This window comes from Vespa mandarinia, chromosome 4 (genome assembly GCF_050613455.1).
Source record: "Vespa mandarinia isolate Hongniang chromosome 4, ASM5061345v1, whole genome shotgun sequence".
In the NCBI taxonomy this organism is placed as follows: domain Eukaryota; kingdom Metazoa; phylum Arthropoda; class Insecta; order Hymenoptera; family Vespidae; genus Vespa; species Vespa mandarinia.
The window spans coordinates 9170558-9314736 of NC_140813.1; the positions used below are offsets into that span (position 1 = coordinate 9170558).

Here is a 144179-nt window from a genome sequence, read left to right on the forward strand (position 1 = left end):
AAAGTAACCCGTTATCGTTCTCCTACAAGTTTCTATCACAAAAATCAATGTATCTTTGAATCGTTGTTCGTAAACGATCATGTTTAGATCTCATCGAATTTGTTAAATTACGCGTTCCGGCGTAATTATACGTATCTGTGTGTATGTGTGTATGTGTGTGTGCGTATGTGTGTGTGTATTTGTATGTGCATTTTAATCGAATAGACAAAGCTCGAACGATAAGTCAACCTGACTTATGGGCTATCGACATTGCGGATCGGCTTTATAGAAAGGAAAGAGTCTTTTGATCGATGACCTTGTTTGTATTATCGCAATGAGTAGGATGCATAATGTAAATGTCGGCGATACCACTTTTCCAAACATATGTTTTTATTATTATAGCACACTAATTGTAAGACATTGCTTTTCGATCGTGTCTGTATTTTTCATTATTTCTTTTTCCCGAGTTTTTCGTTCTTTTCCAAAATATCTCGACTGATCTTATGTATATAATATGATTGTCTTTTATGCGAACTAAGGCCTATCTTGAGCGGTGATGTATTATCCTCATTGTTAAGAGAGAAGCGAACATGGTTTTTGCGTGGGCACATTATAAACGTGGAAACGAGAGGTGAATAGGAAAAAGGAAGGACTCTTTGGAAGTAATTGAATGGTAGACAGAAGACACGAGCCGATATGTATGTTTTATATCAAAATATATTTGTGCATAGTCAAGAAGACAACCGTGACAGGTAATCTCGTAACTAACATATATCAGTCATACGCCAAGTCACGCGTGCACATATGACATTCACACTCGTGCGCGCTCGTGTGCGTTAAAAAATTTTTTTTTCTCGATGCGTGTGTAATACGTGTGTATGTGTGTATGTAACATTTATGCGTCGTGTTGTTTCTCACACATTCTGGGTTTCTTTTGTTCTTTGTAGCATACATATATATGTATGTATATATATATATATATATATATATATATATATATATGTTAAGATACATATATATTAATACATATATATATACATATATATGTTTGTGTGTATTAACATATATTATTATAACATCTTCGCAAAATATTACATGTTTCTCAGTGTTGCATGTGTGTATATTTGTCTGTGTGTATATCTCATTGAGGAACGGAGAGACGCATCTCTTTATCCTGAATCTCTCACGACGTAGTAGAGATGTACAGAACGTGATTCAGACGTCTTCTCGTATACGCGATAGAACGCGATGATTTAAGAGAAGAAGAAAAAAATAACATAAAATGAAGCCCGCTTCACGCGTTTTTGCTTTTTTTTTTTTTTAACATTATACATGGTAACTGAAAATATAAGGAATCGGCTAGGCCGAAGCCAGGTAACGTCTGCGCGATTTTTCTCCACATAATTCTCTCTCTTTCTCTTTCTCTCTTTCTTTCTTTCTTTTTTTGCATACACATACACACACAATAATTCATGCATACTCTTAATCTGCCATATTAAAGTTCGATTTACTTTACATCAATTAGACAATTGTTTTTTGACGCATATGCTTGCGCGTTTTTCGTCCTTGTACATTCCACGAACACACAAAACACAGATACACACAGACATATACACAGACACACACACACACACACACACACACACAAGAATCATAGATTTATTCTTTCGCTCTCATTCTAACAAAATATATTAGCTTTCATGTGTGTGTATATACATCTTCGAATAATAATAAAATTAATAAGAGCTATATAATACAAGGGACGTGTAGAAGAGTGGTCGGGCCCGCGCGGTAAACGCGCCGCGAGAGTAACATTTCTGTCTCTCTCTCTCTCTCTCTCTCTCTCTCCCTCTCTCTCTCTCTCTCTCTCTCTCTCTCTCTCTCTCTCTCTCTTTCGTTCTTTCTCTCTATCAGCTAATCTCGCGAGAACGGCCGTGGCACTTTTCAATCCAGTCGAGAAGAAAAGTACGATTCGATTCACCCGTTCGATGAGAGCATGAACAAAAAAGAAACAATCAAAATAGAGAATGCGAATCGTAATTGATGGTATCTCGGCATGCCGTTTTGTTTTGTTTTTTTTTTCTTTTTTTTTATATATTTTTTTTCTTCATTTCATACGTGTTGTATTTATTTTCTTTCTTTCTTTCTTTCTTTCTTTAGGTACTTGGTAACGAGAGCAATAAAATATAATAATAAATTCTAAGTTCGTTTAATTCAACGGTATCTAATAAAAAGAGAATAACGACCGAAAATATCCGATGTATGGTCGATAAGCGCGAAATCGCGTTCGGATATATTGTCTAAACTCGTATTATTATTATTATTATTATTATTATTATTATTATATTATTATTATTATTATTATTATTATTATTATTAATATTATTATTATTATTATTTCATTATTATTATTATTTTATTATTATTTTATTATTTTATTATTATTATTATTATTATATAATTATTATTTTAATTATTATTACTTTATTAGCCTCCCCTCCACCCAATTCTCCATCCGGTGGACGGCGTTCGTCGTACCAATCGCGCGGTTCGAGTCACCCAGTCTTACGCAGAGTTCGTAGAAAAAAGAAGGAAAAACAAATAATAATAAAATGAGAATGAAGTAGACGCGAAAGAGCGTAAAATAAGAAGAGAAGTGCAAGAAATTAGAAAATGGGAGAAAAAGAAGGAGAAAGAAAGAGAAAGAATGAGACAAAAAGAGAGAGAGAGAGAGAGAGAGAAATAGAGAGAGAGAGAGAGGGAAAAAGAGAGAAAGAGAGAGAGAGAGAGAGAGAGAGAGGAGACGTCTTTTTAAAGATGGCGGCTTTAGAAAGATCCTAAAGATTTTAAACGACATGTCATGTGGTAGAACGTGTGTTTTCCTCGTGGCTGGTCGCACTTGCGTTCATCGTCAACGATAAAATATTCTATTTATCTTTCTTTCTCCTTCCCTTCCCTCTCTCTCTCTCTCTCTCTCTCACTCTCGCTCTCGCTCTCTCTCTCTCACACTCTCTCTTTCTCTCTGTCTCTCCCTGTCTCTCTCGTTCTTTCCCCTTCTCTCTTTTTTCTATTTTCTTAGGCTCGGCTAGTAGACTCTCATCGATGCAAGCGGCGAGGGCTACATGGGTCCGACGGCGTGCTGTTGGAATTGATCGAGATGCCTGGAGATTTCACGGTGAAGTTGCTCGGGTACGACTCCGACGCTGCTGAAGAGCGAACGTAAGACGTTGAGTTCCTCGGTCAGAAGTTCGATCCTTTTCTTGAGAAGATCGTTGTCCTTGACGAGGAGTTTCACCTTCTCCTCGGTTTCACGCGAGCGTACCTTCGCTTTTTCGCGACTTTTTCTCACGGCAATGTTGTTTCTCTCCCGTCGTCTCCTATACTCGTCGCTGGCCTTGTCGATGGCCTTGGTCTGTTTCCTGGCAACGGCGGCTGCTGCTGCGGCTGCTGCAGCAGCCGCATGATGCTGATGGGCCATTACCGGTTTGATAGGTCCACCGGCAGTTTGGCCGGCGGTTTGTCCAGCTCTAGGTGGTGGTTGGTGAACCGGTGCACCAGGATGTCCTCCGGGCACGGTGCTCGGTGTTAACGTTGTGAAGGTAGGACCGCCATTAGCGAAGGGACCGTTTGTGACAGGACTGTAACCGGCTGGTGGATATTGAGGGCAGTGACGCCGGTAGTCCGCTGGATCCAGTGGTTCCTCTTTAATGCTAGGTGATTCCGAGCTCGAACTGTTGCTATCGCTACAGCTGTTACTTCCCTGATGATAACTCGCCCCACTGTGAACTGGTTGGGGCATATATGCTAGGGTAGTACGTGGGTAGCCGGTCGTCCTAACGTGCTTTACGGCACCATTGCTCGCACCTAACATGTCCAAGAGACCGTCGTTGAAATGACTGTCGTCGATTAGATGCTGAAGATCGAGCGATATCTCGGGAGTATTCAGATCCGTAAGTTCGCCCGCCGCAGCACAGTGTTCCGCGTATTGTTGATGCAAACTCGCTTTGCTTCCCGACACCTTGCTCACGACCGAGCTAGTCTGCTGCTGCTGCTGTTGATTGTGATTGTGATTGTGATTAACTTGTAAGGCAGAATTGTTGTTGTTTTGATGATTGTTATTGTTGTTGTTATTATTATTCGCAGTGTTGTTATTATTGTTGTTGTTCAGCACCTGAGACTTCTTCGGATCGGCCGCCCCTTGCACCTGGGCCTGATGGGCCCCCGAATCGTACATGACCGGTGATTCCATCGTTCACTTGCACATCACAGATATTATAGAACGGTATGAGAGATAAACTCGGCGCTCTTGAGAAGCGCGCTTATTATAGTATAGCACGTTATCACCGATGAAAAATACTTGGAGTAATAGAGAGTGAAAGAGTGATAGAGCGAGAGAGAGAGAAAGAGAGAGAAAGAGAGAGAGAGAGAGCGATAAGCAGAGAGAAGTACGCCAATGTCGCCGCGTTGGCGCGCGGCTACTCTCTCAACGCGATTCTTAATCTTCTTCCTCTTCTTCCTTCTCTTCTACCTACTCTTCCTTCTCTTAACTCTACTCCTTTCAATTTGAAATGGCGGGCTTTTCGCTCGCGCCAACGTGTTAATAGAATATTTTCTCTATCGAACGTTCCGTTTTGATATTTTGATTCTTCTTTTTTTTCTTCTTCTAATATTATTACTACTGATTACCAATACTACCACTCGAGTAACTATTACTATTACTATTACTGATTATATTACTATCGTTTTATATATATATATATATACATATACATATATATATATATATGTGTGTGTGTGTATGTGTGTGTGTACGTATATATAGAACTCGCGATAAAATAGAAATACGTGTATAGAACAAAAGCTTGGGAAGACAAAAAAACAATCCCACCCGCACGATAGTTGGCGCGCGACTGAACGGTTTGGCGGCATGTCGCAAGCTTTCAATGTGGCGCGCGGCGTGGTCCCGCGCATGCGTAATACGCATCTACTTCTCTCCCACTTCTTAACGAGAGCCGAAAGTGCGCCGCTGTCGGACGCCTCTCCCTCCCCTCCCTTTCTCGCTCTCTCTCTCTTTATTCTACTACATTTCTCCTCTCACCCGCCAAAGAACTTCTTTCCTCTCCTGACTACTACTACTACTATTATGACTACTATTACTACTACCACTACTACTACTACTACATCATTACTACTACTGCTATTACTAGTACATTTCTGTTAACTTTACCAGGACACTACTACAAACACTTAGTTCATCCATCCATCCGTCCATCCGTTCTTCTATTCGTTCGTTCTTTTTATATTTTGTCTTTTTCGTACGTGAGATGAGTCTCGCTCTATCTATTTATCCGTCTATGTATCTATCTTCTTCTCTCTTTCTCTTTCGTTACCTATGAAACGCGGGCCGAGACATGCGGAAAAGTTTTCCGACAACTCAGCTTTTCTCGATTGTCTATTTATAAAATAAAATAATCGAATTTTGATCAGATTGTATTAGATTGTATCGTCCCGTGTCGTACGATCTCATTCGATTTTACTCTATCGTCAAATCGATTGTTAGATCGATATATCAAAAATTTTCTTTTTGTGACTCTATTTATATAAAGGCGTACATACGACTATTACTTAGGTGCTGGCCTTCGGGTGGGTAAATTTTCATTCCCCGGCCAAGAATTTCCTTTTTCCTCGACGTTCCGCGTATAGTGAACGACGTTTAATTGTAAGCGTTCTCGTTAGATATCTCGTTTATTTTATTTTTTCCTCGCTTTCTTCTTAAGTATCTATTGGTTTTCTCGCCATTTCGATTCAATAGGAATGTTTGTTTCATATTATTATTTATTATTGTTTTATTCTATATTATTTATTATTCTTTTAAAATTCCGTTCTTATTATTTTATCGACTTGTGCAAAAAATGTGTTTGTTCGTTTCAACTATTTTTGTGTTTGTTTATTGAAATATATATATATATCGCAGGGTGACGACATAAAATTATCATCGTTGAACGTCAGAGAACATCAGGCCGGAACCGATTTCCAACGAGTTATAGCTATAAAATCTCCTTCTCGATACGTCGGATAGCGCCTCGAGAAATGTGCCGATCGATTACTTACGCGAGATCGTGCAATCGATCAACAACTTTTCTTGAGGGAGCATCTAATTCACGAACTTCTCAAAATTTTGCATCATTTAGTCAGGATTAATAAGGAAAGGAATTATTCATTTCGATTATATATCTCCTTTCCTTTTTTTATTCTCTTAGACATTTTCAAATTTCGAGCGAGATTCTATCATATAGGAATACTTTAAATTTGATATTTCTACTTTATCTAAATTGAATAATAATCAGTATCAGTAGCCTCGTGGAACAGAATTTATATTTACGATCGAATTTATCTATAATCGTTAAAATATTATTACAAATGATTTTTCCGCCTTTAAGAAATATTGTATTAATTCGATTTAATTTCAAGTGTGAACTTAAATTTTTCGCATAGATGTAATATAATAAATGTCAATTGTGTCTGTGACAATTAATGTTTTCCACTGAAAATATTATTAACGTTAAATACAGAGAATATATTTTTATTTATATATTATAATATTATTTAAAAGAAATTTTTAAAGTCAGAAATTTTATCAAATAGGAATATATTAAGCGAAAAGTACTTATACATATTCAAATAGATACTTTTAAATCACTTGTAATATATATATATTACAGTGAGGATTCGTTTTTCTTTCATTATTATCAATTTATTTCCTCAGTTTCTATATATATGCTATTAGAAACCTTACCGGAAAATTTCCTATTCAAATTTCGATAATAATCGAAAAGTGAGAAATGAAATGGCGCGCATAGCACCATCTCACGGTTGTTAAAGAGTTAACTTCTATCGGAACGGAACTTTCAGCCGAATTAATACGAAGAGTACCGAGTTTAACCGAGTATTCTCGCCGTGATATTAGCCACAACAAAAATTTGGTAGCGTTCGCATAAAAACTTTTCGGCAATATACGTGTATATTTTTCTCATCCTTTGTACGGTTTTGTCACCGTCATCGAGGTCTCCAGTGGCCAGTACAATCGAGGCGAGTATAAAATTTTTGTAAGGTTATTTTTCTCGCGCGTTTAATTCCGATGGGCCGTTTTTTGGGGCCAGAGCGCATTTGACGGAACGGACCGACGGACGCACGCGTATTGTTGTGATGAAAGGGAATATCATGATCCATCGTCATCCGTTCAATTCTTCGATACGATAGCCCTCGAAGACTAGAGGAACGAATACTCGATGTCGTCGATCTCCATAGTTTCGCGTCTTTGCTTAAGAATTACGCATTTTCGCGGGACTTTCTGAGACTAACCTAAAAATGTTGCTACGTGTAAATCCAAGCGAATAGTTTTCCAATTACGTACGTGTCAATGTATCCTACTAATGACCTTATTTTACGCGATATATTTGAGACAACCTTCAGTTTTGCTGTAAGATTTTGAACTTCTGTTGTTCTCTTAATATTTCCATTTTTGATGTTTAGAATTTTTTAGGATAATTTGAAAAGTGAGTGAGGCATATTGTGTTCTTCGATATGAAAATTTTAATCTTTTACAGGTTTAAGTGCTTATAGTAAATTTCGGACATCGACAATGGCAGGAGAACAACAACAATTTTTTCTTAAATGGAATGATTTCCAATCCAATATGGTGTCATCATTTAAACATTTGAGAGACGAAAAAAGCTTTACAGATGTAACGTTAGCTTGCGATGGGCAAACTTGTAAAGCTCATAAAATGGTGTTATCGGCTTGTAGTCCCTATTTTAAATCCCTATTAGAGGTATGGTTTCATGAGTGAAGATTGAGTTATTTTATATACATTATGGGTTTAAACATTTTCATTATGTTATAGGAAAATCCGTCCAAACATCCCATTATAATTTTAAAGGATGTCGCTTATAGTCATCTTCAAGCTATTCTGGAATTCATGTATGCAGGTGAAGTAAATGTTTCACAGGATCAACTACCAGCCTTTCTTAAGACCGCAGATCGACTCAAAGTTAAAGGATTAGCTGAAGCGCCAGGTGCCATTAAAAGGGAAGGTTAAAAAAAAAAGTTGTGGTAAGGATTTGTTGGTTTTAAATGAAATTTTTTAGTTTTGTTTTTTATCCATTGGGGATGGAATTGGTTTTTTATACTTTGAAGTTGACTTAACAGTAATCTAGATATATTCTATCTTATTTTAATATAGAGATGATAAATGCAATGTTTAAATATATTATGTGTAGATTGGAACAAATGGGATTCTTATTTTCAGGTCTTTGGAAAGCGTGCAGACTGAAAAAAAAACTGTAATAATGTAAAGTGATTGCGCAAACACATACCGTACACATATACAGACACAATACAGTGCACAACTCAGTGTCCTCTGGTTCACGACTAGGATCAATGCATTGCAACAATGTAAATTATAAATTTTCTTATCTTCGGTTAATGTTATCGTTGTATCGGACTTAGATGTATTAGTATATGCAAAATGTTGATGCTCGTCTTGAACCCAATGTGCCACAGTGTTGCGACAACATTGATTATTTTTTTAAAATAGAGTGCTGCAAAAAGCGGATAAATATGGGTCGCGATAATCTATGATGCATGCTGACCGGGGCAGTTTTGTAGATCATATGGAAATGTTAAAGGAATCTTTTATGACTGGTTGTTTTTTTAAATTTGATTTATCGACAAAATATTATTTCTTATTGGTTTACAGATCTATTCACGAGGTACAGAAATCTTGTTTGATGTACAGTTTGTTGTTTAAGATTTATTAACACTTAGCATTGTATAATAGCATAGAAGGATCTATGGTTGTAAGGATAAAAGACAAACTCGAATGGTAAATGATATTGTCTTCTATCGTGGATAGATTTGCAAAAATCCCCGGCCATCCATTTAAAGAATGTTAGATCAAGTTTACTGGAAGTTGTAACGTGCGTGTCGCACATTCCTTTTTTATTATTTGTGTGAATTGATAGATCGCGTTGTTCCTTTACACTTGACAGACGGTAATAACAAAGATTATTCGTAATACTTTCAAACTACCCGGTACCAGTTACCTCTTCTAGTGATCATGATTTTTACTTAACCAAATACTGCCAGTATTTGTACCGGCGTATTCACAATATTACCGATAGACCAAATTTATTTATGATAATATATTAAGGGTTGATTCTCTCAAAACAAGAGAAGGTTATTGTAATATAAGTGAAAACAAATTTTTGTAAAGTCGGAGCGCACAGTTCCTTTCTCCTCCAGAAATTCAGGATAATTAGTGAATATAAGAAGGAAGTCAGGAAACATTATCGAGTCAAGGACATGAATATTGATACAATACATCAATAATCTTGACTTTATCTTTTTTTTTTTCTTTTTTTATCAATATGCTGTTGTTAAATGTTTTTAAAAAGACTTAATGATCTCGACAGTTTGATCCGTTTATCTGAAATGGATCTTGCTCTTCGTGGTATTCCAATAAGACTTTTGTAAAAGAAAGATGAATTATAGACTACTATGATGAGTGATTGGGTTTTGTTAGAAACAAAAGTACACTTTTTATACTTTGCACGTGTTCTTAAAAAAATGTTTTTATTTTTTTGGATATATCAAGCATGTATAACGAAATTACATATTATCTCGCGCATTTTATTATTTTCTTTCGGTTTTAAAGGAAACAAGTCCAAAGCTCATAATTCCTGACTTTACTTTTATCATTTCTTATGTATTATTAAACTGGCTAATTGCAAACATAACACACGCGATTCTCGTGCAAGCGCGCTAATATAGTGCCTGATACGGTTCATACATTCGACACATTTGCAATTTGGTTTCGAACCATAATGCATAAGTATAAGTATTTTTACAACGCCGATTACTAATTAGAATTAAAAATACGTTCGTACCGTGAAAAGTTGTATGTACTACTTCCTGACACACAACGTAATGAGATTGCAGTGCTTTTTTCTTGTACGTATATGCCGTTTCGGACGATTTTGCGAAAATATCAGATTAATGTAGTCCATTTGCAAAACAATTTTCTTTCGTATTTATTTTTATTCCTTTTTTCTTTTTCATTTTTCTTTTTTCTTTACTCTTTCTTCTTTTTTCTTTTTTCTTTTATTACGTATACGGTCTTACTGAGAACTTTCTAAGGATTCCAAAAAGAAATAGATTGCAACAATGAATTGTAAGTGCAATTTTTTAATTCTTATATTTTGCTTTCTTGTTTTTTTTTTTTTTTTTTTTTTTTTTTTTTTTTTTTTTCTTATACCAGTTTTTTCATAAATCGCATTGTCGTTCGACAGCGAGATACTTGTCGAAAAAACACTTGTATTGTAGAAAATAACGTACGTTATACTAAGATGGTTGGATTTAGTTCCTACAAAGACACATTCATCAGGCATCTCTGGTGGTCTTCAAATTCAACGATCGTTGTACCGTACAGATTCGCTATCCTCTATGTGTAACAAATGTAAAGCAAAAAATGAAAAAAGAAAGGAAAAAACGCAAAAAAAGAAAAAGAGGGAAAAAAACAAAAATGAGAAAGAAGGAAAAGCAAAGTTTTAGTGCGTGTTTCGCATGGAGAAGAGAAAAAAGCGAAGACGAGCGATCCGACGATTAACTTCATAGCTCGTTGTAAATTCTTCTTGATCGTTCTCGTTTAGCAGATTTTCAATATGTGTATGTCGCAAAAGTTATTTTCCATTCAATGTATTTTCTCTTTTAAAAGAAAAAGAAAGGAAAGATTCCTTTTAAAATATGATCGTAGACAAACGAAAATGCGAACGATCGATCAACGCCAATTTCCGACGAATCTCCCGTTATTTCCTTTTTATATATTGATCTTCTGACGAAACTCTAATCCTCCCTTTTACATGATTCTAATTAATGTTACTAGTTTTTTTTTTGCTATTCATATGGCTCGATGATGAATTATGATTATGATACGATAATGTTGAGATATAAAAATAAATTGTGTAAATATACTACATTTTTTTTCGAAAGAGCGATTAATTCCACCCTTAGTCAGAGACGAGAACGTAAAACATATTTGCGCTCCGTGAGAATTATTTCAAACCAGTCACTTCAGTTAATTTTTTTTTTTGTACATTGTGGTACGTATAAAACAAAAAAAAAAAACAAAAAAAGAAAGAAGGAAAGAAAACAACAATATCCGTTTGTACGCATGTAAGTTATTATTGTGAGGACACGTATGTGTATATACATATACATAATTAGTCATTATAAGCAATTATAAATGTAGAAACATTAATGTGTAACTTAACAATAATTGTACAGACAATAATCATGATCCAAGTGCTGAGAATAGATTATACAAGATAGATTCTGTACTTTCGCACACGCGTCGTTGCTTTGTCGTTTTTACTTTTATCATAATTTTATTTACGATATTTTATATATGTTTGGTGTGTATGGCAAATAATTTAAAGATTTAGTATATCCAATACAAATTAAAGAATTTAATCTAAAATTGTTTACTTAGGTGGATCTGAAAAGATAACGATAATATGAATTAATCGGACTTTAAAAAACGAGAAAATAATAAAAAATAGAAACGTACTTGAAATGTGTGTGTGTGTATAGACTTACGAGAATTTATCAAATGAAAAAACTGGATATCTTGGAGAATAAGGCTGATCTGCACCATAAACGGAATTCAAATCATCATCGTACTCGATATTATCAACCTTATGCATACATTCTTCATAAAAAGAAGATTCTACGGAAAAAAAATAGGATGAATTGTTTAATTTTAAAAGCCATAAAGAAAATTTACTTCGTGAACTTCAAATTCTTTCGAATTACGCATATTCCATCCTATTGATCGATTTTTTATTAATTGGGATTCGTTGAAATTAGGTGTAGATATTTTTGATAAATCAGTTACTTTCCTTGGTGGTTCAGCAAATATAGGTATTGTTATAGGCATAAGTTCTATGACAATGGACACCAAATGGTTCTTAATAAATTATTAATGCTATTGGTTGAATTTTATCTGCTTGAGGCCATTGTGTTCATGGTGTAGGAAAAAGAAGTGGTATTGTTCTAATTAATATTGAATATTTTCTATTAATCTTATAGTTATTAAGTATAATACAAAGATAATCAGTCATTGTAAGAACATGTATAGGATTTTAATTGTAGTAAGGTGGTGGTGATGGACGTGTAAATTAATTAAACGTTAGATTTTAGTTATAGATGTATGCGTATATATATATATATATATATATATATATATATATATATATATATAAGATAATTTTTATTGATATTAGTGGAGCAATAATATAATTCTTGATACTATTAGTGACTATATAATAATATTAGTTACATATTCAAGAGCTTTGATATTACTTAAGGGTTACTCGGATCGTTTTATTTTTAAGAAACAATCCTAACACATGTTCATCTTACTTTGAATATTTTTTTTTTAAACCATCCACGTCCATTTTCACCAAAACCATCCATATCCACCATTTTCATGTCTTGTTTGCAACTATATACTTTATTACATATTTATTATATACTTTTTTTCTTCCAGCTTTTCTATCGGTTCCAATCATTTTAATTTTTTTTTTTTTTTTTTTTTTTTTTTTTATATCGAATTCGTTCCATACACTCATCTCAAATACGCTCGCAACTTTGTATTTACTCTAGTGTCCATTATCTCGCACGGACATATTTATGCATACACGTAACTTTCCTATACATCTATATACTTTATCATTTTCTCTCTCTCTCTCTCTCTCTCTTTCTTTCTCTTTCCCCCTCTCTCTTTCTCTCTTTCTCCCTATCACTCTCTCTCCCTTCCTCCTTCTCTTTCTCTCTCTCTCTCTCTCTCTCTCTCTCTCTCTCTCTCTCGTTTTTTCATGTTCATGTATATCAGTAAAAACAAGCACACAAGAAAAAAGATATAATTTAAGATTCTAAGGCTTGATATAACGCGTTTCATAAAAGATCACGTATCAACTGCGCCTTCGTCGATGCTTACGTATTCCTTATGATTTGTTTGATTTTTATTTAAATGAGGATCCAATATCACTATAAAATCGTTTATATCTAAACAATGTAATTTTATCGGTATAGTTTCAATAGTATTATTGGATATTATGATCAAGTTTTGTTCTAATCGATCAGTTAAAGTTATTTCACGCCGATATCGAATCTTCTCCGAGACGAGAACAATTCTATTTCTAGTGATCTGTCGTTTCGCACATCTACCAGGAATCTCTTTTATTAATTGGTTTTAGAGCAAGCAGTAACAACTGTGTGATTCTTATCGTTACAATTAAAACATCGCAAAACAGTTATATCTGACTTACCTATCGGTAGATGATCGATCATAAAATCTGTCTTTTTTTTCTTCACCAAATTGTAAATTTCGAGTTTTACTTTAAGCTAATTAAGATCGCCACTTTTATATAATTACAATTTTCAACTTGAATCATCCTTGATGCCATTAATCATGGATTCGATCAAGTCCTTATCTTCGATCTCCTCTTCCTTTATAAACCAATTTCCTTCATAATCAAATAATAGTCCTTCACCGTTTCACCTTTCTTAATTTTACGGAATTTTAGGAATTACTTCCGTTGTTGTAATTCGTCTTGCAGATTTACATTGTCAGGTTTAGCCAAGAACTTTTTCAATAATAACGATTTCCATTTTTCCCAGGTAAATATTTCTTGTCTTTTTTTTTTTTTTTAAACGAACTAAGTGGCAGCCAATCCTGTCAATGATTCCTTCGCGAGTATAAACTTATCCACGTCCGATAAATTAAATAATCTTGGGTTACATTCGAACGGTTCCAGTCACGTTTCAACAGGACAATTGCCACAGCCATTGAAAGGTAGAATTATGTCTTTTAATAAGAGAATTTTTCCTGAAGATTCTAACTCGTCGTTGTTTATGTTGTATAGCGTATGGTTTCGTAAATCGGTTGTCTGTACTTTTAATATTTCCTCTTGCATCGTGCCTTTGTTCTTAATTTTATTCTAATTTATTAATTTCTGACTAATTTGCCGTGCTACATACTCTCGAATTTCTGTGCAATTTGTACGTATTAGGTTGTATATTCCTAACAAATCGATTAATATTAAATTTTCGATCGCTTATTTAACTTTTTCATTAAAATCAACATCTTCATTATTTATACAACGAACTAAACGAATTATGCTTATATACAGTTTCTCAATACCGTTGTTTGATTCGGGTACTTGAAGTAAATTTTCCATTTTGCTTAATTAATTCAAAACAAATGTATATCATTAAATATTTCAGAGATCACGCACATGTAACGATTGTTTGAATATTCAGTGAACACGATGTCCTATCCTTGATGCACGTTCGATAAATCAATATTCAAATATATCCTTTAAAGCTTATTCTTCTGTTAATATCCTTTAATGAATCCTTTGCTGACTTTTAAAACTATGGTAAGTTGATAGGCGTATGAATTAATTAAATCACAGTTATAGATGTGTATATATATATATATAAGTTTAGTAAAAAGAACACGTTAGAAACAAAATTTTAGTTTCAGAATCTAATATGCTTAATATAAGCTCTTCGCAAAAGGTCACTGATTGAATGCGCATATCTAAAAACTTTTAATTTTTGTAACTGTTCATAAATGTTACCATTCATCAAACAAACATTTTTACCATACACATGTAATTATCTGTATTTAACATATTGCGTGTTTATATGATTAGTGGTGCTCATTTAGTCTATTATTTTTGTATTGTTAATTTGTTTCTATTTTAATGTATCTTGTGAAACGTGTTAAAAAATGAAAAAAGAAACGAAAACTATTTTAAACTCATATGCCACTGACATGAATGTTTACAAATAAACTGTATTCAAATTCAATAATATCATAATGTTAGAAATTAGATTGATGGAACATGAAGAAATGTAACATGAAGTTTCAGTTTTTTTCGATTGACGTTCTAATTGGTAATTCGACTTGGTTTTTTTCTATCATGATTTTTTGTTTTACTGTGAGACCTTCCACCTGAAAAATTTAGTTGTTGATTATGTCGTTAGGATTTTAAACTTATATACATATACATACACACACATATATATATATATATATCGAAAATGATTAGAAAATAATTACTTCTTCTAGTTTCGTATAAATTTTCATTACATTAATGTTCGATGATTTTACAGCTATGAATACTTTGGTCTTTATATAATAGTTTGCCTTAGAACGTATCTTGAATTTGGTATTTTTATTCGGACATTTATCGTCGAAGTAATGAAACGAAAAATTTTTTGATGTCTCTTCGTCTGTTCCAACCTGAAACGAAAATTTTATATTCCATTTTTATATTTTTTTTTCTTAATTAGAAAAAAGAAAAAAATAGTTAACACATTATATGCGAAAACGTATCCAAATCGAACGGTGTGACAACAATAAATGTAGATCTTGTGTTTCAATTCAATTTCCATGATACATCGATTATTGCTTTTGTCAATGACGAATATATCCAATTTTGTATTGAAAACTGTACGATACGTTTTTTGATAATCGAAAAGTATCATCTCGTCGTTCTTTATATTTCAAATGAAAATTTTTAATAAATTTAAATCTTTTTCTTTTTCATTGGAACAATGAACATTTATTAAAATTAACTTATGCTTATTAGCACTTCCGTTTTATATCCTGTTCTGTTTCCATTGTTGCCCAATAAGCATAAGCTTTTCCTTTGAAATGTACTGTTAAATCTGGAATTCGTTTGTTTCATTCAGATATCATTACTCGGATTTTTTTTTTCTTTTTTTTTTTTCTTTTTTTTCTTTTTTTTTTTAATTTAAATAAAATCCTATCGAAAAAGTAAAATTTACAATGTTAATTTTATTGATCGATCATTTATATTATCATTTTTATCGATAAAATAAATTGTAACAATAAATAATTAATGAAGTAAACGGTAATCATACTGTTCAATTTACTTTAAATATTACGTAGATAAAAAAGTAAGATATTACTTAATTAAAAATATATTCATGATATGTATATAATTACTTTTTTTTTTTATTGAAATTAACATAATTAACATTTTGCATATAATTCTTTTGTATGTTTCATACTACTATGCTATCTTCTATCCATGATAAAAGGATTATTTTCACTATCACATTTACACTTTATCTTTGATTGGACTTTATATTAGGTGTCTTATTTTAAAAGGTATAGCAGGAGGAATAATTGTAATATTTATTGCAGTTATTTCATAGACAGCACTAATTTCAATATATGAAAGTCATAAAAATTTTTTAAAATAAAAAAGAAAAATTCTTGAGAATATCAGTGCAAATTCAACGAGTATTTACAGTGTATTATTTATCGAATTAGAGTGCCTTGATGTTTAATGAACTCTGTAATCACAATAATGTTCCTTTTCACTGTTTTTGCATGGAAACAATTTTTTAAATCTATGAAAAAATATAACTAAATAAATAGAAAAACGAAAACAAAATTTGTTTAACAAATTCATCGGTTATCAGACGTTTATAAAGGAAAATTGGTTGTATTATTGCGATTGTACGGTCCATTAAATTTTAATACGCCATCATAATTGGATGAAATATTGATGAAAAGGTTCATTCATATGAAATGCTCTCGTCGGATTCGTATTTTCTACAATTTTTTGTCGAATTAAAATATCGATTTCCATTAAAAAAAAAAAATTATTATGATTTACACATCTTGAAAATAGCATTATCTACGGTGTAAATAACTGCAATAAATATTACATTTTCCTTTGAAAACCTATGAAACTTTATATGAAACATTTTTTTTTTTTAATTTATAAACCTAATCAATAGGTTCATAGATATTTGAATATATCATTTAAACTGAAACACTCGGTATAATATAACGAATCTCATAATTATTCTTTTAAAGTGAGCTTATTTAAAAAAATACAACGAGATGACCAATTGAAGATTAAAAAATTGTTTAGATAGACATTTTGATCTTTTAAGATAATATTTTAGTGATTAATACATATAGAAAATATTGACAATGTATTTATTATTTATTTAATGCAATTATTTTTGTATATTCTATAATAATTTTATATTTAATGTCGTAAAGTAATATTATAAGGTAAATTACATGTTCATGGAAAACAATATCATCTAATAATATCAATTAAAAAATCGATAAATTATACGATCGATGAAAGTCTTTTTTATACGTTATATTTTATAAAAGAAAATTTATTTGGCGACTAAAAATTTTCTTTCTGTCTCTCTCGTTTTATAAACATACACAAACACTCATACATACGCACACATACACATACACACACGCATATACAAATCATGTTCACTTTTTGCTCTTTCAAAGACTTTCAAAATCATAGATTTTTTTTTTTATATAGCTAAATCATCATTTCAAACAAAATAAAACGAAATAATAATTGGAATGATGATTCGATGAAATCGATAGATCCTCGTTTCTTAACCTTATTCGTATAGATTAAAAATAACACGTGCTTCGCCGATAATAAAATGTATTTTTACCTCGAATATGTTTTTTTCCCCCATTCGATTCGATGATCACATAACCGGTTATATATTCTTCTGACAAGTAAGTCACATCAGCTCGATCATATTTGATAACAAACATCCTTGGAGACATCTTCACTGTTCACGATCACGGAACGTTGATCCCGAAGAAAGAAACTTGTGGAAATTCTTTGAATTGATTAAAGTGAACAAAAATAATTCGCGAGGAGTTGCCAGACGATGATCGCTTTGACGACTAATAGATTCTTTTCACGTAACAGGTTCTCGTCACGTTGCTAAGCCTGTTGGCCTTTAATATTTTTCCTCATTCGAAGTGATTTAACATATGTTAATTGAATTGATCGTTTACTCCTTCTACAATTCTCATGTCTTTTGATTAAAAATAAAAATCAATTAAGAATTTTTTCTCTGTTTTTCATTACTTTTTTCTATCTCCTTTTCTTTTTAATAATCAATCTTTCGTAATCCTTTATTCTTAATAATTTAAGCGAGTGAATAGATCGATTTGTTGAACTTTCTCCGATAATGTTTTATAATATGTATTTATCTTGGAATAGACTACTTGATGTCCAAAAAATAATTTTATATATATATATATATATATATATATATATATATATATTTCTAAAGAATAAATTTTCATTGTTAACTCTTGTGACAATATTGAGATTTAAAAATGAATTCTATAAATATACTACAGGTTTTTTTTTTTCAAAGAAGCTATTAATTTTGTAATTAGTAAAAAACGAGAACGTTCATTTGCGATCTCTGAGAAATATTTCAAAACAGGATCTCTCGTTTTTTTTTTTTTTTTTTTTTTTTTTTTTTTTAATATTATGATACATATGAAACAAACAAAAAATGAAGAACAAAAATAACAATATTCGTTGCATGTATGTAAGTTATTATTGAGAGCATACGAAGATTATATAATATATACATATATACATAATTAATGGTTATTATAAGGAATTATAAATATAGAAACGCTGACATATAACTTAAAAAGAATTGTACAGATAGTAATCATGACTCAAGTGCTGAATATAGATTATACGAGACAGACTCTATACTTCCGTTTTGATTTATCGTAATTTTATTTATGATATTTTATATAGTACAGTCATATTTTTTAGAGAAATGAATGAATCTAATCTGAGATTATTTAATTAGATTGATCTGAAAAGAAATAATAATATAAATTAAAAGGATTTTAATAACAACAACAAAATAAAAATAAAAACGTATTGCACATGTATGTGTGTGTATGTGTATGTGTGTGTGTTTGTGTAAATACTTACGAGGATTTCTAAAATCGAAAACTGGATATCTTGGGGCAAATGGTTGATCTGCACCATAAACGGAATTCGTATCATCATTGTCCTTGATATTATCGGCTTTTTGCATACATTTTTCATAAGAAGGAGGTGCTAAGAAAAAAGAAAGCAAAACAAGATAAATTGTTTACTTTCAAAAATTTGGAAAATTTATTTCAAAAACTGTAGATTATTTCGACTCACGAATGTTCGTTCCTATTGATAGATTTGTTAATTGGAATTCGTTCAAATTAGATTGAGTAATTTCTGATAAATCGGTTACACTACTTGGTGGTTCAGTAATTGTTATAGGCATAGGCTTTATGGCAATAGACATCGGTGGTTCATAATCAATTGTTGGTGCTGTTGGCTGTGTATCGTCTACTTGAGTCCATGATGTATATGGTGAAGAAAATAGAGGTATTGTTCCAATTAATATTGGATATTTTTTATCGATCTTTGTATGCCTGTATTAAATAAAATAAGATAATCGATTGTTTAGAAAAACTTGTAAGGTTTTATTTAATACGTAGTGAGTTCATGTGATCCGTAAGTGATCATTCGGTTTATTATTTTTATGTTGTTGATTTGTTTTTCTATTTTATTGTGCGACGGGTAAATTGTTGTTAAACGATGCAAACAGGAAGAGAAAATAAAAAAAGAAATTGTTGTAGACTCACATGCCGTTGACATGAACTTTAACACGTAGACAATATTTCAATTCAATGATACCACAATGTTCTAAATTAGACGGTGGCAAAGGTGGAATATAAAGTTTCAAATTAGTTTGATGATGCTTTCCAATTGGTCCATCTTCGTGATTCTTTTGTACCAAAATTTCGGCTTTTTCTGTGAAGCTTTGTGCGTGAAAGATAATTTCCTGGAAATCTAGTTAATCACTATACGGATGGAAATGTAGACTTATATATAACTATATTAAAAATTATTGAAAAATAATTACTTCTTCGAGTTTCGTAGAAATTTTCGTTACGTTAATGTTCGACGATTTAACATCTGATATAACTTCGGTCATTATAAATTGTCCTGGAACGTATCCTAAACTTGGAATCTTTATCTGAACGTTTATCGAGCCTTTATCGAAGCAACAAAAGGAAAAATCTTTCATTGTCTCTTCATTTATTCCAACCTGAAACAGAAATGAGATTTTATATTCTATTTATTGTATATTTTTCTTTCTTTTTTTTTTCTTTTTTTTCCTTTTTCTTAAAAAAAAAAAAAAAAGATAATTTACACATTGATGCGAAACGGGATTTAAATCAAATGGGGTGACAACGGTGAATGCAGATTTCGTCCACCAATTTAATCTCCATGGTATATCGACGATTGCTTTTGCCGTATAACGAATATATCCAATCTTGTGTTCAAAACTGCACGGTATATTTTGCGGCAATTGAAATGAAAAATAATATTCGCTCTGTCCTTCCGGAAGTTCAGTTCTAACAATCTCTGTATTTCAAGTGAATTCCCAATAAATTTATATTTTATTTGTTTCGTTTGAAAATTTTATATATTTATTAAGATTAACTTATATAATATTTACCGGTCGATCTATTTAGCAGCGATTGTTCTATACTGAAATACTTTTCACTGGCAGTGTGATCACCAGTCAATGTGGAATCATTTTCACTTCCCGTTGACCAATGAACATGAGCTTCTCCTTTGAAATGTACTTTTATATCTGAAATATCGTTTGTTTCATGAACATATTTATTTTGGGTTCTTAACTAAATGAAATTCTATCGAAAAGAGTTAAAATTCATAATGTTAATTTTAATTTATATCATCATTCTTATTGATACAGTAAATTATAACAATAAATGATTAATAATAAATGATGACTATACATTTTCATTTACTTTTAAAATTGTTAGATAGAAAAGTATTATTACTCGTATATTCAAGATATATTTCTGAATCATAAATAATTACTATTTATAATCTTAAATAATTGATCTTTTTCATGTTAATGCTTCTTCTAAATATTTTATCCTAAAACGTTTCGATAAAAATATGAGTCATTTCCTTTATCACACTAATACTTTCCTTTATCTCCTATGATTTTATTTTACACAGATAAAGAAATTTGACATTATTATCTTTCAATGATTTCTTTGAAAAAAATATAACAAAACGATCGATTAAAGTTTAAAAGATTGATCAGGTAACATTTCAATTTCTTTCAGGCAATTTCAACGGAAAATGCAAATTCAATCCAATGATTAAATACATACAGGAAATTCATAATGCATTCGTTATTTGTTTAGCGCAATTATTGTTCTATATTGTATAATAATTTTATACCATTCAATGTCAATAAAATATTTTGAAGTATTCATAGAATACAGAGTATTATTTAATAGTATGAATTTAGAAATTGATAAATAATACGATCGATAAAATTCATTGTTACTTTTCTATAAGTTGTACTTTCTTATAAAGGAAATTAATTAAAAATTGATGATTGTTAAAAAGTTCGATGACTGTTCTCTCTCTCTCTCTCTCTCTCTCTTTCTTGCTGTATAAACGCTCATATACACGTTTACATACATGCACATATTCAGTCACTCTCTCACAGAATTCAAAATAGAATATTTTTCTTTTTTTTTTTTTTTTTTTTTTATAGATATTCTCGTTTCTTCATTTTATTCATATATTTGAAAAATAACACATGCGTTTTATTGATCTTGAAAGGTTTTTTTTACCTTGAACACTTTTTTTCTCGCTCAATATGATGATAACACGACCGGTTATATTTTCACCTGGGAAGTAAGCCGCATTAGATCGATCATATTTGATGACAAACATACTCGGAGACATTCTTATTGTCTGTAGGATTGAAGAACGTTGATAAGAAAAAAAAAAAACAAAAAAGTATAAACTTGCAAGTTTTTCAAAATGATTGTCAAGTAAAGCAGAACAAAAATAGATTACTCGAAGCTACCAGAAGACGATTACTTTGGTGACTAATAAAATGTTCGCACGCAAACTCTTTGCTAGGCTATCAGTATCCCCACTTTTATTACTTAAATCGATTTAACCAAATGTCTGTTAAGTGTTTGAATTTCTCATTTTCTGATAAGTTAACGCACGTTTATCACTCATTGTTTTTATAATGGTTTACGTCAACAACATGTAAAAACGTAATTTTTTATCAATTTTAATTAACAAGGTCTTATTTTAAAGATTGAACCTTCAATCGAGGACATGGCTTTATCGAATTTTTCAATAAGTTTTATTTTTCTTTTGGAAAAAGGAAAAAGAAAAAGTAAAAGAAATCGCGTCAATAAATGACGCGACTCTTTGAGAATAATTTATGCACAAAAATAAAGACCATGTTTAATAAAGTCGATCAAGAATTTCGTTTCCTGCCATAAATGCTGTTTTCGACATCTTTTGTGACGAAGTTTCCTGACAAAAAAAAGGTAAATTAGCGACGTCCTTTGAACTTTGCGATCAAAGAGATTAAGTACCAGCGTTACTGATTTTCTACAAACGCATGAGTGGTATATGTATTTTGTTTCCGTGAATTGTTGTAGAAAATTCACAAAGCATTGTCTGTAGGTTTGTGTGCTTAAACTGATATTCAAATTTTTTAATCCATTCTAAATGCAAGGAAATGCATTTTGTGATGCATCAGACGGAGAAGCTACGATAACTCATTCAAGGTCATTTTAACTATGAACATTCGGATTCTATCGGTAAAAGTAAGGAAATACTTGTTCAATCATTGATATTGTTAGATATAACAAAAATTTTATAATTCCCTATATATTTTATGCTTTAGAAATGTATTAGAATTTTCAAAAGAAAGAGATTTTTTAGCAGAATAACAAACATCCAAGTTTCTAATTCAAGAATCGTAAGTTCGAGGCTGGATGAATTTCTTCACTTTTTTTTTCTTTTTATTTTATTTTATCAACGTAAACGAACATAATTAACTAATTTATTCTTTTTGAATGTATATATTACATATTATTTTGACAAAAATCAAAATATGAGTTCGTTTTTATGTTCTACCTTCTATGAGGTAGAATTGATAAAATTATTTTTTTTTTTGTAATTTTCCTATACTTTTTTTTTATATCTATTTTATATTTATATATTATTATTATTGCTGCTATTACTATTACTACTACTGTAATAATAATAACGACAATTGAATCTTAAATAGTAAACATTGCAGCTCTCTTATTTCGTATTCACAGATTAGAATAAAGAATATCTTTTATTACTCAATATTCATCTAAGATATCGATAACGCTTTAGTGTACTGTACTAATATTGATAATTAAATAATAATTTACTCTATATAATATTATAATTAAGTCTATATAATTGTTTTAAAAAAATGTTTCTTTTTTTTTATTTAAACATCACGTAGACGTCAATACAACATTAAAAATAAAGTAATTTTAATCTTGAATTTAAATTGGTATTTGTATTTTAATATACGTTTTTATTAAATTTACGGATATAACATAACATTATTTACTTAGGTGGATCTGAAAAGATACGATAATGTGATAATCAGAGTACAAATAAAAAATAATAAAAATTGAAATATATTGCATATGTGTGTATAAACTTACAAGGTAACATAAAATTGAAAACTGGATATCTTGGTGCAAATGGCTGATCTGCGCCATAAACAGAATTGGAATCATCATCGTCCTTGATATTATTAGCTCTTCGCATACATTCTTCGTAAGAAGGGGGTGCTACAAAGAAAAGAAAAAATAAAATAAATTATTTATTTAAAAAATTAATTCGAAAATTCAAGAACTTTTTCGACTCACGTATATCCCATCCTATTGGTTGATTTGGTGATTGAGGCTCGTTGAAATTAGGTTGAGGCATTACTGGTAAATTAGTTACTTTTTCTGGTGGTTGAACAAATCCAGGTATTGGTACAGGCATAGGATTGGACACTGATGGTTCTTGATCAATTGTTGGTGCTGTCGGCTGAATATCTTGAGCTGTTTGAGTCCATGGAGTCCATGATGAAGAAAATAAAGGTATTGTTCCAATAAATATTGGATATTTTTTATCGATCTTTTTATGCCTGTTGAGTAAAATAAGATAATCGATTGCTAGAAATAATATTTTAAGATATTATAACACACTTCGCGTTCACGTGACCTTGTTATTTTTGTATTGTTTGTTTTTGTTTTACTGTGCGACGCGCTACGTGTTAAAAAATGAAAACAAAGGAAAAAAGATATTGTTTTAGACTCACATGCCACTAACATGAACGTTTACACGTAGACGATATTCCAATTGAATGATACTGCAATAATTTAAATTAGATGGTGGAATAGGTGGAACATAAAGTTTTAGATTTGTTTGATGATTTGTTCCAATTGGTCCATCGTCTTGACTCTTTTGTATCATGAGTTCTTCTCTCTTTGCTGAGCCGTGCGCAAGAAATGTAATTACCTACAAATCTGATTATATAGCGATAGGATTATGAACATATATATAAATACACACATATATATATTCAAAATGATCAGAGAATAATTACTTCTTCCAATTTTGTAGAAATTCTTGTTATGTTAATGTTCGACGATTTTACATCTGATATCACTTCGGTCATTATAAATTGTCCTGGAACATATCCTAAACTTGGTATTTTTATTCGAACATGTATTGAGCCTGTATTGATGCAACAACAACAGAAATCTTTCGACATCTCATCGTCGACTCCCATCTTAAAAGGAAGAGAAATTTTATATTTCATTTATATTGTTTCTGTTTTCTTTTCTTCTTATTACAAAAAAAAAAAAAGGATAACTTACACATTGGTGCGAAATGGGATTTAAATCAAACGGAGCAACAACGGTGAAAGCAGATTTTGTCCACCAATCAAATCTCCATGGTATATCGACGATTGCTTTTGCCGTATAACGAATATATCCGACTTCGTGTTCAAAACTGCACGGTACATTTCTCGGCAATTGAAATGAAAAATAATATTCGCTCTGTCCTTCCGGAAGTTCTACTCTGTCATTCTCTTTATTTCAAACGAGAATTTTTAATAAATTTAAATCCTTTTTTTTTTTTCATTTGAACAATTTTATATTTATTAGGATTAATTTATGCTTACCGGGTAATCTTCTTAACAAAGATTGTTCTATACTGAAATATTTTTCAGTGGCAGTATGAACATCAGTCACTGTCACGATTTTCCCGTGTATATCTCGTTCTGTTCGCGTTGTCGTCCAATAAACATAAGCTTCTCCTTTGAAATGTACTTTTAGATCTGCAATTCGTACGTTTTTTTTTTTTTCTATATTATTTGTCGATATTTTGATTTAATCTTTTTATTTAAATAAAATTTTTTTCGTATAATGATATTTCGTATAATAATAAATTAACGATGATTATTTTAATTATCAATTATTAATATTATTATTATCTCTATCGATAAAATGAATCATAACAATAAATGGTAAATAAGAAATGATGTATTATATTATTCGATTTATTTTAAAAATTGCATAGATTATAATGTAACTCATTACCTAAATAAAAATATATTTGTAAATCATTCATAATTATTGTTTCTATTTTGACAAAGGTTTTCATTTTACATGGTAAATAATTTATGTGATCGTGATAACATTTTAGTATGTTACGACAAGAAAAGGTAGATCATTTTTTTCTGTCACGCTAACGCTTTTATTTATTTTTTATTTCTCTTTATATGGATAATGAACATCGGAATTATTATTTTATAGGGTATTCTTTTTTTTTTTTTTTTTTTTTTTTTTTTTTTTTTTTTTTTTATAAAAATGCTACGTTATCGATCGAAGTTCAAAGAATTGATTAGATAGCGTTTCAATCATTCAGGGCGATATATCAACGTGATGTATCAACGAGATATATGTTACATATAAGAAATTAATAACATATTTATTATTTATTTAACACAATTCTTGTATATTGTATAATAATTTTTATTATTATCATTCTGCGTCGATAAAATTCTTTCATGCGTTCACAAAATACAATGTCATGTAATAGTATAAATTAAGAAATCGATAAAAGTTGGCATTATATTTAATGATTTTCTTGGAACAGAAAAATTGTTTGATGCCTTTCTTCCTCATTGTTTAAATACATACATACATACATACATACATACATACATACATACATACATGCATACATACATACATACATACATACATACATACATACATACATACATACATACATACATGCATACATACATACATACATACATACATACATACACACACACAAGATTGCGCTCGCACATACATATTCATTAATCTCTTACAGATTTTCCAAATAGCAAATCTCTTTTTTGTTTGATGGACAATCGTTTCCCTTTCTCATTCGTATATATTTAAAATTAGACGCGCTTTTTGTTCATTTTGAAAGATATTTTTACCTCGAACACTTTTTTTCTCGTTCAATATGATGATAATACAGCCGGTTATATTTTCTCCTGGCAAGTAAGTAGCATTAGGCCGATCGAATTTAACAATAAATGTTCTTGGTGACATTGTTACTCTTAATGATTAACAGAAGATTGATCCCGAAAAAAAAAATACTCGTAAAGTTCTTCCAATCGATAAAAGTAATCGGTGCGTAGTTGCCGGACGAAGATCGCGATTGCAACTAACAAAATGTCTGCACTCAACGATATTATAAGCTTGTTTATCTCACCCCACTCTCGTTATTCATTCATATATCTATCAAGTATATCTTTACTTTTTTTATTTTCTCAAAAAAAAAAAAAAAATAAATAAATAAAACAAAAAAATAAAATAAACAGTTAAGAATCTTTTTCATAATAATCAATATTTTATTACATTTTAATGTTAGCTTTCTGTATAACTACGGATCAATATATTAAATTTCTTTCGATAAAATTGTATACTATGAATTTTGACATTTAAATATAATTTCAAATATATCTTCAATAAATAAATTATAAGGAATATTCATATTTTTCGTGACATTCGATGTATTTTTAAAATTCCAATTATATCCTTTTATCGACATTTATAGATGATTAGATATATTTCATATTGATACTGTTAACGTATGATACTGTATTATACTTATCGTATGATACTCTTTTACCAGATGAGAGATAAGTTAGTTACTAGTGAGGTAATACACGCAGGTAATTTAACGGAACGTTTCATACAATGTATATAATAAATTAAAAATGTGAATATAATATATATATATATATATATATATACATATATTTGAATATATGATGTAAAAGTATGCAGAAAGAGATAAAATGTTTAAAAAATATAATCTTACGAAAGGAACAATAATGTGAATGGTAATGTGAATAGTGATAATTTCACATTATCGATAGATAAGAGTTATCCTTTAAGAAATTAATACGTTAAAATAGAATTTGATCGAGTCATTCATTATTTATATTTATGTCTTTGATCATTTCATTATTATTATTATTATTTTTTTTTTTTATTCATTTTTATTTTCACAATATGATTCATTTGAATTGTCAGTAGATAAAAAATATCGTTATCGAATACAATCTATCTTTTACATGTTTGTACTATTTCTTTTTTCTGATATCTCTAGAAATTCATGATAACGGCAGATATATTATACTATTCGATATATTCCTGAGTAATAAATAGCAACGTTTGTTTATCATTTTATACTCTAGCAACGTTTATCTATTTAACGTTTTATCGAATGGGTCGGTAGGACGAGTTAATGTTTCGAAATTTTCCAAGGAGATGGAAGTAGTATCGCGAGGATAAAAAAATATATATATATTTTTTTTTTCTAAATCAAAGAACTGTATTACAGAACTTTGAAAAGTTAAATAGGCTCAAGATTTATTAATAAAAAAAAAAAAAAAAGAAAAAAAGAGAAATTTTTTGACGCTCAGGATAAGTACCTAATTAAATTGTTCATTAATTCCACGATGTTGATTAACTCGTCGAAGATATTTTTGGACGAAGTGCAAAGATAAAAACAGATTAATATGTACTTTCAAAACTTTTTGAAACATTAGACTTTTCGAATATAAAACGTAAACAAAAATAAATAACTCTTTCTTTCTTTTCCTCCTGAGTTTTACCTATTTTACGTAATATTTTTCTTTCACGTCGTTACATTCACGATCGTTTTTGTTTTGTAATTAAATAGTTTTTGCGAAAATTGAACACCAAAAATAGTAGATTCGAATTTGCATTTAGAATTCTATGAAAAGTTTCTACATTTACGTATATAAGTTTATTAAAAATAAGAAAGATGTAATGAAATTATAACAGAAAAATTTTTCTAAAAAAAATCATCTTTTTTACACAACCTTTTTTTCTTTCTCTCTTTCTTTTTCATCCCTTTCATTTTCTCGCAAATTTTTTTCATCCCATCCCTCATATCCTCCTAACTTCTCTCTCTCTCTCTCTCTCTCTCTCTCTCTCTCTCTCTCTCTCTCTCTCTCTCTCTCTCTTATCCTTTCGAATTCTTTTTGCTCATTCACGAATCCTAGTTACCATTTGTCGATTACATTCTTTACATGATCCATTTACTCGATTAAGTATTCTACGTTCTTTTCTCTTTTAAAGGTATTCTTTTTTTACATCCCTGTTCTTCTTTTGATTTCACAGAGGGTTAAGTTACGTATGAGTATTGAGTCCTTCACTCATGCCTCGATGTGATACATATATTATATGCAAACCATAAAGAAATCCATTTTGATCAGAGTCAACTGTATTTCCCTCGAGATTTTTCGACAACGAAACAGCATAAGTTTCAGGGGCGGAAAAATTTCGTAAGAATGAAATTCTTATGGTTTACGTCTTACGTCTTACATCGATGAGCGTCGTAAAAGCTTTTAAAGAACACGTAAGTAAATAGGTAAGTACTTAACTTTGCATTTTCAAAGTTATGATTACTTCGTACAGTTTATCGGCTTATTTTCTTTTGTTATATCTTGATTATGTGGAGCATTGGTTTGAATTATCACAGTACATACATATAATTATAAACTTATTAACATTTTTCTCGTTCAATATTGCAATCAAGAATAACAAAAAATCCAATAGACAATTGTTTCTCTTAATATTAGTAAAATCTTAGTTAGATATTAGATAGATCTTAAATCTTATCTAAATCATAAAGTAACTTTCAATCCTTAATGAACGTTATTCTGTTTGGATGGGTGTATGTTCTTTTTTATGATTTCCTTTCTAATTATTCTTTTAAATTCATTCTAATTAGTATTAAGATTAGTATTTTGAAATAAACCTGTTAGAATTAATCCTGTTTTTTTTTGTTACGCGTAACTTAAGCGTACGATCTTTATAATTTACTTTTTCCTCTTGCACGGTATAAAAATCATAATTTTTGTTCAATATAATCTTAATAAAAATACTTGATCGATAATGATCGAAAAATCGTTTAGAATGATCGACATTTATTTTATTTAATCTACTTACTTATATTCAACAATATATATATATATATATATATATATATATATATATATATATGAATTTCGCGCGAAAAATAAATCTTGTGCGATAAAAGAGATAAAAAACAGTGGTACGTAAATTCAAAGGTCATTCCGTAGGTTCGAATTATTTGATATGAAATAGATTGTAACAAATCGAATGGAAAAAAAAAGGAAAAAACAGAATACAAAAATAAAAAAAGAGTTGGTAATTTGGAACAAATTTGAGAAAGGTATACGAGCAGTGAGAACAAGAGAGAGAGTGAGAGAGAGGGAGAGAGGGGGATGAGGGGGAGGTAGAGAGAAAGAGAGAGATAGACAGATAGATAGATAGAAAGAGAAAGAGAAAGAGGTAGGGATGCGATGAGGAAGAGAGCGAGGGTGACTTATATACGCGTTCTACCCCCTCAGTAGCGTGCGGGCCATCGACGAGGCAGGTACTCACGCTTTCTCTCGTGTTCTATACATCTCGATTCGATATTTGTAAATATCGAAAGTTCACTTCTCGATACGTTATATATATATATATATCTCTCTCTCTCTCTCTCTCTCTCTCATCTCTCTTCCTCCCTCTTCTTCTTTTTTCCTTGAATTTCTTCATTTCCCTTTTTCTTTCCACCTTTCTTTTTTTCTTTCTTTTATTCCTTCTCTATTTTTTAACTTTCTATCATTTTTTATTCGCCTCCTTTTTCATTTGTTTCGTTTTTCTCTTCTTTCGTTTCATTTCGTTTTATTTTTCTTTCTCTTTCTCTTTTTCCAGATACCAACTAGAGAGATCATCCTTCTTCGTTTCCTACGAAGTTATTTCGATTTGACGGGGTTAAACGACGTAGAAATGAATTACCGGTGCGATCTTCTCGACGATCAACAGGTTAACTAGTTGGTTGGTCGTCGTGCAGCGTATTCGGTAAGTCTACGATATATGTAATCGATTTTTTTTTATTTTCTTTCATTTTCTTTTTTCATTGTTCTTGGGAAACTTTTTTGGGAATATTTTATATGGATCGTACATGTACATGTATATGTACGTAGACGTATCTTTTGTTATGTACATGTTAAACTTTATTTGTTAAATAATATCATTGTTTTATATATATATATTATATATATATATATATATATATATATATATTATATATGACCTGTTAGGGAATATTCCATTTAAAATCTAAAATGTTAAAATAGAATGAATAGAGCGAGACGAGTCTGAATAATAATTTATGATATTAATGTTGTCCAAAGATAAATAGAAAATATTTTATAACGTATCTAAACGATATAAGCGTATCTAAACAATAAGAAAAAAACAGTTCGTACAAAAATATATTTTTTGTTATTTTGTTTTCGTATTATATTTCGTATAATTTTTTATAGCGAACAGTTCTTTCATTAGATGGATGAAACTCAATGAAAGAATTAAACGGAATTTCCAACAAATCCGTGCAACATCTGGACATATGAAAAGAGTAAGTCATTTATAAAGATAGTCACTGATAAAACGTTTGTATGACTTGCTTCGATTCAAAATTTGTCTGAATGTATTGATTCAGAATCATTTTAAACATCTTTTATGAAAGTAAACAAACAATATTTGTTGAAAGTCAAATCTGTTATAACACGAAAACAAAGTCAAATAGGACATATATTTATACGAACTTCCTTGTTTTCTTTTTATTGTTTAAACAAATCAAAATCAGACGTTAAAACATTTCCCAATTATTTTGGAATATTCGAATATAATATATAGTAAAATTTAATTGTAATAAGTGTCAAAGAACTCAACCATACTTCGTAGGCGGTAATCTCGTATATGCCTTTCAATGAAAGATTTTTCATTCGTTTGTTTACGCCGATCTTGTTTACCTCGAATTTATATTATTGAAAGCGTGGCATCTAGTTTAGTTTTAGACGAACTATCGTTCAGAGCATATGCTTTGATAATTGACTAAACAACTAGACGATATTTTCTTTTTTTTTTCTTTTCTTTTTTCTTTTTTTTTTTTTTTTTCTTATTGTTTACGTTATTTTTTTATTTCGTCACAAGTATCATGTGTAATCGATAAATAATTGATAAATTATAAAGCACGTTGGAGACCGTTATCGTGTAAATTTCGTTAAACTCGTAAAGTTTCTGATATCATCACTGGGTAAATCAATTTCAAAGCATATTTTCCATTGTCCTTCGTATCGCTGTCCCAAAAGAGCTTTCTCTCGTATATTTCACCTTCCATAAGTCTCGAACATTCATTTCAAAAGATCTCCTTTCTCTCTTTCTCACTTTCTCAACGAAGGGTGGGTTTTCTTTCACTTTATCATGCAAAGTAATAGAAGCTTGCGTAATATATACCTACGCCCTTTTGCATTAGGCTCATCGAAGGAAACAATGATTTGTATTTTCGCATTATCGATGTCCGTTGTGTTTTCTTTGAAATGTCATTTGCTTGTCTAGAGTATTCGACAATTTTTATAATCACTGGATTGCTCTCTTTTGCAATTACTTTATAAGACAAACACGTGGAACTAAGTAAATTGGATCGTGAGTACATATAGAGAATATTTGATATGACAGTTGAGAAAGACAGAGAAAGAGAATTAAAAACATCATAGTAATCGAAATTCGTATTCGTAGAAATCGAGTTTGTTATTATCGACGACGACGACGACGACAACGACAACGAGAACGACGATTATCGGAACAGGGATCATTAAAAGGAAAAAAGAAAAAATACAATAAAAAAAAGTATCCATGTTAAGGATCAAAGAAGGAGCGTAAATCTAAGGAAGAAATTATTTACGAAAGAAGGTAGAGGAAGAAGTAATAAAAAAACAAAGAATATATTTAGACAAATCGTAGAAAAAATGGCAACGAATAGTCCAGAATCATCGATCCATTCTAAATCCCCAAGGAGTCCACGTCAGCTGCCTCAGTTGCCGCGTATCCCGATCTCAGGACAAAGAAGTCCTAGTCAGTTGTCGGTTACAAAGACACCGAGTACCCCTCTAGTTTTTGAATTCCCAGCTGAATATTATCCGGAAACACCTAACACTAATTTCGATTTCGATACGTTTGCTCGTTGCACGGATATCGAACAACGTGGCTCCTCACGAAGTCCATCTTATTATTCAATAAATAAAAATCAGAAAAGTCCTAACAGCAGTGATACTACGCTTCAATCGTCTGGTAGAAAATCACCGATATTTAAATTCTGTGATAAAAATTTGATATCATCTTCGAGTAATAATACGATTATATCTGGCAATAGAACGGTAAGCTCTTCGAATTTTGTACCGAAAAGTCCGAATACGGTCGACCGTCGAAGAAATTCATCTTTTGGTTTGGGCGGACCTAAAAGTCCAATATCACCGACAATAGTGGCTCCTACATCTTCGTCGTCTCATGGCAGTCCCAAACACACGGATTCTGAAGTGAGATCTTGTAAGGATGGAAGCTTTGGTACTCAAGACGAGAACGTTGATCAAAATTGTTCGGTGAATGAGAAAACCCGTGTGAATAAGATGGGTGGCCACTTGAATCGTAGTCAAGGATGCTTGAACGAGGCTACTCGATGTTGCGAAGGAATTTCTGTTGAAACCACCGGAAATGATAGAAAAGAAAAAAACATGGCAAGAAGATCGACTAGTGATCTTACTGAGATCGGTGATGCCGAGACCGAAGTCACTTTATTGTCTAGTCCGAGAAGACGAGGGTCCATGAAGGGTGGACTAGGTAACGTTATTATTATTTTTATATATTTTTTTCTTAATAATATAATATGTATATATTATATTATTTTTTTAACAATTTTCTCATTTATAACTTGATATATATGTGTATCGTGCGTATCATATTCAACAAATCATTAGACGTTAGATTATCAATAACGATTAAAAAGACAATTTTTTTAGCTCGATTATCATTGAACTTGTAATAAAATAATTTATGTCGTATTAAAACTCTAACTCTTGTATGTCGCGTATATACGATTAATAAAGTTACGTAAAGTCAATCGAATTCGTATTCGTAAAACGTCAATAAAAGGACGATCGACGATTGAAAGGTAAACAGTCTCTTTTTTGATTCTTGTTTAGTTAGGCGCGTGCTCGTGTAATGAAGATAAGCAGAACAACCACTCGCTCCTGCGTCGTAGTTAGGTACACATAAAAGCTCGAAAAGCCAAACTGCTGATAATTGCTTTTCACGGTGGTCTTTACAAGCGAGATTGAATACAGGCGAGATTTCAAGACCAACAATAAAAAGATTTCTTGTTGCCAAATATTATATCATACTTTCTTCATCTTTTGTGTATTATTTATTATTTTTTTTTTGCTTTTCTCTTACTTCTTTCTTTTGACTATATTATTTCTTTTTTTAATTTATAATTAAATCATTTGAATTATTATTAAATAAAATAATTTTAATAATTACACAATTAATTAAAACATTTATTTTATTTTATTGTTAATAATTTTTTATTTATTTTTCGATTTTTTTTTCTCTTTTCTTTTTAAAAAGTTCGTTTTGGAATGATTATATCGTTTTTCATTCAAAAGATACATATCTATATGTAATAGTTTTATGAGAGCTAATCTTTTTCATATTTTCAATTTTTCCAATATTAATACATCTTTTCAGGCATGTACTTCAATGCAAGATATAAAAAACACATAGAAGTTAGTTTTTATTCTCAATGACCAGCTTACACATTTAATTCGAAATTCTTCCCATTTTCTGTATCCGAAAAGCCAAGGATTAAGAAAATCCCGTGATTGAAAGCATAAAAGGTTGCCCTCGGGGTTAGAACATGTTCCATCTGTTCCCTAAGCTTTTATTATGAAAATTCATTTTTCTAAAAGATCCTTAACTAAACTCCAAGTTTAAACATTAAATTTCTTATAATATTAATCTTGTATAACTTAATTTCTTTAAAAATTTTGAATTAAAAAAAAAAAAGATTATATAATTTCAAAATGAATGGCATAAAACTACCAGCAGTATAACTATGTCATACTATAGTAATATTAACTTTAAAAACATGAATCATCTAATATGAAATAAAAATTAATATTGTATCGACAAAAATGAAACAAGATTTATATACTAAAGATATATGAATATATAATTTCAATTAAATAGTGTTATAGGATTATTAAGAAATAAGACACATTTAAATGATTATTTTCTTGTGTGTTTTAATTCGAGTAATTGAATAATACGATAATTGAGTTTGGTTAGAGGGTATATATATACACACGCACGCGCACGCGCGCACATACATACATACATACATACATACATACATACATATATACATACATACATACATACATACATACATACATACATACATACATACATACATACATACATATATACATACATACATACATATATATATATATATGTATATATATATACGTGTACATATATAATACATGGTTGATTTAAGCGCAGTGTTACTAATAATGAATATTTGCGGTTATTCTATATATCAACGGATAAGTATTATTTACCTATGCATACGAGAATATAATGTATAGTAGGAAGAGGGAAACACAGAAACGTGGTTACACACCGCGATACTGGTTATCGTTGCTTTGGCAATCCCTTTGATCATTGGCATTTTGATGAAATTCTCCGATGTTGCAGCTTACTTGGCGTCGCGCCGTGGCTCTCGCGATAGTCAATGCTCGAACGTATCGAATATTAGTAACGAGAATGTTGGTCCATTGAATTTCAATGCTCATCCACGTGTCCGACAACGAAGGACTTCTAATTTCCTCGAATTACCAGGTATGTATTATCTAATTTAATCTAATACGTTTTTCTTTATTTCTTCGTTCGAGTTTTCTTTATCAATTTTAATGTTTAACATATTTTAATGTTTAACATATGTTTAATACATAATATTTAACGAAACGTCTTAATCAATTCCATTATTGGAATATAAAATAATATATATATATATATATTTTCTTTTTCTTTCTGAACGTGAAAATGTGTTTTGCTTTCTATAAACAAAATTATAAACGTATTAATGTTAAAATGTCGTGTCTAATGTATTAAAGCGAAACAAGATAAATGAGTGTAATAACATGTGTATATACATTTGTATGTTAAAATGATTGTGGTGATTATTTTATTATTTCTTCGTTAATTTTTCTTTTCTCTTCATTTTTATTCGATCATTATACTGACTCTGTTATACTTTTGAAAACTAAAATTATTCGTAAAGAAAGTTCTTGAAGATTAGAATTTTTTATTTAATATAAATAATTTTTGGATAAATATTTGTATTATTTTTTTCGAGACAACGTCTTCTCCGTTAATTTCAAAAATCTAAATATTCGAGCATGCATTGACAAATAGAATAAAATACCACAATGTCGATAGAGAATAGAGATGATTAATAAAAGTGGTAATTAGTGCGAGATCATCCGAACGTAGATAAAAGTTTATCGATATTTTACATCGGGAAGTACGGATGTACATCGTGAATAAATTACCTTGAATATAATACTATATTATTTATCGAAAATTTTTATTTTGAAATATATCGATCGTCTATTCGTAGAAAATAGAAATTACTGAGGGAAAAAAAAATAAAAAAAAAGACCTTGAAAAAAAAGATAACACGGAACATTAACGGTAATGGAGAGTATAAAGAAAAGATCGAAGCTATATCGTGGATAGAATCGAGAACGATAAAAACTTAAGCGTTATTGCTTCTCCGTAACGCTCGAAACGCTGAACATGTTCAGCAACTAGAATACTGAGTTGTTTGCATAGAACAAGAATGAGATATGAGCTTTCTGAGCTATCAAGGGTATTGTGGGAAAACATACAAGGGTTATCATGGGAAAACGTATAAAGCTCTTTCTTCTTTCTAAATATATCAGTTATATATTTTGTTAAATGTTTTCATTTTTAATTCAAGGTCCACGATAGTACATAATATTCTATATTTAAACGAATAATTAATTAATCATCGAGATATAATTTTTTTTATTTATATCTTCAATTTTGATCTAATCTGTTATATTTTTATTAATATATATATATATATATATATATATATATATATATACATATATATATATTATTTTTAAATTAAATAACGTTAATTTGTTATAAATTATATTTTATTAGTGAGATCACAATTATATTTGCAAATTTTTAATTTGTTTAACTCGAATTGGTCGAGACGTAATTGTATTGTAGACTTATAATGAAAAACAAAATGGACTTAGATCGATGTTTCTTGACGGACAAACGAAAAGCAAATTGTGTAATCCTTCATAGCCACTATTCGTAAAGACGACATGCTTCACATAATATTCTATGTCCTTTGTAAGACGTTGTATTCTCCTTGGAAAAGAAAGAATGAAAGAAGCTCGTAAGACATCTTCTTACTTATTTCTTTAAAACATATAAAGTAAAAGAAAATTTTATAGAATCTTTAATATATCGAATATCTTATGGATTTCTATGTGAATTGAAAGTTGAGTGATTTTCTTATTTATAAGTGTGTAATATAATGAATAACATTTTAATTGTATACATATCTTTGTTATCTAATAATAGTAAAACGTTCGATAATGATTTAGTGCAAGACAACGAAAGGAAATACATATAAGGTGAATCATTTAATGTTTTTTGAATAAATTCAAAATGAAAAATTATTTTTACTTTCTTCCGAAACGTTTAGAAAATTTAAAGATCAAATTTTACTTTCTTATATAGAATATTGTAATTTTACGTCAAAATTTTGCCTCAATTTTGCGATAATATTTAAATTAGAAAGTAAAAATTTGACATATTTTATTTTATTTCTTAAAAATTTACTTTGGTTAATTTTGAAATTCAAAATTGAATGCTATCAAAGATTTCAATAAGACAACGTAGTTTACTTAGCAGTATTTATCAACGCAAGTAATCCTACTTTATTGCAATAGTCTATCCCTTATTTACTACTGCTAAGATAGTAGTAGTATTTCCTTCATTGATAACACCTTTCTCTAATATCTTTAATACCGAATGATAAAAAATCGCAATAAAGTAGGATTACTTGCCAAAATATAATGGCAGTATTATAATGGAAAATTTTCGAAAAAAAAAGACAAAAAATAAGTAAAATATTTCATTAATAATTAATTTTAAAAGCGACAAATAGTCACTTTAGATTTAGTGCTGATTTAATATTTTCTTAATTTATCAGTTATTTACTTATTAGAATAATTACCTATTTATCTATAAAAACAAAAAACAAAAATCGATACGCTGTACAATATCACATTTGAATTTTTATATGCAACAATTTTTTATTAAACGCATAATTTAAAAGTTATTCGAACTATTTACATTATATGACTCATCGTATACATGTATTTTCACTAAACTGAAGCTGGATCGATTTTGGCATTTTATATCTCTCTCTCTTACTCTCTCTTTCTTACTCTCTCTCTCTCTCTCTCTTTCTCTCTCTCTCTCTCTCTCTCCCTTTCTTTCTTTTTTTTCCGTCCAGGAACGTCGAGAATACTAACAAAAGATCTTAAAAAGCTCAAGGTAGATAGTTATCATTTTTAAGGCATTTTACTCTTTTGTTATCTCCTTTTAGAATATTCTTCTTCTTGTCTTCTTTAAAATAAAAAAGCATGCAACAAAGATAGATTATTCTAATTAGGAGGTAGTTTGATGTAAAATGGCAATATTTAATAACGTTATGTGCCAACGACTTTGTTGTTCTCTTCATTCTTTACTAAACTTTATTTTAAATTTATTTTCAAAAAGATAGTGAAATCTAATTCTGAATCCTACATCACTAAATTTATTCATTTATTATGATGTAAAATTTGTCATCAAGATAAAATTTTTCACAAACAAAGAAAAGTGAAGAGAGAAATAGATTGATAGATAGATAGAAAAAAGAGAGAGAGAGAGAGAGAGAGAGAAAAAGAAAGAAAAAGATAGAGAACGTAAGATAATAAAAACTTTGACCTCCATTACGAACAAAAGCAGTAATCATTCAAAATCGTTCATATTACGCTCATTGTTAAGAAAGAAAATAGAAAAGAATATAAAAATGATTACAGTAATTCACGTGTACCTACATATGTATCTACATAAATAGAATTTATTCAAATCATTTTACGATAAGATTTAATAAGCCATTATCAACAAATAATTAATTGTTTCATCTTTTTAAATTAAAATAATTATAAATAAAATTTTAAATTTCAGAGAAACGAAGTTTTTATAACAAAAGAAATCTTTTTTTATATTTGACGTACGAACAAATTAGTAAAAAAAAAAAAAAGAAATAGAAGAAAAATTCAATAAGAACGATCATTTGTATTAATTTTATTTAATCGAAAATGTCGAAAATCATTACGAAAATATTATTTTGAGATTTTTCTGAAAGATTTATTTTGAAAGTGAATTCATTATATTACATATACTTTTGTATTCATATATCATATTTATATATATATAAGATCAAGAGGATCAAAAGTTAACGTACTCATAGGATAAAAATTGACGAGAATATACAATAGAATTTCCTTTGATATTAGGTATATACATGAGAGTTCCACCGCAGTGGTGCACTTGAGATAAGTGCATTCGATCGTGTGATAGTTTTCACACACGGTTACACGACAACCTCGATAGATATGCTTTGAATTTGCAAAGCTGGATTATAAGAAACCGTAGACAAAAAAGTGTCATTGATCTCTAACACATATCAAATAGATAAAATGAATTTTTATTGAATTACGACTTTTTTGCTGAATGAAAATACTATGATCTCGTAAACAATTTTTTAATTGAATTTATCTATAACGAGTGATGGATTTGTTTTTATTGTTCTTTTTTCTTTTTTGCAGTTCGATAAATTTTCTTGATGTTTATCTTTTTTTTTTTTTTTTTTTTTTTTTTGTAGAATTAATCCATGAGAAAGAAAAAACAAAAATAAAAAGATATGTCAGACAGATATACTGATTTTCATTCAAGTTTTACTTCGTTTCTTGTCAAAGGAAAGATAACAGTTGCTGTAGTCAACAAATTGAAAGGGAAGCGCCTCCACTTACAAAAGTTTATCATTGAATTCAAAACGGGTCCGTTCATAGCAAAGAGAAAATAATTTAATTTAAGTTTATGTCTCGAGTTAAGAAATAACCTTCCACGTGGAGTGTTCGGCTTAATATTCGACCTTTGAAAAACTTTTCAAGAATATTGTGCATTTAATGAAGGATTTAAATTTATATAATGATTTATATGTTGTTAATAGATATAACGTATTTTATTTATCTCAAAAGAGTATTTTATTAATAAATCGTTTATACAAATTTGTAAACAAATCAACAAAAATAAATATATATATAAAAATATATAAAAAAAAAAAAATATATATATAACGTTGTAATAATATAACTTACCAGTCAAAGTTAGTATACTTGGATAGGAGCAAAGGGATAATACCTTTTACTTTTATGGCCAAGTTCTTCAATCGAATTTTGAGTGAGAAATTCAGGGCAACCACGTCTTCTCTTTCCAATAAGGCATCGTCGTATCATAAGATGAACTTGTCGAGTGGCCCATGGACTCTAACTACATTAATGTGCTCACATAGTACTACCTTATATGAACAAGCTATTGCATCTTGTACCGTTAGCTCATCGATATGCTTTGCAAGTCGTTCTGGAAAAGCAATTACTAAGAGAAATAGACTCCCTTCACTTCCTTTTACTTTCAATACACTGAACTTACTAATTATCTACAGAGTTGTTCAAATTTCATAATCGTTTATATTATCTTTCTATATTGTTATCTCGCGAAAATACGTAAATTCGATTTACAAAGAATTAATTAAATTTTATATATATATTATATAAAATTTTATATATATATTATATATATATATTATATATATATACATATATATATATATTTTATATATATACATATACATATATATATACATATATATATATCTTATATATATCTTATATATATATATATATATATATATATATATATATATATATATATATATATAAGATATATTTTGAAACTCTACCTGAAAAATACGGATAAGATATATTTTGAAACTCTACCTGAAAAATACGGATTGACAAACTAGAATCACACACTTTTGGTTAGCACGAACTTTATTAACAAGATACTATAGTTAGGATGTATCAACTTGAAGCTATAACTCTTTTCTAGAACTCTGGCCTATTCAAGACATTTCTTGCTACTCTTTTTTCTCTGTAATATTCTTTTCATTATTCTCGTTGGTCCTCTTAGGACAATATTCAATATTCTCTTAAAGCTGTTCACTCGCTTTTTCTCTCTCTCTCTCTCTCTCTTAAAATAACTTTTGCTTTTCTTTCCATAAACAATTGTTACTCCCAAAAGACAAATCACGTTTTCCTTAACTACCGATCAGCTTACCTTAACATACTCTCACACACATACACACACGACTAATTAGCTCTGGAACCTTCCATCGGTATATCTCACACACACACATACACACACGACTAATTAGGTCTGGAATCTTCTATCGGTATATCTCACATACAAAACACATGACTAACTAGTTCTGAAATCTTTCATCTTTTCGTTCAACTGTCAATCGGCATATTTGACATACGCACACACACATACCTAACTAGCTCTGGAACCTCCATCCTACATATATATATGATACAATATAATATAATATAATATAATATAATATAATATAATATAATATAATATAATATAATATAATATAACATAATATAATATAATATAATATAATATAATATAATATAATATAATATAATATAATATAATATAATATAATATAATATAATATAATAATGTTATATACCATATTTTTATTTTAATTTTAATTTTTTTTTAATTAACCATTACGTTAGTTATTATATTGTAATATTATAATATATTTTTATAATATATAATATATTGTAATATAATAATATATTTTAATTATAGTATTATTGTAATACTATAATAATTTATAGATTTATTATATAACATAATATTATTAAAAAAAAAAACTTTTCCCTTATTTATTACGATGTAATAAAAAGAAAAATTTTAATTTCTTCAAATTATCGTTCTAATTATCTGACACGTAAACGTTTTTAAAATAGGTTAATACTGATATTGAAAAGTTCTCTTTTTTTTTATCGTTGGATAATTCGTTTTATATTTAATATTCGTCAAACTTGTTCGATCAATTTCATCTGATAAAAGTTGAAAAGTATGCGCGTTATTAGTAGGAATTTGAGCCTGTTTGTCTCACGTTCCTCAACGTGATTAGAGTTTCGTTTGAACAGATTCGAAAATTCGAATTTCAAATTGGAAAAGCGGAAACGGCTTTTGGAATCCGATTTTTTCTTCTTTTGTGTCAGACAAAAGTTAATTAATTTCGTCTAAAAGCGGATCTCTCGGTATATCGATTTCTTCTTTCGTTTTTAAGGATTAATTCGATAAACGCATCGTTTATATTTTTTTGTTCTTGTTTCTCCTACTTTTCCTTCTTTTACTCTTCTTTTTCTTCCTCTTCTTCTGCAATAACGTTGGTTCATTTAGGATACCAGAGCAAATATCAAGTTTTAGTTAAAGAGTTTCCGTAACACTTGACGGTTTTCACAATTTACTTTTACATTTTCTTTTTTATTTTTCCTTTTTCTTGTTTTTTTTTTCTTTTTTTTTTTTTAATTTCTTATTTTCCTCTTTTCATCCAATCATATTAATCTAATTAAGAATTAACCAACTATAACTAAAGTTTATTTGAACAATGAAACATAAACAGTCATAGAACGTACCATAGTTGCTTGAGACATGATTTTCGGAGCTGTAACCTAGCTTCAGCTTCGTGGGAGTACATGAGTGAAACATGTTATTCATAGACGAAACGTTCGTTGTTTAGAGATTATGTAGGCAGAAACCTCTGCAGATTTCTGTAAGATATACATATCGAAACTAATAGATTTTATACCATGAATAACATCATATTAGCAGTTTGTTAAACTATATTCTGTTTATGTTCTTCGATGATTTATTTGTCTTTCCAACCAGTTAAAACAGACCTGTTATTTACAAATTTACGAAAAAAAATCTCGTTAAATAAGATTGACTAAGGTTTTTGCTTTTATTCACGAAACCATTCTTTTATTTATTCGTACTAATATAAATAAAGGTAGAACAATAGAAATGAATTATTTATTTTCCAAATAGAAACGTATATGCCGAGTTGTTATTTTATTCTATCAGATATGTATAACATATAGGTCCGAGACCTACTATATAAATTTATTATAACTGCGAATTGATTCAATCGAATTCGCCCTTCCATTTTTTTATTTTTTTACTTCTTTCTTTCTTTCTTTCTTTCTTTCTTTCTTTTTTCTTCTTTCTGATATTCTTCGACAGTCCCGCGAGAACATACAATTGAATTTTTTAACGAATTCTATATCTCGATCAACAAAACTTAACAATAATGGTGTTCGAGTGAACTTTTTCTTTTTTCTTCTCTCTCTCTCTCTCTCTCTCTCTTTCTTTCTTTCTTTCTTTCTTTCTTTCTTTCTTTCTTTCTCTTTTTGCTCTGTTTCTTCTGTCTTTGTTCTGGATATTCGTCGAGAGGATTTCATCTCTAATCGTCTTTTCAACGCCATTCCAGTGCCGGATCATATACGACCTCGAGTGCACAGCTTACCCGAAAAAGCGTACAATCCGAGAGCTGGCGACGATCTCTACAGATTGAGGGCATTCAGTATTACTCACAAAGGTGTCGTCAATCGTGGCGATTCTATAATATCTCGACGTAGCAGAAGTAATACCTCAGTAAATAGTAGCAGGTAAGTAATAGCTTTATCTTTTATATATTTTCTTTTTCTTTTTATTTGTTTTTCTTTTATATTTCCATATACTACTTAGAATAATATTTTAATAGATAGTTTTAAAATATAGATTTCTTATATCGTCGTCATGTTTCTTGGACAAGTTATATTCGTATCATAATTAGATAGAATTTTGTGAATTTGATAAATTTAATGAATTCGATTAATTCAATGAATTTGATAAATTCAATGAATTCGATAAATTCTTTTACATAGTTGAGGAATAAATGAACATGTTGATCGATTTTCTATGACCATTCGAAATATTTGATATTTTTAAGAAATTTTTTTGTTTTTTTTTTTGTTTTTCAACTAAATCAGGAAGAAGTATTAAACAATATTTACGAAGCGTGTTCTTTGAAACCCATAAACGCGTCTTCGTTCTCGTATTTGACGTAAATAGGTTAACAAGATGTGTAGAAACGTATATAGGAAAAGGAATGTTAGCCTTTACAGTTCGGAAGAGAGTTCGTTTGCAAAATTTCTAATGCAAAGGAGATCGTTAGATACAGTTAAATATTTATATAAGAAATCGATTGTGGCTTTCTTGAAGGAGTTCGTCAATATCGATTTTGAAAGATATTTGAAACGAAGCATTTTTTTTTCGTAAATCGAAGCTCATGAAATTCTCACTTTAAACACTCTCAACATTGGTTGGTTATATTTGGTTGATAGAAGATTTTTTTACGAAATGATACTCAAAATATTTCTGATTAAATTTTTAAACTTTAGAACTTTAAAACTCTATCACATTTATTATTTATAATATAATAACCGATAAGAGATATTTATCTCGAAATGATTCTCGAAGCATTTCTTTTTCACATGATTAAATTCATAAAACATAATCGAATACTGTACGGTGAAAATAACAAATAAAGAAAAAGAGCTGAGATTATAATCCGCATGGGAGAATTCGTAGAATAATTTTCTTCTCAGAATCTCATCCTGTTTTTCCTTATTTCCGTAGATAAGTAAGTAAGTAAGTAAGTAAGTAAGTAAGTAAGTAAGTAAGTAAGTAAGTAAGTAGTTCCTTTCGAACGTAAAGGGCCAGTAGGTCTAACGAAATACAAGAGTTAGCCTTTAAGATCGATTCCAAGACAAAAGAACATCGTAATACCTGACGAATCGTATTAGGCCAAGTTTCTTTCTGTTTTCTTCTTTTCCTCTTTTTTCTCTATCTTTGTTTTTTCCTTTCCTTTTCTTTTCTTTTCTTTTCTTTTCTTTTCCTTTCTTTTCTTTTTCCCTTGAGCCTATCATTCTTATTTCCTTCGCCCATTATTTTATTCGTTTCGTTGTAATATGTCTTTATATATCGCGTTTACGATTCCTTCTTTGTACGCAGAAAAATTCTCAAGAGTTATCAAAGAAAGTCGAAGCAAATCGATTAGAAAATCATTTTAATCAAAAGGATAATCATTATGCGAGAAGAGGATGAGAGGATCCTTCTTTAATAAATATCATATAAATCACATATCAAATATCAAAGAGGAAACGAGATTCGTAATAAAAGGATAATTCTGATGTTTCTTAATTTAAAAAAAAAAGGAAAAGAAAAGGGGAAAAAATAGTATGAAAAGTTTCAAGGAAATGATAATCATTAAGGATATCGATAACATCGTATTTACGTTCTTGTTAAGTTCGGAAAACGAGTTAATTGTATACAAGGAAAAAATGATAGTGATTGTTTCGTATGTATGTTGTGTATAAATGAAGAACAACGAGTGCGTACACACGCATACATTTTTATTTCTCTCTCTCTCTCTCTCTCTCTCTCTCTCTCTCTCTCTCTCTCTCTCTTTCTCTTTCTCTCTCTCTCTCTCTCTCTCTCTTTCTCTCTCTCTTTCTCTCTCTCTCTTCAAACTCGTAACAATGATGAGTGAAATACATCGATCATATTTTCTGGCTTCCTCGAGTGAACTGCCGTTAAATCGCTTCTTTGTGCCAGCGAATAAATAACTTAAAATATAGCTAGGTAGGGTACGTCACTCAAAACGATAAACCAACGTGAGATTTTAGTATCGACGTTCGCAAAAAGGATCAGACGTTTTTCTAAAGGTTATTATCAAGTTATAGGATAACCATTTAGTTAAATTCGATCGATAATTCAAGGTGACAAGGGACAGCGGTCACGGGTCAGAAGGTAGAACAATTTTTTAGCGTGTTTTTCAATTTTTAATTTCTTTTTCTTCTCATTTTATTTATTTATTTATTTATTTATTTTTTTTTTTCTTTTTTAATCATCATTCCATCGCGCATAAATTAATATCTTTGTCTCTCCTTTGTCGGCGCATATTTTTTTTGTCCTTTCGAAAAAAATAATAATTTCTTCTTTCTTTCCTTCTTGTTTCTTAAAGTCGAAAGAGAGAAAAACATAAAAGGAAAAAAAAAAATATATATATATATATAAAAAAAAAAAAAAAAAAAAAGAAAACAGAAAAAATCCGTGTCCCTTTCATTCAAATTCAAGGTGAATATCCAAAAATTTATTCAACCGAAATAAATGGATACTTTTCGATAATGGAAACAAAAGGTTAGAGGTAAGACAATGATTTTGGCAATGATCGAATTGCGGACCATCTTGTACGATCTTTGTAGCTTTAAAAGCTTACACTTATGTTCGCATATAAGTCTTTTCTTCTTTCTCGTTCTCCTCTGTCTCCTTTTCCTCGTTCTCGTTCTGTTGCGTTGCGTTATGTCATGTCATTTCGTCTGCGTGTTCGAATGCGAATGCGAGAGCTTCGATAAAAACTCGTTTGATAAGTCAAATCTTCGTAAGAAATAAGGGCACTGGGTTACATGCATTTTTCTTTTTATCGTTTCGAAACGACAATTGCCGAGAAACTGTCTATCACCTAACGATTTTCCGGTTCCTTCTTTTCTTCGGCTTTTCTTAAGAACGAGAGAAATTTTCTTTCGTGCACATAAAAAAGCTGACAAGAGAAAGAAAGAGAGAGAGAGAGAGAGGGAGAAAGAGAGAAAGAGAGAAGAAAAAAAGATCTCGAGTATTCTTCTCCCTCTCATTCTGACATTTTTTTCTTTCTTCACACTGGAACATCCTTTCCTCAACAAGAGATCGACTATCGACTATTTCTTTTCTTCTTCTTTACACTTCTTTTTTTCTTTCCTTTCCCTCTCTCTCTTTCTATTTATCTGTTTGTCTGTCTTCTCCCTGTCCATCATTTTTGTTGTTAAGCCAGAGGTTATTTACTCTTGTGAAAGGGCCGGTGTTTTCGGACAAATGACAGATAAATCTTCTTTTTTTTTGTGATACAATCTTCCTTAAAAGATAGAGAAATGGTTTATTCAATTTGCTTTTCGGATTATCTGACATATATATGATGATAAAAAGGACTAGTAAAGTGTAACTTTGCGTTATCTTTGATTCTTTGTTTCTCTCTCTCTCTCTCTCTCTCTCACTTTCTGTTTCTGTCTGCTTCTTTTTTTTGTTTATTTTTAAATTTCTAAGAAAATGGATCAGAAGGAAGGTTTTGATTTTACGAGAGCGCGATAACTATGATAGTCAACAACGTTTTAATGAAATATTCAAAGCACTTTTGACTCACCAAACTTATTTATGATTTTCTATTTCGAGTAATTCCTGTATGAGTTTGTATGCATGGAAATCCTCTCCTCCTCTTCCTCTTTAAAGCTCTAGTCGAATCAAAGTAGAGATCTCTCGTATTCATTTATTTAAAAATTTCTCATTTGATATTCTTCCATTTATGACTCGACAAGGAGAACCGGAAACGACTCGTCGTACGTTTATATTTGGCTACTAAAAAGCCAAAAAAATTTCTAAACTAATTGCATACTAATCGTTCTCCTCCGAGTCAGTAAGAACTTTTAATTCTATAGGCATTTGGAATGTTGTTTGATTGAGATATCAGACTCGAATTAGATACAATAATTTATTCGTATCCATAATCGAATAATTTCAATTCTTTTATTCATTTTTTTGTTCTTTTTTCTCTTTTTAGAAACCTTCCACGAAAATATTCATCTGTTTGATTCCTCGGCATGAGGTCAATTTGAAAATAATTTTTTTTTTCTTTTTCTTTTCAAACAATCGATAAATCAAATTCAACGTCGTGTTCTATTCGATCAAATGAGATTACGTTGTATATATAGCTGATATATTGGATTGATGCAAAAGTTCGTTCCACTTTTTATACAAAAATTATTTATTTAAAACTTTTTTAGTTCTTCAATTTTTTTTTTTTTATAAAAAATGCGATAAAATTTTGCATCGATCCAATAAGTATGTTTATATTTCAATATATAGAGAAAGCAAGAGTACAAATTTGTCGACTTTGGATATAGCTTAAAGAATACGTAAAGTATTATGCGTAATATCCTCTTACTCAAAATTTTGCCATATTATGCTTGTTCTTATGTTTTAAAGTTTAACCTAGCTTCATGCGAAGTGAAAAGGAGATAAATCGAAAGAAACCAAATCCCCCTCTTTGATATCTCTTGGGATACTATTCATTTTTTGCAAATTTTTTTTCCTCCAAGATAAAACCATTTTGCTTTTGTTCTTATTCCTTTTCTTTTTCCTAAGCATAAAGTGAAAAAGAAAATATTTTTTTAAATATCGATCGTAATAGATTAATTTGTAGATAACGTTTCAATTTCGATAATTATTATTCGTTTATTATTTATCAGATAGAAGAAAAATTAACTTATTTTTTTAATTCTATTGTCATATTATTTTCAAAAATTTTGCCAGAACGTCTTTATATTTGTTGTGGAATGGTTAATTTGATATTAATTAAATTACAATATTAATTATCGATTTGACAGATAAAATAGTTGTGACTTATTTGTACGTTCGAACGACAATTTTTTCTCTTTAAACAATATTTTCTAATGATTTATTCTATTTAACGATTATTGTAATACATTCGTTACAAGCCGTTAATAAGGATGTTATTAATCTTTCTGAATCTTATATCTCTTTTAAAAAGAAACGACTCAACTTGAAGGAATAGAGAAAAGAAAAACCCGAAAAAGATAACGTAATAAAAGCATACGTTCTTTGTATGAATTGTTTTGAGCCATATGGATACGATTATCTTGCCAAGTATGAATCACTTTGTGACTGGTTGGCAGCGTTGAATTTAGTCGACGACAAGCAGCTATTCCATGTGGAATTCGTTTAAACGGTGCCGGTGGTACAATTTTAGAGTAATGAAATGTGAAAGCTATGAACCATGGTTCATCATGCTTTTGTCTAAACACACTTCCTTTTATTTTTCTCGTGCTCATAATGAATCACAACTTCGCATACGTTTTCTAGTTCTAGTTAAATTTCCATCGAATTGTTTTAATTAAAGTGAAAAAACAAAAAAAAAAACAAAAAAGAAGTAAATAAAGGAAAAAAAGGTACTTTAAAAAGGTTTTATAAAAACCTATTTATAATTTATAATTACTCATTATTATAATATTTAAATTATTATATTATTATTTAAATTACTTATTATTATTTATTATCAAAATGACGATACAACGGTGTAATACGATGTTGTTGATCTGACGAAAGAATTCCTTTTCTTTTTTTCTTTTTGTTATTGCAATTATTATTATCGTGAAAATATTTTTGATGATAAATTATATTGATGATAAATCGATTTTAGAAGGGAATAACAAAGTGTCGGTCTTAGAAATTTTATTGTACAAAGATTAAACGATTCGTTGAGATGAAAATCGGGTTTTTAAGACGTGACAATGACGGAACATTCGAGCGAAAAGGGTTTGGACTAGAGTATAGGGGGAGGTGAACGTCCAATAGTGGGGAGAAAGACGAACGGGAATTCGTAAAAGAAAAAAGAAGGGGCTCTTTGCTATTTGGCGGCGAACCCGGCGTTTGGAGTGGAGCCAAACTCGTAGCCGAGACTTCCAGACGTTCCTCCGCGTATTTGTTTTTTTCTTATTCTTTTTCTTTTTCTTCTTCTTCCTCTTATTCTTCTTATTCTTCTTGTCTTTTTCTTTAACGTAGACATCTTCGATCGAGACTGGCATTCCTGGCTCTTGCCTTGACCCGTCGTCGTACGATAAAGAGAGTCAATTTTTCTCGAAGTATTCCATGTTGATTCACTTTCATGTTCTTAGACATTTTCTTTTTATGTTTTCTTTTTATAACTTTTCTTCCTTTATGTTCTCTCTCTCTTTCTCTCTCTTCCTCTCTCTCTCTCTCTCTCTCTCTCTCTCTCACTCTCTCTCTTTCACTCTCTCTCTTTCGTCGACTCGTTCGTATCATTTGCGATAAGATTTTTACGATTAAGATATATTCCTTAATTCATGAAATTATTTTATATTATCGAATATTTCGAGAAGAAAAGAAAATATAATTGAAGGAAAACTTTTTTCTTCGTTCGACAAAAAAAAAAAGATAGATCTTTAAAGAACTTAAACATTGTCGTAAGTCGTACCTTTATGACATTAAATGACGGAGGACATTTTTTTCTTCGTTTTCTATACAATAGATCGGACTAAGTTGTAGTCCATCAAATAATTTTGCATGTCGTTAACACCTTAGCCTCGACCACGTTCGGTGTCCACTTGATTTTTTGTGGAACTCTGGGATTTCGCCGCGAGATGAGTTTATTCATCGGTGTATTCAACCGACTCCTCGTACTCCATCGATCGATGCGACCTGCTCGACGATGTGGTCACCGATTTAACGGAAGTCGATGACTCGATCACTGATTTGGTTTGTACGCTTTGCGTACTCTGTAACGTTTTCACCGACTTCAATGCCGATTCAACGTTCGATTGTTCGACTAGGCTACTCGCTGTATCATTTGCTGAAAAATGAATTGTTATATTGTATTGGATTTCTTTTTCTTTCTTTTTCTTCTACTTTTTTTTTCTTTTTTTTTTTTTTTTAAGTACTACAAAGCGGAATTTTGAAGAATGTGATAATTAATTTCATTTGTTTTATGGACGATCAGTGATACTGCAAATTTAAGAGATTTGATTAAACGTATTTAAACATTAGAATACAATTGGAAGCGTCGTAACTAATTATCTCGAACTATTATCTATTAATCGATTATGTGTTAAATAAGGTGCAAGATAATCAGATTTCTATGAATTTCAGAGATTGGTTAATTGTATTTGAAAATTAGAATACGATTAAAGTTTCGTAATTGTTCTAAATTATTATCTGTTAATCGATTATATACCAAACAAGCTGTAAGTTAGTTCTATATATTTTTTTTAATGTCGAACAAATATTATTGATATTCGACATTTGTATTATTTATAGTATATAGTTTGGGACATTATGAAATTAACAATTAACTTGTTTGCTTTTGTATATATCGTACATTCGGTAAGCATAAATTGTACTTTTTTGGAAAATTCATGAGCATATAGAAGGATATTTATATCTCGAACGAGGAAGGAATATTTGAATATTTCTTTTATTACAATCTAAGACGTTGCTCGAAATATATTACAGAGTCTTATAGTCTCATTTGATCAATTACAATTATCAATATTTCTTTCGTGATACATTTTTCTTCAAGAAATGATCGTTGATATTTTACTTTGGAAATTTTATGAAAAAAAAAAAATTTTTTTTTAATTTCGACAACGAAATAATAATTAAAAAAAATTAAAATGTCTGTTAAAAATGTGAAATAATAAAGATAAAGAGAGGAAGAAAGCGAGAGAGAGAAAGAGAGAGAGAATATTTTACGCACTTTTAAAAGAAATAATAAAATGAGCACTCCGGTGAAAAATAATAAAGTGATTGCAAAAAGTGAAAATGATTTCGTTCGTCTTTTTATAATATTAAACGTAATATTTATTTCTTCGTTTTCAAGTCTTACCTTTGGCAACCTCCATGATCGTAGATACGTTTTCGAGAGCTCGAAGAATAGTATGAAAGAAGAGAACGATGACACGAACCGGTCGAAATCGAACATACGAGTGAGTAGAACGACGGAGTTACGGGTTATTCTAAACCCGCTCGCTCAAGGGTGGAGGACGAGGTGGGGTAGAAGGGTAATGATCACGTGGTAGATGACGATTGGCTTGATGTACGCGGGGTGCTTAGGAAAAGTCCTCGACGAAGATGCAACGAAGAATATTCGGGGAATTTCGGATGGCTCACAAATGAGCTCGTATCTCTTTTCGGCTATAATCTCTTCTTTTTTTTTCTCATGCCATAAAAATCTCCATATTTCTTTCTTTTTATTTTTCCGTTTCTTTTCTTTTTTCTTTTTCCTCTTTTTTTTTTTTTCTTTCACGTGAAACTCCTCAAATAATAAAAATTCTTATAATTATTTAAGACGAATTCGAATCAGTATAGAAATGATATTTTAGAATCGGAATGAAATGATTTAATTTAAAATCATTTAGGAACTTGATTTTGTGAAACGATTAGAAAATTATTATCTCAACGAAAAAATTTTCTTATTCTTACTCTTAATTAATCTTTTTAAATTAATTTCAAATTGATGAAACTGAACTAAATGATTCATAGATGACATTAGAAAATTGTTATTTTCTTTATAAAATATTTCAAATCACATCGTTATATTTTAATCTTCCTTCGCGAGGAGACTTTTAAATAGAATTGGATTGTAATTAGCTCATGAGTCGGACTCCTTCGAGTGAACGATTAAAAACGATTAGAAATTTAGTTCTTAAGCTGGAATTAATACAAGCCGTATCTCTTTTATTTCGTTTCCGTTGAGCTCGGTTGTTCATTCATCATAGCCTTTTCTCACTTTGTTGGACCAGTCGCTCGACCAGATTGTAATCAACCCTTAAATTCTCATCGCAACCCGAATTAAGCTTCCTTAATGCGCCGGATGGATTTCCATTCACGTTTCTCTTCTTTACGAAGAGGTTACGGTTTCTGATTTTCTTGTCACTCACGTTTACGAAGTCCTTCCTCATTTTCTCATTTCTCTGGCTTCTCCCTCTTTCTCTCTCTCTCTCTCTCTTTCTCTCTCTCTCTCTCTTTCTCTCTCTTTCCTTCCCTTCCTCTCTCTCTTACTCTCTCTCTCTCTCTTTTTCTGTCTTTCTCTAGCTCCTTTAGCAGTTTCAATCTTTCGCTGGGATGCATCGAATGCACTAATTCAAGCAAGCTCGAAATATGATTAATACGATGATGAATAGTTTAAAGGCCATTTCAAAAAGCTCATAGAAATTTATCATTGATCAATTGAAATCAATCCTTTTCTCTGTTTCTCTCTTTCTCTCTCTCTCTCTCTCTCTCTCTCTCTCTCTCTCTCTCTCTCTTTCTCTTTGAAAAACAGAAAATTTTATTATATATATAGATTAATAATGTTATTAATGTTGATATTATATTATATTGTAAGCTTAGATAGATTTTGAAATTAATTAAGAATGAATAAGATAAATTAATTCTATGTATGCATACCTAAAAATTTATTTTTTTTTTTTTTTACAAAGCATCACATATTTAGAATAAGCAAAGATTATAGATAAGAAAGAAAATAAGCTGCACGAAATGATATGAAAATCAAGAAAAATTTGTCGAAATTTTCGACACTAAGTTTTCGAAATTTTTTTTCGTCCTCATGTATTTTTGTGTCGAACTGATTTCTTTTATACGTTGAATCTAAAGAAGGTGAAAATGGAAGCTCATTGTCGTTTAGAATTCTTTCCATGTTTCGGTAAATTCCAAGAATAGTGGATTGTCTGGAATTAAGGAAGGCAAATTGAAAGGGGGATGTATACGTTCATCTTGTGTACAATAGAAATTCTCAAGAGAGCTATGTGAAATTACTAAAGGTAGGATTTAAATATTGCGGTTGAAAATAATTTGCATAATTACTTTAAACCGGCTTGATTTAACGAGAAAATTACTAACATTCTTAAAGTTATCATTTTAACGTTAACGTTTGTATATGAATATATATATATATATATATATATATATATATATATATATATGTATGTATATCTCTTTAGTCATTTATCATGCATCATAGAAAAATTAATATTCTATTTTATTTCAATTCATATTATTTGAGCAAAATACATAAACGTGATATACATATGCAAATCTATTGTTCAAACGTGTTTAAGCACCACTGCCAAGTATTCTTGCGCTTTCGTCGTTCGTCTTTAGATAGCTGCAACATAAATTGATTAAAATACGCTTAGTGAGTCATCATCTCAAGCCAGAGATTCTTTTGCGTCTTAAAACTTAACGACGCTTGTTTCCATATAAAACATAAGTGATTCTTAACGATGAGTGAATCAAAAGTCGTAAGAAATTACGTGACTTCGTTCAATAAGAATCATTCGCTCATACTTCTATTTGCAATATATGAATAAATTTAATAATTATACTGTTTCATTGTTGTTTATACGACAATGTTTGCTGTTTTTTTTTCTTTTTCTGTACTTTTATTAACGATGTTAATTGTCTTTTTTTTTTTTTTTTTTTTCTTTATTTCATAATATATTTTTCTATTCCCTCGGTGTGAATACGTATTCGATGTTCCCTTCGACGAATCGTAAAAAGTTTCATTGAATCTTACTTTATACATATTTGAAGAAAAAAGAAACTTTCTGGAGATATCATATAATATACCTTTTCACGAGACTCATATTACCTTTCTTGGACTATTATTCTCGGACACGCATCAATTTATTATATATCAGACATGAATCTCTTGTGCTATCCTAAACTCTTAGAAAATTATTCTGTATATATCTCATCGATTCAATATTTCAGGATGTTACATTCCGAGAACTTTTAGTAAGGGGAACGGGACCGTTCATTGTGTGTACGACGAAAACGAAATAAATATTCGAAAAAAAGAAGAACTTCGAATTTATTATAACTCTTTCCAATTTGGGATAAACTGATCCCAAGAACGACTAAGTTAGATATACCTGCATCTAATTCGAAGGGTTGGCACATTTATGAGAACCTAAACGAAGGCAGAGATACAAAATGAAATTTTTGGGACAGTCTCTGGGGGATTTGACATTACACGGATATGAACCTCCAATCAAAATGACAATTTATTAGATATATTTTGGATACTTTCCAGTTAAACAGTTAAATTAATGGAAATATTGTAACAGACAGTTCGAATGAATTGATATTTCGGAAGTACTCGGATATTTTCGTACATCGTCTAATGAAAATTTTTCCATTTTATTGACCGTTCTCGAAATATTAAAATATTCTTAAGTTTATTGATAACAGTAAAATTCAGACGTTAAAGTTTGCAGGAAGATTCATTTGAATATTTATAATGATAGAAAAAGATATTTTCATGCAATTATTATCTAACTATCTTTAATTATAGATAAGACAATGATATATCATAATATTACTATATCGTGATACGAACAGTTGTTTGTCATTTTTTTCAACATTTATTTTTAGAACACCGTCTCAGACAGCCAGACTAGATTTCGAAATTCTTTAGTCATCGTCCATTTAGAACGGTCGGCGTGATTTTTCAGATCAATGATCGATGATTCAGCTGGTATCATTGTAGTAAATCTACAAAAATTTCCCAACCACTCAAGATTATTCAATAAAATGAATCAGAGATCTTTTTTTTAAATAGATGTGTAAAGAAATTCTCGAAATCGAATTTTTCTTTTCTTTCTTTTTCTTTTTTTCATTCTTTTTTTGGCATTGCGTTTAAAAATCTCTTTCTCTCTCTCTCTCTCTCTCTCTCTCTCTCTCTCTCTCTCTCTCTCTTTCACTCTCTGTCTCCCTCATAGGATGCAATTAATTTAACGAGCTTTCCTCGGCGCGATTTCTCGAACTCGTAAATCTCAATAATATATTTTATTTTTATTCGTACACTCTGCAATTTCCATCCTACTTTTCTCTCGTTTTTTCTTCTTTTTTGTATTTTTGTCTTTTTTCTTTTTCTTTTTTCTTTTCTTTTTTTCTTTCTGGCATTCGCTCAGCCGGAAAGAAATTATTAGATCGTATTTGTGCGTATACGAGAAACGTAAAAGAAAAAAAAAAAAGGATAGTTTCGAGCAAGATTGTGTTTACTTCAAGGAATAAAATCGATTTATAGGAATAACTTCCCTTCGAAAAAAGTCATTTACGAATCATACGTCACATTTAGTAAGAGAATATCTCCCTATAGATTTTCTGAATACCATTTTGAATATTTGAATGAAAATGGAAACGTATAAACTCCGATAATTACTTTACTTATCTTTCGTTTCGTTTCCTTTTTATTTTAAATATCGATCGAATTCTCCGAGATTTTATTTTTCCTTACAAATCGTTAAAAATGGGTGGAAGAAAAAATATAGATATTCTCGAACGATTACATCGGCATTTCTGTAATCGAGAACTCCCTTCTCATTGAAGATCCCGGCCATCGATTCTCTCACCTTTGTATCGAGATCCCTTCACTTATTTATCAAAGCCATTTTTTATTATCGCAGCCGAAGAACGAAGAAAACGAATGAGAAAGTCTTATAACGAAATTAATGAAACGTATTACAGGATGAAATAATTTTTTCTACGAATTTTCATTGGATCTTTGAAAATTACTATACCATCTATTAAATTCGTCATTTTCAATACAAGCTCTTCTGCTTGTACCAAAATACGTAATAATATCTCGTCTCGCGTTAATCAACGTAATTATATTACTCGGTCGTTAGTTAGATAAATCAGAGTAATAATAAAACCATTTTAAATACATCTATAATGTTTAGATATTATTATTCGTACGTTCGTTATATTATTTATAAAATATATTCGTGTTGTTTTTAACGCGAATAAAAGAAAGAAAGATAGAGAAAAAAGAATGGAATTTAACTTTTTTATCTTTGAGAAATTGCAGAAGCTTTTATAACGGAGAGAAAGAATTTTGCTTTTAGCTAGAAATTGTTCGCTGACTTCAAATAGCCGAAGTAAATATTTGTCTCGGATTTTCTACTTTTCTTGGTCACCCCCGGTTAAAACAGAAAGAAAGATAGATAGACAGACAAAGAGAAAGATAAAGAGAGAGAGAAAGAGAGAGAAAGAGAGAGAGAGAGAGATATGCTCATTTATATATAGCGTGCTCTACCTGCAGCCAACCAATGGTTGTAGTGCGTGCCAAACATAACAAGCGTGGAGTAAAACAGCTTTGTTCTTGGCCTCTGAAACGACTACATGAAATTAGGAAGCTGCCTTGTCCGTTTCCTTCGCGACACGTTGGAACGAATAGCTACGTTAACTCTACGAGGCTACGTTAATTGGAACGATAATTATTCCTTTCACCGATCATCCTATTCTATCAATTGAGAGATAGAGAGAAAGAAAGATGAGACAGAGAGAGAGAGAGAGAGAGAGAGAGAGAAAAGAAATATGAGTCTATCTGTTACGAAACAAATGGATTCAAACAGCTTTCGAAGGTTTAGAAAGTTAATTCATTATTAATTGATTATTAACGTAGCTCGATGTTATTTTCCCCTTTATTTGATTAATATCGAACGATAATTTAAAGTACTTAAACAATATAGGAGGGTAGGACGCTCAATTATTGGATTCTCTTTTCCACTAACATGAGCCAAATCGAGAGGAGTCTTAAAAGGAATTTGTTATTTTATGAATATAAGAGGCTGATGTTGTCTCTATAAAATTTCTCTCTCTCTCTCTCTCTCTCTTTCTTTCCCTCTCTCTCTCTCTCTCTCTCTCTTTCTTTCCCTCTCTCTCTCTCTCTCTCTCTCTTTCTTTCCCTCTCTCTCTCTCTTTCTTTCCCTCTCTCTCTCTCTCTTTCTTTCCCTCTCTCTCTCTCTTTCTTTCCCTCTCTCTCTCTCTCTCTCTTTCTTTCCCTCTCTCTCTCTCTCTCTCTCTCTTTCTTTCCCTCTCTCTCTCTCTCTCTCTTTCTTTCCCTCTCTCTCTCTCTCTCTTTCCCTCTCTCTCTCTCTCTCTCTCTCTCTCTCTCTCTCTCTCTCTGTGAATTCTTCTTCCATTCTCGAAGGTAATGAACTCTGATATCTTCAAAGAAAATTCGATTTCGTTCATTTTCCTTTTCTCATATTAATGGTATACTCACTGAACGAATAATACTACTTTGCTAAATCGAATATTCCAGAGAGAAAGAGAGAGAGAGAGAGAGAGAGAGAGAGAGTAATCATTGATGGATATGTATTTGTTGATGGCCATAAAACGGGTATCGTCGACGAACCTTTTTATTTACTCGTTTCAACATAGTTCCATTCCTTCATCACTTTGATTTAATCGAATACATATCTATATTCACCTTCCTTCGAATTCTGACGGATATACTTCATCGTTGAATTCTATAGTCATTTTACGAAACGGACGATGAGTTAATAGAAACTTTTCATCGATATAGATAATATCGTATCGTTTGAAAAGGGCTTTTCCAAGTTGACGTAACGAAACAAAAAAAAAAAAAAGAAAGAAAACAAATAGAAAAAGAGAAACAAATCCGAAAAAAGTCGGATGATACTTTTTTACGCTTCCCTTTTAATTGCAGAGTTGTAAAGTTCATCGATCGAATCGAATTTTAAAGAGAACTTCGACGTGCGTCAGTCTTAAAGAAAAAAAAAAAAAAAGCATTATATTCTCGTTATGACGACGTAAAATATTTATTGTTTATAATTAGAATTATTTTTTATTGTCAGATAAAACTCATCGGAAAATAAATAACATTTTTTCTATTTGTTTTTCTTTCCTTTCTTTTTCTTCTTTCTTTCTTTCTTTTTTTTCCACAAATATTTCTCACGATATAAAAAAAAATAAAATATATATATATATATATATATATATATATATATATATTTCATTAAGAAGATTAATGTCTGTAAGAGTAATATAGAATTTTATCGTTTAGAAAAATTGTTGCCACAGATGTTACGAATAGCTTAGTATCTTTCTCTTCATTTCCCTCTCTCACTTTCATTGAAACAAGAGAGAAAGTGAATGAGAGAGGGTGAATTTGAAGTTAGGGGAGGAAAGTCGATCGAAATAGCAGAATTCAGGCCGATCTGGAACTCCCCTGCCTACCATCCCTTGCATTTTGATCATTACTTCCTGGCCTGCTGTATATATATGTATTTCGACGAAATATATATGTATATATATGTATATATATATATATATATATATATATATATATATATATATATATATCTGGAATGGATCTTATTTACTCTTCTATTTTTATATTGTTACTGTAAAGACAGTTTTCGGACCGTTTTCAGTAGTAGTTCGTTTAGTTGTTTGTACTAATTAAATTAGAATGATCGTTAGATCATTATAATCATTTCGATCAATATTTCTAATAGCATCCTCGACGTAATATTCACACTATTTTTTTTTCAAGCCAATTTATATTTCTCTTATTAATTCATGAAGAATGATACTTGTTAAAACAGGTTATATTCTTTATTCTTTTTTTATTTTCTCTTAATGAATACAATTGTCTTCAATGATTATGAATGTAAAATTAATTTCATATTGAATCGTAAAAGTTTTAATATTTTACATTTTTCATATATACAATATAATTGAATCAGATACGTGATAATTGAATTATATATATACAAAAATTATGTATTTTAATATTTCATTAAAAATTTGTAAGAATATTCTTTTAATAAGATTAAAATAATAGACGTGTATTATTCTTTTTTAATTTTAATACGACATCTCAATTATGATATTGCAATTAATAAATAAATTCTATTAAATTTCTTACATAAATTCATATATATTGTATCATATATCGTGTGAGTGAGTATATCTATAGAAATTTTCATTGAATGAAATTCATTTCGACTTAATCATACTGAAATCTTTATAAAAAAACAAAAATCTTTTCTTTGTTCGCAGAAGCTTGATTTTTAATTTTCATAACTAGTTATGTATATATAAATATATATATATATAGATATATATATACACATACACACACATATGTGCTCATGTATACATATACATATATTCAATATCTAAAATATAGGTTAGCCATTGTGACGCGTTAATAAAGATTTTTTTCTACCTTTTGGCAAGCTTGATAAAATAATGATACAGATATAATGTAAATCACTTAGTTGGCAGTATGCCACAATTTTCATGAAATTTCCTGATTCACAGAATCCGCTTCTAACATTGAAAGATTTATGAACAGGTATATAGGATAAAACGTTTATGTTACGTTTCTCTGTATCGTTCGTGACAGAAAATCTCATCTCTTTATCAAATTCGACTACTTTTTATTCAAGAAAATCAGTTTAAGGTTGGACTTCGATAGCGAGACGATCTCGTGACGTTCGATCCTTTGGGAGAACTGGTATGACGATTCGGGAAAAGCATTTCTGTGCCACGATAAGATCCCATGAGACTATTAAGATCCCATGAGATTATTAAGTTTTATCTAGGATGTATTCAGTGGTTGAATATTTTCCATTTCATTTACATTTCGAACTTCCTTTCTTTATTTCTCTCTCTCTCTCTCTCTCTATCTCTCTCTTTCTCTCTTGCTCTCTCTTATTTACTGATGATTAACCATAAAGAATAGATAAGTCGAGGTTAATGTTAATGACCTTTACTTAACTCTTCAGTTCGAAGTTAAATTTTCAATTTGTGAACTAATAAAATAGAACAATTTGTCAATGTTCGATCGAATATCAAAATTCGAGAATTTAGAATTAGAACTAAATCATTTATCTTTTATGTTACTTTTAGGAACAGCAATGTATCCGGTGAAAGGTCACCGTTCGAAGGATCCTGTTGCAGTGGTCAAGGTGGTGCTGAAAGTACCGAAAGTGAGATCGAGGAAATACCAAAATATCGAGTGGTTTTACTTGGTGACTCTGGAGTTGGCAAAACAGCCTTGGTCTCACAATTCATGACGAGCGAGTATATGAACACATATGACGCCAGTTTAGGTAATTATCTTTTTTCTTTTTTCATTATTATATGGATATTTTTATTATGACGAAAGATTTAGAAAATGCTTTATTTCAAATATATTGCAATATAATTTTATATTTTATATAATTATACATAGTACCGTTTAAATTTGAATCCTTGAATATTTTATTTAGATTAAATGATCTGAAAAAATGTTACAGAACAAAGTTGTACCATTTAAATAATGAAATATGATTTTATAGAAATTTTTTCTTTTATATATAATATGTTTATATTATAATATTTTTATGTATATAATTTAAAAAATTATATATATAATTCAAATAATTTTGTTATGTTTTTTTCTTAAAAAAAATAGTATCTGTATTTTAGTTAAATCATAATACGATAGCTAGATAAACAAACAAATTTGAGATATACTATTTTTGTAATCTTAATATATTCTAAGACCATAAAAAAAAATTACATTGATATTAAGTGTCAATTACAATATTAAAATTATTATAATTCGAATTATCGAAAGTATCGAAGATTAGCATATTTAATTAAAAGATAATATTTAATTTATTCCAATTACGAATAATATTATATTATATTGAAATAGAACAGCTAGTATTATTTAAAAAGTTAAAAGAAAACTTTAATTCTTTCGGTTAGTTAAACATAAATACATTATTCAATTTCTCATTCATAAATTCGAGTTTTTTTGTTGTTGAGCTCTCTGACGTTCGTGTAGTGGAGTTATAAAAGGGACAATGATTTAAATGCAAGAAAAAGTTTTTTGAACGAATTTTGACGTTACACTAGAATAGAAATGTTCCGTCGGACAACCACTAGAGATAATATTAAAATGTAAGAGAACGAAATGTGAGACAAGAATTTCCTTCGTTTTGCGTTCCTATTGGTTTTTTTTTCTTTTTTTGCAAATGAAGTCACCGAGCAAAGCGAACTTGCACAAGTCACATGTTATGCTCCTGGCAAATTTACACACACACGCGCAAATCATATAAATATGTATGCACTCACGTACACACATATACACACACGTACACACATATACACACGTACACACATATACACACACGTACACACATATACACACATATACACACATAAACACACACGTAAAAATTATACACATATATACACACATATACACACACACGTACATATACATAAATACATAGCATATCTATGTAGATACGTATACATATATTTGCATTGCCCTTTATATGATCATTTGCACGTGTTTACGACCCAAATCGTGAAGTATAGCTATGATTCTATAAACTTGTTCTTTTTCTCTTCTTGCTTCTTATTTTTTTTCTCTCCTTCTTTTTTTTTATCTTTTGATATTTTCTATTTTTGGAAACGAGGTAGTGATTTAAGGTATACGAAAGGACACTTGTCAAAGCTTTTTTTTTTCTTTTCCCCGAATAATAACGAAGGTTCCACGCAATGAAAAATATGTGGTTTGTCTGTTTGCTCATTCGTAAATAATTCTATTCTTCTTATTCGATTATTCTTCCATCGTAGAATCATATAACTAAAGAATCTTTCGTGTCAATAATAATCGTATATTTTCTCTCTTTCTCTCTCTCTCTCTCTCCCCTTTATATATATATACATATATATATATATATATATATATATATGTATATATATATATACATTCGATGTCAAAAATCGAAATAAGAGGAAATAATAATTAATGGAATTTATTTTATTGAAAAAAAAAATGAAGAAGAAGAAGAAAAAACATTATTGCTATTATTATTGCAATTGGAATAAACAATTGTTAAGTGAGAAATAGTTTTGGATGGTATTATGATTTTTGAATTGTTACCCGGTATATAAAAGTATTTCATAAAACGAATATTCGTCGGTCTCTTCATGAGAAATACTCCAGATGTGGAAATGTACAAAATCCGTGAAGGCTCGTATGTACATACGTTACGTTTCAATTTAAATTCTTTTCTAACAGAATATATAGATCGATTTTCGATCGAGTACGATAAAACGATCGATCATAGAGGGAGAGGGGTGGGAACTAATTCATCTGAATACTTAGCTTTCTTAGTTCTACGTAGTAATCCGTTAATGGAAGTTGTCTCATTACACGATATTGGATCGTCGTGATATTTCGAGAAAAAGTGAAAACTATAAAATGAAGAGAGAAAGAGAGAGGTAGAGACGGAGATAGAAAGAAAGAGAAAGAAAGAGGGAGAGAGAAAGACAGAGATAGAAAGAAAGAGAAAGAGAGAAAGAGAAAGAAACATAAAAACAAAAATAGAAGTTCATAGAATTATGCAGAATATTTACAACGCATTTTATGTGTATGAATGTTTTTACGTGTGTGGGAATATACGTCCTCTCATGATAAGAAAAAGTAAAAGAAAAAAGAAAAAAGAGAAAAGAAAGAAAAAGAAGAAAAAACGTAATGGTAGAATGGACCAACCTATATGTTGTCTTCATTTATTTCTCATCGTGCATTTAAAATTCTCTTTCGATATACTCTTTCGAATGAATTCCCTTCAACAATTTTGCCCGCGGAAAGGAAAAAAGAATCCTGGTGATGGATTTCGCCCTTTCATAAGAAGAACTAAAAAGAGAAAGAAGAAAAGTCTTATCGTCCAAAGGGGTGGTGTGCGTTTTATCCGCGAAAGGAAATTTATCGTGACAAACGTGACAGGAATACAGATTCTCCGAAGAAACTTTTCAGTCTTTTGTAAAACTTCTTGGGATATTTTCTTTAAAGAGCACGTCAATGTTTTTTCTTTTCTTTTTTTTTTTCAAATCGTTATATCTAATACAGTCGCGTTAACAAATAATACTTATATTTTTGTGAGCTAGACAAAAGATAGGATGTATAAATTAATGATATATAATTTTTTTTTTTCACAACGTCGAATGCCCTTGTTACTTGTTATATAATTATATATAATATTATTGACGACAAATGAAAATATTTCTTTTTTATTTTTCCTTTTTCTTTTATTTTTCTTTTTTTTTTTTTTTTTTTTTTTTCTTTCATTGATATTTCAAAGACACGTGGTTGTTGTTGTCGTCGAAATGTTCAAGTCTCGAGATTTGTTTAAAATATTAATTATAAAAGTACACTTGAATTAACGGCAAAAGATTAAGAGTAGTATCTTGAAGTCTCGTAAATATAACGATACGCCTTCACGATTTTCCAAGCTTTACGTGATAGACGTGGTAGTTCCTCGACAAAATATGACGTAAGCTCATTTACTATTTCATTTAATCGTTTGCGGTGAACATTTTTACCTGGTAACGAGTGTAACTCTTATCGTGGGAGTGTCTACTCGACACTCGGAATGTCGCTCATTAAGCACAGTAATTGCGTTCTAGTGAATTTTTGTAAAGTTTATGAAAATTTTTTTTCTTTTCTTTTTCTTTTTTTCTTTCTTTTTTTTTTCTCTTGTTTCTTTCCTTTTACTTTTCTCCTTTCTTCATTGTAGATAAATGTAAAGCCATTATAAATTTTGTATTATCCATTTACCGAAGTCCCTTAAACAGGATTTCGTTACGATCGATCTTTTTCTACGATGCAATTAATTCGTTCTTTTTTCTTTTTCCTTTTTCTATTTTTTTTCTTTTTTTTTTTTTTTTTTTTTTTTTAATCCATTAAAAAGTTCTATCGAATCTTATTATAATGTTCGTGACATCAATTGAAATTACTTGAAAGAAATCCTATCTGCAATTTACCCTTTTATTTTCCTTTCCTATCGTTCTTTGCGTCCGTTTCATAAATTATATTTTCTCCCTTTGTATGTTGTATATACCTTTTACGTATCTATCCTACGACTTTACGTAACGCCTTTAAATCATTCAAAATTAATTAGAACCGTAAATACATCGATCATGTTGCATCACCATTAACAAACGCATTATCTCGATCGCTTTGTACCTATCTATTTAAATTAATAAAATCGCGCTTGATTAACACGATTACGAAATGGGACGATTGATAGATACATTTGCAAATAACAATATATGTGAAATTCGATGTAACAGAAAGATTTAATTAATTCGTAATTATTCCTTATATTATCATAGTTACATTATCGAGAATGATCATTATTAACATATGATTGATATAGAGTATGTTAGTGTACGTTAAACGTATAAATGCGATAATTTTTTCGAATATTAAAAAATGCGAAAGAAATAAAGAGAAAAAGAAAAGTTTTTGACGGATCTTGTATAATGTTAAGAGGAAATATAACGTAATGATAATTATTGATGTTATTGCACAATAACATTGGAGAGCTCTATAAAACATTTACATTTTTTAATAGAACCCTTTACGTATTCTTGTAGTTGACATAACAAGAACTAAAAATAACGAAATAGAAAATAGTCAGGTCGAATCGGTTCGGATCGGTTTAGTATGGATCAGGACGAATCAGGTTGGATCTAAGTTGTCTCCGTGTTACGTATTTTCCGGTACTTTTATATCCTTTACTGTCCTATTTTCGAAATTGGCAAGCTTTTACATTTTCTCTGTTATTAATAATAGATTTATACATTTTGCATCAATGTGATTCAATTAAATTATTTTTGTACATCTGGTAAAGCTAATGTCGGCCATATGACAAATTTTAAATTCAATAACTCGACAATGATCTATGCAAAATATATGTATAGGTAAATAATATTTGATAACATTTGATATTTGATAACAATTCGAAATCGTCATCTACGAATATACGTGATCAAGAATATATAGGGTTCCATTAAATAATGTAAACGTGACATTCGCAAATTTTCTTCGCAAGGGTCATCTTTGAAAGTTAAATAATTATGATTAGGATATGTCTTTACGATTTCGACATTATACTACATTCGTTTAAAATATTTTTTTTTCTTTTTTGTATGTTTAATATTTAAAGAAATAATTGCGTGTATACATATAAAACTGGCATAATCTATAATCATATGTTCCCTTTAATATCAATGTGACATGGTGTTTTGATACATTTTTCTTTTACAAGGACTTTCTCTCAGGAAGGGATTAATATAACTCGGCATATTTTACTCTCAGCTTGCTATAATGGAGATTTCATGTAGCGTTTTCTTAAACGACCAGCGTTATATGAATTCATGTATTTGTAGCTTTTCATTGGCAACTTTGAGACGTTCATTATTCATATCTTGTCTTTCTGTTCTAATACGAGACAGATAAGAATACAAAACGAAATATTATCTCTTCAAATTATATTTCTATATGTTTAAATAACTTCGATCGAATAAGAAAATTAAAGAAGATTTTTTTCTTTTTTTACTATTATTTCTCAGAAGTTAATTAAAGTTTTTTGTTGGCTTTTTATGAATATTATACATTGAATTTTGCATTCAGTTTTAATATATATATTTTTTAATATACATATATATATATATAATTAATATTTATAATTGTTTATTTATCTTTAAGATCTGCAATATCTGAAAGAATAGATTTGTGATTATATTTATGGAAAGAATTGAAATCTGGATTATTATCAGGATATTAGAATACTGTTGCATTCAAAATATTAAATCATCGATTTATTCAATAATGTAAGATCGTTATATATATATATATATATATATATATATATATATTATATTTGTTCGATATAAATAATTGAACAAATGTATGCTTCAAATGTTTTTTTAAAAAAATAGATATGCTATCATGTAAATTCTCATTTAGTAAGATCGTCAATCAAAATCTTTTATTCCTTCATTTAGTTTCGTCATATAATGTCAGAACGAGTAACGATTTACAACGTTATTTTTCTTCATTAAAGCGCGAACGGCTGTCGGGATATCGATCAATATGACAAGCGAATTCATTTCCCATGGCTTGTATCATTTGACTTTACATACAAGTCCTTTTGTGTAACGAGCTATGCGGATGAACTTTTTGAGATGTTGCAGCATCATGATTAGAAACGTAATACACGAAGTAAGTACTACGTAGCTTGGTATCCTGTGATCGATTCCTCCTTTCTGAGTCGACTCCGTTGCTTTTAGTTATCCGTACTGATTAATCGACACCAACGAGAAACAATAGTATTTGATACGTAAAAGAAATATTGCTTGCTTTGTAAATGCATTTATATCCCATTTGAGATGATAAATTATTATAGATATTAATATTATCGTCCACGTCATGGTGATGGATTTTCACGGAATTCATCAGTATTATTTATTCTGTACTTATATAAAGTTAATTTTTTTTTGTTTTTTTTTTCTTTTAAATGAATACCCTCGTATTACGTAAATAAACGAATATCTTTTATCTGAAACATTTTTTATCCAGCCTATATTTTCTACGATATTTAACATTATTTAAACAAAACAAAAAAAGAAACTTCTGATTGATAGAAATATACGAAGCAAGTATTCTTTTTTTAGAAAGATATTATATTAATATATATTCAAAATGATGACCGTCGTTTTCGATACACTTCTGAATACTTCTAATTAAAAAAAAAAGTACGTAGCAGAATAGATTTGTCAATACTTATACAAGCATTTTTAACGCGCTCATTATTATCTTTCGCTCTAGCTGATACATCTTAGTATATCTCTTCTTTTTGATGTAACCCTATAAAAAAGAAAAAAATCTAGAATATTTAAATCCGAGAATCAATGAACTGATCAATGAACAACTGCACTATCGCATTCTATCCAGCGGTCATTGTAATGCTAGTATTCCTAATTGTAATCCTAGTATTTCTCTTGTAATAAGTGAATTCTGCGCTGGACAACCATTATGCTAATACCATATCATGCATGATACATATTGACAAGAATATTCTATTACGTATTAATTAATCTAGTATTAAAGCTATTGAGAAGTATATTGAGAATGTGGGCTTTCATATTTTTTCAATATATGTTAAAATAATATATTTCTAAAATAAAATACTTATATAAATACATATATATATATATATAAATACACACACGCGCGCGCACACACACGCACACACACACACACACACACATATATATATATATATACATATACATATGTAAAGTCAAAGTTAATAAAAACAGTATCATCAATGCAAAATCTGATAAAAGCTACTTTTGCAACTTGTCGATTGATAAAATTTCGTAACATAAGTTTAAAAGATTTAATAACGTGCGAGGTTGAACAAAATTATTATTATTATTATTATTATTATTATTATTATTATTATTATTATTATTATTATTATTAATACTATTATTATTTATTTATTAATGCAGATTATTAAATCAAATTGTGAAAATATTAATAAATCTAAATAGTATACAGTGTATACTATATATTAGATGTATATAATACATTATAATGTAATAATTATAACAAATAGATCATAATATATAAATAGATCAAAGAAGAGTCTATAAGTTTACAGTACACGATCAACATATTATTTATAATACGGAGAATAAGAAAAACAAATTCTTTCAATATATATATATATATATAAAATGCTTCAAAATTTGTAGCAAAATGTAATAAAAAAATGAGACTGCTTAAACGTACCATTACGCATATGTACAGAGACATACATATATGTATGGTATATACACATCATAGTAATGTTAATATAAGCACCTACACAAAGAGTAATCAAAGAATCATTTTACCCTTTGAATTTTCAAACATAATAATAATTTTCATTTTACAAAGGCAACTGCGTTAACTGTTATGTGCATTGTACCATTCGTGCATATAAGTACCATTCATACTCTTCAGTCCTTCGTATTTCTCTTTCGCAGATGACGAATTTGGAGAAAAAACAGTTTCTATTTTGCTCGACGAGGAAGAATCAGAAATGATTTTCATTGATCATCCCCATATAGAGATGAGCGTGAGTAAACTTATTTTTAAGAAAATACCAAAATTTATTGTTCCCCTTTGAATTTGCTACATAGACGAAACAAATAAAATGAATTTGATTCGAGTGGTTGTTTAAAACGAGATGAAATAATTTTTTTTCTTTATATATACGGGGTGTCCCAAAAGGTTTCACACATACTTTAGGAACATATAATTTTTTAATAGCAATTAACAAAAAAAACAAAGAAAAAAAGAAAAGAAAATAAGTTCAAGATCTTCTTTCTTTTTAAGTGAAAAAGAAAAAGAAAAAATTAATCGTATTAGATTATTTGGAAACATATTTCATCGTATTTAAATCTACCAAAGGCTAAATGAATTGTATGATAAGCAACAAGATAATCAACTTCAAGACCCTGTAACGTCGTATGTTGGTCACACTGGTTATTGGTTATTAAAATGTTGTTTGTTCCTTTGATACGCTCCTTAAATACGATTCAAATCTTTTGAACAGTCTATTTATAAATAAAATACGAAGTATAAATTCGTTAGAATGAAATCAAAAAGATTTGTCTACTAATTAAAGAAAAGTTATATCCTAAGGGATTCTTATTCGTAATCATTTTTTTTTCTTTTCTTTATCTTCTTATGTTAATTAAAGATATTCATAGTTCAATAACTTTAGTAATAAAAAAGGATAGAATATTTTTGAAATTGTAGACGAGCGTATCTCTTAAAGAGTGTTATATCTCTTAAGATTAAAGAAAAGTCTTTAAGAATTTCTTTAGTAAATAAACAAGAAAAAAGAAAATACTTAAGATACGATGAGAAAATAGTGTAATGAAATCATTGACGTATTTGTTTGAGGCAGGTTGAGAACTCTCTATCTACGTACGAACCGCACGCCTGCATCGTCGTATATTCCATAGTATCTCGAACAAGTTTTCAAATGGCCGAAGAAATACTAAATTACTTGTGGAGAGAACATTACACACAGGAACGATCGGTTATCGTGGTTGGAAATAAGTCCGATCTGGCTCGAAGCCGTACGATTTTATCAAATGGTGAGTGATATAGTAATGATATTTCTTTTCTTTTCTAATTTTTCGTTATTTCATTCATTCCGTTCGAAACGAATAATAAATAAAGATCGATATAATTAGAATAAATGTAAATATAAAAAATAAAGGAAAAAAAAAGAAGAAATAAAGGAAAGAAAATGTTTTGATTCATTATCATTAAATGAGTTTTCTAACGAGAGAGAGAACAAAAAAAAACCATTCGATTTCTAAAATAAAAGAAAATATCCTTGAACATCGAGAAAACCTATAATATCGTGTCAGTTCGAATTTGATTACCTATCATTTCCTGAATAACATTCATTATGTTTTCTTATCTCCAAGAGAAGTTCAAGAAACGTTATCGAGACAGCGTTTTCTTATAAGAGAAGTCTCTTTTTAAAGGTCAAATGAAATCCGTGTCTCATTAAAGGAAGAAAGAACGAAAGGAGGAATTATCGTAAGGTGGGATTACTATAGCTCGCTTTTCGAGGGAAAGTAAATTTATCGGATCGTTCGAAAAAGTTCCTCGACTTAATTCATTGTTTTAACACTGATTAGACGGAAATAATAGCAGTGAAATAAATACATGAATTCTACGTGAATTCGTCGATTTTTATATTTATCGATTTTTATATTTATATTAAAATTATTTATCTTAAAATAAATTATATCCCATGAAATTTCAATTCTTCTATTTCTAAATGAATCATCGTAGAAATAGAAGTTAACGTCGTTGCGTGCTCCATTTAATTACGTTAAATTCATTGATTTCTCTTAATCGAAAGTTTTGCGAGATAATAAATAAAATTTTACAAAAGAGCTTACGAATCCACGCAAATCGCTTCTCTTTCTCTCTTTCTCTTTTTCTCCTTTTAGTACCTACTCTTGCGAATAAATCATAAATATATATATAACGTAATGAAAAATTTTCAAGGCGGAAAAGATGAAATTAACTAATTATTAAATATGACTGAATTAATCAGCAGATTGTTTGTCGTTAAGTCACGTAATAACGGGAGCATCGTTGTAATGTCAAGAACATATAAGACGAGAGAGTAATTCGAATACTATGGAATTCGAACTCTCCAAGATAATATCGGCACTTTTACTTGCGGTGGAGATAATTAAAAGATTCTTGTGGAAAGATCTTTAATGGCACGAAATTACGTTTTCGATTATACTACGCGGTAAACAGATGTGGGGTATTAAAAAAGATTAAGCAATAAAAAAAAAAATACAAAAATCGTAAAGAAATGAAAAGAACCAAACAGAGAAGAAAAAAAAAATAGATAGAAAGAAGAAATTAATATTTACGAATTAAATTGGTTAAATTTTGCTCTGTTAAAGAAGGGAAACAACTGGCGACGTCTCGGGAATGCAAATTCATCGAAACGTCGAGTGGGATAAAGCACAACGTGGACGAGCTTTTGGTTGGTGTTCTCAAACAGATTCGTTTGCGTGAAAGCCGTGAAAAGAAGCTAAGACGTCAATGTAATAAGGGCAAGATGTCGAAGCTCCACGCTAGTAAAACAGCTCACAGTCTCAATCTCGCGAGAGAAATATTAAATAAAATGTGTTTAAAAGATAGTAAAAGTAAGAGCTGCGAAAATCTTCACGTTCTTTAAGAAAAAAAAAAAAAAAGAAAGAAGAAGAAAAGAATAATATCAGCAAATGATAAAAGCTTGAAGACTATCTTCTTTGATTTTTTTCTTGCGAAAGAAAATTCGATTTATTTCTTATTTTAAGTTTTGAAATAACGAGAATGATTATAGTGATATAATTATTCAAAAAATTCGCAGTCGTCGACTAGCCGATTGTGTATGTATGTAAGTACATACGTTACGTATATGTATGTATTTACGTATGCATGTATCTATCTATCTATCTATATATTTATCTATCAAATTTAATTTGATCTCGATGTTGGAATATACGAGCTGCACTCATCATTCTGAATTTTAAGCATGATCGTGTATGTCTCTCTCTCTCTCTCTCTCTCTCTCTCTCTGTATGTGTATGCGTACATTGAAGCGGTACCTAAATTAGAATTAAGATGGATGGTCCTAGAAATTCTTCCTTCGAACGTAACACGAATGGCTGAGCCGGTTAATCTGGCCTGCCATATGTCTGCAATGCAGCGATTTGATTATTTATTAGATGCTAATTAGCGACACGTGTCCTTTTTGTCACTACTCCTTTCTCTCTCTCTCTCTATCTATTTATCTATCTATCTATCTATCTCTCTCTTTCTCTCTCTCTCTCTCTCTCTCTCTCTCTCTCTCTCTCTCTCTCTCTCTCTCTCTTTCTCTCTTTCTTCCTTTCTCATTATGAATATTCATTTCGATTTCAACATTTATCTTCCTATTTGCGTTTTATCGAACGCCCGTACATGTAAATATTTTAATGAGAATTTGTTCGATAATATAAATCACATTGAAAAGTAACAGTATTAAGATATTCTTTTTATGTTGTTCCAGAAAGTTTAGATTATCTCTTTTAGTTTATTTTTATTCTTATTTTTATTTTTATTTTTATTTTTATTTTTATTTTTATTATTATTATTATATTTTTTTTTCTATTTTTAATATATTTATATCATATAACATATCATTATTGCCGATGTATTTTATGAACGAAATGTTCAGTAAATATAAATATTTCCCGATGCATATCTTCCCGTAGTGAATAAATTTAAAGTTTCGATGTACGTAATATTTAAATATGTGTATGTAAATTAAATCGAGTTTCTTAAGTTAAATCAAAATTATAACAAAATTATAACAGAGGACAATCAATATTTTCACGTTTCTTTAAGATTTTTCCTCTTTTTCATGGAAAACAAATATATTTCTTCTTATTCATAATCCCCTTTCGTCAAGATGATAATAATCTTGTCCTATGTATAAAGTAATTTTTTATACGATTTTCGCAAGAAAATCATTTAGCAATAATTATCGTAAAATTTACGTGGTGTTTATAATAACGTATTTCTAACTGCGACGAAATTTTGTCAGACTGCCGCGACTGGAGAAACTCGGACTCGATTTATCAATCGATTGGACGCTGGATTCGTCCCTCAAAATGTGGCGCTGGTCGTCTTCACACTTCGTGATTTAATATAATAGTGATAATAATATTAATAATAATAATAATAATAATAATAATAATAATAATAATAATAATAATAATAATATTAATAATAATATTAATATTAATAATAATAATAATATTAATAATAATATTAATAATAATAATAATAATATAATAATAATATAATAATAATAATATGGTATGTATGTACGTGCATTTAACGAGGCATTTTGTAGATTAGCGTATACAAATTAACGTAAACTCAAAATTAGGATAATTATATTTGCAAGTAAATTCGAAGTTAAAATTAAACATTTCTTATTTATAAACCTAACAAAATTCTCATCTCTATTGTTGATAATTCTTGACATTAGTAATAAACAAATAGTCAACGATCCAAATTATTTATTATTAAAAAAAAAAAAAATACATACACATATATATATATATACATAAAAAACAAAAAGAGGGAAAAAAATGCACGAAAGATCTTTCGCTAAATTTTTCATTTCTTTAATAGAATATATATACCGTTTCGTCTCTCTTCGTATAAATTGAAATGATATCGGTAACATTGCTCGTAATGATAAAAATGTGAACGCATTGATAAGATCTAAATATATATTTACTATTAGATCTAAAGGAAAGGATCAGAAAAAAGATTTTTAAAAAAAATAAATAAATAAATAAAAAAAAATAGAAAAGAAAAGAAAAGAGAAAAAAAAAGAAGAGGAAGAAAAAAGCATGCATGTAAATTTATTTGTCAGACTTTTTTCAATTTGATTTTTATTTTAATCGGATCGATAAGAGAATAGAGATAGACGTAGTTATATCGTTCGGTATCGTCGTTACCATTATCATTTTTACTACTCAACGAAACGTAACATTCAAGCGAATATCTTCGTTTCGCCTTGTTCCTTTCAGAATAAGAGAGATATTTAGTATGCAAGCCGCGTGAATTAGAATTTTCTCGGTGATGATAATAAAAGGAGAAAATCGTTAGAATATTATAGTAACAGGTATTTCAATGAAATCATCATTGCTTAGTAAGCACAAACAGAGAGCGAGAGAATATTCGCGTATGTATCTGTGTATATATATATGTATATATATATATATATATGGTACATCAATATGTGTATGTTTGTATGTATGTGTGTATGTGTATAACGTTCGTATACAGTTCTGATCCAAGAGCTGTTATAATATCGTGCAATCGTGCAACAATAGGCGTAACGATTAGACAAACGTAATTATCACGTATTATTCGCGTTTATATGACAGAACATAACGTAATATGTGCTCGAACGTAGCAACTTCGTAATATTTCGTCTATTACTCAATTATCGATTCTTCCACAATTACGAGATAATAGTAAATTTTATATAAATATCCGTCTTATTTCATTCCTTTCTTCGTATTATATAAATTGAAAAATAAAAAAAAAAAGAAGGACGGAAAAAAAAGTCAAGAAAATTACAAAGAGTGTCTCGTTCGCACAATTATGGTTCGCCATACGATACAAATTAAGCCGAAGGATCACTTATACTTTGGGAGCTGTTAGACTGATATATTTTTCTATGTAATCTCTTGTTTATATTAATAAAAAAAAAGCACATTAGCAATGGACCGCTTCAAACGTCGTCCTAACATAAAAAAAATAATTACGGTTCTTTGTCTGATCAAAAAAAAAAAAAAAAAAAAAAAAGGAAAAAGAAAAAAAAGGAAGAAAAAGAAAAAGACGGAAATTAAAAAACGCATAGACGAATGATATTGTCTTTTTTTTCGGAATTACATTTAAAAATGTCATAATCGATCAATGATATAAATGAAACGTAATTATGCAAAGTAAAAAGAAAGAAACACGGGCATCATGAAAAGCGGTCTCTCGATAGTTGTGCATCTTATCTTTGATACAAGAAAAGGAGAAAAGAATATGTGAAAAAAAATATAAATATATATACATAGAACATAATATCTTCGTCACTAACGCATACGGTTCTTTGTCTCTCTTGAATACGACAATCAAGTTATTTTTTTATCGTTCGTGTTGTATCGACTGTCTGTAAGGAGAATTTAGGTGTTTATGTCGACAAAAATAAAAAGCAATATGCCAAAAGTCATTTTTTATTAACATGTATCTGTAAGTACGTTTGTCTGTGGGTGTTTTAAAAAGAGAAGAAAAAAAGAACAAACAAATAAGATTCACGTCGGCGTCTCTCAAGAGCGAGGTCGTAACGTAACAGTTACGATTTAACAAAACTGAATTATCGTCATATTACAACAAGGAATTACGAGCGTTTCGCTCTCACTTCGCAAAAAAAAAAAAAAAGAAGTATTAACGACTTCGAAAATAGAAAAAATACCAGCCATCGATTTTTGTCTTCGTGTACTATCGTCAAATGAAAATGGATACGTTTCGTTCATGCGAAAGAATTTTATGTTATCATTCACTATTAACCAAGAAAACATGATACGGTTTCCCTATCGAAAAGTATTGACTTTGGATAGTATTTGATCGCCATCGTCCATTTTCAAGATATCCTTTTCGATCATTCTTTTCCTTTATTCCTAAAAAAAGGTGCCTTTTCGAACATCCTATTTTGATATTGGCCTAGACCTTACAAGAGAAGCTACGAGGATGAAATGCTATAAGAGCGAACGGATTTATAAAGGACTAGAAAAAGCTATTGTGATTAAGTAGACTCTTCTCATGCGCGAAATGTAGTAATAAATTTCGAAACTCTCTCCTGATGGGTCCTTTCTCTTGTAACCACCATACATACGTTCATCTCTTTTGTTGTTTTTCTTTATTTTATTGCAATAAATTTCTATTATTTATTTACTTTTATCTCGAGATCGTTTCGTAACATTTTATTTCGCAATCTTCTCTCTATCTCCCTCTATCTCTCTCTCTCTTTCTCTTTTATTTTTTTTTATTTTATTTTTTTCTCTTTTTTTTTTTTTTTTTTTTTTGTAATGTACTTCTTTTTTCTTCTTCTTGCATAATCCTTCATTCCTGTCTCAAATCTCAATTTAATCGTAACACATTTGTACATTATCGTTTCTTTTTTAAACAGTTTTTCCTTCCATTTAATCGTTTTCTATACGCTTCCAACTTTCCCAAGCATTTCTTTTTCCCTCGGTATACGCAACCAACACAATAACCGACCTATCTCGGAATAAAGGAGCATGCAATTTCAAACGTCAACTGTCGGATCGAGCCGTCGGTTCTTTGTTTAGGTTGAAAACGTCAGACCGTAGCGGTCAGTTTTTGATTTCTCGAAGAATACTTCTTTTAATCAACTTTATTTTTTCGAAAGTTATCCTAAAACCTATATAGCTTTTATATTTAATTATCAAGTAACCGACGTAATATAACTTTTAAGATTTTTTTGAAAATATATATATATATATATATATACATATATAAAAGTTTTTTTCAAATGAATATAAAAGAAAAAAACAAAAAAAAAAAGAAGAAAAGATATTATAGAAATAATTACGATAATTATAATACAATTATTTTTTAAACGATCGATAGATATCGATAAGTCTCGCGCTATTCGTTTCAATCGATCGATCACGTTCGACACTGATCATCGGTAGTACCATCTATCGGTCACTTTGTGAAACAAACTTGAGCTCAAGTCGATAAAATGTAGCCAAAGTTAAACAATATGGCTGTGTATACGTTCGACAGAAAGTGTAACGTGGAAATTTCATTCGTTTTTAAAAGTTCGTCATAGTTATATCTATATTGGAAAAGGTTTGATAAATTATTTAAGAATCATGGCTACCATCAGCAAAAGTAATCTATCTAGAGAGGATATAAGATCTGCGGATAAGGACGAAAAAGTGAGCATGCTTTTTGACGTATGGTGTTTCAAATAATACATCACGAATTTTAATGAAGATCATGGCGGGAACCTGATATTCGTATGAAACATTTGTTTTTAGGAAACCCTCTTGGAACATGATAGTGAGCCCGATGAAGATATGATATTTAAGTAAGTCGTTTGGATATTTTATGAATAATATAATATTCCAATAATGAAATTATTTCAGCAATCTTGGTTATTTTTTGTTGTTGTATATCAATCGTTGTATATCAATTTAATATTATTTTGTAATACAGCAATGAAAAAACTGCTTGATATATCATCTCTCATCAGTGGAGGTTCATTAAGATCATGAAAATGTTGAAGACTTAAGATATGCCTTTTATCCACCCATCATGTCTGACATATGATTTCAGCCGTCCCAGTACGTCAAATGGAATAAGCAGAGCCGATGGAAAAATGGATAGGTAAATATATATATATATATATATATATATATATATATCTTATTTTTATTATTTGAATTGTAAAGAAATCTTTTAAGAGTATAGAATTGGAAAAAATAAGTCATGCATATGCTTAAGTAATTTATCATAGAAGTTATACAAATATACTTTATACAAATATATTTTATATTGCTTAGCATCAGAATCCAAATTCAAGAGGTGACAGATGTGATGCGAGATAACGTGAAGAAAGTCATGGAACGTGGAGAGAGATTAGAGGATCTACAAGATGCAAGTGATCGATTGTCTATGGCTGGTAGTCAATTTAGAGAAGCAGCAAAGAAAGCACAACGAAGGGCATGGTTACAAAACGTGAAATCACGGATTATTATTGTCAGTGTTACATTGACGATCGTTCTCTTTATCGTTGGTACGACTGATATGCTTTTGCTAATTAATAGAAAATTATGGATTGCATGGTTCTTATTCGTTTAATGTAAACTTCTTTCTTGGTATAAACATGCAAGTTTGCACATTGTGTTAACAAATCCTATTATTAGCATGGCTAGTACTATTTTTTTTTTTTGTATTATCCTACATGTTGCACTTCTTAAATTAATACTTCATCGTTTCTTATTTAGTTCCTTTTTCTTTTACTTTTTCTAAAGAAGAAAAACGCCTGTTTGATCCTTTTCTATTGCTCTCTTTCATTCTTATTGAATATCACTCATTGGATCCTTTTCCCGCGTATCATTTTCAGTTTTGGACATCTTGGCGCTTTACCTGGTTCTCAGATAGCAAACGTCCTATAGAGTGGTATTCTGTTCTTCAGAAATGAAGGTACATGCGTGTTTAACTTATCTCTTTTTCTTCATATTCATTATCTAAAGCTCATGATTTACAGGCTCATATCGATAGAAATGGATTTTAATATTAATACGAAAGATAGATTAGTTTTATCATTATTTTAAACGAAAAAACGATTTTTTTTTTTTTTTTCAATAACCCTTTTTTATCCCACGAAACGCTATTCTTTGTTAATATACGCTTCTATGCTTGTCTTTTCAAATATTTTCAATATTGGCATGTTTATTTTGTAGACTCTTCTGGATACTATTGTGATTTATTTATTTTTATATCAATTTTTTTCTTTGCAGTATCCATTATTATCAAGTATACGTGACCTCAATATCTTCAACAACGAGAGATCACAGTCGATGTCACAAGCACAGACCTTGTCTTTGTACCTTTTTTCGCGGAATTATTTGTGCGTAGTTTAATTATAACCTTGTGTATATATATATATATATATATATATATATATATATATATATATGTATCTATATACCTATATATTTTATATATTTGTTAAATGGTATAAAATATCTTCGTCGTTAAAATAAAGTCGTATTACGATAAAGTATAGAAAAAAAATTTCAAATTCGTTATAATTAAATCGTTACACTTTGTTTTCGTTATAAAGATGAAGATAAAGAAATTATACTTTGATTAATGTCATTTCTTTTTTAAATATCTTTGTCTTAACAACAAAATTTTTAATAGAAACGATATTATCTTAATGTTATCGTTTAAGATATGATAGTGAACATATATAGATAAAAAAATTTTTCTTTCTTCTTTTTTCCTTTTATTTTTTAATAATAATTCTTTATTGCATTTAAAATAAATTTGTACCGATTGCATTTAAAATAAATTTATAATGATTATAACATTGGTCAATGATCTCTTTGTTCTTATAACGAGATATAAAAAAAAAAAAAAAAAAGGAAAGAAAAAAGACGAAACAAAAACAAAAAGTGTATAAAGCAAAGTCGTGCATAGATTCGACTGTCAAAGAAGAGATCTTTGAACGGGAATGATGAGAATTAATCAGCAGAGTGCTAAAAAATGGCATTCTTTTCGACGAGGTCGGTTACGGCAATATCCTGCTATGATGGGCACTTACGTCGTATGTGAGTGGTGAAGCCGAAAGAAAGAGTAGGAGAAAGAAAGAGTAAGAGAGAAAGAGAGATAGATGCGTGGATGTTACTTGTGAACGTGTGAGTTTAGTCGTCGCTCAGCTGGCGGTTGACTCGCGTGTGTTCGTGATAATTCTTGCCAGTCGAGTTTAAAATAAAAAGAAAAAAGAAGTAAAACTGTTAAAACAAATAATCATCGCATCGAACGATCCGATTAATTCTTTATTAATTAAAAAAAGAAAAAAAAAATATATATATATATATACATACATATATATATACATACATAATATTCGAAATATTTTGATCTTTTCTAAAACGTGTGCGTTCCCGTGACAACATTGTGTAGTTTTTATTTTTCTTTGCTTTTTGTTTTAATTGTTTATTATCATTTTAAATATCACGTGAAAAATCAAAAGTACACAAGAGAGCGTTTTTGATTCTCAAACGCTTGCATGCGCCGTAGAGCGTTGTGATCTATCGAAAGAGAAGAAAAAGGAACAGTTGAAGGTGAAAACTTAGAAAGAACGGCCGTTCGATTGCACAAAACCATGTCGGGATTTGAACAGATGCTCGTTGTTATGGCGAGCATCGTTGTTGGAGGTTTTTTCCTCACAGGAGGACGATGGCGCTTCATCTATGTTCTTTACAAGACTTTACCAAGAGATATTTTGTGAGTATTTCTCTTCCTTTCTCTCTCTCTCTCTCTCTCTCTCCTTCCTTCCCTCCCCTCTCCTCATCTCTCCCCACCACCGCTGTCTATCTGTCTTCCTCTTTGTTTCTCTTTCTACCTTTACCTCTTTTATTCATTTACTCGATATTCCTCGATTTCCTTTTTCTCAAGCATTTTCCTATAGTATATGTTTGTAATAGCTAGTTTATTATTGTAATGACATATATTATTATTTGCAAAAATTATACTTTTTTTTCTTTTTTTTTTTTTCTTTTTTTTTTTCTTTTTTTTTTTCTTTTTTTTTTTTTTTTTTTTGAATATTTCAAATGCGCAAACGTTTCAAATTTTTTATTTTCATTGTTTGAATTCGACGTATTCTATACATATGAATTAATTATTATTTTGTTTTTATTGATCATTATATTTTTGGTGATTATTAATGGTCCTTGATTTCTCAAATTTTTCTCTTTATGCATTTCAATCGTATGAATAATAATATACCAATCATTTCAATCGAAATTAATTAATATGAGCTTGGTACTTTTTTTTTTCTAGAGGACAACCTTTAGAACATATTTTTTAATTAAAATGGCCTGTTCTGTTTATTTATATATACTGATTCATTTATGTACAATCGTGCCGTAACTGGTTTCGCATTCGAATATTTACGTATAAACGATTGAAGACAATATCTGAAAATTGTGAAAATATTACGGAAACATTAATTACTGCAAGTGTGTATGTATGCATGTATGTATGTATGCATATATATATATATATATATGTATGTACGTATATATGTACATTGAATAGGTCGAATATCTCTAAAGGAAGAAGAGGTTCGATGAATATGTGAAACTTGATATAAAGAAATCAATAGTTCATTTTTTTCGATTATTTTACAAACTTATAACATATTTTCTACACTTTTTTTCCATCAATCAAAATCTTATTAATCATATAAAAAATATTCGTTATATAAAATAACTTTTCTTCGTAATTAATTATTATATTTATCTACAAAAATATAAGATTGTTTTTTAATTAAATTTCTTAATTTACGAAAAAAGTTTCGTAAATTAAGAAATTTAACATTATAATATTTTTCTTACAATTATTGCTTATATATTTATGTATAAATTATAAAGTATTGATTTAAGACGATTGTTTTATCAATCATCTAATAATAGTTCGATACGAGACATTAATTGCACGCTCCATTGTATGCATATAGTTCTAAATATAGCTTAGATAAAAACGTTACTCACGTGATCAATGGACCGTGATAATTTCTACTTTTGTGTTGTGCTACCGAAGTGTCCGTATTTAATATAAGCAGAATATATAATATCATCATATAACTAATATGTTTGTTATTTATAAATAACGGTTATATTTACTTAAAAAAAATTCGGTATGTATATATAGGTAAAAGAGAAAAGATATTTTTAATAAATTTATAAGTTTAATATATAATTATTAATGTAATACGAAAGTGTAATTGTTAGTATATATATTTATATATTATTTGAATTGTTCTAACAAAAAAATAATCCAAGGATTTCAATTTGAAGATTTTATTTCTTTTTTCTTCTTCTTAATTTTTTAGAAATATTCTTACATTAAAATTGTGAATTTATAACTTGTGTGTGTGTGTGTGTTTGTGATAGTAATAAAACTTTGGCTTGTAATTACGTAAATATTGTATTTAGAATTTACAATTTATATTAATTTTTTTTTCTCTTTCTTTTTCGCAAACTTTTAAATATTTAGATTGATTATATAAATATTACAATTTTTCAAAGTATGTTAATATTTAAATTTAATTCATATGTTATTACTCTTTTTTCTTTTTCTTAGCCTTAATTATATATATTATTAGATGTAGCAAAATATTCAATATTTTTATTTTTTTATTTTTAATGAATATTGTTAATATCTTTCCTCATTATTGTTTATCATTTTTATTGTTTTATTATTCATTATTTTATTACTCATCGTATCATTAATCATTTTCCATATTCATTATGAAAATGATTTCTTTGAAACGTGTGAAAGTCTTATATAACAGTAACTGGTAAGGAAAGGGTCACTAGTACGGATAGATCGAACTGACGAAGTTCGTTGCAACTCACTTGACCCCAATAAAGTCGGGGTCATTGAGTTTAATTATTATGCTGGAGATGGTACTGGTCCTAGATGCACATATAAAATCTATCGAATATATTATATATGTATCTAAGGTCAATCGATCATAGTCGAACTTCTATAGATCTAATCATAATGTCAAGCTATTACATTTTTGGTACGAACTCAAATCTCATCATAATGCGTATAATCAAATGAAGTAATAATTATATTAATTTTTGAAAATTGTTTGCTATAATAAGATGGATTTTCATACTATATTATTCGTTATAATTTCATTTTTATCTTCTCGTTATCATTTGCTGTATATTTTTGTATCAGGTGTATGCTAAATAAGTACTTAAAATTTATTATATATTTTAATATTTAAACAGTTAATGTACAAGTAAACTTAAACCAGTATCTATATCCTCTATCTATTTCTTTTTATTATATGTTTAGAAATGTAATACTATATTATAATAAGTTATTCTTCTTATATTATATAAGTATGCCATCGGTATTGAAATCAAATTGTCTTATAGATATTTTTATATTTTGATTGTTTGTTTCGCTTTTTTTGGGGGAATTTTCGTGATCAAAAAAAAACTTAAGTTGTTAAGGTATGCCCGGCATGTCTTTTACTGTCAGTAAAGTATAGTCCCTATCGACGCACGTTGATATTAACGAACGAGCAGTAAGTGAGGCAGATTGACTAAGTGTTGAGTCTTCTTGTGTGACTAACGATTATTTGCTAACGAGCATGATAAATGCTTGGGCAATCGTCAATGGCTAACTTCTATCGTACGATACTTTTCTTTTTATCACGAGTTATCAAAAAATGTACAACAATCTAAATATCACTGGTGTGCTTGCAAAAAAATATAAATCAGATTATGATCGAAAGTTAATTAATATAATCTACATTATGATATTCTACATTAAAATCCATTGTTTTGGGGTTATCTATATTTTATAAGTCCAATTGGACGAAATATGTTATCAATATTTAAATCTAAAATCTAATAGCTGATACTTATAATAGCACTTTATAAATTTAATCTTATAAATTATACATTCGCATAAATAAGTATTTTCATTTATATTCAATATATCGTCCATCTATGAGAAATATAATTGATAAAATTTTTACATTTCAATCGTTTTAAAAATATTATCAGATCGATTTACGTAATACCATTCTTCCAAAGGAATCATCGGAAATATTCGCAACAAGTTGATGGATCGTCATATCACTTGGCCGCATGCGTTATGCGATTAGACTTTGATCCCATTTATTGTCATGGAAACGTTAGGGTGGATCGAAAATTTAACTACTTCCTGTGGATGGACTGATCGTTAGTGGTCGATAATAGGGATAAATGAAAAAGAAAATTGGGGATATTTTTAAATTATTTCGAGTAATATGAACGTACAAGAAAATATAGTGAAAGGATAGAATTATCTTTTTTTTTGAATCTTGTTTGAAAAAGCTTGAACATAATAGACGTATCTTTTTCACTTATATGCACACACACATACACACATACACAACACACATACACACTCTATAATAAATTATTTATTATAACTTGCAGATGCGCACATGCTCAGTACGGACACGTTCAGTTGACATTGATAGTTTTATTGCTTTCCGTTAGATGTAATTTGCTACAGATGGGTAAAACTTGTTTTGAACCGCAAGGATCGTGATTAATATTTTATTTTTAAGAATGTTTACAAAATATTCTCTATGTTTCTGTGTAAATATTCGTGATAACTATTTTTTAAAGTAACGATGTTCAACGATGAAAGTTATTCTCCTCTACGTCTTTCGTTATTTCATTCGGCTCTATTTAATCATGGTGAATACGTAGTTGGTAGGGGAACTGTGGCTAGTGTCGACTGATAGAAACGAGCTGACTAACAAAGGCGTAATCTTTCAGGGACACTATTAAAATTCAGAATGTTCGAAATAAATTTAGCTTTTTACAAATTTTCCAAGAAGTATAGAGGAAAAAAAAACAAATATTTGACTAATATAATAAGCAAATTTTTATTTGTATTATAAATTTAAATTAATTTAAATTGAAGTAACATGATTCATTGATTTTTATTCGACGAATTTTGTGAAAAGTAATGAAGTGATAACCAGAATAACATTTATATTTTTATTCTTATTTTTACGTTCCTCGTTTTATTAAACATATTGTTATATAATAACGTTCCAAGAAGAATAGTAAATGAGCAGTTTTGCCATGTAGAACAAAGCATGGATTAAAAAAGCATGGAATGCATATGATGGCCTTAATCGTTAGGGATAATTTGCAATGATTCTTTACATATAATGTGTGCACGATTTAAAAAAAAAAAATAATATCAACTTCTTTGTGTTAGTGAAGATATATTTCTATTGTTTTTCAATCATCGGCCTTCGACGAACCAATAAAAATGTTTTTAAAAATAAAATTCATATAGATAATTAAGTGTTTTAATCGAAGGTTTCATCGAAGATTTTTTTGTTGTGTTGTTGGTAAAGAATCTATTACTATAACCTATTGATAGAAAGAAAGATAGAGAAAAAAATAAAATCTACATACCTACATATTTAAAAAAAAAAGAAAAATAGATTAGAAAAGAAAAAGAGAAAAATTAGACAACTAAATTTATCTCGATTTTTTTTTTATGTCTAAAACTAAACTGATATTTTTTTTTTTTAGAAACGTAGTCAGTCATATGAATTATGCATTTTAACATACACATCAGTAATTATGCACCTGCGTATGGATTTTATTGCTAAGATATATAGCTAATTATATTGATAACATAAAGTATTGATTCAAATTGTAAAAATATTGATTCAAAAAAAAAAATAAAAGAACTACATACATTTAGATGTGTAAAAAAATAGTTTAAATGTGTACAAATGTAAATTCACATGTAAACTTTTTAATGTATGAATACATTTATTCTTTGAAATGGATATATACCTTTCAAAGTCCAAGTATCTCGGTAAAAAAAGAAGAAAAAAGAATTATCAGAGACCTTTCATACATTCGCACAGATAGCCATGCACGCACGTGCTCATGAAATTAATCAATTTACATCGATAGGATAAGATGTCGTGCTAGATAGCACGAAGCCGTGTATTCAGGATCGTTCGTCAATCTGGGACTCGTGTTCGTGACCGTGATTCGCTCGTTTTCTCACCCCATTTTTTTTAGAACATAATAGAGAGTCTCTTTTATGAAATCAAGGATGCATGCAATTGATACCAGAAATTATCCATGATCGTGATCTAGTTTTCTATCGGCAGACATATTCCTTTCGAGATAAGAAATTATAAATACTATTGGATATCAAAAATTTGCGATGTGTTATGAAGTAAAACTTAAAAAAAAAATTATTAATCTTTGTCTAATCTAAGATTAATAATATTCGTTTGATTTAATATGTTTTAAAAATTGTATCTGAATATTATTATCATTTATATATGTAAGATGAGTTAACATTAATTTTATATATGTAAATGTGTTATTATTTCTTTTCTCTCTTCTTTTTTTTTCTTTGTACAGAGGAGCCATTAGATTCATACAAGTGAACATACTTTTATGGTGGTGGGAAACACGAGGATTTACAGTGGCTAGGGTATTCTCAAGATTGGTTGAACGTCATCCTGAAAAAGTAGCATATATTTCCGAGGATAAAGAATGGACTTATCAACAGGTACGGATTTAATATTTTATAAATTGAAATGTTTCGCAAATATTATATTTAATTTGTCTTGATGATTTACTTCTTTTTTTTTTTTTTAATTACACGTTTATTATTAATAAAATATCAACAATATAAACATCAAAATCAGATTACGATGAAACATTATCTTTTGAAAAAAATTCTTTTCTTTTTCTTTATTTCTTTTTGTTTTTCTTTTTTTTTTTTTTTTTTTTTTTTTTTCATTACATTACAGCTCGAAGAATTCAGCAACAGAATAGGACGTTATTTTCGCATGCGACCACTTTCACGGGGGGATAGCGTAGCTCTAGCTATGGAAGGTCGTCCGGAATACATTGGAACTTGGTTGGGTCTGAGCAAAGCTGGCTTCGTTGGTGCTCTCATCAACACTAATCTTCGACAGGAGGTTTTAATCCATAGCATTAAAACGGCAAACTGCAAGGTTCTTATCTTTGGCTCTGAACTGAAGGACGGTAAGAAACTTTTCTTTTAGAAAATTAGAAAATCTATAATTCAAACAAATATTTGAAGAAAAAAAAAAAACAACGACAACAAAGAAAACTTTAGCAAAACTAAATATATTGAAAAACTCAAATAATAGTATGATCCATTTAAAAAGATAATAATGCTAACTATTGTATTTGATTAGGTACACAAAATACATTTTAAAATTGGCATAATCTTAAGGGATATATTCCAAGAAGAGAAAAGCAATTTTTAAAATATTGTAAAGCTTGAACAATTTTGATAAGTACAATCGACCCTTTATTTTTATTTTTATTTTTATTTTTATTTATTTATTTATTTTTTTTTTTCAGCGGTACGTGATATAAAAGACAAATTACCGGAACTAAAGCTGTTTCAATGGTCAGAACACGAAGATGTGTCTATATTAGAGGAAGCAATCGACCTAAACAAAGAAATTCTCAGTGTAGATCCAGGACCTCTTGTCGAAGATATTGCTTTAGGTAATCCACGAGACAAATTGATATACATTTATACGTCTGGTACGACTGGAATGCCAAAGGCAGCTGTTATCAATAATCTTAGGTACGTTAAATGTATAACAAAATATTTCCTCGTTAAAATAAATAATATCATAGAACAATTGTATTTCTTCAGGTATATGTTAATGGCTTATGGCGTATACTCCATGTTGGCTCTACGTTCAGACGATCGAATTTATAATTCTTTACCTCTCTATCACACGGCTGGAGGTATAATAGGAGCTGGTCAACCATTGCTCACAGGAATAACCGTTGTTCTTCGTAGACGTTTCAGTGCCTCGAAATTTTGGTCCGATTGCGTTCACTATGAATGTACTGTAAGTATTGTATACTTTTTATCGATATCAAATGTTTAATCTTTCTTTAACACATTAGTTTATTAGTTTTATTAATATATACATATTAATTTTTTATCAGTCAATAAGTAATATTGAAATTTTCAATATTTTATATATATATATATATATATATATATATATATATATATAAGTAAATATCATTTGTATTTATTTTTATTGAATTATATATGCACACATAATACTGAACAATTCAATATTTTTCATTTTTATTTTAGATAGCTCAGTACATCGGAGAAATTTGCCGATATCTTTTGACCGTTCCACCGAGTTCATATGACACAAGTCACAAAGTAAGACTCATGTATGGTAATGGTTTAAGGCCACAAATTTGGAAGCCCTTCGTCGAGAGATTTGGCGTTAAACAAATCGGTGAATTTTATGGTGCTACCGAAGGAAACTCGAATCTTGGTAATTTATTTTCTATTTTTTCTTTTTCTTTTTTTTTTCTTTTTCCCAATGAATCTAATGTGAAATGATTCAACGGATAATTAGACGTACTGTGTTCATTATACCTGTTTACATCGTAGTGAACATCGATAATAGAGTCGGTGCAGTTGGATTTGTGCCAAGGTTCGCCGGCAATCTCTATCCAGTCACTTTATTAAGAGTCAATGAAGAAACCGGAGAACCGATTAGAGGACCTGAAGGTTTTTGCATTCCTTGTAAACCTGGTATGTTAATAATAATATAATATTTTTTTGTTTAATTAAAAAATCGATGATATCATATGATATTTAATATTATATGAATTATTAATTATTATATGAATGATTAAATACGATATGAATATTCAAAAGTTTAACATATATCAAATTGCTATCTGAATATTTATCTGATTTTATTTAAATTCTGATCATAATTAAGAAGTAACATTAGGACATAGTTTCTTTTTTTACTCTACTTATATATTTTGAAAACAATTTTCTTAAGTTCATAATTGATTAAAAGGACTAACTATTTTTTTGTTTCTTTTTTTGTTTTTAATTATTCAGGAGAGCCCGGTATCTTCGTTGGAAAAATTAATCCAGGGAAGGCTGTGAACGATTTCAGTGGTTACGCCGATCAGAAGGCATCGGAGCAGAAGATCATACGTGACGTCTTCAAGAAGGGTGATCGTGTCTTCAATACTGGTCGGTTGAAATCATAAGACAAAAATAAAAAAAAAAAAAGCGATCATTTTGTACTACGAATTGAGAACTCACCGCGCCATGACTTAACCGCGTTTTTCGAACAGGTGACATTTTGGTTATGGATGAATTGGGATACTTCTACTTCAAGGATAGAACCGGTGATACATTCAGGTATTTATTTTCAATGTTTATCTTTTAGTTTGATTTATCATATTAACTTCTCAAATAATTTTCTCTTTTAGGTGGCGTGGAGAAAACGTGGCCACTTCTGAAGTCGAGGCTGTTGTTAGTAATGTCATAGGTCTCATGGATACAGTCGTTTATGGTGTCGAAGTGAGCCATCTATTTTTCCTTATTAACACTTAACTACATGTATTTGTATAATTCATAATAATATAGTTTTTATATTAATTCCGTTTTAATATTTATTAATTAGCAAATAATAATATTGTTTCAAAACATTTCTTAAAAGTTTTATAGAGTAACTTTTTAAAGGTTTATTCAACGAACATGAATTAATTTTTATCAATAAAACAAACAACATAATATAAACTTTTGTATTGAGTTTACAATCATTTGTTGTAATATTTTCTAATGAGACATTATTGTTGACAGGTACCTGGAAACGAAGGTAAGGCTGGCATGGGTGCTATTTATGATCCAGAAGGAACTTTAAATTTAAAGGAATTAGCTGAAGGTGTAAAGAAGGTTCTTCCTACTTATGCTCGACCACTTTTCATTCGTGTTCTCTCGAAACTACCCATGACTGGTAAACTTTAATGACTAAATCTGTCTAAAACTTTGTTCAAGATATTTTTCTATATAGTTAACGTCGTTCTTATAGGTACATATAAATTGAAGAAGAAGGATCTTCAACGTGAAGGTTACGATATTACAAAGGTAAAAATCGAATTGATTATTTTTTTAATAATCAACCTTACGAAATTTTATTTATTTAATTTAATTCTCATGTAGTTGGTAGATCCAATTTACTTCCTCGATCGGACGGGCATGTACGTGAAACTGACAGATGATTTATACAAGAACATTATCGAAGAAAAAGTTCGGATATAGGAGTTCCTTCTCTCTTTTTCTCTTTCTCTTTCTCTCTCTCTCTCTCTCTCTCTCTCTCTCTCTCTCTCTCTCTCTCTCTCTCTCTCTCTCTCTCTCTCTCTCTCTCTTTCTTGCTAAAATTATGAACATATTTTTGTATTCGAAAGCCGTCAAGAAATTTGCGGATTGGTGATTAAAAAATTATTTACATAGTCTCGTCTTGACTGATCGAATTTAACGCGTTCGAGGGATTAATTGTACAACTAAACGTTCATAAAATTTATTTATTATATATATATATATACATATATATATACATACATACATACATACATACATACATACATACATACATACATACATACATACATACATACATACATACATACATACATACATACATACATACATACATACATACATACATACATACATACATACATACATACATACATACATACATACATACATACATACATACATACATATATACATACATACATACATACATACATACATACATACATACATACGTATATACATAAAAGGATATATATATATATATATATAAAAGAAAAAGAAAAAAGGACAAAAAACATTGGTAAGAGACGAATGTGTCAAACAAACGAAAATTTTTTTTGTAAAGTGATGCCAAGATATATTTTGTAAACTATGAAAAAGATATTGCTCGTTAAATTAATAAATTAGTATATTCGAGATATTTGATATGATTTTAAAGATTAAACAATGTACATTTAGTGACGTCAACATGACATGGCATCAGACTCGATCAAACACTTAAGAGTTTTATTTGAAAAACAAGAAAGAACGATCATGGCGTAGGTATAAATAAGATTACATATTCATTTGCACACGATTCTGATATTTTTTTAAAAGCATCATCGTAAGTACTTCGTTAAATAAATTTTTTCAATTATTAAAACATTTATGAAAAATTCATACGTTTCGGGCAAAGTAAAACAAAAATCTCATTTATTATTCTTTTATTGCAAATTTTTATTAAACTTTCAATTAAAAATAACGTAAATTCAAAAGTTCCACGGTTATGTACTATCAATTTAATAAATCTTTCTAAAACTTCTGTGCGCAACCTCCGTACAAAGCCAGTGGTTCTCATTGAATTTTCTAACGACATCTTTAACGCTTCTATCGAACATAAAAAATATTATTATCGAAGTATACGGATATTTAATTATATTTTAGAGATTGATGTAAATCGTTTTGAAAGTATTATATTATTATTCTCTTTATTAAATAATATTTAGATTATAGTATATATAGGTCAAGGCGAGTATATAATAAGTATATTTAGATCGAAATAACGATTTCACTCACATTTGAGATTACTTTTTGTCTCATCATTATAGCGGAATATTATCGTTATTTCACATCGTCGTTACTACGTCGATATTACGTAACTGGTTGTTCCTAACAATCAAAAAAACCTGAGCGAACAACTGATGAACGGTCTTTCCGTCAAACGTATATATACTCATCTACATAGACACTTTCTAACAGCGTAGTAGCGTTATTCAGTGTTTCTCTTTCGAAGGCAAGTTCTATCGATAAAATTCTTGAGGTCACGTAAGTATCATATTATTTTTTATAAATTAAATATAATTTCTTCTTCGTTAATTATCAGCCATTAATTTCTTTTGTTCGTTTTTTTTTTTTTTTTTTGGTTTTATTTACCATAGTAAATGATAAATAATACGTATTTGCGCAATATTTTAATCTCTGTAGATAGATTCAAGCTGACTGTACTTTTAACGCGAGTCATGAGTATTATAATAACTAAATAAATAAATTGTTTGATTAGCCTTCAAAATAATCGTGGTTCTAAAATACCGAATGAATATAAAACGTTGTTACTTCATTAAGGAAATATATTTTATATTTTGCTTTGAAATATATATATTACTTTGTCAATTCATTCTCAATGTTGATGAAAAATTATTTTGTTTAAATCGTTTATACGGAATGTGCGAGATCTGAAAATAACTGAAAGGATAAAATTGTTATGGTTTATGATAGATCGTTCATTATCGCAATGATAATTAAAATACTTTTGTAAATAAAGTAATATCGTGTGAAATATTTAAATTTGAAAACAGCGCGAAATCTTAAAGAGAATAGAATTTTATTGGGAATGTTTGTTTAGCAGATATCAGTATTTATATTGACGACTTTACTAAAAATATTTCGTTCGTTATCTCTTTCGATTATTTGAATTAGGTTTTTCTCTACGCCATTGAACGAACGAAGTGAACTCTTGACGATTAAGTAGTAGGTGGTGCTAGAACGGTGAACATGGATAAAGAAAGTTTTGAATTTTCCATCGATCGTGGCGGCACCTTCACTGACGTCTACGCGAAATGTCCTAGCGGGAAAATTAGAGTTATGAAATTATTATCCGTTGATCCTGCTAATTACGAGGACGCACCACGCGAAGGAATTCGTAGGATACTCGAACAGGTGCTTAAGATTTATATATTTATTTTTATCACTATATATATATATATATAAATTTATATTATATATTTATATAATAAATTATTTATATGTATTTTTATATTATATATTTATATGTTATATTATATATTCATATTTTCTATTATATATTATATATAATATATTATATGTATTATAGTTTTATATTATATATTTATATTTTATATTATATATTATATATAATATATTATATATATTATAGTTTTATATTATATATTTACATTTTATATTATATATTATATATAATATATTATATATATTATAGTTTTATATTATATATTTACATTTTATATTATATATTATATATAATATATTATATATATTATAGTTTTATATTATATATTTATACTTATATCATTTATTAACTTAACTATTAATTGTTATGTCTCATTTGAAATATTGTAATTATTATCAAATAAGTCATAATTTCTGTTTACTTCATTAGATAATATTTCTCTGAAGAAATTAATTTTAACTTAAAGATATTATCTGTGTCATTGTAAAAATAATGACGAACAATAAAATTTTAGGAAACTGGAGTAAAAATGAATGGTGAAGTGGATACTTCTAAGATAGCTTGGATTCGAATGGGAACGACGGTAGCTACGAACGCGTTATTAGAACGCAAAGGTGCTAAAATGGCCTTATTGATAAATGAAGGTTTCAAGGATCTTCTTTTTATTGGCAATCAAGCGAGACCAAACATTTTTGATTTAGTTGGTATAATTAGAGAATAATTATTTATTTATTAGAAAATTTTTAAGAAATAATCAAATGTATGATTATCATCGCAGGAAATAGTGACACCAGAAGTTTTGTATGAGAGAGTAGTTGAAGTAAGATGCAGAGTGATACCAGCATTGCCAGGAAGATGTCAACTCGTTAAAGATTCTTGGAGAAAAGTGAAAGGTTCTACAGGAGAAGATTTATATGTAACGCAAGAATTAAACGAAGAGAAATTAAAAGAAGATCTGTTGGAATTGAAACAATTAGGAATCGAAAGCATCGCTGTAGTTTTGGCGCACAGTTACACGTTAGTTTTGATAATTATCAGAGTTATATATTAAAAAAAGATATTTTGTATGTGTATCTATGAAGTTGAATATATTATTATTTTGTTCATAATCAATTAAGAATTTTATTGATAAATCATATTTTAGATATGCTGAGCATGAAATCAGAGTTGGGGAATTGGCTAAAGAAATTGGATTTTCTCAAATATCTCTTTCTCACCAAGTGATGCCAATGACTAGGATCGTTTCACGAGGATTTACGACTTGTGCTGATGCTTATTTGACACCGCACATCAAACAATATCTGCAGGTATAAACAATATCAATAATGCCATCTAATAAAAATTGAAAACTTTAGTTTTGATTTTTTATTCTTTTCATTTATTTTCTTTTTCTAGGGATTTTCCTCGAGATTTAAAGACAATTTGAAAGGTGTTAACGTTTTATTCATGCAAAGCGATGGTGGATTAACTCCTATGAATTCGTAAGTTTAATCTTCTAAAGGAAACAATATCAAAGTTTTGTTAATAAAATTTATTCGAATTTAGATTTAACGGATCACGAGCCATATTGTCTGGTCCAGCTGGCGGTGTTGTTGGATATGCCATGACAACTTATGGTAAAGAAACTGATTTACCTGTAATCGGCTTCGATATGGGAGGAACTTCAACTGATGTCAGTCGTTATGGTGGAAGTTATGAACACGTTTACGAAAGCACCACGGCTGGTGTAACGATACAAGCGGCTCAGGTATATATATATATAAAAAACAAAAAAAAAGGCGAAAAGATAATTATAATAATTTCATATTAAAAAACCGTATTTGTTCTGAAAAAAATTTCTACTCATTTAATTCTTAAATACATGTGATTCTAGAATTACAATATATTAATAAATTTTTTATAGTAAAATAACTTATTTAATTAAATTTAAAAACTTATTTATTATACAGTTTATAAAAAAAAAAAATATATATATATATATATTAATAATATAATATTTCTAAATTTTTTTGCTTTATAATATTTACTTCAATAGCTGATATATATTTATTTTTCATAACAATTTCCATAAACAAAAATCATGTTTAATCATAATAATTGGTTCGATTAAAAAATTAAATTGGCTTGAAGTTGGACGTGAATACTGTTGCGGCTGGAGGCGGATCGATGCTTTTCTTCAGGTCGGGTCTTTTCGAAGTAGGACCTGAAAGTGCTGGAGCCCATCCAGGACCTGCTTGTTATAAGAAAAACGGTCCATTGGCAGTAACTGATGCAAATTTAGCTTTGGGTCGGTTACTTCCTGAATATTTTCCACAGATTTTTGGTCCTAACGAGAACGAACCCTTGGACAAATTTCGGACGATGGAAGCTTTTGAGAAACTAACAAATGAGGTTGACTCATAAAACTTTTTATTTCACGAAGAAAATTTTACGATCGAATTAATATAAAAATCAATATTTCGATATTATTACAGATCAATGAATTTTTGATAAATGAAGGTTTAAGATCTGAATTCAATAAAATGACGATCGAAGAAGTTGCAATGGGATTTATAAAAGTAGCTAATGAAACTATGTGTCGACCAATTCGTGCTCTAACACAGGTATTATTTTTTAACGTCTGTTCGACGCTGGATCATGAAAAAAATTTAATACTGATATTGCTTTTTTCAATTAGGCTAAGGGTTACGATACATCACGTCACATTTTAGCATGTTTTGGTGGTGCTGGTGGTCAACATGCGTGTGCTATTGCTCGTTCACTCGGTATGAGTACCGTTTTTGTTCACAAGTATGCTGGAATTTTGTCCGCATATGGTATGGCTTTGGCAGATGTTGTGGAAGAAGCGCAGGAACCCAGTGCTGAGACATATGAAAAAAGTAATTGTTTAAACGTCAAGATTTCGAACTATTAGATTTTTATGATAAATTCATTAACTGTTAAATTGTCAATTTAGATTCTTTTCAACGATTGGACGAACGTTTAGATATTCTCGCAGCAAGAGCAAGAAAGAAATTGGCTCAACAAGGTTTCGATCAACTTCAGATACACGTAGAATCATTTTTACATTTACGTTACGAAGGTACCGATTGTGCTCTAATGTGTTCACCAAAACTTGATTCTGAAAATTCTTTGGATTCACCAAAACACGGCGATTTTCTTACAACATTCTTAGAACGGTTCTTAGATTTACATTATAATTTTGCAATCGATTATATACTTTTGTTGAATCAATACAACGTTAAATTTATCGTAGATATCAAACAGAATTTGGGTTCACTATGCCTAATCGAAAGATTTTGATAAACGATATCAGAGTTCGTGGAATAGGAAGGACAACGATAATCGAGGATAAAATTCTACCTTCGTTCTCTAAACCTGCAAAACCAGAAAAAGTGAGTCCTATCTTCAATAGTTCATAAAATAATAATAATAATAATAATAATAATAATAATAATAATAATAATAATAATAATAATAATTATAGTAATGTTTAAAGGCATGAGTAAACTATTCGTTTCTAATTCTTTAGCCAATTATAAAACTTTATTTTATAAATAAATTTATTTATGAAAAGTCTATTTATGAAAAATTTGTTCAATCGACGAAAACAACCAACTATTTTTTTGGAAGTTAATTTATTAATTTTATGGATTATTAATGTCTAAAAGAGACGAGTAAAGTGTACATCGTTATTTTTATATACAATTGAATTTTTAATATTATTGAAAAATTTCGTTTGTTTCAGTTGTCTATGGTGTACTTCGAAGGAGGATATCAAGACACTAAAATTTTCCAATTGAGTTCTCTTTTACCAGGACACGTTATAGAAGGTCCTGCGATTATTATGGACAGTTTAAGTACTCTGTTAATAGAACCCGATTGTACAGCATTTATTACTTCCAAAGGAGATATTAAAATTACTATTGGCAAAGGAATTCGTACAAAAGTTACAACCGATTTGGACACCATTCAACTTAGTATTTTTTCTCATCGTTTCATGAGTATCGCCGAACAAATGGGAAGGTAAATTTATTAAAATTTATTTAATGATATTTATAATAAGGACGACTTATCAAAAAAAAAAAAAAGTTTTTTATAAATACATTGTTTAGAATTTTACAAAGAACGTCTATCTCGACAAACATCAAAGAAAGATTAGACTTTTCTTGCGCTGTGTTTGGTCCAGATGGTGGTCTTGTTTCGAACGCTCCACATATACCAGTTCACTTGGGTGCTATGCAAGAAACAGTTCAGTATCAAATGAAAGCTTTTAAAGGCAAATTTACACGAGGTGATGTGATACTTTCTAATCATCCTTCGGCTGGTGGTTCTCATCTTCCAGATCTCACTGTAATAACACCTGTATTTTATAGGTAAATTATCATCATTCATTATCATTCATATTTGCAATAAAAAAATTTACAAAGAATTTAATTTTGTACGATTTGTGATTAAATAAATTTCATAGAGATATTGAACAACCGGTATTCTTTGTGGCCAGTCGGGGTCATCATGCTGATATAGGTGGAATAACACCTGGTTCGATGCCACCACATTCGACCATGTTGATTCAAGTAAAATTAACATTTTATTTATAATTGATAAAATAAGAATTGTGTCACAATTATTTTATTTATCTCAATAGGAAGGTGCAACGTTTAAGAGTTTTCTACTCGTTCACAAAGGTGTTTTTCGGGAGAAAGAATTAACCGAGGCTTTGATGGAACCTGGTAAAATTCCAGGAAATTCAGGCACCAGAAATCTTTCTGATAATTTGAGCGATCTCAAAGCACAAATAGCTGCTAACCACAGAGTAAGTTAAAGAAACTTATATACATATTATATTTTGTAACATATGTACGTATATTACATTACAAATGTATACGTATATATATATGTGGAATATAATAATTAATTATTTTTCTAACGCGTTTGTTATTCGTTTAAAGGGAACGCAATTGGTGAATGAACTGATCGATATTTATGGCCTTGACGTTGTTCAAGCGTACATGGGTCACATTCAACAAAACGCCGAACTTGCTGTTAGAGATATGCTGAAGTTGGTCGGTAATAAAGTACTTCGGGATAGTGGGAGTAGCAGCGTCACTGCCGTCGATTATCTCGACGATGGTAGCCGGATTAAGTTGCGATTAGACTTTGACGTTGAGAAGGGTGAAGCAGTTTGTGATTTCACGTGAGTTCAAACTCATTATCTTACTCGTTAGCTTTTGAATTCATAAATCTACGAAGTTTGAAATTTTCAAAATTCCTATTAATTTTATTTAGTGGCACTGGATACGAAGTTTGGGGTAATTGCAATGCACCGCGTGCTGTAACACTTTCGGCACTTATTTATTGTCTCAGATCTATCGTTGGACGTGACGTACCGTTGAATCAAGTGAGAAACATAACGTGGAACAAATAATCTCTACAATCCCGTTCAAATTCATTCATGAGATTTATCCTTTCATAGGGATGCTTGAAACCTGTCAAAGTTATTATTCCCAAGGGTTCTCTTCTGGATCCCTCTGAGGAAGCTGCTGTAGTCGGTGGTAATGTTTTGACCTCTCAACGAGTCGTTGATGTTGTTCTGCAAGCTTTCGGAGCTTGTGCAGCTTCTCAAGGATGTATGAACAATATAACACTTGGTACAGTCGAATGGGGTTATTACGAAACTGTTGCTGGTGGTAGTGGAGCTGTAAGAGAATCATACGTTATAGAATCATTTCATTTATATAACGAGCAATACACTTTTATATGTTTTTTCCTATTCTTTTTTTTTTAATGCTTCTAAACAAGGAATCAAATACTTTGTAAGACATTACGCTTATTCATTTTTTTTTCTACTTACTCTATTATTTTTCTGTAAAATGCATATAATAATGCATTAGAAATAATGATAGAAACACATGTATAATATAAAGGGTCCAACATGGGATGGTAGAGGTGGCGTTCACACACACATGACCAACACAAGAATTACCGATCCAGAAATATTAGAACTACGTTATCCGGTGATACTAAACAAATTTTCTCTTCGTCCTGGAACCGGTGGTGAGGGTGCACATCGTGGTGGTGATGGTGTCATACGAGAAATGACTTTCAGGTTCGTTGAGATGTATTTTGAAGAAATTATTTTTGATTTTGGAAACAATGTGAAAGTAAAAGTAGATGAGCATGAACTTCAAAGCATTCGAAACTTAAAATAAAACATACTTTCTATATTTCGAATGTCTTTTTTTAGAGCACCAATGACGTTGTCTGTATTAACTGAAAGACGAGTCCATTGTCCTCCAGGCTTAGCGGGTGGTTCACCGGGTGCTCGTGGCAAAAATACTCTCAGAAAGATGGATGGCAGAATGATCAGTTTAGGTCCGAAAACTGCGGTGCCCGTTCACGCTGGGGTAAGGCTAATCTATTTTTATCATCATAGTCAATTTTCACGATTACTTAAGAGACATTGTGCCTTGATTTATTTTAAAGTTTCTCTATCTCCATCGTTCCATTTGTCATTTCAATGTATTTCACATTTCGTTTAATCGCATGCCACAGATATATTGAATTGAAGCTATGAATATTAAAACAATCATTTATATTATTCTGATAGCAATTATCATCAGATATCATTGACACATGTATTTATTCTAATTAATGAAATATCAAATTTTTTATATTGAATTGCTAATTAGATTTCCTTTTAATTTGCCAATATAAATTTAGGATAAAATTTCTGAAGTATTTTATTTATTTATTTCTTGTTCTTTTCTTTTCTCTTTAAAAAGAAAAGTTAATTCTTTTATTTTAACATATAAGAAAATTGTCGAATTTTAGTGTCAAAAGGATGAAACTAATCAAAGTAGTCAAGTAAAATGTATATTGTGTTATTTGAATATAGTGTAGAAAAAAAAGGATAAGAACTTGTAGAGTAATAGCTTTGCGAGATTTTCGACACGTAGACTTTTTAAAATTCACATGAGAGATGAGCAAAAAGAGTAAGGAAAGATAAAAATATATATGTATATATAAGGGGAGAAAAAGAGAGAGAGAGAGAGAGAGAGAGAGAGAGAGAGAGGGAGAGAGAGAGAGAAAGATAGGAAGGACAGCAGTATTCAGGGTTTTTATGTAGCCTCGTAAAGATTTTATCTCAGTAGATACGATCTGTCTTTCCTGTCTGCTCTTAAAAATCTCACCGGAGCTACCAGCGTATGCGTTTTCGGATAAAGAACGACATCATTTTCGTAAAGTTTATGTCTATTATTAGATAACGATCGACGTTTACGTAATGCACCATTTTCCCAAAAAAAAAAAAAAAAAAAAAAAAAAAAAGAAATTGCTATCTTCTTTAAAAACGTATAAATGAACTTTGAAATTATTTTTATACAAACCAAATGTATCTGTTAATTTATTATTTCCTTGTTATAATATGAATAAAAGCAGTATGATAACATTCTTGAAAATTTTGCTTAATTATTTTCTTTCGGATCGTCGACAAAAATTTCATTAACCAGTAAATTTTTAATTTCAACTATGAAGATCTCTATTTACTTTTTACTCTTTCTTAGCGACTTGTATGAAAACTATGTAAGTTACGTTACTATCCGATTCAGCATTGGAAACTTCTTCTACTTGTCCATTCGAGTCTACACGAGTAGTAAAAGCTTTAAGATTTATCAGAGCAGCAATAATCTCATCTCCATCCACGGATCTTATACAGTTTTGTCCGTCAAGCTTCCACGATTGATGTGTAAAAGTAGAGATCTCAAAGGATCGCTACTTTCTCTCTCTCTCTTTCTCTCTGTCTCTTTTTTCTCTCTTTTTTCTTCCTTCTTTTTTTTCATAGTCACTCCAAGACATTTTATTCTCGGTTTTTCATTTAACGCTCTTACTTCCGAATAGAAATTATGTTGCTGAAAACAACTAACAAATTTTCTCTCTCTCTCTCTCTCTCTCTCTCTCTCTCTCTCTCTCTTTCTCTTTCTTTCTCTGTCTGTCTCGCATTTATTTGTAAATTTAAAAATGATATACCTAGTTATTATATTCGAAAGGGATATTTATGAATATTTAAAATATTTTCTTGTCTTATTTCTATTTTCATTCTTTTAATTTCAAATTAAATTTGAAAAAGAAATCGGTTCACGAAAGTAAAAAATTTCTTATAAATTTTGTTATAGTATTAAATAATATCGGCATGTAATTAGGATTGATTTGTTGAAAATTTAAAAAACAAAATATGAATAAAAAAAATCTAAAAACTAAAAATATATATATATATATATAAACGTACGTATGCACGCATGTACGCACACACGCACACGCACACGCACACGCACACGCACACGCACACGCACACGCACACGCACACGCACACGCACACGCACGCGCACACACACATACATACATATCAAAATTATAATAAAATAATATAATGATAATGACAAGAATATTCTATTATTATTTTTGTATATGATATAACATCGCAGGTAATAGTAGTAATGTGGACATCAGAGTATCAAAAATGTAAAGCAACGATATAATGAAAAAAAGGTAAAAAAATGGAGTCTCATATTTTACAGGATAGCTTCATCTTAGAAACACCTGGTGGAGGTGGTTATGGTTCCCATGATACAAAGCAGCCATTTTTTACGAGGGCAGCATCTCGAACGTTCCTGGAACGTGGAAGCGTTTTCGAGTATAGAAAAGCTCAGGAATCTGTATAACGCAAAGTTAAGTCCTAGAAAATCGATTTAATCTATTCGTTACATCACTGGTTCTGAGTTACTCATCGTTTAGCGCTTCTTCGTATCAAATGTGCGTGTATGTATCTATGAAAGTTTATATAGCTAGCTAAGAGAATTTGGTAATAGTTACTTACGAAGTATGCACCTGGAAGGAAGAGGAAAGTGGGAGAGAGGGATTATCGGTAGTTTGATACACTTGAAAGGATATCTCAACGTATACGACAGGTTTAGGAAGTTTAGTTTAACTTTGATAGGAAGAATGTGTCGTTCTGGATAGATAATAAATTTCAAAGAAAATTATTATTATTGTATATTTTATTGAAATAATCGAAATATTTATAATAAGATAGATTTTAATTGTGATAATTATGTTCTTTATATAATATGCTAATATTGTTACAATAAAATTTATTGTATCGCTTTGATTTATATTTATTTTTAAAATACTATAAATATCTCGAATCTTCACAAATGAATAATTAATATATTACATACACGCAAATAATTTATTTCTTATTCGATTAATTATTTCGATTTATTATATTTTTTTTTTTCAGTTTTCTTCGATCTTTAAGGATTTAATCCAGGTAAGTGAGAAAATTCAAAAGAAGTCTCCGTTAAGTTCGATATTTCCATTTCATTGAACAGCTTTTATTATTCTCAGGCAAGATGAATCTATTAATTCGTTCGCATAAATATGGTCGCTATGTAAATTGTCTTTAAGGCTTTTCAAATTCAAATTAAGAAATATGAAGATTATTAATTATACGGATGATCGAACGTGTCAATTCGTAGCTATATTAAATTTGTCGTGGTTAATTCGCTCATCAGATTTACTAGCTCGTTCGATTTGCGATGGTCCCACGGAAATGGTCTCTTCGTCTCTCTTCCATTTCCGGTTCGAGTAATTACTATTACTGCTCATAATGTCATCACGGTGACCTACATATGAGAGGCGCATAGGATGGTCTTTGTAATTGCCTATCGATGAAATAACCTTTGAGAATCCGCTAAGTGCAGGCTTTTACGTTAGGCGATATCGTTCTAAGGTAATAACGATTATGTTAATGATCGTAATAACGATTAAAACGTTCTTGATCGTGGCTTCATAAAATTAAACGCATATAATATTTATATACACACATATATATATATATATATGTATATATATATATATTTCCTTTATATTTATTTTATCCTCTAATTTGATTAATGAAAAATAAAGCTTTTACGATAGTGTTCACTTTTCAAACAATTTTAATATTTATATGATTATAATAATATTAATGATTAGAAATATTAATGATTAGAAATATTTATGATTGTTATTCATAAAATTAAATGCACATTAAATGTATGTATGTAATATATACGTATTTGGATATTAATAAATTTTATATTCTCTTATTATCGTTAAATGGAAAATCACATTTTTACGATGGTTATATTTTTAAAAATACTTTTACAAAATGTAATTTCAAGTATTTTTCTATAAAAGTTATTTCGTATTTGAGATACAAAGGAACAAAGAAGATAACGCACGAAATAGACACTGAAGCCACTGCATTAGGATTCAAGGGAGGTGCAAAAGGTTCGTTCACAATTAGTCGAATTGAATGAGCGTCTAATATCATTGCGATTACGTGCTACAACTGAGCAGTTTCTAAAAAAAGGAAAAAAAAAAAAAAGAAGAAAACCATTGTAGCTTTCTTTTATTCGATTCCTCTCGTGAAAGGAAGAAAATTTTTGTCGACGATAACGAAGAATCAAGTGAGTCCCTTCGAGACAATTTAGGACTGATTGCGGAATTCAAAGATCATTTGTTCGATCGTATAACGAATCCTTATTCATGCCTAGAAAATTCTCGAAACTTTTAACACGTTATGTTTCTGTTAGGTATTTTTATTAAGAAAATAAAAAGAAAAATATTTAGATAAATGTCTCTGTATTGTGATTGTTACGTTTAGATGTGACCGTTTTGTTTTTATTTTTTTTATGCTTCGTTTTTTCTTTGTTTTGTTTAGGACATCAGTCCCTTACTGTCGTAGGTCGTAGAAAAAAAGATATGCCTTATGTAAGTTACTTTTACGTTTAGTTTTCTTTTGAGCTTCTTTATATAAACTTTCTTTATATAAATTAACATATAATTATATTTATTTTATTTTTATTAAAATCAGACGAAAACTCTCTTTCAAATTTTTTTTTATATGTATATGTATACAACTATCATTAACAATTGATTAAAGTATAAAGTAGGCTATCATTTTGTTCCGGATTGTATATATATACATATATATATATGTATTATATATATAATATGTATACAATATATATTATATTATACAATATATATATACAATATATATTATATATATATATATATATATATATATATATATATATTAAGTAACACGTAATTATATTTATTTTACTTTGATTTAAATCAATTAAAAATCTAATATGACTGATATTAATAGGTTTAAAATCCAATAGTATTTTTATTGATTAGGTCGAATAATTAAATATCATTAATGATTCGAAGAGAAGTTTTATAAAAAAAAAAAAAAAAAAAGAAAAAAAAGAAAAAATGATAAAAAATTATTTATTTTCATTTCTTTTGATATAATTCGATTTAATTAGATGAAAATAAGTAAGAATGCAAGCCATAAAAAGGATCTCGTTATACGGTAACTCTCGTTACGCGAGTTTGAAGACATTGAAATGTTCTTTGAGACGTGACAATAAAGTTGACGGGTGTCTAGTTATCACCGATTCTCGTATTCCCTTCGTAACTACTTTTCTTCTTCGTCGAATGGTACAAAGGACCAGTTCGGTTTCTCGTGAATTATTCGAACGTCATTCTTACGAATGAAATTTATATATACTTTCTTGAAAAACTTTCTTGAAAAACTTTCTTGTCGATCCAATAAAAATGTAAACTATAATTTCATTTCTTAATCTTATTTTTTTTTTTTAAATAATTAATATTAATTTAATTAATTTATACGTTTTACTGAACGACAAGAAAGACGAGTAGATCCAAAACAAAAGTTTTTTTTGTTAGTTCAATATTATTATCTTTTCTTTTCTTTTTTTATCATATTATTAATTGGATCGAAAAGACAATCGATCGCGATTTTATCAATTAAAGTTAATAACTATTCAATTTCTTCCTTTTATTTTTTTGCATTTCATAATTGATTATATTTAAATGTAAGTCGTAATCTTGATAACAAATTCGTATATGCCATTTATCGAATCGGATTTTCTTTGATATTTACAATTTGAATTTTTCTCGAATGTTTTTGTACAATGTGACAAATGCATGAACTTTTCCTTTTAAAAATTCCAAGAAGGAAGATCGAAGAATCATACGTCTTTAGATAAAAAATATACAATTCTGACGTTTATATTTCTGTTTACTTTTATTTTCTTATCTCTTTTTTTCTTCTTTTCTACGATGCTTTATATAATAAAATGTTCGAGCGAATTTTGAGAGTTACATATTGAAAAGTGAAATATTTCACGTTCGTAATGATCATTATTTATTATTAATAATTATTTTATATTTTTCTTTGTACACAAGTAAACGTAAGTTTAAAAGAAAAACATTCAAAATCAAAAAGAAATTCCTTTCGAATATCAAAATAATTGTTATTTAATCGATGCAATAGTTTTTGTACATAAATCTTATTTACATAATAAATGATGCAAGGAAGTCTTAGCTAAGGAACTTTTTGCAGTGAACGTTTTTTTCCAAGTTAAATATTATGATACCTTTTTTCCTATCTTCGTCATATCTTCCACGGAACACGGATGCTACTAAGCCGAATTTGCTAAAGTAACACGCATAATTTGATCATTTGTAAGCGCCTCACGTTCAGATTCTTACAATCTTTTCAAACGTTTAATATTTGAGCTCGTTTAAGCATTTCAAAAATCTAGAATGGAAAGAAACTCGATAACATTCATTGCTTACTCAGCAATTTGAAAAACTTTATTTAAATAATCGTGTTACTATTTTCATTTTTATTCGAGATAAAAGGATTCTGTATTTTTTATCGGCTATGATGGAAAGCAAAGAAATGAGAGTCGTTTGTAAACAAAAATTTGTAGTTGTATTAATCGACAAACCGCATATTCGAGACCCGTTTTCTATAAATCGATGCTCGAGTAACCTCTTCGTCGTCTTTGGTGGTAATGTAAACGTGTTACTGAGTGTTGTACGTTTTCCCGGTACTCTGCTTTTCGAAGAAACAGAAGGAAGAGAGAAAGAGAGAGAGAAAGAGAGAGGGTGAGAGAGAGAAAGAGAGAAAGAGAGAGGGTGAGAGAGAGAGAGACAAAAGAAGTAAGACAAAGAGGTAGAAAAAACAAACAGTTGCTGAAAGCTTTCTTGTACTCTACATCAAAATAGCAAGATGTGTTCTGTGCGATTTAACTTCAGGAAAAGTGTACCACAGACTAATGTAAGACTGAAATCAATAATATCGTTGTTTCATCGACGATACGAAAATAAACGTATCTTTTGCTGCAACTCTTATTTCTTATTGTTATATTATGTAAGTAGATACTACTTACATAATAATAATAATTTTTTAAATTATTATTAATAATTAATATAATAATAATTTTTTAAATTATTATTAATAATTAATATAATAATAATTTTTAAGTTTACAAAATATTCGTAAATTTACTATATTTTCTATAAATATATATATATACGTTTATAAATCTCATTTATTATGTATCTCATTTATAATCATATATATATATATATATATATATATATATATATTATATAAATTATATAAATATATATATTATATATATATATAAGATCACATCATTATAATTCTTTTACCTATTGGTTAATCGTTTATGTCGTGTTAAAAAAAAATATATTCCAGAAAGATATATGCTAGGAAATTATTGAAACGTATGAAAAATGCAAAGAGGAATAATTGTATGATGAAAAGAGTGTATTTTTCAGAACTCTTTAAAAACAAAAATTTTTTCGAAATTCATGAAATTTCGTGATTTAACGAAAGATTGCGAAGAATAGAACATATTGAAAATTGAAAAGAATATTGTTACTAATTTTTATTAAATTAATGCGACATCGTCCTCGAAGAGTTTCTTTTTTCGTTTAAAATTTTCAGAAATTCATACGATTTCATAAATATTTTAAATTGAAAAAAGTATGCCTATATTATAATGTTTTATTTAATCATTGCATTAATGTAAACGAATAATAAACTAAGTTAATGTTTATTAAGCTAGTGGAAGATAAAATGTAGGTGAAAATATGCTTGTAAAATGAATAGCATACTGTGATATGAAAGCCTATAAGCACGTAACGCGTGTTATGGTTCATAATCCATTTTCGTCTACGCAGTTCGTGCATGCCGGGGATAAAAAAAAACATTTTTGCCCATCTATGCAGGCAGAATTTTTTCTTCTTTTCCTTTTTTTTTTGCTTTCACCAGTCAACGCTTCCAAAAAAGCATAAATACGCTTTTAAATCTGTTAAAAATTTTAACTGGGTTCTGTAAAATTGTTCTGAATGAAACGCAAAACCCAACGTGCGCTTACTTTTATCACAATTGCGATATTCGTTCAATCCTATTTTTGATTTAATTCTATTTCTTCCGAAAGATATCCCGTATTGGAATATTACTTATAAAATTTGTTCGTCCTAAAGTATAATATTTCGACTTTGGGATGAATCATTAAAATCAATTTTTTAATAATTACATTAAATCACTTTATGCGCTTAGCGTAAAATAAAATTTCATCTATGAATAAAATCTGTCTTGAAATATATTTTTCTAACTGTTAGTAAGATAGTTATTATTAATTATTACGTCTAAGTAGTAAGTTAGTTATTAGTAAAAGTGATCGTCGATGTTATTGATCTTTACCAAAACGGAAAACTAGTCTTTGAAGAGAGTGAACTCGAAGAATCCTTAAACAAATACGTATGCACAGGGTAGTTCTAGTAAATATAGTAGAGATGTATCAAATAGCGTTCTCTCTTTTCAAACGTCAAAGTCAAACGTGAGTACACTCACAGTTGCTTGCTTGTCCAGATGCCAGAGCACTTCCATGTTCTTATAATAATGATTTCTTTCTTCGCCCTCTTACTCTCTCTTTCTATTTTTCTTTTTGTTTCTCTCTGCATCTCATGGCTCTAAATATGATCTAATTAACGATTAATTTAAGTGGACGTCTATATCTTGAATTCGTTTATGTACTGAGTAGTATGTCTCGTAAAAGAACAAATTAAAATTATAAAATGTAAAAGAAGGATGTCAAATAAGAATTAAATATATTTTTTGAACATTTATAATTGATATATTTATAAATTGATATATCCTTTTATATTTAAAGGAAATTATCTATGAAAATAAATTTGTAATAATATTCATTTATAATTTCTTTTATTTTTATATTAATTAAGATAAAAATAGATATGATCATTAATAAAATTTATCTCAATTATAATAATTCTATTGAAATAATAATCGAATATAAATAAATATTAAGTTTTTTGTCGGTTTTAAATAAAAAATAAAAAGTGCAATTTCATGAAATAATGATATTTAAATGATATTTATATGTTATTAATTAATTTATTCTTTATTATATGTAATTAATAATATAACAGTAGTAGAAATACATAGACAGAAAGAGAGAGAAAGGAAGAGAGAATGAGAGAGAGAGAGAGAGAGAGAGAGAGAGAGAGAGAGAGAGAGAGAGAGAGAACGACAATGAGTCAACACAATTAATTACAAATTTTTTCTTAAATTTAATTAACATCATGACGAGACGAAATAAAACCTTTATGCAGGTATCGTTATTCGATAATCAATACCATCTAGATATACCACATGTTGGTTGGAATACATACATATATGTATATACGTGTGAATGCACATTTCTAACGATACGATATCCAACTTTATGAAATACATATATCTCTTTGTAAAAATGGTAACTTTGTTTTCATTTCAGAAAGATGAATACATGTGTATGGATATTACGTTATGCAAAATTCAATTCCATTTTTGCAATCCTTTGTTGTTATAGGAATATCAAGGGAAAGTCTTTGCATATTTCTGTATTATGAATATTTTTTATTTCGTTCGTTCGATCTTCCTTCGCTCACTTTTAATAATGAAAGCAAAGTTTATTTTATTTATTTTTTATCGCTGATATATATATATATATATATATATATATATATATATTGCTCTCTCGTAGAAATTTCATCTTACGAAATTAGTCTTTGATATTTTGTTCAAATAATTTCTCTTTTATAATATTATTTGTGATTTTATTCCACTAGCACGCAAACCGTTTTTGAATTAGACTATTACTGGTATCGGTCTATTTGATGATTTCAGAGTGGCTGGTGAATCGTTTTAGTATGTTTCCCATTAGAGCATGTTATTAGAAAGTAACTCCTGCGTTGACTTCTCTATTGGCTAACGTTCATTGTTTTAGGCTCCACAACAGAGGTTGGTCCTTATCATCGAAGTTCTACCAAGAAACTCTGCTTTAGTCAGTTAACTAGGTTAAACTATTGAGTTATTCGCGAACTATCATCCATTTACATTTCCTTCTCTTCATTGCTAAGATGAAATCTGTCTCACGTGTTAGACTTAGATCAACAATAGTGAGAAATGCTTTCGAAATAATATTGCGATTATTATATATTTTATTGCGATTATTATATATTTTTCGTCTAATATGGTATAAATATTCAGCCATTATGTATTTCCACGCAGTCCGTAAAAAAAAGGAAACCATATGTTTGCTAAAAAATATTTGACATATATTATAACTATAAAATTTTTAATTTAATTCAACAGGTGAAGCCATAAAAATTAATAAAATGAAAAAAATATATATTCGTATCTCGTTTTTCAAGTTTTTCATTTCTTTCATTATTTTCATGTATAATAACGTAGAAAATGTATAATAGCGTAGAAATGATTTAAAATGTTCCCTATTTTAATTCTGTCCGTAAAAGTACTAATATATGGAGAATATTTTGTATATTTTTATTAGAGATTGAATTTATATGATAATTTAAGTTGTTGAGTTATTAGTTATAATTAGATGTCTGTATCTCGACTAAGAGTATCGCTATCTTGAAGTAAATAATTTAAGTGGTCTTGAAAGACGAAGAAAGGTGGTAGGTAAAGTGTTCGCCAGAGAATAAATTATTTTTCCTCGAAGGGGATAGAGAAAAAGGAAAAAGGAACATTCTGATTCGTTTTTTTCTTCACGAATATACAGTTACGAGAAAAATTGCTATCCTTTATCAAGAGAAAATAAGAAAAAAGAGAAGAAGCGTCTTAATTTTTTTGACGCTTAGGTCGATCAAGAAGGATCCCAGGATCTTTTTTGTTACTCTTTTTTTTTAAATGTAAGTAAACTCATTGACTTTTCTGTCGCGAGCAGATGCTCTTTCAGTATTTATCTTTAGTTTTGAAAAGAATACAAGTAGGATTAGAATCGTCGAAATCAATTTTCTTTTTTTTTTAAATTATTTTTATAATAAATTTTTTTCCGATTTAATAAGTCGATCTTATTTCAATAATAGTCATTTTTAATATTGAATTATCTTTGTGTATATCCATTTATTATCTTTATATTATTATAATGGTTTATTATCATTAATATATATTATAAATTAATAATATAGATTATTAATATATATATATATATATATATATATATATATATATAAGTGTGTATATTTATATATATATACACATATATATCACTATCAATAATATCTTTATTGATTCACTTTGCACACCTATTAATTTTTGATGGGCAGTATTGTTCGAATGATTTATCAGCAAAAAGAGAAGAAATAATTTGGTCGAGTGGGCTTTCAAATATCAGATATTTGGAGAACGTTGAGAAGGGCGAAAGAAAAAATGAAGAGGAAGAGGAGAAATAGCAGCACGTAGAGAAAAATGTATGATTTAACGAGCGCTTTTTCACGAGTTTCACTTTTACGAGCATTACGTGTTCGCTCTTGGAACCTTCACATTTACCATACTCCTACTCAAACAGCACCGATTTGCGATATTCTACCGTGAACGTGGACTGTGTTTCAATGATCTTGTCGATATTTGCATCTTGATCCTTCTCTCTCCTTCTCTCTCTCTCTCTCTCTCTCTCTTTCTTTTTCTCTTTCTCTCTTTTTCCTTTTCCTTCAGATTCTCCAAACGAAGAAAACATTTCGTAAAATGTGTAGCCATTCTTAACTTTGAGTAGCAATAAAATTAACGGGTTTCAACATCTTCAAAATTTTCTTGAGACGTTCTCTTACCATCTATCCTTTTCTAAGATTAATATGCGTATTTATTTGAGATTTAATGACATTTTCTCTCTCTCTCTCTCTCTATTTTATATTCTTGGGAAAACAACACTCAAGATTTTGAGTGTACATTCATTAAGTAAGTTTGCATGAATGTCCAGGCATTTCATTTGAATAAATATATATCGTAGAAGGAAAGATCGATTGAAGGGAGGAAGGATGTAATGATTCCCAAACATCTGCCACACTCGTTACGATTCATTCTATCGTCTGACGTGCGTTGGATTGCGTGCGTGTGCTGGACTGCGTGTACGCATATGTGTGCATGGGTAAGCACGTCTCTATAATTTAATTTACAGTTGTATCATGCACAAGCAACGTTTGTGATACTTTCAATTATTTTATATTCATTTAAATAAAATTTTTATTTTATATTACATCAAGGAATATAATTATTTATATTAAAAATTTGTAATATTCTTTTAATTTGTAAAATTCTTTTAAATAATTAAGAAATTTTTACAGGTATTATGATTAAAAGAAAAATGTATTAAATAAATAAATTTATTTCCTACGGGATAATACGACAGTCGTCCTATGTAAAGATGACTTGCATTCGATGCATTCACTGCATCTTTGTTTCACTTTTCTCTTTAGCCTTTTTCCTAGTCTTTGTACACTATCCCATTTCATTTGAAACTTTGTACTCTATGGCTGATCGGCTTTCTTTCTGTAAGGGGCTTCGTTTGAACTTTTGTTCGGGGTTTTTTCTATCAAAACTACAAAACTAATTGATTTATATTGATTTCGTTTCATGTGTTGCCATTTTCAAGGTACACACTCCTTGTTATCTTTGTTTTTGCGCTCGTACATAAATAAATTTATTGTACTTTATTATTTAATTGCGTTTTCAAGTTTAATTATTAATTCACTATTATTAAGACACTATTAATTCAATGGTGTTAAATATTTATGATGCAAATCGTTTCAATGATAAATATTTATTGAACTTAATGAATGTTTCAATATATAATGAGGAAATTATTAATGATTATTTTTATACATATCTAGAGTTTCATTAGAAAAAAAACATTCCGTTCTTTTTTATTAAAGACTACGTCATAGTTATGTAAAAACATAAATTTGGAGTGTTTTCAAATTATCGATCATTTCGGATCATCATAAAGAGTTCAACGCACATTGATGTTCTTTTTGATCTCTGTAATTAAAGCTGTTTTTCATTCCTAGTTTTGTAATGGTTTACGCCAATAATAAGTACGGGGATAATTCTTGAATGATTTTGATGAATAAGATCTCATTTTAAAATTGAAGATTCAAGCAAGGATACGGCTTTTTCGAATAGTTGATATTAGATAAAAACTATTACATTATTTTTCGTGGACTTCGATAATTATAGATTTACTTTTTTTTGCATTTCGATAAGTGAACATCGTAGATCACTCTTCCCGAGCATCTAAACTTAACTAATTTATTATTTTAATAAATGTTTAATTATTTAAACAAACTGTAATATACGTGGAATACAATAAACTAATATTTCAATAATATAACGATCGTTGAAACATTACATTGCTCATAACGCTCACTAAATATAAAATAATTTTAATTCAATATTTAAATTCATTTATATTTCATGTACCGTCGATGGACATAAGCGTAGGTGTTCTACCATGGACTTAGTTCTCTTTTGCTCGAAATTTCGAATAGAAGATCAGTCGTGTGAAAGAGTGATGTATGGGAGCCAGATGGGAGTCAGAATTCTTTGTTAGCTCATGTCACGTGGGTGTTCGCGAATAAAGGTTCTAACATGGTCTTCGTTTTATCTTTCGGAATTAGGAAAGCACGAACGGTCATGCTTAATAGTGTGGTGATTGAAGTTTCTGATGTTGCAACATTCATGTTATCCTTAAGCGGGAATTGACCGTCCTCCAGTTAGCATTTGGAACGTCAATTTTTGATAAGGGACATGTCAACCCTATATCACGGATTTTATAGTAGAATCATCGTCAGTCCGTTGATCTTCAAAAGCAACAACCTCCACGTGGTGAGACCTGGGTCGGTATTACTTGCTATCTATCGAAATCCGATCTGATGCAAGTACTACCGGGCTAATGGCTGCATATTTCAATATATTTTCAAAATCCATTTAATGTTAATTCTAATTAAACATTGAAGTACTAACATTTTATATTGGTAATAATACTTACATGAATAAATAAATTGGACATAGTAGAATTTTATGAACAAATATTAAGTATATAAATTTGCGACTAAGATTTTGTCAATTATTTGGTTAAAAATAATAATTAGTGCATGTATATTTATATATTATATATTATTTTTCGTTTCGACATTATTTATAAAGTAAAACTCTTAACATTATTTTTTTTTGTGGTTTCTCCTATAGGAATACTTCTATTTATATTATATTATTACTACTATTATAGTAATGATATATAATATAATAATATAATAATGAGAATAATGATATGAAGAAGAAAAAGAAGTGGAGAAAGAAATATATTTATACTTGTATTATATAAAATAATATTTGATATATAAGTATTCATTTAATATAATTTATGCATTTATGTCATAATAAATAGATATCTATGTTGTATCGTATTTATCACGGATTATTATAATAAGTACCTCATTATCAAAAAAGAATATAAATGTGAGAAAATGAAAAATTTTAATTCACAATCTATTAGCATTATCTATTCTAAGCTAAATTAATCCGATTATTATGTTATGTGCGAGAGGGATATAACTTACTCAAGCTTATAAACTGATATGATAGTTCATGGCGTTGAGAGTGTTCCTCGATTGCGCTTGTAGTTCATAGTTTGTTCATACCTGTCGCTGAAGTCACACATGCTTCGAGAGAAAGATGATGAACTTCTTTAAAAAGGAGGTTTTTCAATCGGCTGATATACGCGAAGTTGATATATTGCACATACTTATTCAAAATACTCGCTCATTTAGACGCAACAAATTAACGCTCTTTTGAATTCGTATATACTACTAGTTATCATAACGAAGTTTTATCGACACGTTAATTATATGTAATTACTATATATTTTCTAATGTAGGGCATCTTCCAATATATCAATTGATTTATAAATGAATAATTTTCATCAACATTTTTAAAGAGTTCTAATCATTGTTAATGATACGTTGTCATAACATATTAACATATGTGAGTGTCTGTGTACACATAAATATGTTGTACTTATATATATATATATATATATATATATATATATATATATATATATATTATATAGGTACAATATATAGGTACAACATATATATATATATATATATATATATATATGTTATATAGACATAATATATAGGTGCCTATATATGACCTATATGTGCATACATATATATGTTGCACCTATATATGTATATATGTTCAGGATCTTTATGTGTATGTGATTTTAGCGATAAGTATGAACAAAATATGAACTAAAAACGCAATAAGGGAATTTATATTTTATGTAAAAAGATTCTTTGAATTTTCGTATAAAAACTTAAATCGATAGCAGTCAGAACAGTCGCAGTCTGAACCGAAACTATCCGAAGAGCATGAAGAATCTGAAGAGGTGGTTCAAGAGACATCATTTTTGAAACAGCTCAGTTCATATTTATGACTTTTTTATTTCTTTTGTTGGTCCCATCTCCCTTCATTATACGATAAGACGAATTTCAAACTTTTCACTTGCCTAGTATATATATACATATATATATATATGTATATATATATATACTATATATATATATATATACTATATATATATAATATATACTATATATATATATATATATATATATATATATATATATAGTAAAAAATTGTTGTGCACACACTAAAGAAAAATTGAAGAAGAAAAGAAAAAGTTGAACAAAACTGATGTAGAGAAATTTTATGTAGAAAATATCAATAACAACGATAAATTGGAAGATATAGGAGATTTCCAAATTTCTAAATTTCGAATAAGTATAATATTGATATCTCATGATTTTAATTAATAAAGAAAGAACAAATTGCAATAAATGTTTGTAGGGACAAGTGTATAGAAACAAAGGAACTGATAAAAAGAGTTGTGTCTTTTTAAGATTGCCATAATGAAATTGGATCGAGGTAATAAATAATATATAATTAAAATGGTAATATATATACAATTTATATATATGTATATATGTACAATTATATACTTTATACAATTTATATATATATATATATATTTTGTACAATTTGTATATATATACATATATACATATATAAATATATATATATATATATTGTACAGTTTGTGTATATATATATATATATATATATATATATATATATTTTGTACAGTTTGTGTATATATACATATATACATATATAAATATATATATATATATTGTACAGTTTGTGTATATATATATATATATTTTGTACAGTTTGTGTATATATATATACATATATACATATATAAATATATATATATATATATTTTGTACAGTTTGTGTATATATATACATATATACATATATAAATATATATATATATATATATTTTGTACAGTTTGTGTATATATATACATATATACATATATATATATATGTATAATTATATACATATATATATATATATAAATATATGTACAATTATATACATATATATATGTACAATTATATTCATATATATATATATATATATATATGTACAATTATATATATATATATATATATATATATATATATATATATATATGTATAATTATATACATATTTATATATATGTATGTACAATTATATATATATATATGTATGTACAATTATATATATATATATATGTATGTACAATTATATATATATATATATATATATATATATATATATATATATATATATATATATATATATATATATATGTACATATTTATGTATACAAAATATATATGTACATAAATTATACGAAAATGATATCCAAACGAAGAACTCTTACAAAAAGAAAAGGTTTCATCAGGATAGAAATTTACAGTCTAGCGATAAATCTACTTGTTTAGAATTATTTTCTCTAAATATGTCAAAATCGAGATAGATAGAGTGATAAAGAATAGGTAAAGATGTTCAAGTGTTTTTTCATGCATGGTTGGCCGTAAAATATAAACGTGCTCACAATAAATACGGAAATTCTGCGATTATGTCACTAAGATCCTACTTTATGGACTTGGTCAGCGTTAAAGGTGGTAATAGGCGGTGATAAGCGGGGATAGGCGAGGATAGGCGGGGATAGGAACGATCGAAAATCTCCTCTTGCTCCTGTTCCGTACTACAGACATTCTCATTCAGCGATGTATAATAATTCATTTTATTTTATACTTATCACTAAATTTACATACACGTTTCGAGTGATAAGTGATGAACAGTTTTAACAAATCGGTCATTATACGCATAATAATATAATCCTATTGATATCAATTTTGTAAAATGATAGTCACGTGAATGGTATAATTAACGATAGAACGAGTTTAATCCTAACTTATATAAGATAGAAATTATTAATTTATATGTAAATATAAACGAGGATTAAACGGATATGTATAAAATTTATGATAAATTAATTCAAGGTATTCATTTGAACGAAATATTTAATTTCTAATGTAAAATGTAGAATTTATATGTATAATTCGATTAGTAACGTAGAAATAGTGTTATATTATTAAAAAATTATTAGATTAATTCCACAATTTTTTTTTCTTCCACTCATAGTATAAATCAAAGATCGAGTATAATGTAATTGATGGATTCATTATAGAGGATTAATTAACTTATTCTAATCTTATTCTATGGGTCTTCACATGCGGAAACCTCAACGTGGTGAAACCTGGGTAATCGATATTACTTGCGCGCGGTATCTATCTGATTATAAATCATGTAACGCAATTACTATCGAGTTAATCGGCTGCATAATCCCATGCATTTCTAAATTGTTTTTTTTCTTTTTCTCTAATCGTATCTAATCACTGCATAAATATGTTACATATATCGTCTTGTATGAAATGGATCGAAAATTTTAATATTAATTTATCCACATATTTTTAATATATGTACATGTTTATCGTATTTATTTTTCGTCAATACAAATACAAACAATATGTAAATAATCTAGCAGAGTATTAAAGAAGTACATATGTACATATAATACAATAGATTTCCTTATTATAAACGAAACATCGAGCAACGCATGGGGTCTCTAAAATAAACTAAGAGGAGAGAGGGCTCGATCTTTGCTAGCGTTTGAGTTTATTTTCAAGAAGACCGTCAAGGAGAGAGGACGTACAAAAGAATCCTGTCTTAGAATCAACTACGACGTCATTATTTTTGGTGAGTACTCGTTAAATTACGATTATTCCCAATGATTCTCATATTATTTATCAGTTTTATAATTTATAGTATTATTTATTTTATTGAAACATTTCGTTCGATCATCAAGCATACAAGAGACAATACAAAATAGTCTCGTATCTTGTAAATTTGTTCAACAAGTTAGATCGAACGACGAAGTGAGAAATTAATATCCTTCGTAGTCCTTTGTCCCTTTTACTGAGTCTGAATTCATTTTCAAGAAAATCGTCAAGGAGAGAGGACGTACGAAGGAATCTTGTCTTAGAATTAATTATAACGCTATTATTTCTGGTGAATGTTTGTTAAATTACGATTACTCCTAATGATTTTCATATTATTTATCAGTTTTATAATTTATAGTATTATTTATTTTATTGAAACATTTCGTTCGATCATCGGGCGGTACAAGAGAAAATAAAAAATAGTCTCGTATCTTGTAAGTTCGTTCAATAAGTTAGATAGAACGACGAAGTGAGAAATTAATATCCTTCCTGGTCCTTTGTCCCTTCCATGATCTAATGGCTCGATCAATTTGATGGAAGCGCGAATCGTAGCATCATGATGTATGATCCTGATTTATAGTTACCACCTGAACGGCAACCCTATCGTTGATTTCAAGATCCAATCTCAATTTCCATGAATAGCGTATATTCAGCTCCGACAAGCTACTCAAGCATGTCTCCTTCTTGCTCATTATACTCACGTCAGAAATCGAATATATGTTCTATCGTTTAATAATCTCTTACAGCTTACGTATCAAATTATTCTCTAGATTATAAAAATCGATAACTTAAACTTTGATACTTGTATATAAGATATATGTGTATATTTATTCATTTATTTCTTTAACGTAAATAATATTTCTGTATTCAAATATAAAGAAATTTTATGTTTGAGTACAGAGAAATATACAATCGAAAGAATAAAAAGTATATCTAGAGGAAAATAATAGAGTCTAACAAATGTTAATAGTAATATAACCAAATTAAATAACTCTTTCAAATGACGATCCCGAAAAATATTATTCAAATTCTCATAGGAAAGTTCTATAGGCTGATTTAATAAAAAAGAAAAAAAAAGAAGAGAAAAATTTCAAATTAGTGAATGAAATAATTATCGCTATAATTGGATTTATTACTTATTTATAACGTTATTAATTTAATTGATATTTTTATATCTAATTTAATTGATATTTTGATATTTATATATTGTAATATAAAAGTGTTTGTACGAGATCGTAATAATATTATTCTTTTTTATAACTCTTGAGCCAACTTTTGATTTGATTCTTCATTTAATTAATAAAGCAAATCATTAAGCAAGAGCTTTATTAAAAAATTTCCTTTCGAAGTATACATATATGTGCGTACTTCTCGTACACGAGATATAAAATACTAAAAAAAATTAAATTAAAGCTATACCGAAAACAAGTTAGGAAAATAATTACGGCATGTAGAGGATTATATTTGTTTGCTAAAAACCTTAAAAAACTTTATTTATAACTCTTAATATAAAACAATGGCTTCGACATAAATGATATTTACAATTATTTCTCCGTAGTTTGAAACGAAACAAGATGAATAAGTTAAAAGATTTCATTTTCTCGGAGTAACGTATTTGCATTTATATAGGTTGACCAGAAGAATATAATGTTTGTACTTACATTGACGGGCATCGTCTGTAAAGGCGACGAAATAAGCTCATAAATATTGCACAATGTGCGTCCGTGTAAAAGCTTGCATTTAATTCTCCCCAGAAAAGAAACTCGCTGACAAAAAAGAGAGAGAAAAAAAAAAGAAAGAAAGAAAAAACACTGCTAATTAATAAACCTAGAACCATTCGCGTCGGAATCTTTTCCTCTCGTTATCACCCAATTTTAGTTTACTTCCTCGACGAGATATAATTTTTGTTGCGAATTAAAATTAGATATCGTTAAAGCGTTCTTATTTTGCAAGGAATTTACTGATGTTGTCGACTTAGAGGATTTCTCTTCGAAAGAAAGAAGAATCGTTTTAATCACGTTCTTTAAACGTCGTAAAGAAAATCTTCTCAGTTCATTTTGATCTGTACGACGAGTTTGAAATAAAGAAAGAAGAAAAAAGTACAAAAGAAATAAAAAAAAAGGAAAACAGAAAAAAATAAAAGAGAGAGAGTGAGAGAGAGAGAGAGGGAGAGAGAGAGAGAAAAAGAGGAAGAGAATCAAAGTCTCGAGAAGGATGAGCGCATTAACGGGCAACCATGGAACGCAATTTGTCGAACTAAATTCCGCAATCCGTAGTAAAAAGAGAAAAAACGAAGACATAGAGAGAGACAGAGAGACAGAGAGAGGGAGAGAGAGAGAGAGAGAGAGAAAGAAAGAAATAAAGATACAAAGTGAGTGAAAGAGTAAAAGAGAAAGAGAGAAAAAGAAAAAGAAAGAGAAAGAGAAAGAGAAAGAACGAATTTACAAAGACCGTCAAGAGATTTCTACATTGCCTCGCGTCCTACTAATTGTCTCGAGGTGGTCACAGCTGCGATATTGTCTCCTCAATTTCCGTGGACGACGATCCGAAGGGTGCAAAACGTTGAGCTGAAAAGCACCTTCCTTCTCTCTCTCTCTTTCTCTCAAGGTGGTTACACGGATCTGCATGCATATAAGAGACACCTCCTGTTAAATCACGAATATTTGCATATCTAGTAAGAGCCTCGAGGGTATGAACGGGGTGAGTTCTCTCTCCTCCTTCATGTTGAAGCCAGCTTTGAGTTTCGACTCCCCGTTAGATACGACGATATATATTTCTATCTCTTTCCCTCTCTCTCTCTCTCTTTCTCTCTCTCTCTCTCTCTTTCTCTCTCTCTCTCTCTCTTTCTCTCTCTCTCTCTCTCTATTTATATATATATATATAAATATATATATATATATATATATATATATATATGTCTCTGTCTCTGTCTCTGTCTCTGTCTCTGTCTCTCTCTCTCTCTCTCTCTCTGTGTAGACTCTTGTTTGGATATATAATATATATATATATATATATATATATTATATATAATATATATATATATGTATACTATATATAATATATATAATATATAATATATATATATATACACATATGTATATATGTACACATCTATGTGTATGGTATCAGGAGAGTAGCAACGGAATAGAGTATACGAGTCTCTGAATCGTTATTCAATTTCTATAAAGATAACGATATACTCAAAAAAAGGAGGTACCTTCTTTAGCAGATGATAGATTTTGATTCATATAAAATGAAATGAATGAAAAAGACAATGACAATGAATTGTTATCATATTTCAATATTTATTCATTAAAAGGTATATAAGAAGATTGAAAGATATAAATTGTGGTTATTTTATGATGAGACTAATGATAGAAATGGATTAATATCATATTAATTGATGATATGAAAAATCATGCAGCATTTCGGTTTTAAAAATAAAATGCTTGAATTAATTAAGGTATACGAAATGAATATTTATAAAAGGGATAACATTTAATAGCCATTTAGTAAAAGAATTACGAGAACATTTTAGTAGATATCGTATTATATATTTTAAGATAATTAAAGATGATTTTACGTGATTTAATTATTAAAGATGATGATGTTATAATAATGATTAATAAAAAAGAAAAAAAAATAGAAAAAGAAAAATAGACAGTTTCGTAGAGATTAGAAGAGATTAACGGTACCAAGTTTTTTCTATTTTTGAGCTAATGCGACAAGAAAATTCTAATAAGGCATAAAATCATGATTTTATATGTAACAGTATAAATAAGTAATACGTGTAACGACATGATCAGCTTGACGTGATTATAATTTCTTTTTAACAAATTTAAAACAACGAAAATGCGTTCTCGTTTTACCCTTTACCAATATCATATCAGATCACGTAATAGCGTTGTGATATCATGTGACGTGATATTAATATATTTTAATCTTAAATCGGTACTACCTATCGACCTCATTATGAATTATCCAGGGATGCATAAGTATGAATATCTCGTCGTCCATACGTATGTAACAAGTTCATAGTAATTTTGAAAGGCATTGTTCGCGATCACAATTATTATCCACGTAATCACAAAGCATAGTTACGAGAGTATGTGTCCTTCTTCATCCTTCCTTCATCCCTTCAAACATGACTCGGCACTCTAATGCTATTTCCTGCTTTCTGCGTGTTGCTTTTCACAATTGCCCTTTCAACCTTACGAACTCTTTCACCCTTTTCGTCTTATGTGATTTCTTGATTCTTTCGAACGTGATCTTTTCTACGTGTTCTTTCTTAGCAGATAGATAGATAAAATTAAATTTGAACATTTCGAAGGGTTTATCATTGAAATGCATTTTTCACATTGATAATTTAATTATTTTTAAAAACGCATTTAACAGGAAGATAATTGTACAGAAGAGAGAGAGAGAGAGAGAGAGAGAGAGAGAGAGCGAGAGAGAGAAAGGGAAGAATTTAAAAAATGAGATTAAAATGAAATTTAACGCCGACTATGTATAATACTACTACACAGTGGGTTCTTGATATTTCATACTTTCCGTCGTTCCAAATTTTATTTGCCGTTAAAGGATGATTTTTAACTGGGATGAATATTACGTCATGTGGATGTCCGACATTCTGGATTCATTCACGAAGTACGTAAAATTAAATGGGGCAAGATATGATAGGACGATCATAATGTTAGTAACGAGCTTTTAAAATAACGTAATTTACTTTATAGAGATATTCACTATTTTAATTTATTTCTAACGATAACAACGTATAATCGATTTCTAAACGGTCTTATTCTCATTTACATTGTATTATTTTTCATCGACATACTATTCCCTTTTGCATTACGTGACTCTTATAATGGGATACGTAATAGTGTAAAATCAATTAAATAAAAAGTTTTCCTTTTTATTATATATACAAAGATATAAGGGTCTCGAGATTAAAAATGATATGGCCTTCATTTGTTGGTAGATACGAGACCTCGGAGATCACCTTAGAGGAGAGATTCCCTTTTCCCTGGACAGTGAACTTCACTATTTTTATCTTCCTGATACTTCCTTATTCCCCCGGAGAAACATCAACTTTTTCATCTATATAGAAAAGTTTTACTTTCGTTTCGTTACATAAGAAATTAAACGGATTGTTAATTTATTTAAAGATGTAGTATATTTTATTAAAAAATTAATAATCTTGAAGGAAATATATTATACGAGAAATAATTATTATTTATTTCATATATTGTATTTTTATTGTATTATGCATTGCATAAGGTTAACGAAATTTTTTACTGAATGAAGTATTCCATGTTTTTGTATTTTTACTAAAAATATTATCAAAGAAGGTTCAAATAACGTAGTAAAGCTTAATCCAGAAAGTTATTTTTATAATTTTAAAAAATTCAACTAATTGTCAGAATTTATTGAATAATTAATAGAAACAGAAGATGAAAAAGTTATGTACAATATAGAATGATCAAAATTAATTAATAATTAATTACTATGTAGTAAATACAATCAAAATAACAAAGCAGCACAATTAACCTTTTACTTTAATTATGTGTCCGAAATGTACTGTGAAAATTGCTATCAAATTTGTAAATATGGTAACAAGTTTCACTGACATTGTATAGCTATGCGTTATAATTTAATACATATTAAATTTTATATTGTTATAAACATCAAATTGCTTGTTGACATAAAAATTATTTAATGAAATAAAGTCAAAAATTTTAATGATAGGCAAGACGTGTACGATAATGAAGATATATGGAAAGTATATTGATTTTCATTTTATCTAATTATTTAACGAATTCTTTTAACAAAAAAATAGAGTTCTAAGAAATGAAATAAATCAATTTTTTATTACGAATAAACAAACTTTATGCTCGCGAATAAACAAATATACTTTATATGTATAATTTAAGAACAATTTATTTACTTTACTAATAATATTTTCTCAGATGCATTTTCACGTAAAAATTTTATTATTTCAAATAGTTTCGTAATAGACAGCATTGAAAATTTATAAACAAAGAGACGTAAATGGCACAATAATACATTCTTAAAGAAGATATTTAGTATTTGTAACATATATAAATTAATCAAAATTCAAAATAAAGTACGAGATATACTATTGATAACTATGTATAGTATGTTTTTTATCAATTGGTAAATCAGTCGTAATATTTCCGTATCTAGAAAAAATAGAAAATACTGAAACTTTATAAAAGTACATATTTGAGTAAAAAGAATTTGAAATGAAATTGAAGTCCCCTTGTCGGGAAATGATTTCCATTCTTATCGTTGCGACGTTACGAACTAATCTAATAATACGTTAATAGCATAGGAAGGTACAATGAAAATACGTGGTAATCATCGGATTTGTTGGAATTCGTAAATAAGCGACTTCGAACACGTCGGATAGGAACTGAATTCATCAAGGTAATCTCGTTAACCGTGCGAATCCATTTTAGGATTTCGAAAAGAATTTTCAAATCCAGCTTTTTCAGATAATACATTCGAACGGAGAGCATCTCGATGAGTATAAATAATTACTATCTATATATTCCTTCCCATACGTTTCATCGTACTCTTAACGAGATAGGATCGAAATAAAGATCGAAGTTTCGCAATAATTTTGCATAAATAAATAGCTGAAAGAGATTTCGCAATAATTTTGCATAAATAAATAGCTAAAAGAGATTTAACGATAAGAATTTGGTCTTGAAATGGGAGAAACTTAAAGTAACTTTATATTTAATAAAATTTGACCGGAAGTGTTTCCTCAAGAACAAGTTAAGTTCACCTAATCGATAGAGGTATCCCATCGCCTCGTTCAATTTACTCGGGTAAATAAGGTTTATAATGTAGTCTCCGGCATAGAATACGGTTGATTGAAGGCACGACTGACGTTTCTATCAGAATCTTGGTGCGGAGTAGAGAAATTGCATTTCGCGGTACGTGAAAGAAGAAAAGAAAAGTGGAAAAGATGGAAAATAAAAAAAAGAGAGAGAGAGAGAGAGAGGAATAGATTGGAAGATAAAAAAAGACGTCGATGTAACTTGGACATTTTCGAAATGGTGTGAGCGATCTTTCACGTTGTTCGTACAAAATATCATAGGGATCCTTATTTTTCTTCGTTCGAAGGAATGAAGTAGAGAGGAAAAGAAAGAAAGAGAGAGAGAGAGAGAGAGAGAGAGAGAGAGAGAAAGAAAGAAAGAAAGGAAAAAAAATGCCGCGATTTCTCACGTCGAAGACTTTAGAAGATAGCCGTAGCTTGGAACGCGATATAAAAGGCATCAGAAGGAAGGTTGCTCGAAACGATGCTGCTTGAAGAAGTACCTGTAACTGCTCGAACAGAATCTTTCTCTTCCGGTTCACCTCAGTTTTTATCATATTCTCTTTTTTTGTCTCTTCCTCTTTCTCTTTCTCTCTCTTTCTTTCTCTTTTCGTATCTCTTATTCTATCTATATATTTATCTATATATCTATTTATTTATCCATCCATCCATCCATCCATCCATCCATCCATCCATCCATCCATCCATCTATCTATCTATATATCTATCTGTTCTTTTCTCTTTCTTATTTCCTTTCCTTCACTTTCAATGATTTTCTAAGTTTTTCCCCCGTTCGAACAAAAAATGTTATTTCTAAAGAAAAACTTTCTTTCTTTATTTCCTTCTTCCTTTTTTCTTTCCTCTTTTATTCCATCTTCTACGTCTTATCGACCACGCCGACGAATTACGATGTACTCGCGTAGATCGACTTGTTTGCATTCACTTATTTCCATTCCGCAACGATACTAAGTATCTACTCTCAACTTGAAAAGTAATTTTTCGAAACGTTTATTTTGATCAAAAACCTCGTTTAAATATTAACTTTTTTCTCTTTTTTTTTTTTTTTTTTTTTTTGTAGTTTCGACTTTAAAATTTCAAGTAGGAATGTTCTAAACAAATATTCTTCTGCATGAATATTTGCTGTTTTGTCTCTCTTTTTCTTTTTTTTTTTAATTTTCATTTAATACTTTGAAAAGTTATTTTTCGTATCGCGTATTAAATCATAATCGATAAATAAATAGGTAAGAAAAATGTTCCTACAAAAACTTCGTTAATTGGATGATATCCCTTTAATTTTTTTTTCTCTCTCTCTCTCTCTCTCTCTCTGAAGGTTTTTGCGTATAAGGATTAATCTTACGTGAAAATCGAACGAACATATGAATCATGAGTAAAATCGTTTTATTTGTAAAAACATTTTAATCCTAGAAATCAAAGCGTATTTATTTGATGATAAATTGGAATTATCTTCGTTATCGTTTGAATACTCGCTCGATCGTAGAGAAAAGTAGATGTAGAAAATTGATCATACAAGCGTACTACGGAATCTCATTAAAATTTCTCACTTACGATCAGGTGGTTGAGATTTTCGAAATGCGTTCGTAATCAAATTCTCTAAAGCATGGCAAAAGGTCGTGGTACATTAATAATGTTTCGCACTTTTCGCATGGAACAATAACACTAATGGGCAATATTTGGCCGATATCAAAATTCACGTTAAACAGCGGAAAATACGAACTAGAATAATGAGAAAGGAAGAAAAATAATGAGACGTCATATGAGTCATACTATAATTATAATCGATTCAATTACGCGTGTAGTTCGTACTATTAAAACGTTATCGTTTATTGTAATCATTGTCTTTATCAATTATCAATCAAATTGTATAATAATAATTATATAATATAATATTTATTATTATTATTATTATTATATCTTAACAAATAAATTTGTTAAGTGTTAGATTCGACTTCGTTCACATGTAGTATCTACGCCATTAATTAAATTTCGACAAGAATTATCATTAATTCCACATTGATAAAGCGATGAAATTTAATTAAAGCATATCTGGTTCTATTTATTTCCAGATAATATGAATTTTAATATGGGAGTTTTTTTATTCATAAAATTATGAAATATTTTTAGGAAGCGAAAGAGTCAAGTGAATCGATTCCCATCCTCGGTAAATGAACGAAATAGGATGGAAGTTTATTTCCTAATTAATGGATAGATTTTGATGGATGATTGAACAGCTGGAATGAAGTAATTACAGGAGAGATATTCGAGGATATTTCGATCATATGAAATAACCTTAACAAAGTCAAAGTGTATTTCATAAATGAGGATTGGAGGGTGTAGAAGAAGATGTTGCTTGGTTCGATGTTAGTTCGAACGTGTCAATGGACACGAAAATGGATTTCCCAGTATCCTACGTAGCAACGCCTTAGACACCTAACGATCGATGCGAAGCACGATACCAAATCAAAGAGCTTCCTGCGCTTGATTTGCATGCACGACGCCGTCGAGTCTCGTGTTCGATCTTGGACAGGATACAATGTATACCTCGGTGTATCTTCTACTTATCACATTGTGATCATGGTCAACGTGATGTAAACGTACTAACATTGTTTCGCTTTTCTATACAAAGAATGGTATATTTTGCTATTGTTGTCAGTCGTAAAGTAATGAAACACAAAAAGTATTATTAAAATTAATCAATGAATATTAATTACTTTTAATTAACATTCATAACACGTTTCCCGATAGTTTTTTTACGATAAGGAATATAAAATAGAAATCGAATATTTTCAAATACATGCTTTCGAATCATATCTTCTTCCATCATCCATATAAATAATCCTCAATTCTCGCTAATACTTTCACGAAACGTAAATTCTTGTTATGATTATCGTGTCGAGGGAACTTTTCGTGTAAAATGGTACAGTAGAAAGCGTTAAAAGCCGGACATTCGCGATCTATCTCGTGGGAGATGAAGGTTCGAGCTTGACATCGTGTGATACCGTAGAACATTCCAAATTTTCCATTTATATATATGTATATCTATATATGTATACAAGAAAGAGAGAGAGAGAGAGAGAGAGAGAGAGAGAGAGAGGGAGAGAGAGAGGGAGAGAGAGAGGGAGGAAGTAGTCGAGAATTTCTGATGAATATCGCACTCGTCCCAACGATGGTGCATCATTTTCGCGTAATGTGCTTTACTCCGTAATAGCACTCGGTGGTTCTACCTGCAATTCCATAATGCGAAATGTTCGGTAAGTTAGTGAGGCAAGGCATTAGCCGTGTCTCGGAACCTGAAGTCACGCTCTTTTCTGCGGGAAAGCAAGTTGGGAAATCCGCAAAGCATGGGAAAGCAAAACGGGATTCGGTCCTCTAGATGGCACCTAGTATTCATCAACCGGTCGAACCAGAACGATAGAGAAAGAGAAAGAGAAAGAAAGAAAGAAAGGAGAATATATGAGAGAGAAAGATATAGAGAATATGTACGTTAGACAAAGAGTATATGTGTGTGTGTGTGTGTGTGTGTGTGTGTGTGAGAGAGAGAGAGAGAATATACATATGCGTGAAAGGAAGAGAAATTCGTTGTTAGGTGTCCTTGCTAGCGCAAGACCCTTCATCCTACCAACTAATGCATTTCTCTTGGTGCTGCACCTGCCATACCGACTTAACCGAGCGTAAGAACGTGCATAATGCATAAGAGCTAGTACGCGTAAGCGTATGTAACTGTATCGCAGTAACTGTAGCTGTATGTATATTCCATCTCTCCCTCTCTCTCTCTCTCTCTCTCTTTCTCTTTCTCTTTCTCTCTTTCTCTCTCTTTCTCTCTCTTTCTCTCTCTCTCTCTTTCTATCCTTACATGTACCTTATCATGCTTTATCCTCCTTTAGTCTCGTTAAGCTCCACGAACTCGCAAGCATAATCTTCGTGAAGTGTCCAAAATTTGGAGCTTATAGAAGATTAAGTTGAACACGAATACTTGATGATTGAAAAAATTCATTCCGCGTTATTATCGCTTAAACAAATTAATTAGGATTATTATATACGTATTAGAGGGACCGGAAAGTAATTTTGCTTTCTTAAATTAAATTCAAACGAATAAATTTTTAACAAGTTTTTATTTTTAATCACAATCAAATATCGACATGCGCAAAAACGACATTACTTTCCGGTCTCCCTAATATATCGTTATATTTTTATTTAGAATTGATTTTTAATCGATAATCGATTTTCTTTAGAGGTCGATCAAGTATGATTGGATTATTGATTGGGATGTAATAGATTGTTATAGTTTTGTATTCGATTATTTTGTTTATTTCAATAATGGAGATCAGATATTGATCGATAATCATTAATGTTTACGTAACAAGTACTTATGTGACCGTTAATCAAATTTCTGGTAACTCTAAGAATACATTTTTTTCATTGGATATTAGACGTTAATTTAGAGATTGTTGAAAAAATAAAAAATGTCAGTATGACAGCTATCCGATGACTTTACGGATAGTTAACTTTTATCTGGTTGGTCGAAAACTGAGAGACAAAGTTTCGCTATTTCTCTTTCTCTCTCTCTCTCTCTCTCTCTCTCTCTCTCTACCCATAAACAGTTTAGTAATCCAGAGATAAAATAACTTCCTCCGATCGCCGGTAAATTGCTCCGACGAACTGGAACTCTTGAGAACTTTACTCTTTCGGTTTATGGTTGGACCGTGGTTTTCATTGCTCTCCTTTGATCTTAGTGCACCAATGGAATTATACATTTCTGAAGAAAGTTAGTAGGATCTCTATTTTGATTTTGAAGTTGCACATTTTGGAATTTGAAAGTTAGACGGTGGACTGGCTAAAGTTGGCAGATGTTTAAAAATAAAAATAACGATATTCTAAAGATTTCGAATTTTAATAAAAAATGAAGTGTTGCGTGTTTGCTTTTTTCTTCACAAATTTAAACCTGTCTACATTCGATATTAATAATAATTAGATTAATTATAGACACACACATATATATATATATAGTTTAATTTAAAATTTATAATATTATCTGAACAAAATTAATAGAATTACAAAAAAAATTAACAAGATTATATTATATATGTATATATTATATATATTTATGACTAAATATTAATAACATTATTATTATGTATATTTTTATTTTTTTATTATATAGTAGTATATATCATAATATTTGAGAGATGATATAAGAAAGAATGATGTGTAAGAATCTTGTATATTTTTTCCTTTAAATAGAACGAGAAAAGCAAAAATAATGGTGCAGGTACGTATGGAGTAACAAAAATGAAGAATGATCTATAACATTGGTACTAAAACTCTCTACACGATTGTTCATTATTACTTATTTCTAGTTAGTAAACGAGATTTTAAAAGCGCGATAAAATTCATTAAAATCATTCGGATTTCTCTGACGAATCGTTCTCTTCCACTCGCTCGAGCATCGAATAGTTATAGTATCAACGAGTGTGATAGGTCATCGATCGTTTAACTTTCGTGCATTCTTCATAGCAAATTTTGCGATCGTATATTGATCAACGTACGTGATACATCAAATTTCTGTCAATCCCAGTCACGCGTTTCTCGCGATTTCTATAGGAAAACTTTTGATAAGAACGAAAACCTTCTACGATCGATCGGTCAAAACTACGACCAGAGAACGTGTAAACGATCGATCATACTCGTCGAATGAAAATTTTTCGAATGATTTTTTATATACATCCTACAAAGAACTATTAAATATTCTTTATATTCTATCGTTATCGACATCTTCAATACCTTGTTTTAAAATGAATGAATTAATATTTTTCTGTATATTCACGATGTCTTTAGTAATTACATCGAGAACGAAAATACAGAAGATTTTATTCTTGTACGTTGATTTTTATAAGAAAGAATAATTCAATATAAAAAAAAAATATATAATAATTTAATAAATATATTGATATAATTATGTATAAATATTATTATTTCACAACCTTTTTTACGATTCGTTAATTTATTTGCATTTTGTAACATTTTATAAAATACACGCGTACACAGTTTTTATAATTTTCGCACAGTGCTTAGGGAATTTCCTTTCGCTAACAAATATGCCAATTTGCACTCTGTATTATACCATGAAATTAAGTGAACCTTGTTTGGTTATTCACCCATTTCAAATTGTTCGAATTGAACTGATATCCGACCATACATATATATATATATATATATATATATATATATATATATATATATATACATATACATATATATACGTGCAGACAAATGCGATACAAACAAATATGTACATAGAAATTTTCAAGTGTGAAACTACATTAAATATAATTAAAATTTTATGGAGATAGTTAATGTTTGAATATTTTCTGAAAATATTAATATTTTAATCGATACAAATATTACGTATGCGATGTTTACTTTTATATTTTCTCATTTATTTATTTTTATATATTATGGACCAACGTTTCTCAACTTTTGATCATGGACTAATTTAAATAATATACAATGATTTTAGTCAACCAATTGATCAATCAAATAATTTTAAGAATATTATTTCATAAATATATGGGCCTTTGTCATCATTACAAAGAAATATATTAAAATATATGTCATAAAAGTCGCATGAAACATTTAAAATTTACTTGTTCGCAAAGAGATCTCTATAGTGTAAGGTATTAAACAATACTGACAGTTTTAGGTATATAGATAGGCAGATTCGCAACAGGTTTGTAAGTAGATATCGATATAGGTGTGTGTTAGCGAAGTACAAACACGTGCCCACGTTAGTACATTTACGTTAGTAGTAGCGTTGATATCTAGTCAGCATGTGCATTAAATCTATTAAGGTTTCGATGCACTTCGATCGGGGTGATCACTTATCTATAAAGGCTTCTATATTGTGAATTCTCTATGTTGCGTGTGTGGTATATGTATATATGTGTGTATATGTGTCTGTATAGCATCAACAAAAGGGACTCAGAAACCCTTTCGTGATAGATATCCCATCGGGATTCGGTTCGTAAAGCGAATGTTGATGTGATCGCGAGTATGTATGCGAAACTACATATGTAAGCCTTGTGCAATAGACAGAAACAGAAGGATAAAGTGAGAAAGAGAGAGACAGAGAGAGAGAGAATTTAATGGGAAAATTCAATTAGTCGTTGGTAGAGCAAAAGCTTTTTCGTATTTGTTCAGCCATATTTCCATGAAAATTTATCGACACAAGATATACGTTTGATATTTGTAAACGCGACTCCAGATAATCCTCATATTTTATCGTTTTATCATCATTTTCACAATTTCCGAATATCTATAGGTAATCTCAAAGGATCGCTACATCGTAACCCAACCGACTAGCCGAATCTATCCTTTTTATTCCCCTTCTATCTACTCTCGGCGAAAACGAACTTTTCTATTACTGTTCGGCCCTTGCCCTCTTCAACCGGGAAATCGAATGACCGGGCCAACACGTGAAATACAATGTAATCTGTTCACTGTCGATACGGTATCTCGTGTACTTACAATTTATACTTGTCCGGGGAACAGCTTTCATCTATCGAGAGATGTTAAACTCGGTTTTCCTCATTTACGAAAAACAACATTCATAGAATTATATTCAGAAATTTTCCCCCCTTTCATAGATTTCTCATAATTTAATCAATTTTAGAAAGATATGAATGTGAAAATATAATATAAAATGGAAAATAATTCGTTCTCGAAAAAAGTAAGAAATAATATTGATAATCGTTGATTCTTTCGACCAATATTTTTTACTAATGAACGAATGTAATAAGAAAATAATCTATTTGCGAACGTTAATAGATTATCCGTGTAATTTTATTTGGAAGTTATAATTTTTATCTCTATCTTCGAGTTTGTACGTCATGTAATAAAACGATAAAACTTCGAGGATCGATATTTGAAACGCCAAGGGTTTCCTTAAGAAAATAAAATAAAAATTATTTGAAGTTTCTCTCTCTCTCTCTCTCTCTCTCTCTCTCTCTCTCTGCTTCATCATTTATCCAAAAAATTTCAAGTTCCATCTTTACGTTCACACGAATTTACTCATTTTCTTAGAACTATAATATTATTTAACTTGAGAAGAGATTACTTGAGTGCCAAGATGCCTGACATGTCTGAAAATAAAAGATAGAAGATATAACTTATATATTATAGTCACGCTGCTACACTTTCGAATTTTGCAACCGACGAAAGCTTCCCATAAAACAAGATTTCTATGTGTAGTGGTTTCCAAGCGTAGATGTATTCATGGAATTTTCCTCTATGTGTTTCTTTTTATATCTATAGATATAGATAGATCTAGCAGTGTCCCCTATCTTTCTATCTCGAATTTACCTTATATATATATATCAACGTAGGTAAATCTCATTGGATCGATATCTCGATAAATCGTTCGACATACGAATAGTCGGTTCTCTTATTGCATCTGTCTCTATATAGGATCTATTTTCAATCCTATTTTCTACGGGAACTAGAACTAGAAAAGTTGTAGATATAGAAGTTTTATCAGTTTTTAAACATTTTTCTCGTTCATATTTCTCGAGATACTCTCTTTTTTTTTTTTTTTTTTTTAACAACGAATGAATCTTTTTAATCATCTACTGTTTCTTTTTTTTTAATTATATACCTACATACAACAGAGTAAGGACGTTCTGACTTTTATCGATAAATTACTTAGGTCAGTAATATTTTCATTTTATTCAATGCTCGTATTGTTAAATTTTTCTCGACTTATGGGAACTTTAACTCGCGGTTCATTATCGCGGAGAAAAGTTTTCAGTAAATAACTTTGCAAGAAATGAGAAGATAGATATATCATTTGTAATTTAAATGCAATTTCACGCCGACTATATTTATCAAGACTCAACGAACGAATGGACGAACGAACGAACAAACGAACGAACGAACGAACGAACGAACGAACGAACGAACTGAAGAATGTAAACGGGGACACATCATTGTCTGCATTTCTGATGATCGTTAATCACAGTATATCACCTTTCCGATCACGTTATCTTTCGTTTGATAGTCAAAATTCAACGGGAGTTGAATATATTGTTAAACATTTTCGTGAATAGGTCATTCATCAATGATATTGTTAGTGTGAACTCTCATTTATTTTAAGTGCTTTTTTGTTCGCAAGAAACACATAGGGATATACAGAATCCATGCGTTAAATAATATACTTTACATGATGTATTTTATAAAACACGTACTACTGTATTACTTCGTTATTCGCGATAAATCGATAAAGTTTTAATATACCAGAATTATGAACTTTGCTATCGCTTGGAGAGTGATTGTTGACTAAATGCAAAGATTGATTTGTGATATTCGATAGACGAATATAACGTTGTTTCCTTCCTAAAAAACTTTTTTAATATTTTACATGCTTCAGAGCGTATCGATCACGGAAGTGATCGAGAAAGAATGGTCGAGAAGTCGTTTTATTTATTTCTTTTTTTTCTCTTCTTTTTTTTTTTATTTATTTATTTTTATTTCTTTATTATAAACTTTTTTAATCCAATATAGTCACCAGGATGTCTTTTCTAACGTATAGAAAATGTGGAGAAAAATATCATCTCGTATGGCTAGGCACGTTCAGCTCGTACAAAATCGAAATATAAATCTTACATCGAACTTGTCGTCATAGCAAAATTCATCATATTCCAGCGAAGGTTATTGGAAATTTTCAATTATCATTCTTTACTGAAACTTTAATTTTATATTTAAGATAACGGAATAATAATAACGCGAGTTAATACAAAAATGTATACATGTACATATATATTGTATAATTATTGAACACATACTTTTCATACGGATAAACATAATATTAATAATAAATATAATAATTTAAAGTATATATGTATATGTACATATATATATATATATACATACACACACACACACACATACATATATATATATATATATAAAAGTAAATATGAATAATAATTCTTCAAGATTGGTGAATTCTTCCAGACAAGTGAAATTTAATTAACTTGAATACATACGTATGCACGCGATGGTTAAAAAATGTTTCTACTTGCCAATCTTCTGCTTAATGTTCACACAAGAATAACCATAATAATGTAAAGTAATAAATCATATTCTTTTCGCGAGCTACGAATCGCTTAATTAATTTATAACGAGTTAGCACAAGTTGTCGACTGATAAAGCTCGCTTATTAATCATCGTTGAACCTTTGTAAAGGTTATTCATTCTGTTACCTTTTCTCTCCCTCCCACTATTCCTCCCTCTTACATTTTCGTGAGAGTTCAACGCTCTTTTCTCTTTTCCTTTTCAATCAGCTAACGGCTAAACGTTGAAACTTTCATTCAAACCATTGAGAACAGAAGTGCTTTTCGTATAAAGTCCGTTCCCGTAATCATTCATTTATTCTTTCTCTCATAGCCTACCATTCATATTGAAACGTTAAAATTGATAAAAATTTTTAATAGCTAAAGCACTCTTTTAACCTTTTTAGTGACGATTTTTTGTAAAAGTTAAAAAACATTTATTTTGATATTGTTATATTTTATTCATTTTAAATCGATTGCAATCTACACTATATTTACGAAACTCTCAATCAGTTTGATGGATTTTAGTAAAAATAAATATACAATCAAAACCTTTAAATCTATCCGTAAATCTAGCGTTAAACAAATACAAAGAAAAAAATAATAAAATTTTAAAAATGTAATTTCCAATATTAGAGAGCATTATAAATATTAGAATTTTCAAAAATGTAAATACGTATCAGTGTTCCTGAAGAACTTTATTATTGGTTTATGGTTCACTTTTGTCTTTTTTTCCTCCCATTGTCCGATCTTTTTCTTGATTGTCTTACAATCGTAAATTAATTTCGATACTTTCAATGATTTTCGTATCGTTTTTATTTTTTATTTTTCTTTCCTTTTATTTCTTTTTTTCTTTTTCTGAATCACTTATTCGATAATGAGAACTTAAATTCGTACGTGAGGCATTAAGTCGTAAGAAGAGAATAGGAACGAACGATCGATTTCACCGAAGCATCCAATAAGACGATGTTTCTCGATGAAGATGGTGTTGATCGGGTGCTGAACGGGCATGCCGCCCGTCTCAATTGTACTCTCGAACGAAATTCCATGCGGTTCAATGCGAAGTGCACTCCGACACGTATGCGTAGTAGTAGCATAGTAAAGTCAGTTACATTTCAAGATTAGGAACGTACTGGTTAGGAGTCTTATAAAAGGTTTCACCCTGATACCTTTCACATGTGCGAGGAGGATCTTTTTCAAGGAGTTTAAAATCTTCTCCCTTTTTTTATCTTCTTTTCTTTTGGTACCACTTTATGTCGCAACAAATCTCTATCACGATCCGAACTGATCCCGTGATTTAGAACAGATCCCACGAGTTTCAATGGTTCGTTAATGTAAAGTAGCTTCAATGATTAAGAACAAGTATTAAATGATTCAGTAAATTTAATAAAATTTTAAATAGATTTTATAGTGATATAGCCAGATATTGTTTTACTTAATTTTATATTTTCCGATGATCTAGCATCGGTGATTATATATCTGGAAAAAATTAATTTATCTCGTTCTGTGTCATCATGTAACAATGATATTTTACTTAGTTATTAAAAAAAGTATAAAATATCCCAATAAAAAAGATATATAATTTACAATTTTATAATAATATTTTCCAATTGTTAAAAACAATTCGATTTTTTTTTACATTACTATCGAATAAAGTTTTAGACATGGTTAAATGTATCTCTAATTAAGAAAAAATTATTTATATTGATCGATTCATTTAAATATGAAAGTAAATCACTGGATAAATTTTCCAATTGAGGCCAAATTGAAAGCTCAAATGTTTGGTTTTGTGGCGTGAAAAAAAATGTTCGCTTTTGTCAACCATCTATATTTTAGGTGTGTTAACTTTTCGGAAAGTAGTTAGTCAGTTATCTCGGACGTGGAAACTACCGTATCTACTTTCTTTCGTTTGCAGGTGCCATTAAAGAAAGTTACTCGAACAATGACTGAGTTCGTCGACGATCCAACCAGTCGATCGAGTTAAAGCGATCCACGAAAGTCTCGAAGAGCTTTAATTGCACTTGAAGGCCTTTGAGAGGCCAATGTACCTACACCATCTAACGTCGACTTCATTCGACCGTAAATACGACTAAGCTTTTGTCCTAGAGACCCCGCATTGCGGCTTTGTCTTTTATTTCGTGAGGAACGAAAAAAAGAAAACAGAAAAAGAAAAAAGAAATGAAACATAAAAGAAAAAAAAAAGAAATAGAAAAGAAAAAAAAAGGAAATTTCTTGCAATTTTTAACGCGAACCGCTTTAAACTTACTCTTTACTTTTCACTTCGCTCTACGTCCATCTCACGAAGCAGATTGGTTTACTTAACAGATAATTTCGTTCGTTTGTTTGCTTTCATTGCTGAATGTTAAAGATTAAATCAAAACGATTAATAGAACGAAAAACGAAGGAACAAATTTTGTTTGGAATTCTATGGTTATTTAATATTGTACTGACGAAATATTTTTACAGCGATGAATCGCGTTGTTTTTTTTTTCATTTGAATTAGTGATAGATAAATAGAGAGAGAGAGAGAGAGAAAGAGAGAGAGAGAGAGAAAATATGTAAGAATATACTTTTATGAATATATGAATAATGCATATATTCGAAAAAAGTTTTCTCAAGTTTATTTAAAATCGAACTAATAAATCCTTTTAGCTGAGTTACTTACGTAAGTACAATACTTTAGTACAGTCAGAATAGTCATTATTACTAATACCTAATTAATAAGGATTTAGGGTAGTTACAGCGATTATTTTTTGGTTTTGTTAAAGTATGCTGGATTTATTTGGTATTATGTCCTGATTTTGAATTTAACATTGTTTAGTTTATTATATTCGATAAGGATTTGGGATATTTAGAAACTCATTAATTATTTAGAATATTCAGAAACTAACGCATTATTTGTTGAAGATATTCAAATGTTCTCGAATCGATATCATAATAGCATTCGTGGTTTAATCAATTTAAAAATTTATCAAACATTGTACATATGTTATAATATAATTGACAACATTGATATTATGTCTCTTTGAGATCCATTACTATTGCAGTCTTTGTTAATAAATAAACATTATTATTAGTATTTAAAATCGAAAACAATTAAATATTTCTAATAAGCAATGTTATTGTTAATGTGAAATTATAAGAGGAATCGATTTATAATATTTACGAAATTCGATAAATTCATCGATATTTTTGCTAGGTAAGACATACTGTATATGAGCCTTGTATATTCGATTAGTTACAATAAACAAATTTTATATTTGTATTTTTTAATTTTATCATAACGGACATGCTATATATCTACCATTATACGGTTTTAATTTATTAACGGTCCATAAAGTAAGTAACTTACCAACTTTGAAGTTTCCGGACATCGTAGTTCATATGTTATCTACATATGTTTCTACATTTTCTTCTTGTAACGAGGTAAAATGTTCAAGAAGTTGAATAATATATCACGATACGTAATATACGTAAAATACGTGCTTTTATATTCTTTGTTTATTTTTTTTTTTCCTTTTTTTCTTTCTTTTTTGCTATAGAATTCATCCCAAATCTATTAACACGAATCGATCGAATTGCTTTCTTAATTTAATCTTTCTGTCTATAATTACAATTTATATATGTAACGTAAGCATGTATATTTGATTTTTAAAAAATTTCTTACTTTTATAGAATAACAATTTAACAGATATAGGTATATATCTGCGTTATTCTTAAGGCGTTGTTAGCTTTTTAAATAAAGTTTCAACGAAACATTGGAAAAGTTAACGATATCCTTGTCGCTGTTCGTGCCTTCGCGCTGAATCGTTTTTATTCGAAGAAACAGCCGCAACCCCGCGAAGTTTGAAATGCGATTTCGCAATATGCCTGAAAGAAAACTTTGTGCGGTCGGGTTGTTTCGTGAAACTCGCAAAGTTTTCACGTCGAGCGTTGCGAAAAAAACGAAGAAGAGTTTGTTTCATTGTAACAAAAGATAGATAGACAGAAAGAAAAAGAGAGAAAGAGAGAGAGAGAGATAGAGAGAGAGAGAGAGAGAGAGAGAGAGAGAGAGAGAGAAAGAGAAAGAGATAAAAAGAAAGAATGAAAGAGAGAAAAAGGAAAAAAGAAAGAAGAAATGATACGTTCGAATATCGATAATCGTAGCTCGTTTGAAAGAGAACTTTTTTTCAAACGTTTCTTCTAATTCTATGGTCTGAATTTTTCTTCTTCTCATTTTTATTCTCTCTCTATCCTTTCTGTATGGTTATTCATTTTTTATATTCCTCTTTATTTTTCGTCCAAATATTGAAATTATAAGAGGAATAAGTAGTGGATACTGAAAGGAAGGTGAAACGGATTCTATGATGCTATATCGATGTCGAACGATCGATCTTCGTCGTAGAGTTTGAAGAGAAAAGCAGTAAAACATTATTGATTACTCGTAGTAAGAACGTTCCGGCGCATTGGCCAATCGTAAATTTTCTTTACGCTTTTCCCGTTCCCTCGCCATCTTTTTCCTTTCATTCCGGCTTTACTCTGGTGGATGTTCTTTCTCTCTCTTTCTCTTTATCTATCTATCTATCTATCTATCTATATATATCTTTCTTTCTTTCTCTTTCTTTCTCTCTTTCTCTTCCTCTTTCTCTTCCTCTTTCTCTTCCTCTTTCTTTCTCTCTCTTTCTTTCATTCTTCCTCTTTCATTGCACAGTGCCTATAACTTCTATCGGCCAGTATGCTTTTCAGCGAACCGAGCTAGAAATTTTACTCTCCATTCGTGCAAGGATGATTAACGGCATGAAATGGTGCTAGTTGCTAAATGTTTTTATTATACCAAACGAATTCAACTACCTTCTGGTTGGCCTCTATTTCTTTTTCTCCTTTTCTCTTTCTCTCTCTCTCTCTTTCTTGCCTTTTATTATTAGCTTTTCCAGGCAAAGAGTATAAGCGAGTGAGAGAGAAAGAGAGAGAGAGAGAGAGAGAGAGAAAAAGAAAGAAAGAAGATACATGAAAAGTTAATGTGTCGTTTATAATTCAATTTTATTATATTATTTCATTTGATTAAACGACTAAATTGTTTCAAGCACCCAAAGTCTATTTAATTGATAATACGAAAGTAAACGTGATCTGGAAAATTAAACTTGCTCAGACATCAAGAATCAACTCTGATCGTAAGCCATGGCATTAACTTCATCAAGGAAGAACACACTTTCGTAGATACGATAAAGGAATCTCAGATACTTCGCACAACGACATGGATTACAAAGTTTCTAATATTGTTATTCATAGTTAAGCTTGCATTTAATGTTATTATAGTACAACGAGAATGAGGAACGCGTTACATATTGCGTTACTGTTCGCTTCATGTAGAAACCGCAGGAAATTCCTTTGATGTTACAATGTCTTCTCGTTAGAATAATTAAAATTTTTTTTCTTTCTTTTCTGTTTTTTTATTCGTTCTTCTCTTTCCTTTTAAAACACCGCGCGTTCTTATAATTTGTCGATTAATTTAATAAATGATCCTAGTTGTAGTTTTGATAGTGTATATATATATATATATATATATATATATATATATATAGCTATATATAGCTGTATTGCTGTATAGCTGTATTGTTATATTGCTGTATAATTGTATTGCTCTTTGAATGGTATTCGTGTGCATTAGCGAGGACATATTCAATGAGATCGCTAGTGTGCATTGTGCATAGTTAGTGTAGAATAGGGATCATTAGTGACGTTTAGTGAGAGTATTTTCTATCTATAAGAAAAAAATATATTAAGAAACGTGTAATATTGAAAATATTATTAAAATTAAATCTAAAACAATGAATCTAAGACATTTGGAATATTTAACATATTTATCGTATATGTTTGTAAGTGTTGTTTGTTTCTTAGAATATTCGAAATGCATGCAAATATCGTGGGTATATGATGATATTTTTCTTTATAGGATAAACAGAGAGAGAAAGAGAAAGAGAAAGAGAGAGAGAGAGAGAGAGAGAGAGAGAGAAAGAGATAAAAGAAGAAATATTGAAAGATAATCTCGATAAAGTGAAGAAGATATCCTGACTAGGCAATTGTTAATGTAATTCATTGTGTTAAGATCTTTTAGATAGGATTTATAAGGAGACAGTCAAAATCAAATAGAAGTATTAGACATAGACTGATTGTGCAAAATTGTTGATATCTTTAACGTCATTGGTTGATCAATTTGATAAATGTTTATATCAGAAATTTATCTTTTACTAGGATAAATGAAAAATAAATAACAAAAAGATAATTATTTTCAAAAAGAGTAGTTGCCAACACCGTTTTATTATTATCACTTCTTTCGCCCCTTCAACAAAAATTGCAAAGTAATTCTATTGAATCTTATCAATGTGTAATAGATAAGTACATAATTAGAAAAGAACAGATAAAAAGATCATTATATATATATATACATGCACACTCACATACATACATATATAAAAATTAAACGATTTGTGAAATAGCCGTGGTTTCTCAGGAAATCTTCTAGGTAAATATATACCTTTTTTGTTTCTCGTCTAATGTCTTTAACTACTTGGTGGTTGTCTTAAACCAAAGGATTAATCTTCCTGATGCCGAAATCTTGCCGAGAGTGTTTTCCTCTCACTTAAGTGGAAGACGGAAAGAGAAAGGGGCAGATAAAGCTAGAGTGACAGAAAGAGACGAAGAGAATGCGAGAGAGAGAGAGAGAGAAAGAGGGAGAGAGAGAGAAAGAGAAACATTCGCAATTCTGTGGTTTCCCGATTCGATCTGCCCTTCCACGACGAAGTCAATTTAATTAGTTGCTCGGTTAGGCAGACCGCGCAAGACTACTACTCGAAATTAATTGAATTTAATATCATTCTTCATTTTTATAAGAAAATGTTTAAAATATGATAAAAGGAGAGAAAATGAGACAGGCAAAGAGAAAGACAAAATAAATGAAAATATAATTCATTTAATAGCGTATATATATATATATATATATATATATATATATATATACGTGTTTGAGAAAATTTACAACAGTAGTATATACTCGATTATATTTGTATCAAATACATTTCTTTTTTTCTTTAGGTCTATTGTTATATAATTTTCGTAATTTATGATACAGTTTATACGTGATCAATACAAAATATTTTTAAGTCAGATCATCTGCTTCTTTATTGTAGACACACACACATACATGCACACGCGCACACATACACGCTCATACATATACGCACACACACACACATACACAAGTCGGTTCTTTTTTTACTACTTGTCAGCTTTTGTCTACTTCGAGTGTTCCTGCAAAAATATCCTGACGTCGAACCACGAAGCGGTCAATTCGTAGATACGTAGAGTCGACGTCGCTCTTCGTCCACGTCGATTGTTCTCGCTTTTATCAACTCTCAATGGCAGTGTCGGTACGAATAGTGTAGAAGTGGATGAGAGAAAGGAACATCCGAGAAAAGAACGGTCGAAGAGAAAATTCGAGATGTGCGAACCGATGTAGAAACGAATCAGGAGAGAAAGAGACAACGACTAAAAAGAGATATAGACGTGGAAAGAAGGCAGGGAATGAAACTAACGTAATCTTCCTGCCCAAGGGTGTGCTTGCTTGAATGTCTGCATTTTGCCAGGCCCAAACCACTAGCTATCTCTTTCTCTCTTTTTTTCTTTTCTCCCTCTCTCTCTCTCTCTCTCTCTTTCTCTCTCTCTCTCTCTGTCCTATTTCTCGCGTTGGTTCTCTCTCTTTTTGTCTCTCTTAGGAAGGAAAATGATGAAGACTATTACTCTCTCTTCATATGTTTTCTTTCTTTTATTCTCGAGTCATAAGCGTTTTTTAATATTTTAATTTTCTCAGATCGTGAAACTCTTTATTTAAAAAACTTTCCCTTTCTTTCCTTCTTTTCTTTTCTTTTTTTCCTTTTTATAACATCTTTCATATCTTTTATAACATTAATATCTTCTTTTTTTTCCTTTTCCTGTTCGAATTGTTCACCTTACATCGATTCGTTTGACCGTTCATAATTTACGAGCTGAAATAGTGCCGATGAGACACACGGGAATTGTTCTTTGCTCGTTTTATCGGACCGACCGTACTAGCCGAAGGTTCGGTCCACTTCGGAAAATGGCCACCTCTGAGAGTGGCAAAAGGGTGATTCCTCATGGGGATTAAAAGTTACTGTTGGGAATGCATGCGAAAAACAAGCTTGTCTTTACTTCGTCTGTCCGTACATTTCTGTATATTTGAGAGAGTTTAATGGCTGGTCTTTACGAATAGTCATTTTGTTAATTGAAAACCTCGCCAATGAGTTGTGACAAAGACTTTCGCATTGCAGAGAGCGATAAAGGAATTATTTTTATTTTATTAATACATTGGAAGAATTTAATTATGATAATGGAACTATTATATATATATATATTTTTTTTTTGTTTATTTTTAAAAGATCAAAAATAAAGTCAAAGCACGAGTATAATAAATAGATATATCTACATTAAAATCTTTTAGTCGTTTTTTTCGCCACCTTTTCTTATATGTTTTTGCTCGTCTACGACTACAGGATAAATTGCATTCTCGATAACGAAGTAAGTATACGTATATTAGGGAGATATGGTGTTGACGAATCGTCGAATATTTTGCTCAGTCAGAATTGCTACGACTCGATGAATTTTACGATTAATCACGGAAACTGGATCGTGGAATCGTTTCGGGACGACGATATACCGAAACTAAAATGGAAATGTGCAGTAGTAAAATATGATAAGGATTTATGGCAAAGGTAATTAAAAGTATTTGAGATTAACAATTTATAATGATTTAAAGGCAATAGAAATTCATCTAGTAATTTTATTTTCGTATTCGCATTTTGTCAATTGTTATTATCTTTGAAAAATTTGTTAGAGGAATTATATTTATTTGTAATATAAATAGACGAAAAATATGAACATAGCTTAACGATTATGACTACCATTGTTCAAAGAGAGTTCATAAATACAGATAGAAATTTTAGCAAGAGTAATATTTTTTTCGATAGTTCAGGAACGTAAAAACTATTGAAGTTAGACCGAGCGTTAAAAAAAAAAAGTATCTATACCGTTCACTGTTGAGTCCATAAAGTGGGCTTTTTCTCGCGTAGTTGTATATGACAGTATAGCAAAAAACAATATAAAAAGAAAAAAGAGGACAACAGGATAACTTGAAAAAAATCCTTTAAAAGTCGAATCTCAATAACGAAAGTTATTGTATAGACGCGAAATAAAACTTTTTTTAGTTAAATCGTTTTCGTCGACGTCTCAAAATAAAGAAGGACAAGTTACCTTTTAAAATGATGCCAGGTGCATATTACATAAAATAGTTTCATTATACAACTTGGTCGCTGACTTTTGAACAGATAAACTTTTACAAATTTAAATTTCAAACATTTTCAGAGATTATATTTTTTCTCATATTTTTTGCGATACTTGTAAAAACAAATTGCTTTTGCTTCATAGTTTCTTTTTTTTTTATTTTGTTAAAATGTAACGATACTTAACGATAAATAATGATCCAATAATTATATCATTTTGGATCAATTGCTTAACTTTCGTCAATATGTTTTCACTTAAGTCCACGTGAAAATAGCAGTATTATAGATCATTATAACAAATGTTATTGTATGTTATTGTACTACGCAAAGAAAAATATATAATTCAATTAAAAAGAAAAAAATTAATTTATACTTTAGCACATTTGTAAAAATAAAAAGATTTTTTTGATTGATTCATACCCTTACGAGATATTCGAATATTGCAAGTTAAAGGAAACATCTCTTATTGTTTCTTATTTTTCATTTTCAAATTAATCATAATCATATTTTTGATCTAATATACTTTCTTTATTACATTGTGACACTTTTTATTTTATATTATTTTCATCGTACGTATCATAATTTATAACAATCATTTGAACTAATACATTGTAAGATTCTCTTTAATTTACATACCGATGATTAACCTTTAAAATTAATGGATGCTATTATCATTAAGCACAGAGATTTTTTTTTAACATTGCATAATCGGCGATGAAATAATTGGGTTATAAGTAATTAAGGTGCGATGCTAAGAAAAATAATTGACGATTAAATCCTTCGTTCTTTCAACGGCAAATAAATTCTAATTTTTTCCTGAGAGTTCTAGAGTCTCTTCTTAATTTCTGCGATGCGTTTGTGGGGATGTCTAGCACAGGAGATTCATAAGAAAGGTTAGAGAGAGAGAGAAAAAGAGAGAGGGTGAAAGAGAGGAAGAGAGTAAGGAAGAAGGAGAGGGAGAGTGAAGGAAATAGTGGTGGTAGTTGATAGGACGTTGGAAGGGATGACTAATTCATACGATAATTACGTAGCCGGAAGATGCGAGTCGTAAATGGTGTGACGTTAAGATCCTTAATGGCGATGGTGGACCATCCCGTAGCGAGGAAAAGCACTGACTGAGTTAGTTGGTATCGCTATGCCGCTAGGTAATTATACGAAGCTTCATTTTGCTGTTAGTTCACTGAAAGCTAAAGCTAAAGCTCGATTTGTAAATGACTTTTACAAAGCGGTCTATACTATTTCTCTTCCTTCGTTTTGTTATATTCGGTATTTAAGTCTTATTATTTATTTTATTCTTTATTTTCTTTTTCCTTTTGTTTATTCGTTTTATACATAGACAATTACATATATACATGCGTATGTACTTCGTAAGATTTTACTTGTTTTTATTTATTTTGTCTCTTTAATTTCTTTAACTTTTATTCGTTTGAAAAGATTTTAACTTTTAATAAATTAAAAATATTTATTATAATTTTTCGATACTAATGGAGATAAAAGTACAAGATAAATTAAATATTACATTGATGATTTAAATGAATTTTTAGCGAAGTGTTATTTGCAAAATCTTACACAGTAACGAAACGATGGGTATGCCGTTTATTGACTGTTCTCTTTATCTATTGAAAGAAACTAGAAAGTAGTTAAAAGAAGTGCGAACGAATGAAACGAACGTTGTTAAATGATTAACGATCGACATAACGGTTGGAGTTTAACATCGTTAGCGCTTGATCAGATGGAAGCTCCGAAGAAAATTAGTCTCGAGTGGCTCTTCTCTGATGCCACAAAAGTGTGATTGATCGTTGGTCCTTTTATTGGTAACAATATACTACATACATACATAGATATATGATACATAAATTTATCTTCGTTAATTGACTAACACATTTATCTTTCCAATTTCTAAAAAGGATACATTATATCTATTTTTGAACTGTCGAAAAAGCAGAATTGTCAGTATCAACACATTCACGAACACAATATACAGGGTGAATCTAAACATCACGTATAACGTGATTCAACGAATTGCTTCCTTAATGATTTTCCTTATATAGCTAAATTAAAAATGACTTTTCTTATTACATAATATTGTCACATAATAGCATCATTTTTTATGAGTTTTGAATTTAAATAATCGAAAAAATATAAAAGTGCGGATGAAGTTGTAGGGTTTCACCCTATATATCAACTTTCAAAGTATCTTCTTGAAAGGACTATTATCTTGAACGTCGACTCGATTGAGAATATTTTAGACTTACGAGGA

The 144179-nt window shown here is 29.4% G+C and overlaps 8 protein-coding genes and 2 long non-coding RNA genes across 25 annotated transcripts; 5 read left to right on the plus strand and 5 right to left on the minus strand.

The window, feature by feature from the left end:
- Window positions 1-678: 678 nt before the first annotated feature.
- On the minus strand, window positions 679-4898 carry LOC118443087 (CCAAT/enhancer-binding protein). Its single transcript, XM_035869562.2, has one exon. It carries the CDS (start codon window positions 4226-4228, stop codon window positions 3098-3100), a length of 1131 nt encoding a protein of 376 aa, XP_035725455.1. The 5' UTR covers window positions 4229-4898; the 3' UTR covers window positions 679-3097.
- A 1985-nt stretch (window positions 4899-6883) lies between these two features.
- lolal (longitudinals lacking protein-like) lies at window positions 6884-11014 on the plus strand. 3 transcript variants are annotated; one of them, XM_035869563.2, is made up of 4 exons: window positions 6884-7068; window positions 7587-7810; window positions 7883-8091; window positions 8288-11014. In XM_035869563.2, exons 2-3 carry the CDS (start codon window positions 7622-7624, stop codon window positions 8075-8077), a joined length of 384 nt encoding a protein of 127 aa, XP_035725456.1. In that variant the 5' UTR covers window positions 6884-7068; window positions 7587-7621; the 3' UTR covers window positions 8078-8091; window positions 8288-11014. The 3 variants fall into 3 exon arrangements, with proteins under 3 accessions (XP_035725456.1, XP_035725457.1, XP_035725458.1); XM_035869564.2 differs by lacking the exon at window positions 6884-7068 and adding an exon at window positions 7128-7459; XM_035869565.2 differs by lacking the exon at window positions 6884-7068 and adding an exon at window positions 7128-7389.
- Window positions 11015-11215: 201 nt separating this feature from the next.
- Window positions 11216-17889, minus strand: LOC146873079 (uncharacterized). 7 transcript variants are annotated; one of them, XR_014982060.1, is made up of 5 exons: window positions 17587-17889; window positions 15170-15352; window positions 13368-15061; window positions 11635-11764; window positions 11216-11533 (listed from the first exon to the last, which is right to left on the minus strand). It is a non-coding gene; the product is annotated as an uncharacterized LOC146873079 (long non-coding RNA). The 7 variants fall into 7 exon arrangements; XR_014982061.1 differs by having other exon boundaries at window positions 11606-11764; XR_014982059.1 differs by having other exon boundaries at window positions 11216-11764.
- Window positions 17890-18573: 684 nt separating this feature from the next.
- On the minus strand, window positions 18574-23055 carry LOC146873080 (arrestin domain-containing protein 2-like). Its single transcript, XM_085656564.1, has 8 exons — window positions 21632-23055; window positions 20470-20607; window positions 20161-20375; window positions 19870-20055; window positions 19589-19788; window positions 19113-19375; window positions 18894-19022; window positions 18574-18771 (listed from the first exon to the last, which is right to left on the minus strand). Exons 1-8 carry the CDS (start codon window positions 21744-21746, stop codon window positions 18758-18760), a joined length of 1260 nt encoding a protein of 419 aa, XP_085512690.1. The 5' UTR covers window positions 21747-23055; the 3' UTR covers window positions 18574-18757.
- A 220-nt stretch (window positions 23056-23275) lies between these two features.
- LOC118443086 (arrestin domain-containing protein 2) lies at window positions 23276-26568 on the minus strand. Its single transcript, XM_085656563.1, has 8 exons — window positions 26350-26568; window positions 25036-25191; window positions 24728-24942; window positions 24454-24639; window positions 24166-24365; window positions 23726-23991; window positions 23519-23647; window positions 23276-23431 (listed from the first exon to the last, which is right to left on the minus strand). Exons 1-8 carry the CDS (start codon window positions 26462-26464, stop codon window positions 23418-23420), a joined length of 1281 nt encoding a protein of 426 aa, XP_085512689.1. The 5' UTR covers window positions 26465-26568; the 3' UTR covers window positions 23276-23417.
- Window positions 26569-28749: 2181 nt separating this feature from the next.
- Window positions 28750-72242, plus strand: LOC118443122 (uncharacterized). 6 transcript variants are annotated; one of them, XM_035869637.2, is made up of 9 exons: window positions 28750-28820; window positions 30176-30322; window positions 32045-33142; window positions 35063-35206; window positions 43110-43287; window positions 60020-60222; window positions 67997-68088; window positions 68926-69118; window positions 70463-71353. In XM_035869637.2, exons 3-9 carry the CDS (start codon window positions 32275-32277, stop codon window positions 70738-70740), a joined length of 1956 nt encoding a protein of 651 aa, XP_035725530.1. In that variant the 5' UTR covers window positions 28750-28820; window positions 30176-30322; window positions 32045-32274; the 3' UTR covers window positions 70741-71353. The 6 variants fall into 6 exon arrangements, with proteins under 6 accessions (XP_035725530.1, XP_035725532.2, XP_035725528.1 ...); XM_035869639.2 differs by lacking the exons at window positions 28750-28820; window positions 70463-71353 and adding exons at window positions 29760-29852; window positions 72130-72242; XM_035869635.2 differs by lacking the exon at window positions 28750-28820 and adding an exon at window positions 29760-29852.
- LOC118443126 (uncharacterized) lies at window positions 48984-51329 on the minus strand. The gene is made up of 2 exons (XR_004838594.2): window positions 51171-51329; window positions 48984-50138 (listed from the first exon to the last, which is right to left on the minus strand). It is a non-coding gene; the product is annotated as an uncharacterized LOC118443126 (long non-coding RNA).
- Window positions 72243-75871: 3629 nt separating the features above from the next.
- LOC118443125 (vesicle-associated membrane protein 3) lies at window positions 75872-77805 on the plus strand. Of its 2 annotated transcripts, XM_035869644.2 has the most exons (6): window positions 75872-76063; window positions 76166-76215; window positions 76464-76514; window positions 76691-76923; window positions 77254-77333; window positions 77651-77805. In XM_035869644.2, the coding sequence occupies exons 1-5, from the start codon at window positions 75998-76000 to the stop codon at window positions 77289-77291; spliced, it is 438 nt and encodes a 145-aa protein (XP_035725537.1). In that variant the 5' UTR covers window positions 75872-75997; the 3' UTR covers window positions 77292-77333; window positions 77651-77805. The 2 variants fall into 2 exon arrangements, with proteins under 2 accessions (XP_035725537.1, XP_035725538.1); XM_035869645.2 differs by lacking the exon at window positions 77254-77333.
- A 465-nt stretch (window positions 77806-78270) lies between these two features.
- Window positions 78271-88839, plus strand: Fatp3 (Fatty acid transport protein 3). Of its 2 annotated transcripts, none has more exons than XM_035869641.2 (13): window positions 78271-79145; window positions 84848-84998; window positions 85243-85480; window positions 85826-86057; window positions 86130-86331; window positions 86589-86781; window positions 86901-87044; window positions 87366-87503; window positions 87608-87674; window positions 87746-87836; window positions 88119-88272; window positions 88348-88403; window positions 88479-88838. In XM_035869641.2, exons 1-13 carry the CDS (start codon window positions 79024-79026, stop codon window positions 88575-88577), a joined length of 1887 nt encoding a protein of 628 aa, XP_035725534.2. In that variant the 5' UTR covers window positions 78271-79023; the 3' UTR covers window positions 88578-88838. The 2 variants fall into 2 exon arrangements, with proteins under 2 accessions (XP_035725534.2, XP_085512931.1); XM_085656805.1 differs by lacking the exon at window positions 78271-79145 and adding an exon at window positions 82883-82953 and having other exon boundaries at window positions 88479-88839.
- Window positions 88840-90011: 1172 nt separating this feature from the next.
- LOC118443121 (5-oxoprolinase) lies at window positions 90012-100214 on the plus strand. Its single transcript, XM_035869632.2, has 22 exons — window positions 90012-90161; window positions 90813-91052; window positions 91619-91804; window positions 91883-92121; window positions 92249-92411; window positions 92500-92585; window positions 92650-92851; window positions 93235-93495; window positions 93579-93707; window positions 93782-93983; window positions 94061-94283; window positions 94361-94499; window positions 94853-95130; window positions 95220-95480; window positions 95576-95681; window positions 95753-95920; window positions 96057-96301; window positions 96394-96505; window positions 96581-96805; window positions 97032-97213; window positions 97352-97511; window positions 99681-100214. The coding sequence occupies exons 2-22, from the start codon at window positions 90888-90890 to the stop codon at window positions 99822-99824; spliced, it is 3876 nt and encodes a 1291-aa protein (XP_035725525.2). The 5' UTR covers window positions 90012-90161; window positions 90813-90887; the 3' UTR covers window positions 99825-100214.
- Window positions 100215-144179: the final 43965 nt, after the last annotated feature.

Bases quoted from the DNA above. Each gene is read 5' to 3' on its own strand.
- LOC118443122 (XM_035869637.2), top strand. From the start codon at position 32,275: ATGGCAACGAATAGTCCAGAATCATCGATCCATTCTAAATCCCCAAGG. The intron at 60,223-67,996 runs GTAATTATCTTT...TCTCTTTCGCAG, and splicing joins CACATATGACGCCAGTTTAG to ATGACGAATTTGGAGAAAAA. The intron at 69,119-70,462 runs GTGAGTGATATA...GCTCTGTTAAAG, and splicing joins CCGTACGATTTTATCAAATG to AAGGGAAACAACTGGCGACG.
- LOC118443121 (XM_035869632.2), top strand. From the start codon at position 90,888: ATGGATAAAGAAAGTTTTGAATTTTCCATCGATCGTGGCGGCACCTTC. The intron at 94,500-94,852 runs GTGAGTCCTATC...CGTTTGTTTCAG, and splicing joins AACCTGCAAAACCAGAAAAA to TTGTCTATGGTGTACTTCGA. The intron at 96,302-96,393 runs GTGAGTTCAAAC...AATTTTATTTAG, and splicing joins GAAGCAGTTTGTGATTTCAC to TGGCACTGGATACGAAGTTT.
- Fatp3 (XM_035869641.2), top strand. From the start codon at position 79,024: ATGTCGGGATTTGAACAGATGCTCGTTGTTATGGCGAGCATCGTTGTT. The intron at 86,332-86,588 runs GTAAGTATTGTA...TTTTTATTTTAG, and splicing joins GCGTTCACTATGAATGTACT to ATAGCTCAGTACATCGGAGA. The intron at 87,675-87,745 runs GTATTTATTTTC...TTTCTCTTTTAG, and splicing joins AGAACCGGTGATACATTCAG to GTGGCGTGGAGAAAACGTGG.
- LOC146873080 (XM_085656564.1), bottom strand. From the start codon at position 21,746: ATGTCTCCGAGTATGTTTGTCATCAAATATGATCGATCTAATGCGGCT. The intron at 20,056-20,160 runs GTAAATTATCTT...TTTCTGTTTCAG, and splicing joins ATCCCGTTTCGCATCAATGT to GTTGGAATAAATGAAGAGAC. The intron at 19,789-19,869 runs GTAATTATTTTT...CTAGATTTCCAG, and splicing joins TTTCTACGAAACTCGAAGAA to GAAATTATCTTTCACGCACA.
- LOC118443125 (XM_035869644.2), top strand. From the start codon at position 75,998: ATGGCTACCATCAGCAAAAGTAATCTATCTAGAGAGGATATAAGATCT. The intron at 76,216-76,463 runs GTAAGTCGTTTG...ATATGATTTCAG, and splicing joins GATGAAGATATGATATTTAA to CCGTCCCAGTACGTCAAATG. The intron at 76,515-76,690 runs GTAAATATATAT...TATATTGCTTAG, and splicing joins GCCGATGGAAAAATGGATAG to CATCAGAATCCAAATTCAAG.
- lolal (XM_035869563.2), top strand. From the start codon at position 7,622: ATGGCAGGAGAACAACAACAATTTTTTCTTAAATGGAATGATTTCCAA. The intron at 7,811-7,882 runs GTATGGTTTCAT...ATTATGTTATAG, and splicing joins ATTTTAAATCCCTATTAGAG to GAAAATCCGTCCAAACATCC.
- LOC118443086 (XM_085656563.1), bottom strand. From the start codon at position 26,464: ATGTCACCAAGAACATTTATTGTTAAATTCGATCGGCCTAATGCTACT. The intron at 25,192-26,349 runs GTAAAAATATCT...TACGAATTGCAG, and splicing joins CGAGAAAAAAAGTGTTCGAG to ATCTAAAAGTACATTTCAAA. The intron at 24,640-24,727 runs GTAAGTTATCCT...CTTCCTTTTAAG, and splicing joins ATCCCATTTCGCACCAATGT to ATGGGAGTCGACGATGAGAT.
- LOC118443087 (XM_035869562.2), bottom strand. From the start codon at position 4,228: ATGGAATCACCGGTCATGTACGATTCGGGGGCCCATCAGGCCCAGGTG.